The 140,420-nt window shown below is 40.7% G+C and overlaps 3 protein-coding genes across 5 annotated transcripts; 2 read left to right on the top strand and 1 right to left on the bottom strand.

The window, feature by feature from the left end:
* Window positions 1–33,003: 33,003 nt before the first annotated feature.
* Window positions 33,004–71,217, top strand: il34 (interleukin 34). Of its 2 annotated transcripts, none has more exons than XM_083973047.1 (8): window positions 33,004–33,176; window positions 39,601–39,975; window positions 57,034–57,134; window positions 58,170–58,247; window positions 58,435–58,512; window positions 60,534–60,641; window positions 62,253–62,436; window positions 66,867–71,217. In XM_083973047.1, the coding sequence occupies exons 2-8, from the start codon at window positions 39,930–39,932 to the stop codon at window positions 66,923–66,925; spliced, it is 654 nt and encodes a 217-aa protein (XP_083829173.1). In that variant the 5' UTR covers window positions 33,004–33,176; window positions 39,601–39,929; the 3' UTR covers window positions 66,926–71,217. The 2 variants fall into 2 exon arrangements, with proteins under 2 accessions (XP_083829173.1, XP_083829172.1); XM_083973046.1 differs by having other exon boundaries at window positions 62,253–62,447.
* A 3,861-nt stretch (window positions 71,218–75,078) lies between these two features.
* On the top strand, window positions 75,079–104,250 carry lonp2 (lon peptidase 2, peroxisomal). Its single transcript, XM_083974009.1, has 17 exons — window positions 75,079–75,401; window positions 76,740–76,875; window positions 77,064–77,177; window positions 80,428–80,559; window positions 80,672–80,791; window positions 80,891–81,054; window positions 83,034–83,128; window positions 85,093–85,211; window positions 85,327–85,466; window positions 93,219–93,360; window positions 93,959–94,109; window positions 95,488–95,614; window positions 97,679–97,818; window positions 101,031–101,116; window positions 101,715–101,922; window positions 102,057–102,247; window positions 102,354–104,250. Exons 1-17 carry the CDS (start codon window positions 75,169–75,171, stop codon window positions 102,582–102,584), a joined length of 2,529 nt encoding a protein of 842 aa, XP_083830135.1. The 5' UTR covers window positions 75,079–75,168; the 3' UTR covers window positions 102,585–104,250.
* Window positions 104,251–109,175: 4,925 nt separating this feature from the next.
* siah1 (siah E3 ubiquitin protein ligase 1) lies at window positions 109,176–139,560 on the bottom strand. 2 transcript variants are annotated; one of them, XM_083973272.1, is made up of 5 exons: window positions 139,405–139,560; window positions 120,971–121,027; window positions 114,263–114,444; window positions 113,173–113,469; window positions 109,176–111,794 (listed from the first exon to the last, which is right to left on the bottom strand). In XM_083973272.1, the coding sequence occupies exons 2-5, from the start codon at window positions 120,978–120,980 to the stop codon at window positions 111,423–111,425; spliced, it is 861 nt and encodes a 286-aa protein (XP_083829398.1). In that variant the 5' UTR covers window positions 120,981–121,027; window positions 139,405–139,560; the 3' UTR covers window positions 109,176–111,422. The 2 variants fall into 2 exon arrangements, with proteins under 2 accessions (XP_083829398.1, XP_083829397.1); XM_083973271.1 differs by lacking the exon at window positions 139,405–139,560 and adding an exon at window positions 122,663–123,175.
* Between the last annotated feature and the right edge of the window lie 860 nt (window positions 139,561–140,420).

Here is a 140,420-nt window from a genome sequence, read left to right as displayed (position 1 = left end):
ATTCTTCGTCTAGTCTTGGTAAAGTTAAGTTTAATCTGAGTGTTTTCTCTTTCTTAATTTCTTCAACAAATATCAGCAGTCTGGGAGCTCAGAGCACCTCAACTTCATGATAACGTGCAAATACAAAGTTGAAAACATCAATTTGACTGTACACAAAATTCACACAACACAACAGGGGCATTAAATAGTGATGCACCTAGCTGGGAGTAGATATGCATGATAGGGAGACCCTCACTTTAAATTATGTCCTCTTTGTCATTCGGGTTTCTCAGTTCATTTAGGAGACAATTGGCAGGCCCAATTGGATTATGGATTAATTCTGGTCTTGGGAAAATGTTAACTTTATTCAAGGACTTTCCTTTCCCAACACACACACACACACACACACACGTATGTGTAGATAAACTTATCTATATAACCATGAATTAAACATCTAAACTAAAACTAAATGCACAATTATTCGCTTAATGGCAGTATAACCAATAAATGAACTTGTAAATTGTTCATAAAGGACGTACAGTCAGGGGAGGCAGTGCCTCCCCTAGGCTGAATAATTAAATGATTTTGTTAATCTAAGGTTTAATTTTTTTTTTTTCAGATAACTTTACCACAGGTTTAAATGTGTCAGCATTTGGTGATTTTCATAGTCTTAATAAATGCGACTCAACTGAGTTGACCGTAGAAGCCACTATTTTGCCTCTTCTGCCTGTGGATGCGCATGCGCAGTTTGTTCCCTCCATAGACTTACATGTACGCCAAGGGAGGCAGAGGCTACGTAACTCTACTAAGTGTGAGCGGCACGTACGTTCAAGTTGCTTTCGTGAATTGTAAACAAACAGTCGGTTTTTGCATCCAGCAGTTTAGCGGCTAATTCAACTGCAGTGATGGATAACTGTACCGGAGAGGCTCAACAACTTCATGAGCTTCATTTGAGGAATTAACGGCAGCTTTTACCTGACGGGAGACCAACGCCTGAGCTACGGTAGCTAACAGTTAGCAGGTTTTACGTACTTTCTCTCTTTCTGAAACATGCGCTTCAGTTTTTTCGAGGTGAGTTATATTCTTTCATTTTTGCGCTGTTCTAATTATATTGGTATCAGTGTGTTGGTGTAGCTGTGCTAATTATGCTAATGGGAGCATGTGCTTGCCACAGTTGATCAACTGGTGACACATTTCTGCTTTATGCAAGGCTCACCTAACCCAAACTCTAACCATAATAAATCAACATCTAATTTGAATTATAGCAGCTACTTTGAATGCCTCATGCCTAATCCTAAACATAAAATGTTTCTCTCCAACTGTATAACTTGACCTGAGCTTCTCTGCCTGTGTTGACCTTTTGACCCTGGGGCCAACTTACACTTATTCTGCCTTGTGATATTTTGAGTATCCTAATTAATGTATGATTTAATTGTCCTGTGTTTATCTCTTTTGTTCCTTAAGTTATTTCTAATCTAACATACATTATATCAAACACGAGGCTTACTCTCTCCGGATTTTGATCTGATGCAAGTATAAGAATATGTTGCAGATCAATTTGATTAACAGGAGAGTAGGAGAGGGACAGGTAGCCTAAGTTTCGGTGCTGAAAAAAGAGGCTCAGAACTTCACACTGAACTTCATAACTGCTCTTATAAACCTATGGGTGACATTGTAGAGTGTGCTTCTGTGCGCCTACTTTCAACTTAAACCATTAAACCAACACTAAGGAACTTTTCAACCTTCATATAATATTTTCATAACTTTTATGATGGTACATCGACTTACAACAGGTTGAATGACACCTCTGTCATGGCCTGAGGGGGTCTGTATCACCTTCACTGGCACTATTAGCTTTGAGGAGCATGGTAGGAACCCGGCTCTCACTTAAAGCAGTGTAAGTAAGCGATCCGGTCGTTTTGGTTAATGCTGCGTTCCAGGCAGGCTTTTGAAACCGTAAATTACAGCTTACAACTTACGACTTTGTAGCGTTCCAGGCAACCCACTTGTGTTTTTCCGACCTGTTTTACCGGTGAAAGTCACTATAACGGCTACTCGTAACTTCCGATCCGTGAACTCGTACCAGATCGACTGGACTGATGGTACGACTTCACAGGTCGGAAAAACACAAGTTACGAGTTGCCTTGAACGCACCATAACTTCTTGTCTGCCGACGGAGTTAGCAGCCCCCGCCCTATGTCACCACATTCAGGCGCATCCCTTGGCTGCACACACAGCCCTTCATGCCGTTCTCTTTCCTCATTGGATAAAACTTGTAGGATACGAGAAAAGTTTTCTCCTCGGCTTACAGCAGAGCAGAGTGACTGAGAGACCCGTGTTTCGGTCCAAACACTGTATGTAAGTGATTGCTGTGGGAAGATATAACTATTTAAGACTTATATTAACACAAAAATACCGCTTACTTCTGCTTTAAGTTTCACTTTCACTTTAGCGAGTCACAACAAGGAGGGAGCAGGCAATGCGGCACCTTTCCGTCAGATTGTGTATATGTTACTGTGAAATGATCCGCTGGTAACAGAAACTTAGTTTGGACGTCTTCTGTTAATTTCCATGCACCAGGAGATCAGGATGTTTACGGCGCTACGCGTTAGTGCTCATGGGAGATGGAGGCCCAATTCCAATCCGACCCCTCACGGACTCACTGACTTAGAGGCGCGTTCACGGGAAGTCCGTGAGTGTGTGAGGGCTGTTTCGTTGTCAGATCATCAAGTCAGTGAGTCAGTGAATGAGCCCTTACTGCCCCCTTACCGTAAGTCAGCACCGATGCTGACTTTGGGTAAGCAAATTACCCACAGTTCATAGCGTTGTGAAGTCAAACACATGGGATGCCGTCGGAACACAAGTGTTAAAAAAAAAAGAAGAAAAAAAGTAAATTAACACACGTAGTCAGAGAGAGCTCCGCCGCTCTCTTTATTGTTAATGGACAAGAGCAACAACCAAAAAAAAGAAAGAAAGAAAAAAAGAAGAAGTTTACTGTCAGTGTTAACGTGCAGTTTGTGATTATTGATGATGATTTGATCAGATCTGATCCAGGAATATTTTGTTTTGAGTCCGTCCCCCTCACACACCTTGTGCGTATTGAAAGTACAGTAAATTTATCGGTCCAAGGGCAGAGTTAAAAACATTTGTTGTCAAGGTAACGTGTCGTGAGAGTGGGTAAGTGCTGTTCCATTCATGTTTACAGCATCTGGACCCTCACAGACTCTCACACTCTGTCACTTACAGCTGACGTCACTTTAGTCAGTGAGGGTTCAGGGCCTGAGTCTTTAGGGGGCGGATTGGAATTGGGCCGTAGTCTTCCTTCAGGCAAAACACTACCGGTTTGGGCCACTGGCGCCGCCAAACTCAACCAAAACTGAAAGTTCTTTAGTACTGCTTTAAAACATTTTATAACTTTTTGTTTTAACCCTATGCCAGTGATTGTTTTTAAAAATGATTATTTATGTCAAGTTTTGTAAGTTTTGCCTATATTGGCATCAACAGTTGTTTACTCATAGCCGCGGAGAGACGTTGTGAGTTCAGTACAAAGTTTAATTCATTTACTCTCAGGTTTGTCCCAAGAGCTATTTCTAGCGGTGATCACAACTCTGAGTTTGCTTAATTTTCTATCACTTTGTTTCTTCTATTCCAGCCAGGATACTAATCAGCTATGTCTGATCCGGAGAGGTGAAACTCAATTTCCAGTTTACAAAGTCATACCAATGCTGGATGCAACATGTAACAATTGCAAAACATACAAATAGCTAATGTTTAACCATTTTTCATCCATCATCGATTTTTCAGTGTTAATTGGATAGATACTTGGTTAGCATTTATTATCATGCAAATTCTTTTGTTGTTTCTGGAATCTGAAATCCATTATTTGGTCTTTTACTTTTCTTGAGAAGTGACAATTTAGTATAATTTCCATCTTGCATGATAGACACCCTGCTCTGACATGGTTTTCCTCCATCACTGGACACAGTGCAGTTCCACATGCAGCAACAGCCAGATAGCTCTTGACTTCCATCTGCAGTGTTTCACATGTGGAGGCCTCACTGCAGCTAGTTCTCAGTCGACAGTGGCCGTTTTTAACTTGCGTAACGACAAAACGATAATGGTTTGTCACACAGAGGAATAACAAACACTTGAAGCTGAAACAAAGTCTTCCCATCTGGTCAAGTGCTTCTGCACATGTGATAGGGATTTGCCTCTGTGGGAGAAAAAGCAAAGGACTTGGTCAGACTAAACTTTCCCTCTTAGAACAATGGCATTGTAGAGTTGCATGGAAATAAAACCACATAAGCAGGTTTTTGAAATATGTAAAGGACAACGACACAGTGCCCTGTAGTGGATTTTATCTCAAAACCTTGCACTCCAGATTTGAAGAGAGGGGCACAGGGCACAGTAAAGGATCTGGGCTATTAAACCTTGCTAATGAAATTCAATTGTTTCCACTTGCTTCTTTACCAGTTTAACAACTCTTCGAGAAACCATATATGAAATAACATATTACTGATTGATAATTCACAGATACTGGCTAGTATTATTGCCCTGTCTCTAATCTGATGAAGTTCTGAGCAGACTGAAGGAAAGCAGAGTGTTGGAATCTCTAAAGGTAATGTGATACTTGTTGTTACCCAACATATCAAAAGGGAACTCATGCTGTCATGTTACTACACCTTTAGTCCAGTCACTTCCACCATCACTGGTATGGATTTAAGGCATGAGCCTTGAACAGCACCATGCAAATCCATAGTAAAGGTTGCTGCTGTGTGTGAAAGTACTTCAGCGAGCCCATTTGAACTGCAGCTCAGTATTTTCAGGGGTCATGACTTTCAGATAATAGTGTCTCATTTATCACACCGCATTCCCCTGCCACCTCTACATAATTCTTTTTAAGGATGCTCAAAACATGTAAGGTTCACTGGCTTTTAAGTTGAGAAAGTGGCTGGGCTGTACTTTTAACTTCCTGTGTGTTTTGTCCTACAGTGGTGGCTGATGAGGTCTCGGTGCCATTTTGTCTGTGTTTTAGTGGCATTGCGAATTTTAGCCCCTACATTTCACAACTGCACTATGATGTAAATGTTTGTTATAATCCCTGAGCTTGTTTGTGCTTTGTGAGGACTTGTTGCTAAAAGTGATGGCTAAAAGTTTTTTTTTCTGGTTATTTGAAATGTGGCTGTGTGAGGTACTTATACATAGCCAGTGTATTCTCTGCAGTAGATTTGGATCTGCATCCTCCCTATTTGGAAAAGTGGATGTTAACACTGGCAAGTGTACCTCGGGGCACAGTGTAATATGCTGCAGATCAGCCACTGCAGTCAACTAAACTTCAAAGATGGTTTGTGTTTTCTATTTAGTATTTATTTAATAAGGCAGGGAACTCTGAATAGTTGCTAATGCAGACTGTCTGTGAGGCCAAGGCATCCTCTTATTCAGAAGCGTGTCACCATGTCCCATTCATGCCAGCAGTAGCTGTATGGGCCCCTGGGCACGGGATCACAGCTCACATATGCACTACCAGGAACTTCTTGGACTCCAGTTTAGTCTCTGTTTTCTCCATTTACAAACATTGTTCTTCTCTGTTTTTTATTTCATAAATGTATCATCTTGTCTACTGGAAGCGTTTAGTTGTTGCAAGCATATTTTTATTTTCCTCCATAATGCTGTAATTATGATTCAACATTGTCAGTGTAGGAATAGTTCACAAAATGTAGTCCCAGAGAAAAGATCTTTTTGACAGTAGGATAAAGCAATGAAATATTTTCTGTAGTAATAGAAATCACCTCAAATGCTGATATTGGCTTTTTTCAGTTGGCTTCAGCATGTTCACAGTAGCACATCGCTCAGCCTAAACAAACTGGGAGATTAATTTATATAAATGTCTAATAAAACTAGAGTCTGTAATATTTTAAATCAGCAAGCATCAGTTTTTAATGATCACGTTTCATCAAATCATTCAACAGGAAATCTATCATTTGGAATCAAGTTTGATGGATCCGTTTTAAAGGAGTGCTTAGGTTTTATGGTTTCATGGCAGTTTTGTATGTGAAATGTCCCACAGAGACTACGTGTTATGTCTGGTTGTGACTCAAGCATTTCGGGACATGACCCCTGATCATAAATTTACCACGATTTACCTGAAACTTTACGCCTATAGTAAGGGGATACTCCCAGAGGCAAACCGCTGCAGGTCCAACAGGAACACAGTCTTCCCCACGTTCATCATGTACTATTTTTTTTTCTCTTTTGTGGTAAATGTGTAAACCAGTAGGTTTACAAATGACACCCCTGTCAGGATGAAGCAATATGCATAAAAGTTTGATGTTTCCGTGAATTTGTCTTGATGCACATCCAGCTTGCTGCAGTTGAAGGCTGGCAAATTTATGTCTCTCTGTATTTCAAGCAATATAACAATTTTTTGTCGTATTGTTTTGCATTACCTCTAAATGGATTAAGCTTTTACATTTGGTGTGCATTCTCGATAGTAAACAGCAGATCTTGTGCCATTTAGGGAAGGAAACTGCATTCCCCATCAACTTTTAACAAAAAAAAAAAAATCCAACTTTATCTTTATTTCATTTCTTTGACATTTGATCCACTAATATTGTAAAACCTATCTAAGAATTTAACTTGACTTATTGTCCAGTGAATGGATTTAAAAGAAGCTCTCACAGTTAATAATCATATACTGTCTTTTCTGTGATATGCTGTCTGAAATCTGGTTTTATTGAAGCCTCAGCCAGGTCAAATCCAGTTATCGAATTTATTCATTTGGCCAGTGGCATGCTGTCAGGGCAAGCAAATCAAGCAGTGATTGTCCAGCTGAAGCTAGAAATAGACATAAATTGGAGTAATACCCAAGCAAAAATGATGCTCTCCTTACATCTGATCAGAGAAATGTTCTGTCCCATAAAGGATCCGATATTGCCTTTTGTGCATTCATCTTTTACTGCCCTAAGCTGTTGTGCCATGTGCCATTAACAAAGGCTGGAGTTTGTCAAGCAGTCTCTAACAACCTGTAATTTTTCTATTTGAAGAAAGCAGTATAGCTGTGAATGTACTGTGGCAATGTTTTGTGCGTATGAGCAAGTCAGGGTTTTGCTTTTCATTGTATAAATGCTTCAACTGCTCACAACCCATATCTCCACATACAGTATGCTTCTCATTACATTGTCACTGCAGTGTGTCATTTTTGGTATATAATAGTTTATTTTTTAACGTCCAAAACAGTTGATATTGCTACTGACTGTCAGTTCAACAGAATAATCTTAATATTTCTTCTGCTAGGAAGGAAAACGGCAAGATAAATGTGTCCAGGCGAGGGCAGGCAGATACAGGTAAGAGTCAGGCAGTGGAGGATCATGAGACAGGACAGGATTGTCTGCTACTTGTCATGAAAAGGTGTGTTATAGTCCAGTCTATTTCGTTATTGGAGGTGGGGTCGTGTGGGTTGTTCATCATTACTTCCTAATCCATAAAAGTCACTGCATGCCACTGTATTTTGCCCACGCCTCTGCCAATTTAAATTTGCAAACCGAATTACGGGCCACTTAACATTCTGAGTCTAATGGTTTTTTAACAAATTGATGTCTCTCAAAGGGTGCAGCTGTTTTCAGATTAGTTTTCAGACTTGAATTCTGAGTCATCAGGACTGCAGTAACGTTATCCGCATATTGTTTCTGATGTTTAAAAACTGCACAGAATTTATCAAAGTGCGGCCTATCTGTGATCACTGTGTGTACAACATGTACAGAGTAGAAATGAATCGGACATCTGGCTTTTTGTTAACAACTGAACACCTGCCAAGATTCATGGGATAATGCTTTGAACATGCAAAAATACAGAAGATGTCAGTAGGTACAAAACCCGAGGGGAATTCCTCATTTATTACCATATGTATGGATTTTGGAGATAAGTATTCACTGTTTTCCAGCCAAGTTGTAGTGGTCATATAACACATGAAACTGTGCTATTTTGATATAGTCTCTTTGAATGTGTGAATAATATATCAGATCGACAACTGAGAAACATTTTTTGATTGAAGCGACCCGGGACCGCTGTAGGGAGGACAATAGACTCTGTTCATGGGGTGCCTGCTCTACCAAGCGCGCTTTTTTAAATCAAAGTATTTTGTTGATTTTGTGCCATTTTTAGTCCTACAGTATGTCTCCTGTCATGACAGTGGAGGTGTCAATACACCCAGTACACATCATCTTACACCAATTAGGCAAGACCTGGCACCTGCCAACTAGCAAAGCTTCAGTGAATTTTGAAGGTACAGTAGGCCACATTACTGTAATGTCGCTGATGCGAGAGGTCTGACCTGTTTTAATGTTTTTAGTACTTGGCAGCACAAATGAATTGATTTTCACTATCACATTCAATAGCTTCAAGTGACTCCATTAGCAGGATAGGGCCGCTCGACAGAGTTATGTTCTCGTTTCAGACAAAAAGAGCATTATATGTAATGCGGCATGAGTGGAAGGACCGGGAGACACTGTGGCAAATCTCAATTAATCACAATACAGACTGGGAATAGGTTATGCAGTGGTGTTCTAAAGAAAAGGAGAGGTGCTTAGTCTTATAAATCCTGCTGACTGATCTCTTCTGTGTAGCCATGACATTTATGCAGGTCACTTGTTTATTGAACTTTTGTGAGCAGTAAACTACTGTACGAGAAAAAAAAAGTTAACAAATTAGGCTTGTTCTTACTTGGTGGATAAAACCTACAGAAATCAATGCATTGTTGGCAGAATACCAGCAAATGCATACACCACTGGGGGTTGCATGTAAAATAAATTATGTTTTTAACTTAAATTTTTTAACTAAAGGCAGGATCAGACTACACAATTTCAGGCAAATTTCACACCATTTTGTCATGGCCGACACATTTCCAGCGTTGGGCCAGATTATGAATGTCAGGAACAACGAACGGATGTGTAGTGTAACATAACTGACAGACAGCAGTTCTGTGTCTAGGACACTCTACGACGCCTTAACGGAAAGTCTAGCATGTTAGAAATGTTACGATGTGAACCTTGATGTTGACCAAAAGGATGACAGAGCATTGTTTACACAGTGTGTAATGTAAGTGAAGGGCTTTGAGGCCCCATTTTCTCACTGAATAACAGACAGTCTTACCATCCTCTTCACCAGGCCCAGGAACGGCCCTACAATCTTTTTTCTTCCTTTTCTTTTCTTTTCTTTTCTTTTCTTTTCTTTTCAAATCAAATCAAATCAAATCAAATCAAACTTTATTTATAGAGCACTTTTCATGCATGGATATGCAACACAAAGTTGCAGAAAAATAGAAACATCACATACTTCAACGGTCTCTGCAGTCCTGAGGCTCTCCGGCAGGCTGTTCCACAGGTGGGGGCCGTAGTGGCTAAATGCCGCCTCACCGTGGGTTTTAGTTCTGGGTTTTGGTATGGATAAAAGGCCGGTGCCGGAGCACCTCAGGATCTGCGAGGGTTGATACTGTATGGTAAAAGCAGGTCAGATAAATAAGAGGGCGCACGGCCGTTAAGACACTTAAAAACCAGTAAAATCGTTCCTGAAGCGGACGGGGAGCCAATGCAGCGACGCTAACATGTGCTCCCGCCCTCTGGTCCTCGTCAGCACACGTGCGACTGAGTTTTGTAATAAATGAAGATTTAAAATACTCTTTTTTGGAAGACCAGAGAGCAGGGCATTACAGTAATCTAGGCCACAGGAGATAAAAGCATGCATCAGCACCTCCGTACTGGCCTGGGAGAGAAACGGGCGGACTCTGGCTATGTTCTTAAGATGATAAAAACCTATTTTCGTCATATTTTTGATATTGTGTTGGTTTAAGATTTTGTAGTTTTGGTAAAAGTTTCTCTCTCTGGCCTTCAGGACCTAGCCAGGCTGGCGCCGCCTACTGGTTCCGGCGAATTTCATTTGCCTCAACCATGTAGTCAGGAAACTAGCAATGCGTTTCGGTTTGCTCCGTCCGCCAAAACGGTAGGACCAATCAGCGAGCAGGTGTGGCGATGACGGGCGATGACGTTGAACTGAAGCGCCCAAACTTAAATACCGGTGTAGTTCCCAAGCTGCGGTAAACAGTTGACGAGATGGATGTCGGCGAAGCTATACGCTCTGTGCTTGAAACTATTCCGGATATTGAAGACTTAAAGCCAGAACAAGAAGCATGTTTGACGAATTTTTTGGAGGGCAAAGACGTTTTTAGCATACGTCACCGCCAAGCAGCAGCGATTAGTCGAAGCAAACGGAAGCAACCGCCTCCCGGAAGCAAACAAATCTCTACGGCTCGTGTTCAGACGCTATATGAAATGTAATGAAATAAGCGGCTGATGCATCAGGCTATTCAGGACCTACTTTATAACTAAAATCTCAGTTTTGTCCTGGTTGAGCTGTAGGAAATTCACTGCCATCCATGACTTAACATCTAAAATGCAGTTAAAAAGGGCATCAATTGGCCCTGTGTCATCAGGAGACACAACGATGTACAGTTGCGTATCATCAGCGCAGCCATGGAAGCTTTTTCCTGTTTGAGCTAAAGACCGCTGGCATCACTACAGTAGTAGTATTGACAATTTGTTGTGCGGCCTCCCTGATGGCCTATGAACTTGCGCAGGGTTGTGATCAATTGTGATCCGGGTCCGGGGTGCACATGGAAACTGCTGGGCTTACCTGCCGCTCAGTGTGGGTTTTGTTTGTCCTATCTTGATCATATAACCCTTAGGTGTATTAAACCCTTCCTGTTTTTATTAGTGTCTTCATGTGGGTGTTTTGGGGGGTCGTTGGTGGTCTGTTGTTAAGCCCTATAGGGCAAACAAAGCTGAGGCATAACAGATGGGGCTCCATCCCCCATGTAAAGAAAATAAATAATAGCGAATACTCAGAGTAGTTTTTTATTCCTCAAAGTGCATCTGGAGACCCGGGAGGCTGGTTCGTAGTCCAACGAAAACTTTATATTAGATTAATAGTTTAGTATTGGTTGGCGACTAAGATTGTCATTACATGCATGGAGTTACCTCACGTTAATATTTTGATTAGTGTTATTCCATACAGTGACATTTAGCCATCACAATTCCTATTTACCAGTGAGTTTTACCAATGCAGCGTTAGCAGGTTAAAGTTATTTGCCTGTGATTGGCCTGACCATACGCCACTCAGAAAACAGTCAGCCAATCAGAGGAAGAGTGCTGATCCTCCCTTCTACAACCTGCGCTTGCCAGAGCTCCAGAAATAGGCCATATAAAGCTATAGCAGATCAGAAGTAGTGAAACCATTAATGCATCTTGCTTGGCATATGAACAGTTAAAATAAACCCAGCATGGGGTCTTTTAATACTCATGTGTTCATCTAACAAATAAGCAATGCTTCAAATGCAGGACATCAAAGACACCATGCCCCATGGCCAACTGAGCCACCACGGGTTTCTGTCTTTTGAAAAAACATTTGAGATGTGCAGAGATTCTAAACTAAACATCTATCAAATAAGAAGTAAGAAAAGATGACATATCCAGGGAGCCAAAAGGTAAAGCAGTAAAATCTTGACTGACCTGTCACGAAATTACACTCATAAACCTGTGCCTGTCACAGGATCTTTTGCCATCATTTACGGTTTCCAGACCAGTCCAATGTAAAAGACAAAACACATCAATTCTATTTTTGGGCAGTCCTTCATTGAATAATTCTCATATTGAATTTTGATAAACTGTGTGTTTTATTGTTTAACCTTATACACCTTTGCAATTTTGTACAGTTGTAACTGTCATAGTGGTACCACTGTATTTTGTCTGAATCACCTGAACTGAACCAGCTGAGGTAATCAAATGAGTTAGTATACAGTTCCTTTATGCAAAAGAAAACAAAAATTCTTGACACTATTGTTGTTCATCACACCACTGATCGGTATGATGAATAACTTTGTCTCAATACGTAGAGGAACACATGGGACACATGAGGAAAAGTTCTACTCGCATGACACACTAAGCATGAGGATCTTTTTCACATTAGTGCCAGATAGAATAATGACAACAAATCCAAACTGAATTGAATTTTAAGTAGATCTATGTGATTCGCCTCAGGTCGGCATATACAGTAAGCTGATACAGTCACACATAAAACACTGAGGGCAGCTCAGTGTTAGTGCTCGAATGGCAATGAAAAGATTAGATTTTGTGTCATGCAGATGGTGAAATTGAATTTAAGCGCAAGGCTTTAAATCAAGACCAAGTTTTCTACCATAGCTGACCTTTGTCAGTCCGCCTGCAAAAGTTGTTTTGCCCTGAACTCTCCCATTCTCCATTTGTGTGTCTCCGTCTATCTGACGAGATGAGCTGGGCGGGCTCATGTTCCTTTTCTTAAGACAGATTTATTATTCACAGCTGGCTGCAAGGTTCAGAACTCACGTCACACATTAATGCCACACTTGTGGTACATGTTTGCACACATTAATACCATATGAAAACTGGTGCTGTTGATCATGCGCACAAATTTAAAATCTGAAAGGAGACACATTTGTTTATTCCTGTTCAGCCAGTGATACTGACCTCCTTTCAGTGAGCACACATTTAGCCTTTGTTATTTGTCAATTATTTGTCTCTTTTAATAATTCACAGCTAAAACATGAGAAGGAGAAGAACAGTGATGTATTTTTCATCTTAGGTGAAAAGTGTGAGCTTCATGGCTCTCTTTACCATTAGCCAAGGATCAAACCTCATAGGTATCATCTGTGGAAGCCCATTTTCACTAATGGGATAAGAAAAGAAAAATCCTCTTAGTCATTACAATGACTTTCTCAAAATAATGACTTAAATAGTGATGGCAGAAAGCTACACCAAAATACATGAATATACTTTTTTCATCAATTGAAATATTATGTAATATACAGCAAACCACCAGCCATCTGTGGTTTATTCCCCACTTTCTTGTTTGGATGCTTCACAGGAGATAACCATGTTTCCTGTGCAGAGTATAGTTCAACAAGAACTTCTGTTAATCCTGTAGGTTCTTAGTGACATTAGCAGATGCTAGATGCCACTGGAAGATCACAAAGTCGCATGGCCCAAGGTTCACCAGTTGACACCAATTTGACATGCATGGTTGGGCATTTTAAAGAGAAGACACACAGTCTTGGATAAGCAGTTGTGAGTCCGTAATTTGAGAACACTGTTTAGTGTTTTTTCTAATGTTCACACACATGTAACATTACAGACCACTGTTCTTCAAAGCAACAAACCCCTAACCCAAGGCAGTTATGAAAATCAATTTGCAGAGCAAAAAACTATGTGTAGGTCATCACAATTTTTTTTAATGTGAAATATCTGAAATGGGTTTCAATCTAGAGTTATTTTACAAGTGGTGGTGGGGGGAAAAAAAGAAAGCAGTAGTACTTCAAAATGTGCAATGTGTGGACTTTCCATGCGGTCGGGAAACTATATCACCGTAGATATTTTGACATCTCAGGTGGATATTAGTATGACTAATACCTATAATGATGATTAATTTCCACCCTGCTTACTGTGTGTGATATGCCTGTGTCAGTTTCTTTGAACTTTTTCATCCTTATTTTGCTTGTATGTGGGGTTGTACGACGGCTTACTGCAAAGTCAGCCATTCTTTTTGTCCATCAGAACCTTCGTGCCGGCTGCTCAGAAGTAGATTCCAAAAGTTTCTCAATCTTCTTTTCTCCTTTTCTCAATCACCCTTGTAACTTCTGCCACAGTACTTTTTTTTTCAGGTGCAGTGAGGAAACCATTTTCATTTATCCACAAGTATAAGCCCTATAGGCTGAATAAGTATGTGTTTAGGTCCAGTACACTATCTGCCATATGTGTTCAGTTTCATTTTGAACTGAACTCAATAAAGTCTGTCATCTCCATGTCATCCTGTGGTTTACTGTAATTGATTGTTATGTGATTTGTTGTAGTCCAGCACCATGCAGACTCACTTAACGTCTTGTTTGTTTAGCAGACCTGTCTGGCATGCCGTCTTCACAGATATTTTCCCATAATACTTTCAAACCTTTGCTGATATGAGTTGATTTAAATATGACAGGTGGCCTTTGGTCTGGCACCAGTAAATGAGTCTGAAAACATAATGCTTTTTCTTCACTCTTTCCTTCCTTCCTGGTAAACTTCTCATTCAGGAAGAAAAGACTCCTGAGATTTCATGACAGCATGGCTGAGACAGGATGAAGAATGATGTAGGCTACATGTGAGATGAGGCAAGCTGCCATCATTGCATCTCTGTTTAGCACCCGGCACCCCCGCCCCTCCTGCTGCTCATCTGGAGGTAAAGTTTTAGGCTTGTTTGATTGGCTCTTTAGAAAGCTGTCATTGGGCTTGAACCATTTATTTTCATTTTAGCTATTTGTTTTTCCAAGGAAGACCTGGTGTTAAATGACTGACATGAGGTCTGAATTTGTTTATTGTTTTTTTTGAGAAGGTAAAATGGGTGGCAGGGCGTAATTTGAATGGATTTCTCCTGTGACATGTTGTCTTTGCAAGCTTTATTACTTGCAAGCAAACATTTTTTAACAGTTTTCATTTTATAGTATTGAATTATTCTGTGACATTCAAATTCACCTTGCCAATTGGATATTCACACATTCCAATTGTGTATGTATACGTCTGTTTGTGTTTGTGCGTGTGTGTGTATTTTGGCTTTTCCTTTTTAGCTGGACAACAGGTCCTTTATCATACATGTGGCCAAGTTATTTGACAAATTTTGTGTGGCCAGAATAAATCTATCACACAACTAATTATTCGGTACCAAAAATGATTTGTTGCAATACAAACGTCATTTTTGCCTTTCAGTCCAGATCCATCAAAGAATCTTTTAACCATCTCAGAAAACACATTGCAACTTACTGTGAACATGGACGTCACTGGAAAAATCACCAAAACCCCAGGCCCTCGGCATGAAAAAAGACAAAGCATTGTGCTTTCATGTTTGTTTGTGTGTGTGTTCGCCAGCGTTAACTTTTTACTGCTTGTCCCTGAAAAAGAGAGACAGACGTGTCTTTTATTAAACTGCCACAGGGAAAACGCAAGGAGCACGAGAACTGTTACCATACAGTCAGTATGGAAATGCACAACCAGGCCACTATCGGCTCCAGCAGCATACACCCCAGTACCCCCTCCCCCCCCCCCCCCCTACATGAACAGTTAGGACCTGAAGTTTCTGCAGGCATGTACATTAAGATGCTCTTACAAATCCACCAGATATTCAGTTTTCCTCTGGAAATTTTAATACATTTGAATACTTGCTCATACATGCTCACCCCACATGACAATGAAGAAATGAAAAAGAAATTTCACAGCAATCTGTGCTGATGACAATTAAGGCTTAAGTTAGAAAAAGTCTGCCAGAGTATAACTTGTTTTGTGCTGGGAAAAGAACAAGTACAGAGCAGTAACTAATGGAGTGTAAAACAAGAGCTGATGGAGAGCAAAATTAAATCCATTTCCGTCGGTTCAGTTTTCAGTCACAGTGCAGCACTTCCCACACTTTTTAAATTCAATCTGCCATCAAAAATCATTCATGCATGACTAAGAACAAAAGCTGCTTGTCAGATCAGAGGCAGTCTAAGTTGTTTGACAAATATTTTCATGGGTGCCTACAGAAATCGATCATCCCTCTGTTTTCAACCTGTCCAATGTGTTGCGTATGAATGGGTGTTAGAGGTCACGTGCACATGTTCTGCTGGCAAACAAGCTGGTTGACGCATGGTGTGTGTCAGCACTTGAAATCCTCTAAATATGCTCAGGCTGCATGGGGAAAAAAATAAAACTTATTCCTAATTTCATTCAGAATATAGTGCTGCAAAAATAGCTGCAAAATAATTAGATTTTTTTTTAAATGACCCAATTTACTTCAGCAGCAACTACTTACCAGGTATTTAGTTGGTCGGTTTTGAGGAGAGAATGGCACAATATTTTGTTCACTTCTTTTGTTAGAAAGTTGGAAGAATGAAGGGTTGACCATCAGTATTTGCTGATCTGCAGGGACTTGTGGGCACAACCTTTTTTTTTTTTTCAAAACCAAAGTCTAAAAATCAAACTTGTTGATGCATGAAATGTTTTTTGCTTCAGAAATCCTTTTTTTTTCCAAAGGTGAATTAGTTTGTTTCCTTCTGAGAAATGCAAGTGAAGACAGCATGTCCTGCAGCTGTGTGCACGTTTGAGTAGTCGCATGTGTTATTTGTAAGTCATCTGTAAGTAGAAACAAGCACGATCAAATATTATTTTAAAAATCCACAAACAGAGATTACACTGGCATCAGGAGCAGGGGGGAAAGGGGGTATAATCGCTACACTGAAATGAAACGCAAACAAATATATTTATAGCAAAAAGGATGCTTCACAGCTGTCTGTCAGTTACACTGCCTGAAAACGTGGTGATGGTGAAGTCTGGGACTTGTTGGCACAGCTTGACTCAGGAAGAGCCTGCTCTGAATCTGGTCTTTACTTTTATGTGGTTGACATTCTTTTCATTTTCATTTCAATCATCATTACAACACTGACAAGGCCAGATTCCCCCCCAGCTGTTAAAGGGATTTGAAACAGTGACTCTCCAGAGGAAATATCCATTTCACTAGATTACACTTAACGCTTCCTCATAACCACAGTTTGACTCAGGCTGCTGCTTCATATGTCTGGAAATCCTGAAGCGTTCTGTCCATCTGTCTCAGGATGATTCAACATCCTGTAAAACATGATTTTAGTGACATTTATTTAGCTTAGGTATTTAGCTTACCGTAGATTCCAACAAGACATGGTGGTCTCCTTATTACTTGAACATTTTCTCTGATCTTATCACCGAGGAACACTTAAGAAAACAGGTCATAATTCCTCAGAATCAGTTTCCTATAATATGGAAAACCATAGTGTCTTTGATCCAATGAATTGCAGATCCTCTTAATATGTAACGCTTCTGCGGACAGACTGATTGTCTTTAAAAAGGGCCACACTCTGGTCAGTGGCTCTATGACCCTCATGCATTGAACTCCCTTTTGAAAAATATTCTTTAGTGCAGAGATCATGTGGTTTAGAGCAGAGTCATATATCTTTTTAATTGGTTGACCAGTAAAGTATTAATAATAAAAAAAACAACCCAAAACAAAATACATGTTACCCCAACATCTCAAGGGAGGGTAACGGGTTTGTCCATGAATAGGCTCCTGTATATAGGCCAAACCTCAGTTTGACACTATTAGGATAGTGTAGGGACTCTATAGCGTTATAGAGAGTTCAAACAGATGCATTATAGGGTAAAATAACACATGGCCAATTTTTCCACTCGTTTAGCTCCTGTAGACACTGAAAACAGTTGAGTCAGTTAATTGTCTGAGATGGAAAGATAATCTTATAAATAAGTGGTGAGGTGTGACTGACAAATGTCCACACAAAAAAACAAAACCTTGTGGCCACAAAATTACCTACAGTAACTACATCCTTACGCCAGTCAGACGTGGTATACAAAACATCTTTTCCACCTTCAACTGAACTGAATAACTGTGCTCCTATGTGTTCATCTAATCTACTGTGCAAACGTGATACTTTTTTTAATCAACTGTATTTTTTGTATAACTGCAAGAAAAAGAGGAATTAAAATATAACAAGCATCCGCAGGAGTGAATCACATCATCCATTATTAAGAACATCAGCTGTCAATGTTCACCGCAACCACAGTGACATAATTATGCTTCATTCCTTGGCCTGACAAACATCCTGTGATCTCCACTGTTAAAAGCATGGCAGAGCGCAGCATCCGCAGAACATTTACACTGTTGCACATATAATGTGTAAAGTCTCTCCAAACAAATAGTACATTTATAGGAACCTGTGAGGAATTGACCTCTGATATTTATCCTATGACTTTAAGGAATTTTTTGAATTTATTTTTCCCAAAATCGGCTGTGCATTTATTACTCTTCCATGGTGGCTGATAGGCAGCCAAATAGAGAGTGAGCAGAGGTGAGGAGATGGATGGAAACCAGTAATAGTTTGGGGCTCAAATATATAAAGGCTGCCTGTGATGTCTCATAGCTCCACAACAGCTGCTGTTCATAAAACCAGAAAAGTTAAAAAACACCACTTAAGATGTCATCAAACAGTTTAATGTGAAACACGACAGGGTCTGTCTTCTAGCAGGCATTTTCCCTTCTCTGCTACCATTATCTTTGTTTTTCTCTCATCTCGTCTTTTCCACCCTTCTTGTGTTTTCAGCGCCCCCTTCACTCTTTTCACTCTCCATTTTCATCTAATTTCCTTCTCCTGCATGTTAAAAATCTCTTTCCTGTAGAGATGTATTCTAATCTACAGTAGTTCCCTTCCTTGTGAAATTGGTAATAAAAGAAAGAAAATAGTTTGTCTCATTCTCTTCAATGTAATATAATAAAAATACTGCTGCCTGATCAGAGAGAGGGGAAGAGAGAAGGCCAGTTTACATCATCATACCAGCAACAGGTTATAGATGAGTGAGGATATGTGAGGTGCAATACAAATAAAGTTTATTATGTGTAAAAATAACACCAAAGAAAGGACGCTCAGGTGTTGTTGAGAGGTTGCTGCCCCCCCAGACCAGACCTTAAACAGCTGATCATGAAGAACTATTCTAACAGGTCATTACTGTGCTGGCCAATATAGCATTCAATTGGGCTTGTGTCTCATATAGTCAAAACTTTTTTTCTCTGTTTATCTCAGTGTTGCTCTGTATTAAATCCTGAGAATACCTGAATTTGCCACCTAAACTGGCCCACCCTCTCCACACAAACCCCCCCCAGCAAAACTGAAAGATTAAAACAAGAAAAAACATTAGTGAATCAGGGAAGTATTTCTAAAAAGGTTTTTAGTGTCATTGTTTCAATTTAGATTCTAGATTGAAGCAGGCACAGACCACTCTCAGGGGAAGGGGTGATTGGGTGGGTCAGGTGGTTGACAGGACACAGGGTCAGAAAGGTCCAGGGCACAGAGGACAGAGAGAGCATGAAAAAGGAGTATACAGCTGTCATAAATGTCCTCTTCTTCCTTTGTTTTTTTAACCTCCATATTTTGTCAGCTGTTTTGTGAAGTTAATGAAAATCGTTCCCTCAGGTACAATGACAGACAGATGACATTGACTGACATTGCGGCTCATCTGACTTCTAGTCAGGGTGAGCAGAGGTGAGCTCTGATGTCCCTTTTTGCTCCAGCAGCCTCATGCAGCTTGTCTGGGGATCTCAGCGGGGGTGGGGTATCACCTTTCCAAGGGGTCCACCCATACAGTCTGGAGAGCAGGGTTTCAGCTCTGAGGATCACCAAGCATTGTTTAGCATGACCCCTTTGGCTTTAAAGACAGCATGCACTTAAGCTGCATGGTCTTCACAAGTTCAATGACCCATGTTATCACAGTATACTTTAACAATGCTCTAAAGAGCTTTTTTAAGTGTCATTAAACACTCAGCTTTGTCAGCCGTCAAGTGACCCCTAAAACTATCACTGGGGTTGAGGTCAGGTGACAGCTGAGGAATGTCCATGACAGTCACAACTCAGTGGTCTTCTTTGGTTTTTCACGTATAGTTTTGGCAAAGCTTTGACATTTTTGGGTTCATTATTCTGTTCAGTACGAATCTGTCTTGTCAAATGCCCAGAACAGAGTGCCAGCAGATCATATCTCTGAAGACACTCATTATCTACTCACCCTCATGTCGACTAAGGGCTTCCGTGCCTTCTCGGAGTTACGGGGGGGTCCGCGCAGCAGTATTTGTCCATATAATGGTTGTAAATGGTGCTCACTTTTCTTCGTTCAAAAAGACACACCAAAAAACATCCAAATACCTCCACACTGCTCATCTGTAATGTCCCTCTTGTATTGAAGGCCCGACATGAGAAATTGTTCCGCCGGTGACACAGGAAGAGCAGTGAACTGAGACGCTTCCGCTACAAACAAGCTTATAATATAGACTAATTTTTTTCGGAACAATTTCTCATGTCGGGGCTTCAATACAAGAGGGACAATACAGACGAGCAGTATGGAGGTATTTGGATGTTTTTTGGTGTGTCTTTTTGGACGAGGAAAAGTAAGCACCATTCACAACCATTATATGGAGAAATACTGCTGCGCGGACCCCCCCGTAACTCCGAGAAGGCACGGAGGACTCTGAAACTTTTCCCAGCCCTTAGTCGACATGTAGATAATGAGTGAAATTTGAATTTTGGGTGAACTATCCCTTTAAGTGCAGATGTGTAGATTGAGCTAAACCACCGTGTTAAACGTGGTCTGATACAGAGTGGTATTGTCATATTCTCTCTTGTTTCTAGTCACCCCACTGTGAAATGCAGGTATTTCTTATAGGACACCCTTTGGCTTCGTAGTGTAGAAGCTGCTACCTGTCCTCTACTTTTGCTGATTGGGGTCTTGGATTCTTGGATTCTTCTTTAATAAATGCAGTTTCTGTGATAGAGCAACTCCTCTACCTCAGCGAACTAAGCTTTGTTTATTGATTTTGCAATGGTGTTGCTCTTGGTTTGCCTGAATGTGGTTTGGATACAACTGGTCCAGTTTCTGTAAGTACTTTGGTGTTTCATGCACTTGCATTTTTCCCAATGTCATCATAGTAATTTATGATCTGGTGGAAATTTGAGGCACATACTTATTTGCAACAGGTGAGCCCTTGCTGCAAGTTGAATTATTTCAACAAGCCTCTGACGAGTAGATCAAATCCACCTGAATGTCATCTGAACACATGCTTCTGTAGAACGGATACAACTCCAAGAAATCTGACCTTTGAAATTCGTGCATGGCTCAGATCTGTATAATCGACCTAGAACAGTGGTCACAATCATTTTCAGCCCAAGATCCATGAGTTTGGCCTGAGTGAAAGACAACACAAATTATATTTCTGTTTTTCTAGCAGTATTAGAATTGCTAGCTTGACACAAGCTGGATGAACATAACTAAGAATGCGCTGTTAACTAGAATTTTAAAGCCAAAAAATCACACTTTAACCACTAACTGAATACTGAATTTCATTTAATTGGGTTTGTCCATTTTAGACAAAATAATCATAATATTCACTGCAAATCATCCTAATCATCGCTGACACTTATAAAGTTGCAATTGTGATTCCATTTACCATTACCATTTTTCAGCATTTATAGAAAGTACAACTGTAATGCTGCAAACAGCAACAAAATTCAGTTAAAGACGTATGCTTTCTCCTTCTGTTTATTTGAAGAGTATACATTTATTTTTCTACTGTTGCTTCTTTGTCTGCCCACAAAATCAATGAGAAAAAACAGTCAGAGCCACTCTGCCATTGCAGCCCACCTTGTGTTTGAAGGTGGAGTTGCAGTTTGAATGACAGAAGTAAAGCCCTTCCCCTCTTACTTTCTTTCACAGCAGTCACAAAAATGTTGTTTTCACGTAGCAAATATTTTTCATGTACTTGAGGTGCACATATCCCTGGGTATCGACTAGTTTTTCTTTTTTTTTCTTTTTTAAAATATATTTTTAGGCGCTTTTTCGCCTTTAATGTACAGGAGAGTTAAGAGAGACAGGAAATGGGAGGCAGAGAGGGGGGGGATGACACACAGGATAGGGCCGCTCCATGTGGGATTCAAACCGGGGTCACCTGCAGAGGACTATAGCCTCAACACATGGGGCGGGTGCTTTACCAACTGAGCTAAACACTGCCCCTATCAACTAGTTTTTCAATTGATCTCTATATCCTCTGGGAAAGTCTTAAAGATCTACAAGTCGATAGCAAACGACTGGTTTGCAACCCCTTGCCTAGAAACTTTAAAGACTAAAGAGATATTTCTTACATTTACATTACATAACTTTTCATCTGAATTCTCACATTTTCTGATTTGATCTGAAATATTTAGCCAACATAATATTAACAATGACAGCAGCAGGGGAACAAAGAGAGATTCAATTTGACAAACCTATTCTCCTAACAAAGAGAAAGACAAAGTTACTTAATGAACAGTAATGATTATGCTGGTCTAAAACCACATCATCAGTACTGTCACACTGGTCATAATAAACAAATTAAAGTGGTGTGACACTTAGCAAAGTGAGGCAACTCAAATATGTGCCATCTCAGCTTTGAAGTTACCATACTTTTTAGCTGCCATAAACCCGAATTTCACACGTGTCACTTTTAATTGCTCATTTTATGATGCAACGTCACCTTTTATAACCTGGATGAATGGACTAACACTAATTTATTCCAGAAATGCAAACTATTTCAGACCTTTGATCAGTGGAGCAGGATTTACATGCATATAATTACACATTTTCCAAAACAGCGTTGGGCTCATACTGACAGAACTGCAGTCGTCGGTGTTCCCTCATTAAAGTTAAGAGGTCCCCAATAAACCTTAATGGATGTCTATATGGGCCGGAAAAACAAAATTTGGGAGGTCCCACTCTGGTTTATGAACTGAAATCCAAACAGTTTGACATAATTTAACACCTCATTTGTGGTTCACAATAAAGTTTGTATGTTATTATACTAAAGTTTACAAAAACATTTCAGCTCTCTTATTCTCATATTATTTCTTACACTGACCCTCCTAAGGGAGGAGAGCTGAGAACATGAGGAACATTTACCTCTCAGTCATGGTCTTCTGTCTCAGAGGAAATTCTTGTTATATTTAGACTCCTTATTGGATTTGCCTTTAGCTTTAAAGGCTTTATGATGCAGTGATTGAATAAGTCTCATTCAGTTCCATGCACAAGCTCTCTGCCTGACTTAATTATGGTTTTCTTCCATGTTTGGTGTAACTAAATGGTAGAAATAATCAATTAATTGTACAGGAGAATTCACAAGTTTCCTATTAAATGTAACTTTGATAAAGACATAAAAATGATTTTAGTAAAATAGAAAGGTCTTATTAAACCATAGACTTTTCCACACCCTTTGTATCTTCCCAGGCAGTCCTCTCTCAGCTACTTTTAGCACTTCCTTGTTTTACTTTAGTGAGGATTAGTGGACTCAGCCAGAGAATTTCCTCCTCAGCCCATCTGATTACTGACATTAAGGATTGTTATCCTGCTGACCAATGAAATGGTATCTAATCATCCCATCATTACACAATAATAACAAACCACAGATCCCGGTTTGATAAGATTTCCCTCATTTGAGAAGAATATTGTTTTTAAACATTTTGTTGTTTAGTCATACATTCTGTCGTTACTTAGAAATTAGAAATTCTATCTAAATAGGTCCAGTTGTATATTTCCAGTGTCTTCGTTAAACCCAATTAAGGACACAATAACCACAAAGAAGTCATTTGTACAAATGTACAAACTAGTTTTTCTAAAGGAATCCATATTTTTTAAGGGATTATTATGAATTTTCAGCTTTTCACTTCAAAAAGCTCAGTAGAGGCATGTAGAATATAATTGATACAACAAAATAAAGATGTCAGATTTTTTGCTAAATATTTTGGGATTTTTCTTGATCTGGAAGCTACAAATGTCCAGTGTGGTTGCTGTGTGTGTGTGATAGGCTGTGTCAAGCCCATCACCATTTTAGGGGGAAGTCTTTCACAGTCAATAATGTTAACAACTAGAAGCAGCTCTTTCATGTTCATTTTATGGAGTGTGCTCTTGTAAAATGTGTTTACAACTGGTCGCTAAACTAACAAGAGGGTGAACTGGGGGAAAAACCACCCAACACTAGTGCAAGGTGCCCTCAGAAATAATCTTTTGATGGCTGAATTCAGCTTGTCTTATCATTTATTTTATATGGTGACACACTATAAATATCATTTACATGAACTGTGTAATATCATGAATTAAACAGACACTAAATCAAACAAAGGTTTTGTTTTTAGGGGTGGATAGAATGATTGACAGCAATATTTATGTCAATTTATCTGTTCCCTGTGAACATTCAGTTGTTTTGTTTTTCACCGAGCTGAACTGACGCTGGTGCAACACCAGAAGTTGAAAGGGAAGAAACGATTTCCTAACTGCACTTTGACTACTCAAAAACACGTATCACAAACACATAATACTACAGATTCCTCTCATTTTAAATTGTGACGTGAATCTGCAATCTGGCGTTATCCTGAAGCCACCAATAGAGAAACTCTCCACTCTATGGCCACAGCTTAAGAGTCTGTTAATGAAAGTCAAGATGCGCAGCCTTGGTGTTGCCCATCACTCATCAGAACTTGCTTGACTTACTGTCTTGAATGCAGATGCTGCTCAGTCATATGGGCACCAGATGGTTCTGAACCATCTGTGGTAGGTCTGTATTATTGCACTTTTCCCCTCAGGAAGCTCAAGGGGCAGGGTCACATAGGCCTACTTTAAGTCTACAAAACAAATAAAGACTCTATGGGCACACTCCTATGATCCCTCTAATATGTATCTGTATCTGTATTTCTCCTGCTCAGGCTGAAGGGTCTAGAGAATGAGCACCATGATCCCCCAGTCGGTGAACCTTACTGCCAAACTCAGTGTGAAATCAAGATAGTCATCATGTTTGACTGCCTGCAGCATCCAGTTATTTCAGCATCTTACTTTCACATGTCCAAATTTCACATTTACAACTGCTGAGTGTTTTTGTCCACCTCTTTTCTAGGAGATGGGCAACCGTTCCCCAGAGATCTCCAGTCTGGCCTGCTCCCACCATTGACTTGACATCTGCATCCCAAAGGTCAGCTGCTCTTTTCAAGTTCTGAGTTATCAGACAGATTGACGACATTGTTGGTTGCCAAATGGTAATCCTTCTCAGTGTTCTCGCTGAACTCCTCCCTCAGCAAGTTTGTTACTACTGCAATGTCATTTACAGTACTTCTGGTCTGGTACCTCTGCCTGATGCCTTGGTGTCCATCAGCAGTCTCTTGGTGCAGGATGGAGCCACGGTGCCAAGCATCTGCCTCAGGAATGGAAGTTTTGAAATTGAAAGACTGGGCCTGTGTCACCAGCCTGCCCAGGATGGATGCAGCAGAAGTGGGATGTGAAGAAATACTGGCCAAGTCCCAGCCTGACTTTCCCACTTGACCATATTCAGGTGAGATCATTATTTTTTAAGATTGTTTATAATTTTCTTGATCAATTGTTGCTTTTTGAATGAAATGAAATTAATGAAGACATTCTGTGAGAGAAAAATGATTGAATCTTGAAAAACATTGGGTATTTATTAAATCAAGCAGTTAACATCATAAAATAAGATAAACTGAAATTCAGAAGACTAAAATCTAAATACTTTTAGGAAACTGTCAATGTGCAGTATCCTGTTTGCAACATATTGTCTGAAAAACAAGTTTCACAGTCTCGGGTATCAATAGCGAGTGGAATTAAAATGACCCACAAAATATAATTTCTCTTCAAAAGAGTAAATGGGATATAAACTTTCATACTACTTAGTATAAGTATAGGTACAATAAATGCTTTGTAAAACCTGCATGAATTATACTACATTTAATAAAAGGCAACAGTAAACAGAGGTTTTAAGCCTTGATTTGAAGCAGACCTTCAGTTTTCTGTGAGCTTGGGTCAGATGTGCAGCATTAAAGTTGAATTCTGTTTATGTTAAATTTTGACAGGGAGCAGAAGCTTTGAACTGGAGGGATGCATGTTGGCCTTCACATGCAAATCTTGTTACATTTTCAAGATGATGGGGGTCGAGGTGAGTTGATTTGCAAAGTGTCAACAAAGAAAGTTTTGAAAACATGATAAAAACCATCCAAGTATTTATTTTCCTCTGAGTTTTTGTACACTGGCATGGCTGTAGAATGTATAAATCATTTGACTAGACTGCCATATTGAGGAACTGATTTAACAACAAAATGTAATAATGAATCACACACAGCTATAGAGGAGAAAGGGCATAAAATAAATCTAGATTTGAAATAGTTTCACAGGCTTAGACTTATATTTAAAAGGCTTGTTGTCTTGTGAAGAAATATTTTTCTGAAAGCATAATGACAGACTTGGAAAAAACTGACAGGCATCCCTGTCCAACAGAGTGTCTGAAGGCAACTGAGTTTCTAAATACCCCCCTTGGCTGTTTTCACACTCCTTTAATGGCTCTTTGGAACACTACTCTACACTTACACTTGATTGTGTGAACTAATTATTTTGTCATTTATTGTGTGCTCCTTTTTGTAAACGTTTAACTTTTCTTGTGGTTATACGAGGCACTTGATTTCATGACACTTACTGCGTCATAAAATAAAAGCAGGGTGGCTGAGGGTGCATATGTTATGGCTACTTACAGAGCAGATGGGAGTATTTTAAGTACTTGAAACAGAACGTGGCTTCCCCCAGGGCTGTCCTAATAATTATCACAACAATACATGATATAGCGCTCCCCAGAGTGGAGCCACTGTTATGTCTGGCTGGCACAGTCATTATTCTCCCCCTTCCACCTCAAACTACAGTATTTTACGTTCTGCATTATCACAATTTTAGATGGAGAAATTACCTGCGTGACTTAGAGTCATAAATCTGGTTCACTTATTCCCTCAAGCATGTTCTCACCTCTGCTACAACATGACATTATGGTTCAAAACATATTGTAAATCACATGCTTAAAAAAAAATACCCAGAAAAGTTGCTGTTCTCTTCAAGTTTGTCCTTTTAATGTCAGAAGGTCTGTGAACAGTTGTCTTTGTGACATTAGAGCCTAAGCCAATCGTTCCTCCTTCCAGCAGCAGTCTTGTGAGTTGAAAGATGTGATGAGTTTTCCCTTTTCAACCATCAGTCCAGTTATCTTTAATGGGAAAGGCACCAAAAGCACAGTGAATGGTGTTGAGTCGCTGCATTTAAAGAGTAGATACTCCCAAAGGTCCACTTGGATTAGACACATATGCTGAGTGTCCTCAGCGAACCAAAAGCGGCCAGGGGGAAGCTGCTTTTATGAAGTGATGCAAGAGTAGAGAAACAATGTCAAACAAAAACAAGAAGCCCAGTTGTGGTCAGGCTCTCCTTTGAGCCAGGTCACCAAATCATAAATCAGAGGTCAGCAAGGAGACCCTATTTAGACTTGTTTGTGACAGTAAAATGTATCCAAGTACTGTCAGCTAATCGTATCAGAGGGGAATGATAATGATGGTTGTGTTCAGTAAAAATTAACGTACTGCAGGCAGCTTGAAGTTGAGCCATTAAAACAAACGGGGAACAGCCAGTCCTGTTGTACCAGGAACAGATTTTGAGAGTTTTGAGAGTCTTGTGCCGATGAGGATTGTCATCAGAAAGCTGTCTGAGCAGCATGAAATAAAATATAACAGAGTCAGGGACTAGTTCATCTAAAAAGTGTAGGTTTTGCTGATTTTTTCATTTGAGATGATGTGGCAGGAAAATTCCCCGTCTGTCTTTTACCTGGAGCTTCCTTTGCTACTGTTATATGGCTAAGGTTAGAGCGATGTTAGTGATTTACCATGTCAATGTGAATTTTCTAGTTGAACAAAACCGAGCTCAGGTTGTTTAGTTAAAACAGCTATTTGGCTAAGAGACTGGCAAGTTATTGAGAGTGCTCTTTCCAGCACAGTTCATCAGCCTCATGGTTTGGATTATCTGGTATGAGCCACCACTGATCGGAAGTTGCATTCAGTACACTGACATTGGCATCTCTCTCTGTGAAGTAATGTGTTAGTTGCTGTTGTTTGTGGTTTGTTAGTTAGCATGATTTCTTAACATGGCTGAATTAACCTATTGTAAACAAAGCTCCACTTTGCTGGGCCCAAATTTGCCCCAGTCTAAGTGGAGGTCTCTCGCAGAGTAAATATTTATTTGAATGAAGATTGTCACAATTCCTACACAAACACACACACCGTCACATGCACTCACACACGTCCACACACTGTTGTCATCCTTCAGCCTTGGCTAGTGTAAGGTCATGATTGAAAACATAATTAATGCTCTTTCATTTCACTTAGGCCACACTGTCTTAATAGTAGATTTTGACACTAGTTCCTACATGACTGGGCAACAACACTTTTGTAAGGATGCAGAGCTGTCTCCACCAAACGTAGCATGATACAACTGTAATTGGTTCACAGGGTTTATCTTGCTAATGTTAGACTAACAAAGATATATCCAAACACAGACCTGCTGCGTCTGCCATGCAGAGACCAACCAGCAAATCTGATGCATATGCTTTGGCCATGTGTAACCCAGCTTGACCCTGACCCAGTTTTGACCCTCTATGGGGTCATAGCTTTCAACACACTCATAGCAAGACATCCCATTCTGATGAAATTGAAGCAACAAGCCCATTCATCTCTCATCACCCATTGGGTCAAGGGCGTGATGACATTCTTAAAGCTAGAGGGAAAAAAAGAGCCTAAATATATGCTGGCCCTTTCTAGAGTTCTGTGACTCTGTTCAGAAAAAAAGCAGAGCTATTTAAAACCAATTGATCAATTTACCTAAATCCAGTGATATGTAGTGACTCTGGGGTCGGAGCAGCCCAGGCACAGCATCTTAACTACATGATACCACAGCCAGAGTTTGATAAAAACAACTCAGCTCTTGTATTACAGTAAATATAAAGTTGTAACCAGTAGCCTATTTGATTGGCATAGATTGGCTTGGAGCTAGGTTAACTGTTACCCTACAATCATTATACCAGATGAAGTCCACCTACTAGAGGCAGCAGCTTTATATTTTACATGTAGTACGATTCAGGTGAAATGAAATTTGACCTATTTGAAATAGCAACTTAATAAAATGATTAAGGACTATCTGTTTATGTTAGTTGATATTGTGGCAGGCCACCACATATAGATCAATGTTTCGAAATAACTGGCATCAACCACATGTGTAATTCTCAGAAAGACCAGAGTAAATGTGCTTTTCTTGATGTTGTACCGTTTCTTTCACTGTTTGCAACATTGTCTGATAAAATGATAAGTGAGTCTACTGTGGCTTTTCATTTGTGCAGACATTGATAGCTTATCAGTGAAGGTAAACCTCAATGATGTCCACCTGGTTTCAGATATAAGTTTGCAGGAAGTGAATGGCAGTGAAACTTCTCTAATATTAATAATAATTAATAACCAAACTGTAGCTTGTTAATACACTAAACTAAAAGAATGAAAGTAAACATCTAACATGCTTGTAGTCAACATGTACATGTAAATGCCACTGTAGTCTGTGACCTCAGATCCTGTGCCCAAAATGAAAGTATTGATGACAACCACAATATTAAAAAAATATATTAACGTTATGGCAACAATACATATGTATGATAATATCATGATGGAAAGTTTTAGGACTTTTCTTCACCAGTTCATCTGGGTGCCTTTTTACTGTCCATTTGCATTCGATGTTCTTTTTCTGTTATGTCAACTGTGTAAAAAGTCACAATGAGGTAACAGATGCCATTCCTTTAGGTCTCAACTGTAGGGCCAAAGATACTGGGTTAAACAAAACACAATATATTGATTAAAATACAATCAATGGTGCTGATTGAATATTTCACAGACGTGTTTGATAAATAGATAGACACGCTATTGACAATCCACAGTCCCTTCCCCCAATGTCAATGTGAGGGACAAAAGGCTCCTGGTTTTTCCCCCTACTGGTTTCATGAGAGTTTCATGGGAGGGAAACAAAACAAACACTAGACAAATGGCTTTGTCGTCAGTCTGGTACTGTACCAGTTGGGCCTCCCAGTCTGGCTTGGAAAAGTTTGGCACTGTAAAGGAAGTAATAAAACCTTAAACTGGTTGGAAGTTCCTAAGTAGCCTTATGATTCATTTCTTACATGCATGAGTGAGGGCAGTGAGGAACAGTGAGGAGGCGGAGTGTGGTTAGAGCCTGCCATGTAGGAAACTGTATCTACAACTTAAGGTTTGTGGAACTCATTTTAGTGTTTTTGTCTCCTAGTTAGCTGCTCCGATGAGTACAGAGAGATGACACAATTCTTCAAGTGCAGTCTCATAGGCATGTCATGCACTGAAGGAAACAGAGTCTGAAACGTACTGATTGTCACTGTCCCGGTATGAAAAGTCTTACATCAAACCAGTCTCATTGTGTAATAAGGTGCTGCCATCTATAACCTATTTTTTCTTTAAACAAAACTTAAGTGTAACCAAGAACAATGTAAAAGGATAGCTGGGCACAATAACAAATTAAAGTATAACCACAGTCCTCCACCATTGGGCACTAAGCATTTGTACCACAGCTGAGTCACTACTGTTGGCAGGGAGAGAGCATTTCTATGGTTTTACTAATTCTTTTCTTATTATTTCAAGAATTTTAAGTCACCTTTGATGTTTTTGTTAGCATTTTATGCAGCACAAATAGATATTGCTGCTGTGACAATGTAAAAACATTGAAGAATAAAAACTGTGCTTGCCAGATGATCATCTCTTTAAGTCTAAACTCAGTGGCACCACCAGTGGCAACTAAATGTCTGCAGTCATTTGGATGCTGCCGGTCTCCTCTCGACCCTTATCATCAGAACTGTGCTGCGGATAAGGGCGTCTGCCAGATAATGTTAATATAAATAATCGCATGCCTCATCCCTGTTTTCAGGGCATTGGCTCAGTGTGTCATGCAGCATGAGGGTGTAATGTTTCAGGTTTACAAGCCTCAGGATAGTAGCTGCTCTACCACAGGTTATTGAGGTCATGGTCTCAGTGGCTTTTCTGGAAATTTAGAGGGTTTTAACAAAGATTGTATAAAGGGGATTTACCTTAAAATATACTTTGACTCTTGTAAAGATTTGTAGTTTTAGAGTATGTGATGTCCCTGACTTTGCATAAAAGTATTTGCCAAATAAGTAATGTTATGTAAATGTTTAGACTCAAAATATAAAATATTTGAACACTTCCAGGCCAATTGATTATAAAAAATAGTTATTCTGTATTTCTCTTCCTCTAATTGTATATTTTTAGTGGGTTGGATGCCTGGGAACAACATGTAGAAAACAGAGAATTAATTGGAGAGAAAACTGAAATATTTTTTTTTCTTTTAAAAAAAAATTAAGAAAAGAAAATACAAAAAAGTAATCCCTCTCAACTCATTTCCAAACCTATGGCTTGAAAACTGAACATCAACCCCTTCTCTACAGTAGATAGTCAAGTTTGACATCATGAGTTTGAACACTTTTCATCAGTGGTTTATGCTACAGTACATGGTATAAATGCCTCAATGATTGATGTCCATTTATGTTTTATAGATTGATTCTAGATAAGTGAGTAAAAACAAACTCTCAAACTGATGAACAGCTGCAATGACTTTTAACAACCTATACCTTTTTATTATCAATCCCTTATAACTGCTTTTTTACTTCAATGAAGACTTTATTATTTTGCGTACAACTCATAACTTCTTTGTATCTTGGTACAGTTTGACCAAAAAAAAAAAAAAAAAAAACTATATCAAAGGCAACTTCCTGTGACTGCATGGAAATGATCCTAAATAAATGTGCAGGGCTGCTGCAGAACTCCTGTGGGCTTTCCCATCTGAGCTCAGCAGCCAGCCCGGACCGCCTCATGCGGTTGTGGTGGAGATCTGGTTCAGAGTCTTTTGATGAGATCTGGCTCTGTGCATGCAATATGCAAAATGCAATAATATCCCTCGCTTATGCAAGCTCGGCTAAGCCACATAATGTTACAGTATTTATCGATTAATATACCTTATACAGTAGTATGGGAGTAAAGTAGAGCTAGACTTAGTGTGTGTGGAGGGTCTCAACCTCATTAAGGAGACAGGTCAATCAGTAATCCGAGATGACCCCTAACAGAGGCCTGAATATGTGGTAGATTTAGACAAATTATGTTCAGTTTCCCATGTGTATATGTTAAAAAGCACAGCTGATCAGCAGGTCCTCTGTGGTCACGGCTGCCCAGACACACTGACAGAGGCCATAGCCTGTCTGTCTGGCTCACTCTTATCTCATTTTCTTGGATTGACTTTGAGTCCTCTGGTACTGAAAGTATAGAGTTTAACAATTATTGGATTGTAATGATGATTTTTAATTTTTTTCTGTTGCTCATTGACTGTCCCAGGGCCATTAGCCTACTTCAGTTTTAGGCTCGCTACATTATACACAGCTCAGTTTTCCTCTGCACTCTGTGTAAATTCCCGTTCTCGGTGCGTACTGTAGGTGTGTGTGGATGGTGATCTTCCCCGTGGGAGCTCAGGACATATACTACATGTGAGCAGAGTCCGAGCAGAAGCGGAGAGATGCTGTGAAACTGCTAACTGCTGAGAGTGGTTAACTCAGCTTTCAAAGTAAAATCCCCACGGAGCGACACCTTGGTGTTGCGTTTACGATGCAACAACATGCCGAGAAACGAAAGGACAGCTCTGAGAGGGTTCTCTATGTTAAGTCAAACCACATGTTTTTTCCCCCCTGCAAACTGTGACGTCAATACATCCATACACTCTAGGCCCATATGGACTCAAAACTGCGTAAAAACCCGACGATAAAAGGAGATTCTTCTCATTGCGCTCACGCTCGGGATGTTCAGCCGCATTCCTCCAATATTTGCATGACACAGCAGGACTGTCAAGGTAAGCAAAGGGTTAAGGTTAATGTTGGGTTTATGAAAACAAGTCAAGGTTAGGGTGGTTATTAGAAAATACAATAATCAGTCAACACCAATGACAGCAAGTGTTACTATTATCGGTCGTCGCCAGTAGATTATATCGATTTACCGTAGGCTAATAAATAAAAACCCTATAGTGTCTTATGCTTCTATAGTTCAGATTTAATGTAGTCCACAAATAGCCTACAATATTGGACATTTTATGGCAGATCAAATCTTAATGTTGTTTTTGTTTTCGAATAACTCCGTGCAATGTTCGTTTAATTATTGGAATAATGCAGATTTTAAAAAGGCATGGGGGGTGGCTTGAGGTGGGGAGGGGGAGGAGGAGGAGGTGGAGGAGGGTTGGGTAGTTGGGCAGGATTGCAAGGTATGTACAAGGGCACCTAGAAGCGCATGCTTTTATTTTGAAAAGAAGGCTGTATTTGTGTGAGTGTCTGTGGCTTGAAATTGACTGGAGGAGCCGCAGGCCAGCCTGTTGCGCACTTGGCGGCACACACACAGTCAGCGCACCGGAGCTGCGTGGATGGACTGAGACCGTAACGGACCTCCCTCAGTGACTTTTTAGGCAATTATATGATTGGATTCTTGTCGACTCGGCCTTTCTACTAATTTAATAAAAGCTCATTACAACGTGCCCCATTTACGCATCCCAGGAGCCTGGACCATACGGACACTCGAGGTGCGTGTGTACCTAGACTATATACATGTTGCGAGTGGATGTGTGCTGTTGGATATGGATTTTAAATTCTCAGATTTTCCATTTGGACACAGGTGTGTGTCTGTCTGTGTGTGTGTATGTGTGTTTCTGGTCGCGTGTGCATGCAGCTGTCCTCTAGCTGTCCAGCAGCAGGCTACTTTCACTTTCGTCAGGTGCGTAGGATATTTATTGCTCGGGTGGCGTTTTACCTTTGCTTTGGCAAAATGACCGTATGGTTCCTCTGGTGAGGTTTGCAATGCACATCAACTCTGCAGCTCACCCTGCACGGACTTATGCAACCAGCCACGACATCATAAAGTTTACAGCAGCTGCCATAGATCATGAGGAGTAAGGTGAGACCTTATTGATTCCAGAGAGGAACTTCTCACAGCAAGAGTAGGCTACTACTGCTAAACTCAATAAACGCGTCAGGGGAATACAACACGCGGAGCAAACGCAGAGGTGAAGTGTGATTGCTACTGAGGTTGAAAAAAAAAAAAAAACTTTCTTTCAAGAAGACTACTTAAAGTGATTCCTGAAAGAGGACATAGTGTTTAAAAGTTAATACAATCACGGTCAGCTCATACTTTAAAACCTGCTCATTTGATCGGAGCTCAATTCATTCTGATTCAGATCAATAAGCATTATTGCAGCTGGCACCTTTGCTTCACCTGGACATGGCGCACTGTTTGGACTGGATTGGTGAAGTGAAAGGACGGAAAGGAAATGTTTCCGACTGTAGGTCGAACAAATATCCAGAGAGGGGACAGAACAGATGAGAAAGCAGCGGTGAGTCAGCTTCAAGCAATGTGTGTGTGCGTGTGTGCGAGCCTGCCTGGTCACTGCTGTTAATCTATCTTTGTGAGGACAGACCAGAGGTTAAGATCTCCAGTGATGGCTGTCCTTTTGTGTGGACATTTGAAATCTCTCAAATCACCATCTTATGAGTCTGACTGCTTTGAATTTAGGTTTACAAATAGATGAGAGTTATACTCAGAGTTGGCATGAATGCATGGTGCATGAGTTAAGACAGTTGGGGGCTTTGTGGAGGAGAAATGTTAATGACATAACCTGATCAACCAGCAAATATTCAGGATGATTACAGACTCATTTTATGAGTGTACCCTCCAGGCAGCTTAGAGATTCAACTTTGCATTATTGTCTGTTATTGATGGAAAAGGTTCTCTTTGAGACCGAACATGTACCATATTGACAGCACTGTGTTTGGCCAGGTGAGCATCCCTCTACCCTGTTAACACAGTTTTTTTGTGGTACTGGCCAGCAGTTTGTAAATTTAGACTTAAATTGAATTCTTGTTGCTCCGTTACATGTTTAAACCTGAGGTGAACACTCAATTTTTGTGGTTAATTAGTGTGTTTCCCACCACGGTGCGGAGATGCAGGCTGCAGATGTGGAACAGGAGCAGTTTACTGAGCTGTACATGCAGCTCTGGTGACACCTAGAGTGGAGGCCGATATTATAATTAATATCGATGCATCTTTGTAACGTTGGTAAACTAATAATAATTTGACAAATCTGTCGACCTCAGGGAAACTGAAAAAAGAACGTGAATAGGATAACATGAATAATCTTTTTTTAATCCATTGGCTCATTCTACACTGATCAATACTATGGGTTACTTACAGTCAAGTCTTTAAGAATTAATCAGTTTAGGTATTGAGCATGTTAAAGCAAAATCAAGGTCATGACCTGTCTGTGGGTCACTGGAGTTTTGTTAACAGGTCACAGCTGCTTTTAGGTGCAAGAACTCCCCTTGCCATTCCTTCTGCTGTCCAACTATACCAAGTGTTACGTTTATTACCTGCTTAAGCGACTTCATTGCTGTAGTTTAGTCATAAAGTTCACAGGGGAAACCAATTTGTTGTGATTATAAAATTGTTTTTGCACCCTCTTAACACCTTTGGGTGCAGGAATTAAGCTTTTTTTTTTTTTTTTTTAAAGATATGAAGCCTTTGTAAAAAACAACTTAATGCATTGTTATAGTGGATTCACACACTCTCACTGGAATGTAAAAACCTTAATGAAAACTCGCTGACTCGGAGCGCTTGTGCTGTTATAGTGCCTCCTGTCTACATGTTGTACGTTGTAATTACAAGCTGAATGCTGTTTTGTACATTTTTCTCTGCTGGTGAAATCAACTGATGGGTTTAGTCATTTGTTGACCTTTTGCAGGCTGGCAGCCTGCCACAATGACTTCACCACTGGTGGCATATTGAACCAGGCAACAAGTCTGAGTTATAGCCAGCTGGCTGCTCACTGAGGTTTGATTTGCAGCTGTGCAGCGCTGAAATAAAATCGCAGAAGATAGATTAAGATGGTGAGAAAGAGATCAAGATTAAGACAGGAACGAAGGAATGTCTCATAATTTGAATTGTTTACTGTCTGAATAAATACTGCAGATAAATATTATGTGAAAACTGAGACATGTTTATATATCCTCTTAAAAAGTTACGAGTTTCATTATTAACACGTCATCATGTCATCAACATGTTGTGTTCCGAATGAGACGCATAGGATTGTTTAGAGATAGCATATTCTGTTGGGTTGGGTGGATAAAACAAATTGCTGACACTCACCAGTGAATATACAGATCGGTTTCCTACGTGTGTGTGTGTGTGTGTGTGTGTGTGTGTGTGTGTGTGTGTGTGTGTGTGTGTGTGTGTGTGTGTGTGTGTGTGTGTGTGTGTGTGTGTGTGTGTGTGTGTGTGTGTGTGTGTGTGTGTGTGTGTGTGTGTGTGTGTGTGTGTGTGTGTGTGTGTGTGTGTGTGTGTGTGTGTGTGTGTTCAAAACATCAGAAGCATTCCTGAGCCTTATTGGAGTTTACTTGAGATTGGAACATTTTATTGACGAGACACAGGAGGCAGGCTGTGGGTGTGCTGCTCTAAACGTCTCTGAATTGAATGTGAACGTCATATCTCCCTCTGACGTGTTTCCAATATGCTGCCTAATGGCCTCAGACAAAAGAATCATAGAGTGGACTGAACAGCGTTTTGGTAGTGTGAAATTTATACACTTGCCTTTTATCTCGATCTTCTTTCTGATCTTCTCTGCTGCATGCTGTGAGGCTGCACTAGCCTGGGCTCAAGGGTTGAATCTAAAATTACCTTGTAATTTGACAGAAGGTGTGAGGTTTTTGACTGTGAGAAGATAAGCACATTGCCTGTATTAGGGACACATCTGCTTACCATATGTGCAGATGATGTACAGAGAGGTCCAAGCTGAAGATGAGCAGCAAGACTTCTCTGAACTGCAAATAGAGCTTATCTTATAGAATCAGCTAATAGGAAAACAGGCCTCTATTGGTCAGCAGTGGATGCTGGCTGTGCTCAATTGCTAAATTCTGTATTTCTGTGGGACTCTTGTAAATATCTGCATGGATGCTGCTGATGTTAGATCAAGAGATTGTAGATACGGTTCAGAGTTCACTCTAGTTGTTTGGTGTGTTCTGGCTTCTCCTGTGAGGGGTTATGATAGGCTATCATCCACATGCTGGATTTGACAAAGTGAAAAACTATATGGATTACTACAAAAATAAACAATCACCACTATAAAAACAACAGCCACTTCCTATACATCTTCTGTGGTTTGAATACGCTTTGTAACAGATGCAGAACTGGACTGAGGGCTGGAGTCTCACTTGGTCACTCCACAGCATTTGCACTTTATAAGTCATGTCTTTGCAGCTTTGGCTTTGGAGACTCCCATATCTCAGATTTTAACCCCAGTGGTGCCCTACAACATATGGACCGGCAGGATGGTGAAAACTTTTGCAATCAGTTGTTCGGTATAACGATTTATTTTCATTTTGGCTGTGAGAAGTTTTTTTTATTATTAATTTTAGTTTAATTTAAAAGGATAAAACATGTTACAGTTCAGGAAGAGTGTGTGGGGGAGGGGTTTTGTAAGAGCACCAGAACTCATTATTGGTCTAATTTGAAACATCCTCTCCACATATGTATACTGTAATTGTCCACATAATTACACCATTTTGTTTCTTAACAGAACCAGATGTCAGGTGTTACACTGATTACTTGCTCATCACACACAGAGAGAGATTTACAGGGATTTGAGAATTAGAAATAGTGCTAGACTGAGGGGGTGGTTCCTATTTTCAAAAAGGGAGACCAGAGGATGTGCTCCGATTATAGAGGTATCACCCTGCTCAGCCTCGTGGGGCAAGTTTTTTTTTTTTCAAGGTGCTGGAAAGAATGATCTCTTAACCTTTGCAACGTTACTGAGGCAGTCTTATCAGTGTGATCATCCTGGCTACATGTGTTTTGTGGACAACAATGTCCCTTGAGAGACCCTGCAGGGGCGCAGCGGGAGTATGTGTTACCAGGACAGTAGCTACTAAATGAGTCATCTGTTCCTTGTATATCCAAGGTGAGAGCTGCGTCCCTCTGTATTTGCTGCACAAAGTCAAATACATTTTCAGTGGTTGTTGGACTCCACCAGGGTCGCCTCTTGTCTCTAATCTAATTTTCAGGGAATGGAGCTTGCAGGGAAGCTCTTGCACCTACCTTTTCTCACCTATGCACAGTCTGAGGTGGCTACGTTGATGGTCAGCACCTCTAAATTTGGGATCTGCTCTGCTAGGGAGTGGTAGATTGAGGGCTGACTTCTTCCAAGTTAAGGAACGAGTGTGACATGTAGGCTACAGAAGGATTGCTGCAGTGTTGATAGTATGTGAACTTTGTAATGGACCATTTGTGGTGAAGGCATGTTCCAATCCTCATCTATCATCGTTAAGGTTTTAAGTGAGCAAAAGAAATGAGATAGTGGATACAAACAGCTGAAATGAGTTTCCTCCTCATGGTGCCTGGGCTCAGCATTAGACACAAGCAATGAGCTCAGGCATCTGGAAGGACCTCCGAGCTGAAGTGATTTAGGCAATAGGCACCTGATTAAGACACCTCCTGGGTGCCTTCTTCTGGAGGTTTACCAACCAGCTGGAAACCTTTTGGTGGACTCAGAACCCACTGGAGGGATAACCTTCTCCATCTGACCCATGAAGCCTAGAGATGGATCCCCTTTGAGGTGCTAAAAAATGTTGCTGAGGAGAGAGGTAGAATACTCTGTTTAGTCTGCTGGCTGGCCGGTTGGATGTTTATTATAAGTCTCACAATTAAAGGCCATGTCGAACATGAATGAAGAGCACAGTGTTTCAAGTAGAGTGCTCAGTGTTTTTTACTGTAGACAGCACCACTACAGGGTGTTACTGTATATTGTTTCACCTTTGCCCAGCTCTACCTTAAAACCATTTTGTTGTTTGTGTTCATTTCTGAAAGATAGTTGAATTTTTGTGGTTGCTAAAACAACTTGACTTAATACAAAAGTATTAAGTCAAGTTGTTTTTCAGTCTTGGTTCAGTGCTTGTTCACCTGCCCACACCCAGTTGCTAATGCCGCCTGATATTGAGTTAGAAAGCACATTCTGCAGTATTGCTGCAGGTATTCCTTTATTTGCACATGGAAAAGTGATAAAGAACAATATTCATTCTATTTTACCAATTAATTCAAAGGTGGATTACTGTATGTTATTCAGTCGTCATAGAAAATGAATTTATTTGTTGAAGTCATTTTTTTTAAGTGTAAGAGCAAATGATTCCCTGGTAGGAGATTCTCAGATGGAAGATTTTGCTGCTTTTCTCTGTTTCACATCACTGCAAATTTAATGCAGTAGGCCAGAAGGCCTAGGGGTTAGATCTGTTCAGCAGACAGAACAGCTAATCTGCAGAGCCAATGAGTGACCTGATGATTGTGTTGGATGTGAAGTCAGTGGATCAGAATTCCTTCAATTCATCCTCTTGGATGTCTACATCAGGCTTAGTGAGAATCCTTACAATAGTTGATTTCTACTGTAGGATTTCAGTAACGGTCAACTAACCAGTGGGGCATGAGAAAAAATGAAACCAAATCAAAGTTGTGAATTGTGTCGATCATGGATGTCATGAGAAATTTCATGGCAATCAATCCAGCTGAGGACCAGCTTAGTGCCATGCCCCATAGATAACATGGCCAAGAATAAATTCAGTTGTCCATCTGATATGCGAGGGACTGTCATGAAATTTGCAAGACCATTAATATGCGGTTAAATATCATTCTTTGATTTGTAACTAATGACTAAATAGCAAACAGCAAATACTAGACAGTTCCAGTCCCTTATTTTTGTATTTAAATTGAATCATCTCCCAGACAACATGGAGATTTTCTATAATCCTTTTAACTCATCTGAGTTTCGAGCGCAGCAAAAATACAAACATTCCTGAAGATTGGGACTTTTCTGGTTTGAACTCTGTCTCTGGAATAAATGCTAGTTGTATTTCCACCATCTTGTTTCCCTATCTTTCTTTTCCCTCCTGACTGGTTTTTGTCTCTGTCAACAGTGAGAAGTACAGAAGTGCAAAAGCCGTAAAAGCCAGGACCCGTCTCTGCCACCATGTTTCAGAGATGCTCAACAGTGCAATGAAGGCCTGATAATCCATGTGTGCCCTGCTGAACACACACTGAGGAGTGACAGACACCAGTGTTGTAGCGGCAGTGTGTGTGTGTGTGTGTGTGTGTGTGTGTATGTCTGTGTGCGTCTGTGTGCCTGTGAGTGTGTGGGTGTGTGTATGTGTGTGTTTCTGAGTGTGGCCGGCCCTGTCTGTGTATTCGTGCATACACACTCAGCTGTCTTGGAAACACTGTGGAACTGAGGACTTAAGCCCAGAGTATGGTCCAACTGTCCAGCCCGATCTGCCTGTTGGGAGGCCTCTTGGGTAAGAAACATTTTTCTCTTTTTCTTTTTCTCTGATGTCTCCTGTCACACCACTTAATTTGGAAATTTTTGTATTGAGTATGACCTTGTGTTTAACTAGGCTTAACTAATATAAATGTTTATAGTAACCTTTCTGGAGATAGAAACCCATCTTTATTCCATTGTTAAATGGTTCTGAGGAAAGTCTGTCCAATCATTTCATTTGGTCCGAATGCAATTATTGGCCAAGCGTCCTGGATATCCTTATGTAACCGCTGGTGCACTCGTCTCCACACAGGAAGTCACATGTGTACGGCCTGTACTGTTAGGTTCAAGCAGTAAACCTCAGTCCACTCTACTCATTGGTGTGATTATTGTCCACTCCAGTAATCATCATGGTGGCAGCGGTAATGAAACGTTCATCAACGAAAGTTACTATAAACCTCCATGTGCCTGATGATGCTCAATAATGTCTGCCTTACTGTAGATGTAAGGCAAGAGGAAGAGGTGGGTGGGACTTTGGAGGGAGGTGGAGTTGTTGGTTTTCAAATCTTTTGTAAGTGCTGTGTGAAATGCCAGAAAGGAAACGTTTGCTTTAAATGTTTGCAAAACCACATAGTCATCTTTTAGCATATGGAAAGACATGAGCATAATCCCTGCAGCCATCTGCATGCAGAAGGAACAATGTGTGTGTGTGCATGGGCACGTTTGCATGTGCACACAATTTGTAGCCTTAAAAAAGGATTTAAGACTGTCACATAGTTTCAAAGAACAGTGAATTCTACATATTGTGACTGATGTGGTAAGTGGACTGTTGTGAGATAATCACACAACCACATGCAAAACACAAGTTTGTACTAACCTAATGATCTATTCATTTTAGTTTAATTTGTGGAAATGTTGTCTGGGGAATACTCTGTTGTTGTTTGCTCAGCTAAATCAGACTACTGTCATTTGATATTATTGCTTGTAAACATAGTCAGATTTAACTACAGTGGACGGTAGACAGTTGTTATCCAAAAATACTGGTATATCTTTAAAGCACATGTGCTACAGGTCAGCATAGTAGCTAATGGTTACGTTGACCTATATTTACACAATGTGACTCTGCACCCTGAACAACCAGAATAGTTGTATTTAAAACATGAGGCCTGACCTCAAATGCGTGACCTGTGTTATGTCATTATATACTGTATATGAGTTATATGTGCGTCTGCTTTTTATTGTTTCTGCTGTGCTGAATTTAAGTTGATTGGCTATGCTGATTATCAGTGATTTGTTGGTCACTGTGAAATGTTCCCGATATTTTTATTGCCATTATATTTTCTGAAAGGTCATTTGTTGCAGTATGTACTATGTGGCCTGTTAATACTGATTATTTTTCTCAATTAATCAATGGATCATTGAGTCTGTTAAAAGTGAGACCTGTGTGTCTTTGATAGGCTGGTCTATTATTGAAAAAATCTATCATCATTTGAACTATGTGTTGCATTGTGAAAGACAGGTATACTCACATTTTTTAAATCCTGGATGCCTGCCAGTGTGTCAGTGGGAGCAATGTTGTTGTTCGTCTGTGTTGGATGGTTGTGTTGTGCCCGCTGTTGTGATGCTGATTGCTTTATTGGTTTTTAAGACAGTCTACCAAACTCCAGCCAGTGTGATAAGCTATTTGTCACACTTTAATGTTTAAGATCATCAAACTAATTTTAATATTAGACAAGGATAACCCAATTTAATATGAAATGCAGTTTTCAAATGATGATTTAATTTATTAAGAGAAAAAAGCTATCCAAACCTACCTCGCCCTATGTGAAAAAGTAATTGCCCCCCTTGTTGAATCATGAAATAACTGTGATAAACCACATTTTTTGGAAAGCTGAGTTCAGTTTCACAATCCACACCCAGGTCTGATCACTACCAGGCCTGGGTGTCAAGAACTCACTTCAATAGAACCTGTTTGAGTAAAGTGACGGAGGCTAAAATATCTCACCAACCAACACATCATGCTGTGATCTAAAGAAATTCAAGAACAGATGAAAAAACAAAATCATTGACATTTATCAGTTTGGAAAGTGTTACAAAGCCATTTCTACAACTTTGTTTGGGACTCCAGCGAACCACAGTGAGCCATTCTCCACTAATGGAGAAACCCAAGATCGTTTGACCTGGAGGTCACAAACTGATGGTGACGTTCTCCTTTTAGAGAAGATTTAATGGTTCCATCAATTACTGCAAGTCGTCCAGGTCCTGAAGCAGCAGAGCAGCTCCAGACCATCACACCACCATATTTAACTATTGGTATGATGCTCTTTTTATTAACTGCTGTGTTAGTTTTACACCAGATGTAATTGGATGCATACCTTCCAAAAAGTTTTGGCTTGTCAGTCCACAGAATATTCTCCCAAAAGTCTTTTTTTTTTTTGGCAAAAGTGAGAAGAGCCTCCACTTTGTCAGCAGTGGTTTCCCCTTGAAACTCTCCCATGGATGCAATTTTTGCCCAGTCTCTTTCTACTTGTTGAATCATGAACACTGACCTCAACTGAGCCAAGTGAGGCCTGCAGTTCTTTATAAATTGTTCTGGCTTCTTTTGTGACCTCCTGGATGAGTCGTTGCTGCGCTGTTGGACTGTTTTAGTGGGCCAGCCACTCCTGGGAAGGTTTTCACCAATGTTCCAAGCTTTCTCCATTAGTGGATAAAGGCTCTCACCATGGTTTGTTGGAAATGGCTTTGTAATGCTTTACAAACTGAAATGATTTTTTTTTTCGTCTGTTCATGACGTGTTCCTTTTTTGAGATCTTTTAGACCTTCACTTTGTCAGGCACGTTCTACTGTGGCAATTGAGGCAGCAATAGAGGGTCAGGGAGGGATAAGATGGACTAGGTACTAAAGAGAGAGAGGACATAAGTCAACATGATGCTTACAGCCAGTAAGGTCAGATTCAGATTGACAACAGAGATAAACCTGAAAAATTTTCAGTTATTTATTTGAAACAAGGAACCTAGGTAGTATCCTCCCATTGGGCTGCCCATGATTCATGCCAATCCCAAACACACCCACTGCATTCTTCTTAATTGCAGCCCATTCCCAGCTGCCTGCACCACATGTGGGCCGTGTATCTTTGGTCATGAAAATACCATTGGTCTATCTCCCACTGGCTTGGCACCGTAACTGTCCATCTTTCCTCTTCCCATAAAAACAGGGCTCTCCATATCTTTGCAGGATATAAACATGACTGTGACAGTGATTTATACCACAGTCCTGTGAGGTAATCAATAATGACAACATTTAATTTATTTGTCCCTTAAAGGCCCCATGCTGTGCACTTTTGTCTGGGTTTATTTACCTGCTGATATCCCTAACAAGATGTATCATTGGTTTTGAGTACCTGTGATCTGCTTAATATCGTTTATATTGCCCCTTTCTGTTGCCTCTTTCTGGAGTTCTAGCAGGCACAGGTCATTTGGCCAATCAGAAGAGAGAATGAGAACCTCTCCTCTGATTGGCTGACTGTTTTTGAGTTGCATGTGGTCGGGCCAATCACAGGCAAGTAACTGAAACCTAAGCTGCATTCATAAAAATTGAAAAAAAACAACTGGTCACGGTGGGCGGAGTTACCTTGTGTGTGACATCACAGAAAGGAGGAAGTGCTATCTGCTCGTCTCAAAGAGAATGTTCCTACAAATGGGCAGTGTGTGTTTCTCCGTTTATGACCAGTTTGATGCATGGGGCAGTATATACGTGGCCCAAAGACCTCCCCAAGCACGAAAAAATAACCAAAATCACATTTTTCATGCCATGGGGCCTTTAAGACACGCAAAGAAGCAGCAATCTATTACTCAAAATTTTGAGCAGTCTAGTAACAAGACTTATTATTTGTACAACATTCAGCTGGTAAGCCTAATTGTTAGATAGAAAAAGCTGGCATTCTTCATCTTCATCTCATTGACCACTAGCTGTATCTATTTAGCACAGTAGCCTATTAAAAATATTAAATTACAATTTGGGTTTGGTGCCAATCTGAGACCTCTAAGATCTCAGGCTTTCTAAGCTTCCTAATATTGGTAAATGTAGCTGTAGCTTTCCAGAAAGTCAACTCGCTCCTATCTAGGGCTGGGCAATTAATAGAAAAATAATCAAAACCAATGTATAGAGTCTTTTTTTTTTAAGTATATTTTTTGGCTTTTTGCCTTTATTTGATAGTCCACAGTAGAGATAGACAGGAAAGGGGGAGGCAGAGAGAGGGGGGATGACACGCAGGAAAGGGCTGCCCAATGCGGGATTCGAACCGGGGCCGCCTGCGGTGAGGACTGTAGCCTCTACATGGGGCGGCCGCCTTAACCACTGCGCCACGCACCGCCCCATGTATAGAGTCTTTATGACATAATCCTGCTTGTGTTGGTTATTTTGGTTTTTCCTCCTTTGTCCACTTAATTTTCTGTCCTTCAGCGCTCATGTTCTCACTACACGCTGTTATGTTGTCAATAAACATCATAGCATAATTTGCTAGTTGCTTTGCTATCTGTTTAGCTGTGGCTACATGCTATTGTTGACAGCACCACTCTGCAGCTAAAATCCTGAATAGAATAAATACATGATATCCTGAATAAGCACGTAATCACCTCACTACATCATTTACTAACCAGGTCCTTTGCTCTCTGTTTTCAAGTGTCTCTTTGAATTAGAAAGTTAGTTATCATGAGGTGACAGAGCTAATATTTTGTTATCTTAAGATAACAGAGCTTTTTTTTTCTGGCAATAATGGTTCAACCCGTTTTATTGTTATATTGAGAGTCCAAAAGGTAGAGTTTTCTTTATAATACGATCTGATCATGATTTCTCAAGTTTTACTGAACATGAAAAACTACTCATTTCAAAATATGGGAATTTTGACAGGTGGGAGGATTTACAAGTGAACGGTCATCACATAAATGTTAGTTACAGTTGTTAGGACACCCTATACTGACATAGCATTCCTTTGAAAGGAAATAAATTTTTCTTGTTATCTAAAGACAACAAGGTTTCTTAACCTAAGAAACCTAAGACGTTTGTGTGCGTGAAAATTTAAGAACAAAGGGTCACCAGATCTCTGTAACTGAGAACTATACGTGTACTCTAAGCTACAGAACCTTCATGAGTAGTTTATCATAGTGTCATACACAAGGTGCCCAGCCCTCATAGGCTTACAAGACACTTAAAACATAAATACAGGAGCCTTACAACAACACACACACAAAAAAAGGAGAAAAATACAGGGAATGATGCTCCTAATTGCTTCCATATGCATACCACATGCATACATACACACACACACACACACACACACACACACACACACACACACACACACACACACACACACACACACACACACACACACACACACACACACACACACATACAAATAAAATAAAGTTAGAAATGTTTTTCACAAACTCTTTCCACTGGTTGGTGCATTAGAGTATTTTTTAGTCCCTTTGCACCCTGCCATGCCACCTCCTGTTTTATGTGCAACATATCCATCATTTGTACAGCTCATCCCCAAATTTCTAAAAACTTTTGTTTGTCCTGATAAACAGCTCTCAAAATCCTTTGGCTTTAAAAGCATCCTAAAGTTAAGATAAGCACTGTCCTGGGATTAACAAGGAATAACCCCAAATTCTCATAGTCAAGATGATTCTCAGCAATTCTAGGATCAAAGCATTCAACCACTGTAATTCAATCTCTTCTTACACCATGTCAAATAGTGTGACTCATTGACTGAGGGATGCAATGACGTGAATGTTGCACAACATTATTTACATCACATGTAGTAAACGTGAACAATTCAAAGAGGTATGGTGGCCAACAAGGGTCACTCAAAACCCAGTCATGATGATGTTTTCGGCTTGACAATACAATCCATCACTGATGAATGATTTAAAATCCAAAGGCAACAGTCAGTTTACTACAGTCAGACATCTGTTATTTATTTGCTTCACATGTCCTAACATTAGAAAACACTGTTTTACAAAGATAATATCACCTAACTAACTGATCCCAGTAAAAACAACCAAGGCAGAATAATAAATATAGTCGTTTATAGTCTAATTCAACAAAAATGGATCAAGCAATGTGACATATTACCTCTACATTCAATCCTTGCAAACTGATCAAAATGTGAAAATGCCAACATCTGTCAGGATGGTCAGAGAACCTTTCTTTTTCTTTTTTTAAAACCTACTTACATGATGGTATTCAACTGCTCTCCTATGTGTGGGAGAATCTAAACCGTTCCAAAAATGTGAGGCAAAGGTGAAGAATGGTCCTCTCCAAGACAACGATGCCAGATGGGATGTATCATAGAGAAACAGAGACTTGACAGTTCTATGGGACTCAGGCACATAATGTAAAGTGTGTGGCGTGTCAGTGAGTCAGTGAAGCCTGGCATTTATTTATTTATTTATTTATTTATTTATTGGGTTTATTGAGTTAAAGCAGAAGTAAGTGGTCCGGTCGTTTTCGCTAATGCTGCGTTCCAGGCAGGCTTTTGAAATCGTAAATTACAGCTTCAAGTCACAACTTACGACTTTGTAGCGTTTCAGGCAACCCAATCGTGTTTTTCCGACCTGTTTTACCGGTGAAAGTCACTATAACGGCCACTCGTAACTTCCGACCGGTGAACTCGTACCAGATCGAACTGGTACCACTTCACGGTCGGAAAAATACGAGTTTCCTTGAACGCACCATAACAGTCCTCGTCCCTACGTCGCCACATTCACGGCGTCCCTTGGCTGCACACACAGCCCTGCATGCCGTTCTCTCTCCTCATTGGATAAAAACTGTAGGATACGATAAATGTTTTCTCCTCGGCTCAGAGCAGAGCAGAGTGACTGAGAGACCCGTGTTTCAGTCCAAACACTCTATGTAAGTGATTGCTGTCGGAAGATAGAACTATTTAAGACTTATATTAACACAAATATATCACTTACTTCTGCTTTAAGCATCAATGTAAATATGCCGAAATTAGTGCCGTAGTCCTAAGGCAGGTATACCATAAATAACAACTATTATACAGGAGACTTCATTAGAAATTCCACAGGACATCACACAAATAATTTCCAGACATTACATCACAATTGGACACATCACACAAAGATTAACAGAACCACACACAACAATAAGATTGGATGTGTAACTAATATAAAGCCCTCGGGAACGGGCATCAGAGGAGAAGATGAATCATGTATGGGAACATGAATGGTTTGTTTTCACCAAATTTTTTTTTTCTTTTCTTTTTTTAAAGCTTAAGTAGCTGTCACAGTCCCCTATGTGTACCGGAAATTTCATGTATTCCATGAGGTTGTGCCTCTAACTGACACCACCATTTGATTGAATTAAATCCTACACCTCAGCATATTACAATCTGCCCGTCACCCTGTTATTCAAGGATCTTATGTGTTTGGAGACCTTGTGGGCGGGGTTCACTTCTGCTGTGCAGCAGTCTATAGTAATGAAATAGCTTATAATAAAAACACATTGCCGACTGAGTCAGTTAAGGTTTGAGTACTTCAATGTTTTTTTTTTATATAGCTCCCGTTGTGTGAACCTGTTTGTCTGCTGTCAAGACCTATCATTGAGACATCCTGGTGACCTGTAGCATTCAATGGCAAGCAAAAGTTGGTGGAACCCTTTAGAATGACCTAGCACTATGAATTGCTTGCTCATTATAACCTGTTCCTCATTTAAAGGGATAGTTCACCCAAAATTCAAATTTCACTCATTATCTACTCACCCTCATGTCGACTAATGGCTGGGAGAAGTTTCAGAGTCCTCTGTGCCTTCTCAGAGTTACAGGGGGGGTCGGTGCAGCACTGCATTGCCATATGACGGTAGTGAACGGGGCTCACTTTTCTTCGTCCAAAAAGACACACCAAAAAACATCCAAATACCTCCATACTGCTTGTCTGTAATGTCCCTCTTGTATTGAAGCCCCGACATGAGAAATTGTTCCGAAAAAATTAAATAAGTATATATTTTAAGCTTCTTTGTAGCGGAAGCTCCCGGTGTCTCAGTTCAGTGCTCTGCTGGTGTCAGTTCAAATCGCGCAAGATTTGCAGAGTGAAATTTGAATTTTGGGTGAGCTATCCCTTTAAGTCAGAAACGCAGCTGTCTTTGTCCTGCCGCATCACCATACTTCTTCTAAGCATGCTGGCAGCCATCCTTCAGACATCAACCTGGTCAGTCATCATGATAAACCAGGAAATTATTTTCTTCTTTCAATGCCCGGGTCTCAGGTTTTATAATGGCTGACTCGTCAAAAACAATACTATGATTTGTGTGTAGTTAGTTAAAATAGATTTGTGTCTGTTCAGAATTGCAAAACAGTTTTTAAATGGAGATAATTCTGACGGATTTGCTTGCCACTGCCTCTTTCTTACAGTAATGCTTGCTTTGATGAAACCCAGCAGTGCAACTAACCTGACTGACTGACAGGGGAGTAAAAACAGATCAACAGTCTGATAGTTGTCATCATTGTCAGTAGTTTTTAACTGAGCCCACCATAGATTTGGATCTTTTTAATTCAATCCTTGCCTTCCCCACTGCGTTTGCCAGAAACAAGAGGAGACTTGTGGAAGCATGAGGAAACTTTACGTAACTGTGCAGGCACTAGCAGATTTCTGGTATGTAGATGGATTGTATGTGATAGCGTTACACATCAACTATGGGCAACAGTTGAAATCTGACTTTAGGCAGACGGTTTTCTGTGAGTTTATTACTCAGTGCTGCAACCTAAAGAATATATGGATGGATGGATTAGGTTATCATATCCACAACATTTTTAGTGCAAATTGGAGGCCCAGCTTTGTTCTCAGTGATGTTTTTTTTTCAGATTGATCACAAAACAAGTTTCCATCACCTGGATATCAAAGAAGAAGGGTTTAGGCTTTTTTTTTTTTTTTTTTTGCATGTACTGTACTATATTGGACATAATTTTCAGTCTGACAGTTTTCTACAAATGACATTAATATTGATGAGTCATCGTGCCAAATACCTAGGGCCTATAGATCATTTGCACAAACAAGCAGATGTCTGATTTACATTGTCTTTACATCTGTGTGACATCTTTATCTCTTTAGAAATGTCTCTTTCGTGAAACTGCTAACCACTGAAATGTGGCCAGAAGCCTTCTGGATCACTAACAAAAAGGTTGGAAGCCAGCGTTTTCTTTTGCATTTTATAGTCTTATCACATTTTCACATGTTTCCAATGTTTTATGGAAAGTCAGTAGGCTAATTGTAGCATTAACCAAATTACACAGAGTCAAATATGAATCTCAATACCACAATAGAGCTACAGTACAAAGCTGTGTGAAATGGAAATACAAATGCAAAGTACAAATTAAATTACCCTAATCCCTATTCCACAAGCCTTCACCATCAGAGGATGAACTTATAAGATCATTTTTCTTTGGGAAGATAGGCTTGTCATCAAAATGCTGAAGCTCTGCTTAATATGATTATTCTTCTTGAAGCTGGGTGACAAAGTGCTTTGCTTTAATTGTTTTTGCCACCTTCAGCCTGTAGACAAATGTTCAACTAGTCCTGCATCTTGCCTCTTGCAGAAGTTGTGTATCCTGTTTGTTTCCTTGGAACAGCTATCATGGATATCATCTGGTGTGTTTGATGTGGATAAATGGCCAACTGTAGAATGTGTAGCAATAGAGATGATTCATTGGTAGAAACAATATATGCCAACAATATATCATATACAGTACAGTATATATTGTAATAGTATTTTCTCACGGTATATATCATCATTTAGTAATCTCAGGTAAGGATTTAGGAGTGTCCTGTCCAGCAGCTCATGAGATGCTGGGAAGATTAAACAGATCTTGAACTACATCGTGATTGGCTTGGATCAGTAGGGAGGGACAAGCTATCAGTGTGTTTGTACCACAAAATAAAATCTGTCTGTTTCACCACTGACCTTATTGACACAACTACTAGAGATGCATATACCTCAACCTTGGAGCGATGCTGCTTGTTGCTACGTAGTCCTAGTTTTGCTGTTTCAAGCTATTACCGTTCCTTACATAGCAACTGCTGAGGTTGTGTTTGGCCTCTGTGGGTAAACTGTGTGTGCTTGGCTTAACAATGGACAGCTCTTTCAAAAACAACAAGGATTCCTGTCATCCATACTTAAAACCCGGCCTCAGTTATAGGCAAGTACCACTTGATGAAAGCTTCCCAAAGAATGATCCCTCTTGGGAAGGAAAGTGGCTAAAATCCATCCCACAAACTATTTATTCTAAAGACACTTGCCTTGCCCGCTAAATAAGATGCAAATCAATGGGCATTGTTTTTTTTTTGTTTTTTTTTGCTATGATGTTGAAGTCACTCTTGATGATTCACTCTTTACTTGTTGGAGGTCATTTAAGTCGGTGCTTCATAGGTTTTAGGGTTACTATTGAATTGTTGTTAATCATTCAAAATTATTTCAGACATTTGCTTTAACTTCCAAACTGATGAAGTTGGACTCCATAGAACTGAGATCCGATTTGAGCTCAAATGGCTCTAAAAGTAACAATGTCTATCAACTGCTGGTCTAGGACTTTGGTGCAGACTGATATATCTCTGTAGTGATAGATTGGAATTCTTTTTTTTTTTAAAGCACTCGTGGACCCTAGAGTGTAAATCTTAGTGATTTTGGTCATCGCTTGATTTTTCCTTTTGTGCAACCATGAGGTTGACTTTCTTAGTTTTCAAAGGACAAAGGACAAACCGAACAAATGTGCCAAGTAAAACCCATTAGTCACCTTAAACTTCATAAATACAGTTAATGAGGATCGTCTATTGATTATTGTTTATAGATTACTCAGTGACTGCATGGTGTTATATAATCATTGTTTTGTTTTGTCTGTTAGAAAAAAACCTGTTTGACCAATGGCACCCTTCCAGCTAGGTGCTTATGGCGCAATCCTATCCAACTGCCTGAAACAAACTATGAGCTGCACTGAATTGGCAACAGCAATTGCAGCTGTAGAGTACAAATAAATACATTCAGTCTCTCTCTCTCTCAGAGTATCACAAACACGTGCTGACTTGCCAGAAAACATTTTTCTAAGCATGTATTACGACTTTGAATCTTGCAACTGTGTAGTTAATGAATTAATTGCTGAGATATTGCAACAGTGTTCCGCCACTAAATTAATTGTGATTGATTACGTTCTACATGATAACAAGTGCTTAGTGAGGGAGTCGGATATCCTCATCTGTGGTTTGAATTTATCAGAACGAATTACTGCCTTGTGGTTGTCTTGCTCTGCTGATAGTTGCAGTCATATAATTAATTTAAATTAGGTTTTGTGTGGTCACATTGACCTCAACCACCATATTATAATCGGGTTATCCTCAAGTCCAGGTGAATGTTCCTAGCAGGTGTAATGAAATACTCTATAGGCAACAACATGACGTCGCCATGACCTCGACCTTTGACATGTAACCTCAGGCACCAACACCGAAGTGCACATTGCACCAAATATGAAGACATCCCCTTAGGCATTTGCTAGAATATCACAGTTGCAAGAATAGGGCAGATATATACATATGGATGGACAAGCTGAAAACAATGCCTCCAGTCACAGCTGTTGTCAGCACGAAGGCAAGAGGAAGAAAAGCAGCTGTGAATATTCAAACTAAAGCAATGCTCGTTCCATATGTGGCCTTTGCATTCTTCATCTTACAGTAATCAGTGTGTTGATCTGACAGTCTTTTTCTATGCTCTTCATATGGAAATACTTCCAGATGGGGCAGCAGTAGTTTCACTCTCTTACCTGAGTGAATGGATAGATTCCGTCTTCAAACTCGCAGCGGCATATTGGCTTGTATGAGGGATCACCCCATTTTGAAACACACACTCACATACTCCATCACATACAAGAAGACATATGGTTATTTTTATTTAACATAGAGTAGTCAGAGGTATTTTTCCGTGGAATTTTTATCCAATTCAAACAGTACAGGAGGTTTATTTATTTATTTTGTGTCACCAATTTTGTTCAACATTGAAGCTGGCAGACGTTTCTGCTTGAATGGTCTGTTACTGCTGTAGGTCCAATGGATAAATAGTTCATAATAATACATAATAAGTGATAATTATATAGAATGATTAATAAATTGGATTGCATCATCGAGCAGATTTCATTTATTCATGGTAGCTACACCTCAGGGGAACTTCTACTTGCACTCAAAGGTTTAAAAGTCATTCATGCTGTAAGGGAAAATAATTAACCTCCCAGGAGTGTAGTGAGTGTAGCATTTTCTTTGTTTCTTTGAAGTTTGAAGGGGAGGAAAACAGACTTCTGACTACTTTTCTTTACTGTACTGTATATGAAATAAATTACATAAAGTCCTGTGGTTCAAAGGGAAACCAATTCAAATGAAACCTTGACTTTGGTGTCAATTGGCTCTGGAAACCACAAATTTAGAAAATATGGATGTGTGCAATAGAAAGAGATCAATTTAACAGACCTCTGTAGCCTGTTTGACGTTACGTTAGCTGTTAGTAGTTTAACACCCAAACCTCTGACTGTACTGTTCATGGTTGATTTGAGTTGTGGGCAATGTAGGCACCAGGTTTTTCTGGCGAAGTGGAATGCAAGAAATTAAATCCAAATGCAGATGTTGGTATTGTTTGAAATGGTACCATCTATTATACTCTAATATCCTAATTGATCAGTTACTGTGTTGGCACTAGGATAAGATGACCTCGAGTTTGGTACGACATGTCCAACATGTGTTTCTGAGAAAAAGACCTTCTGAGGATAGAAAACACTTTGAAACTCATCCTGTTGGGAAAGTTTTTGTGTGGTATGGTCAATCCAAGGAGAAGAAAGTCCACGTCATTGAGGCCTTCCCTCTCATATAAGTGAAACATGATGCACAGTAATATGTAAAACCCACATTTGTGTAACTTGTCTATCAGTCACAGGCTCACACGCTCTCCTGTCGAGCTCTTGGAAGCAGTTGGGAGCAATTTCTCTGACAGCGCTCTCAGACATATTTTACTCTCTCTGTAGGAGTCACACCGGTAATCTTGCCATCTAAAGAGAATAACTGATGCTGTGAACAGACAATAGTTTTGTGAATATAAGACCCCAAACCTTACTTAGCAATTCCATAAATGTCCAAGGGATAGTTATGAAATAAATGGGATCATCATATCCAGAGAGATTGCCATTTTTCTGTTTCTTTTCAGTAAATCTGACTCTACATTATGATATTGTGGTTTTCCTAATTTCCTCTCAGTTTAAAATGTGGCTGAAAGGATCAAGTGGCTCAACCACTCATCGGAAAGTCAGTGAGTCAATCCTTGGCTCCTCCAGTTAGTTTCTGCAAGATATTTCACCTTAGATTGCCCCTGAGCGTGTTTATGGGTGTGATATATGAATGCATGTATGCATGTGGCATGTATTGTCAAGTGTTTTGAGTGATCTCTAAAACCAGATTTGCAAAATATATGTAAAGTACAGACCATTAGCACTGTCCATTTATCTTGGCTTACTGTAGTTACTTCTTTGGGAACCTTCATAGTTCTTCACTATCTTCAACCCCCTGGAGGGTGTAGGTGCATCAAGTAACTCTGAGTAAACTGACCCAGTCACTGGATGAGACTGACACAAAGATTAGTCTTTAAAATGCTGTTGACCACCTAGAGACCATCTGGTATTGATTTAGTTTTTTGTATAACAACTGAGTTCCAATTATGTACATGTATCTGTGCTGGTTTAAACTGTAATTGGATGCCCACAAATGCCTTTCCTTGTTACAGAATGCATTTCAGAGGTTGCTGAGTGTGAATTTAAAGAAACTTTGGGAATTAGGCTAGACCCTCGTCTTTGGCAAGTTTCAACCCACACAGATATTCCCCTTCTTGAAGTTTAACTTACATTTGAAGACTTAAATGTCGTTGTAGGGACATTGTTTGGGTTTCTGACGGATATGGAGCTGGAGCTCAACATGTGGTGGAGCAGTGAGGGTGTGGACTGTCTCTCAAGTGATCTCTGAGAAGAACAGTCTAAACACTGACAGCAACAAGATGAGTGGTTAAAAGAAGCCGTAGATAAAGTTACGGGGAACAAGCAAAGATAGCTGACTGAGATGACAATGCAGGTGTTAGATATCGAAATAGGCATGTGGCAGTAAGCTCCTTGGAATGTGTGTCTTTTACCTTTGTTAGATTGACAGCAGAAATTATACAATTAACGTCAACTCTCACCTTAATGTCTTGTTTGATTGATTTGCTGGTTGAAGTGTAGCAGACATGTGACACCTGTGTGTTTTACTGGCACATTTCTGCAAGTCAGCAGAGTCCGTCTAATTAACACAGATCTTCACTAGTGCTGTTCGGATATAACCCTAAAACATGCTGTAGTCTATTGTGGTTTCCAGAGGATGGATCCTGCTGTTTTTGGTGATTCCCTGGTTAACTCGATGTCATGGCAAAACAAGGCTGTTCGACCTAATACTGAAAGTCTTGAAAGTTTGAAACCACTATAAAGCACAAAACAAAATCCAAATCTTACCTTTGTGTTATTACTGTGTTAATCTAACACCACTTTCAAGCCATTTAGCTGAAAGCATGGCTTTAAGTCTTACTGAATTCTCACTTGTATACTCTGCAATATGATACACCTCACCTGAAAGTATTTCTAAAACTTAGAATATACTCATACAGTATTGTACATGCTTATAGTATTGTACAAAGCGTCTTTGGGTCACTGAAAAAGCGCTATACAAAACTAATGAATTATTATTATTATTATTATTATACTGTACTCACATTCACTCAACCACGAGTTTTGTGGGATTAAGGAGTGAGCCATTTGTGCATACTGATACTCTCTCTCTAAAAAAAAAGAGGTATGCAGAGTTTTTTTTATAAAGTATACAGTAAATGTGTATTTAGTAGACAAATGATCTTATCCGTCAGTGAGAGCTGTTGTGCAGACTTTGCTAAATCACTGGGACTTTGTAGGTCAAGTTAAAAGGCTTACTCAAACAATTCTGTTGTTTGTGCACATGGCCCCAGGGGTTTGTTGGTGTGTTGAGTGAAGTTTTCCAAGTTTTGTGACCCAGTCATTCGAGTTGAGATTAGTTATGAAGATGGATGTTTAAAAACAAATGTACTGAGTAGAAAAACTTAGGCCACAGATACGTCAAAGCATGGATTTCTGTATACATGTATCTCTGTAATTTCTGGTGACTGATCACTTTTTGCATGCCTCAGGCCATCAGGAGAGGCCAAAGGGTACAGAGGATCCCAGCCAATGGAGACAAACACATCAATAACACTTACATACTGTATGATTGACACACCTTTTACACATTTTACACAGTACCACAAGTGTCAGCCTCATTATGGCACTTAACATGAGGTTTTGGTTTTTTTTCCTGATGATTTGTCTCATTTATATGCTTTCCAAAAACTTTTAAGGGTTTCACAATGCATGAATGTCAAAACTGTGCCAGGAAAGCTCAGATTAAAAAAAAGAAAAAAAAGGTGGAGGTTATTTGTCTTTATACATCAGCACTATGATGGATCACAATCTGTCCAGGGTGTGCATTGCCCTTTCCTAGGGTCAGCCATGGATGGATGAATGGATTGATGGGTATAGTGCAACGCAACATGACTGAAGGACAGATGCAGTTTGGTCAGTGGAAGATGGGCTGGCCATTGAAAATGACAGCAAAGTTTAATGCAGCCTTGGCTGTGGAGAAAGATGGAAAAGCAATTTTAATATTGATGTTGTGATGGAGAGACTGATTGACCATGATAACTAAGAGTTACCGTAAGTCTTTGAGAAGTGTAGTTGATGGTGTAATTCTTTCATACCAAGGTACAGTTAGGTGTGAACTGCAAAGCAGTGGTCTGAGAAGCTATCAGACCTAAGAAGGTGGTGTGTAACATAATGAGAAGGGCTCTTAGTACCAATCCTCTAGGCACCCCTGTGGCGAGGGAACAGGATTAGGATGTTTGTTTATGCTGTGGCACACTAAGTGTGATAGGAGTCCAATCAAGAAAGCTGTTTTGTCTGAGATGCCTGTATAAAAGAGTGCAGATAGAAGAAAGCTGGGTTCACTTACAAAGGCTGCCCATAGATTCAGCGAGATAAGAACTGAGGGAAGAGCTGCAGCTCCAGCTGCCCTCAGGGCTTCTGTCACAGACAACAGAGCTGTTCCAGTGTCTATAACACCCAACTGATCTGGATAAACAAGGGCACTGAGTGAGAGGAATTCTGAGACCTGCCTACCGTCTTAATACATTACACAAGATAAAAGAAAAATGCAACAACTAAAGATGCCAATAGTTCTCAACAGCAGGCTTGAAGGATGAGTCTTTTTGAGTTTTGTGCTCAATCAGCGTGAATGCAGTTTGGTATGTTCCTTAAGGTAGAAAAGCATTAATTACATGTGTAATTGCTGTCAAAATGGTGAGAGATATTGCTTGGAGGAGGTATGGAGGTGTGAATACCATACAATTCAGTGTGTGTACATGTAATAATACAGATAGCAGTCAGGAATTTGAACACATCATTCCCAGTGAGGGGTGAATGAGAGAGAAGTGATCTACCATTGCCTTAGGGAGACAGTGAAGGAGATGAAGTAGGACTGCAACATGTTACACTTTTTGGAGTCTCAGCCAACGGTTGGGTGAGGGAGCAAAGGAAGCAGAGAGGGATTGCTGTGTGCTGAGTTTATACTCTGTCTTACTCATAATTAGACTTGATTACTGAACTTAACACTGGCTCGGTTCATAGTGAAACTTTAATTAGAACTGTGCAAAGAAAAATATAGTCAGTATGGAGTAAGAGGTTGTGGACAATTAACAAGTAATTTTTGTCAGGTTTATTTAAACTCAGATTGATTATACACATCAAACAAATGCTCTGCAAGACCATAGACAGTAAATTGGCAAGGCAATTCAATTACTGTACATCCTCTCCTCTGTCAAACTAGACAGGCTGATACATACACAACATTTGACACTCAGAAAATCACTGTGCACTTAAACTCAAGTTCTCTCACTCCTGTTTTTATAGGCCTGTTTTTGCTAGCGCCCGTTATGGCTTCGACACCCGCCAGCATGTGCTCGCCCCTGATGACACTCAACGACAGCCTCAGCCACAGACGACGGTACATGGTGAGAGAATGATGGCATGACTGAAGCATGTCTCGGTGAATGTGGCATTATGCAATTAGTGGTCCTAATGTTTGGACCAGTTGTGGAAGCCAAAACAGTGGAAGTTTTTTTCCAGCCATTCCCATAATAATGTCTTTCAAGTGATTTGTGCCAACTAGACAGTAATTGGAAACCAAACAAAAACAAAAGAGACCTTTCAACACAAAGGCAAACATTATTTTTATACTAACTGTATTTAAGGGGGCCTCCATCAGTATCACGCTGCACTTCCACAAACCCCTTGGTCAATCTTGACGCAACAAGAGCTGATATTCTCTGACTTGTTATGAATGTGGGACAAAGAAAACCCCCTGACATCACTCGGGAACTTTTCTCTGACTAATACTCCCTACGACAAATAAACTCTCTTTGAGGTGTAAAATCCTTTTTTAATCATTTGTTATTCTAAGTAGTGGAAATGAAAACAAAGTGTCTGTACGAATAGGAAAATACATACATCTTATTTTCAGTTGAGTTCCTCTTTAAATGATTATTCTGTGGCAACAGATGTCCCAAACAATGAAATCAGTACCCAGAAAACATCAGGGCTCTCTTTTCATTCATCATGCACAGTTCCTTGGGTAATTTGGATTAGATGGTCTTGGAATATAATGAAGTAGATTTTAGAAATTTACTCTGCTTACTTATTTGTCACAGATGTTATGACTTCCTTATTTTAAATGAAAGTGTGAAACTACTGCAACCATACATCATTGCATGGCCACAAATAAACAACCACTATAACTTTACAGGACATGAAGGAAACAATTAACAATCAAACAACCATCATCAATAGATCATGACAGGTTTCCGACTGTGTTGTGTTTTACTGCACAGTTTGGTTTTGTGTAATTTTAAAAGGTTTGATAGTAAATGTCACAACCAATTTCTCATAGCATAAAGAGCAGTCCTGGCATTTCAAGGGTCTAAAGGGGGGTATTTGCCGTATGAAATGCAGATGCTAATATGTCTCTTCCCCTTTCCTTTGTTTTCCAGAAGCACAATTTCCCCATCAACTACACCATCAGGGTTCAACAGAAGGAAATCTTTAAACTGTCAAACATCAGCAGAATGGTAAAAATGATCTCTTTGGGTAAAGCTTGTACTGTTCCTCTCTCTGAAGGCAAAATGTCAAGTGTGTCAGTCATCGCTAATTCAGACCATTACTGCAGCTGAAACTATTAAAATGTATTCATCAACCTTAAAACATTTCTCCTCTCCTCTCCTCTCCTCTCCTCTCCTCTCCTCTCCTTTGAATCAGAAGTTACACGTGGAGGATTTGGATGAACTGGTTCTCCAGAGGCTGTGGTTCCAGGTCAACCAAGGGGTTTTAAAAAAGGTAATAAATAAATAAATAATAATAATAGTATTGTACTTTTGGGATAGTTACAGCTACATGTGAAACCACCCCCCTAGTAACATGAAGCCAACAGTCTTCTTATATTATACTGTATATTACGTATATCATTATTGGGAATAACTCAACGCATGTGTTAAGACATGCTATTACAGTATAGTTTAAGTTTAATCACAAAATCATAAAATGCTAAGAGCTGAAGAGTTCGCTGCTACCAGAGTGTTGTAAGCAGAGCCAACGTGAGATTGCTATGGGCCCAAGGCCTCAGTGTAAGTTGAGCCTACAAGCCACATCCATCACTAGAAACATAGAGGACCAGGTATGGTGCTTTCATCTTACTTAAACAGATGTAGATGAATGCATAACACACTGTTTCAAGTGAGCCTACGCATGGCTGAAGGAAATTCCTTAGTCTACAGTTACTCTATCCAAACCCTTACTTCAATGATCCTGTTTGAAATATATTCATTTCCTCAGTACACCTCAGCCAGTATATTACATCACTCATTCAAAACCAGTTTTTTACCAACATGTATAAAACCTTCCCTGCATGTGTTACTTCACTTGTAGCTACATGTACCTTAGTGTCAGCAAGGGAGGGGTTCAGGAGTTAGAATGATTTGTCTAGTATCAAAGAAAAATCTGCCGTCGGGATAAACAAAAGATAGATTTTCTCCATCCCAACTCACTAACTTCTTTCCAAATAAACAGAGGAAGAGTATTTTAATCTTTATTTTACTTACTTACTTACTTACTTACTTCGCAAATAACATTACCTTTACCTTAACCATTACCTATGTGAAGCATAGGTTAATTATGTCCTTGCTTCACCTACCCACATTAGTCATGGTTTCTTTAAATGCAGATCAAATGCAGCCGTGAGATGAATATCATTGCCGAACCTTTGTCAATCAGTCAAGATAATAGGTTTAAAATCAAATGTCAATCAGTCACTGAATGACTGTGTGTTTAGCATTAACCGTTTTTTTGCCTTAAGGTAAAATCTGAACTGCCAGTCACCTGAGCTGCTGACAAAGCCAGTGAGGCGAGCGCCCCTGCAGCTTTGTCTCCTGTCTGTTTGAACTCTCTAAACCCTCAGGGCCTGGGCCCCTGTAATCCTGAGCATTAAGTAGGCACTAATTTTAGATAATTGTTGCTACTTGCTCGGATGGATTTCTCTTGGGTTGTCGCTAAATTCACACCTGGAGTGTTCAAGACTCAAAATGTAAATTCACCTGTCAACAGTTATTTGGCCAAGTGAGTGGAAAAATGGCAACACCCTTAAACCGCACTTGATGCACACTTGACCTAATACAGATGGGTATTCAGAGTTAAGTGAGTAGTTCATCAGAGGTCATCACAGTGTGATGCTGCACATCAGTCCATCTGTCAGCAGTAATACACATAGAGCCTGGTTGGCCTTGACGAAATCTGAGTCTATTACAGAAAAACAAACAAAGAAATCTGAGTCTATTACAGTACATGTTGGATTCAGCTTCAAATATACTAGTTTTCACTGTGAATTTGTTGCTCCCATTTCTTTGTCTGTTATTTGAAAAGAAGAAGCTGTGTTTGAGCAAGGAGCTCCTTGTTTCTCTTGGTGATAAGAGCTTAATTACATAACTATGTTTGACTGAAAACAAGGAGCACCTTTTACCAATCCGCTGCATGCAGGACTCTGCTCTCAAGTTGATATGACATTGACGTTGTTTGGGGGTCTGTTGCAGTGAGTTAGTGGCTTCATATGACTTTGACTATTTCACATAACCATATTTACGTAAAACAATCTGTCTTATTTTGTATTCTGCAATAAGCCACATTTCTTTATAGTGCAGATTGTTTATTCAGTTCTGCATTTGATCGAAACCATACTATCATGTAGTCTTGTCAATTTTAGGCATTTGTAAAAAATAAGATGTTTTTCTTTGCTGTCTCCTGCTGATTCTGTCTCCACTTCTTAATTGTTGTCGCAATGTAACTAAAGGAATAAACTGACATTTCAGATAATCCGTGTTCTGCCAGAAAGACATCCTTCGCGTCCATACACGGCCGAGTTGGAAAGCCGCTTCAGGGACGCTGAGGGAGTCTTTGTACAGTCGCATCCTGCTGAGGTAAGACAGAGGTCATTTGTCCGTACTGCAGCTCTATTCACTCCTCAAATGAAACAATTCAATAGGTATTTTAAATTCCCTGCCAATAATCATTAGAGAATCGTTTTCTATCTTCTATCCTCAGAGGATACTTGGCAGGCGATAGATGTCACATTGATTCTATTTATCAATATTGGGAATGAATGCCTTCTTATCATAAAAAAAAATCACCACAGCTTCTATTTGTGAAATTCAGTGAAGTGAAACCCTTTGATCATTCAGGGAATCTATACATATGACAGGTATTTTGCAGGGTAATAAATCTTATCAGGCATGAGCACACAACTCCTTAGGCATGGGTTTGAAGCAGAAGGTGAGTTTAATTCCAGAAGACAGTGTGTCTGGACTGATCAGATGTATGATATTTGATATTTCAGTTCTCTTTTTTATACACATTTTCACTTTGTCATTCTGGGGTATTGAGCGTTGACTGATGAGATCTGATGAGAATGATTTTTTTTTTTTTTTTTTTTTAGCATTAAAGCTGCAACATATGAAAAAGGTGAAGAGGTCTGAGTGCTCTTTGAATACTTCAGAGATGTCTGCCATCTGAAGTCCTGGTGCCTCTTTTATTTGCATGGACTTAACGATTATGAGGTTCCATCTAAATGACATTAAATGTCCCTATTCAAGTCTAAATATTGAAACATTTCCGAGAACAACTTTTCCCAATTAAAGGTTTAGGACCAGTTAGAGATCCTAGAGTCATGGCTCTCTTCCTTAACCTCATGTCATACTCAATTTGCCCACCAGATGTCTCGGACTCCTGTTTCCAGATGCAGCTGTTCACCTGTTTAAGATTTTCATACACGGGAACTTTCCCGCCTACCTTCATACCTTTTTCTTCCCTCCCTTCTTCGGTTTTTGTTCCAGCCCTGTCTCCCCGTCAGCTAACGACTGATTGCTAATATTTGTGCCTTTTTGTCTTTCATGCTGTTGTTTCCTGTTTCTGCTTCCTGTTGTCTCCACTGTACCTGCCTGCTGGCCTGCCCACTTTTGTGTCTAAGCCTTGTCCTCATCAGTTGATTTACCAAAGCACTGGCCTTTCTGTGCTTAGCCTCTACACATGACATCACACTTCCTGAATAGCTACTATTTACTGTGCCAGCAGTGATTGTTGGGCAGAGACTGGTCCGTGTTGATGGATTAAAACTGTGTGTAGCAGCTGGGGATAGAGTGCCAGTCAAAAGTTTGGACTCCTTTTCCCTTGGTGAGTCCAAATCTTTGACTGCTACTTTGTCATCATTTTGAAAATACAGGCAGCAAACTAAAAGCCAGCGATTTGTAACCTCACATCTCATTTCATTGAGGTCCGAGGTGTGAGTGGATGAAAAGTGTGAGGGCAAGAGCGGACGAAAGCTGCAGGAGTCACATGTTCAGGCAGAAAACTTGGCCATACTGTGAATCAAAAGCATCTGTTGGTGGAAATGGATGAACGAAATGTCTGGAAAAATTGACTGATGGTGCTTTTTGTGCTGTTCTGAGGGGTTTTTGTGCTTTTTTTCTTGAAGATCATTTATCATCTGTGCATTAACCTTTCCTTCTTCTGTGCATGTTTTCATGTGTGCCCAGGTGTTACAGCAGGAGCTTCCAGAGACTATCCAGGACATTTGGGATCGTTTAACAGAAGAACCGGACAGAGTGCCAGAGTCCAGCTGGCGATTTGTTTCCCCAAAATCCCTCCTAGACAATTTCTGCCACACCATGTACTGCCTCTTCAGCGAGTGCTTTGCCAACACAGAAGAGCAGCAGGACTGTGAGTATAATGTAGGAAACATGTATGAGTAAAACCTCCTGTGACTTTACAACTAAAAAACTGGCAAGAGACTGACACACACACACAGCACCAGGTGTTTAAAAAAAAAAAAACTAATCATGAAAAGCCATCCATATAAACACATCTAACGGATTTATTACATTAAGAGGATTATCTTGTATAACCTCCTGTGGCAGGACATTCCAACATGTCAGGGTCCTGATGTGAAAGCCCCCATCAGCATATGTTTTTAATCTACATATTGGAGAGAGTTAGGGTCATTTTATAATACAAAAACAATATGAGGTGGATGTGAATTTGCTGCAGTTAGCATGCACACTGGCAAGCCAGAAACCAACTCTAAAAAACTAACATTGAGTGGACGGGACAGTTTGGGTCCCATTGCGTTTGGTTTCTTAGCCCGACTATGTTGCGTAACTCTGGGCTCAGACTAAAGGAGTTTTAAAATCCTAAATGGCTTTGAAATCGGCTTACACCACGTCATATCATAAGGAGAAACTTCACAGATGTTCTGCTGCTACATTATGTGATGCTTTTAATTCATTATCCGTGAATTCCAGTATATCTCCTCTCAGTACACTGTCTAGCCTTCCTTGACTCAATTGCACCATTTGGAAATAGAAAGCCAACTCTGAAATCATCACAAGGATGTGAGATTGACTTTATTATGATGAGTGATCTTTCAACCTCTTTCCCTTAGCCAGGTGGTGTTGAGCTGTCAAAAACATGTCTGTCTGTCTTATTTTGTGGATAAGGGGAAGAATAGCAGGCCCCTAATCCAGCCCTCCTTTTTATTCCCCTTGTTTATTCACCCTATTACACCCTCTTTCAACATACACATGAACTCCTTCTCTTGCATCCTAGATACCATCCACTCTAAGCTGCTCAGCGGTATCTTCCACTGTTAGCTCCATATTTCACTTTCAGTGGCCTCTTATTTTTCTCAGATAGTTGAACCTAATTTGAACCTGCTTTACCCAGAGAACAGTCCACACACTGGTTCATTCAATTTCATGTCAAGTGATATCCTTAATGAACAATAATGGTGCTTTAAAAGGTTTCCAGTCCGGTTTCAGATATAAGAGCTGTACTTTTTCTTTTGAAAATTAGTGGCAGAGGTTAGAACAGCTGCAGCCGACCTCCTCACGAAGCCTCTAAAGTTACATCCCTTACATGTGATGACATGAGATGAGATTGCAGCACGGGCATCTTACTAACATCCTGTAGTGTGTAATACCTCGTTATTGTCAAATCCTGTAATGTGTTCATGTCTTAGATTTAATGACAACAACATCTGTGAAGTCTCTCGTTAGGTTTGTGATGCAACCCGATTTCAAAACCTATTAGAATATTAAAGCTTCTGCGGTCTGGGAGCGGCTTAAGTCATTTTTAATTTTTTTTTTTTTCATATAAGCTTTGTGAAATTGTTCCAGTGCATTACAAAATCACGACTATGGATTCCCTCAATGTCAGGATGGGAACATGCTCAGTATTGTCTGTCAGAGACACTCAGACATGTGGTCACTGAACACATGACTACATTCATCATGAAAACAGTGCTACCCTGTTTTGTGTTGCCAGAAGGATTTAATTAGGCCCTCAGGATCTAAAGCAGCTTTTATTCACTCATTCTATTCATGCTTTCCGTTTTAATGCTCCATCTCCAAATATGTAGCATCTGTGTTTATTACTGTCACAAAAGCTGTACACAGTGTGCTGCAGCAGCACGTTCTGCGGTGGTTCAACACATTTCTGGTTCACATCATATGATGTGATGTATTTACAATAACGTGTATATTGGAAGCTGGCTAATTAACATGCCTTTTCTTGTTTTTTATTTATCTAAAACTAAAGCATAAAGACAACAAATGTCACCTGCAGCACCATAATCAATTAGTGTCGTTCATATATTGGGTAGCAAAAGCCTGATTAGTTTCTCCTCAAAACATCCTCTTATTCTGCTTCCTACTGGCCACGTAATGTTGCTTTCTTCAGGCCATACACAACAGACACATGAAGGGCTCACTGAATGTATGGGTTAGCCATCATCTGTTACACAGATCCCTATCTATGCCACACAATATCTTTATGTATATGCAATATGTTTGCTACAAATAAACCAGAACTTTGACTAATGTATGTGCTGTAATTATGCTGCTCTTGCTATATCCTCATACACAGGGTAATCCGTCACTGTCTCATTATAATCACATGTAATGTGTCCTCCTGTTTGAGGCCCTCACATCTGGAATGTCACTGGACAATGTCACTGCATTCCTCAAGCAAACACTGGCACATTGCTATATCCCCCATGTGGGTATTAAAGCGATAATGTAACATTGCATGTTCTTTGAAAGATCAAGACACTTGTGGGATCTTTTGTCTCTTCTCCACTTATGCACAACTGAGGCTCATTAGTATGGGACCTTATCCTCCGTGTGGTCTGGGGGAAGTGGCTGTCTTGAGTCTTGTTTGTGAAGAAAGTAACTGTTTGAGTGACATGCCAGAGAGCCAGTCAGTAAGTTCAACTGGAAATCATAACATATCTTTAAAATCTTGCGGAAATTTGTTGCGTTGAGTTAATGACCTGGGCCGGGATATAAGCAAGGTGGGGAAAGAAAACTCACAGACTCAGCATGGTCCCCTGTTATTGCAGCTTTCCTCAGTCATCACATCTCTACAGCGAGGGAGCTGGTATTGCATAAAAGTAAATCGACCGTGACTCTGTAACTGAAATATGTTTAAGCTGCAATACATCCACACAGGAATTCTACATGATTGATTCTGCTATACAGTATGTAGCAGCCTGCAGTGCTTCAGCTTTGACTGACTGAGTGACAGAGTTTAATGATCATAGTTACACTTAAGTTTGTCAAGCTAAAGGATGTGTCAGCCGTTTGTGCCATTGATTGACCTTTCTTTAACCTGTCACTGGCCGTCATTTACATTGGGTTTCATAATTCACCCGTTTTTAATTAAAGCAGAAGTAAGCGAGCTGGTCGTTTTGGCTAATGCTGCATTCCAGGCAGGCTTTTGAAACCGTAAATTACAGCTTCAAGTCACAACTTACGACTTTGCCGGTGCATATTCTCATTTGTCCAGGTCATAGTATTTCAAAGGAGGTTAAATCGAAAGCAACTGGACTTAGTTATTTGTCTAGGAAGACGTTTCACCTCTCATCCAAGAGGCTTCATCAGTTCATGTACGCAACTGACCAGGCTGGGACTAACTAAGTCCAGTTGCTTTCGATTTAACCTCTTTTGAAACTTACGACTTTGTAGCGTTCCAGGCAACCCACTCGTGTTTTTCCGACCTGTTTTACCTGTGAAAGTCACTATAACGGCCACTCGTAACTTCCGACCCGTGAACTCGTGCCAGATCGAACTGGTATGACTTCACAGGTCGGAAAAACACGAGTTACAAGTTGCCTTGAACACACCATAACAGTCCTTGTCCCTACGTCACCACATTCACGGCGTTCCTTGGCTGCACACACAGCCCTTCATGCAGTTCTCTCTCCTCATTGGATAAAAATTGTAGGATACAAGAAAAGTTTTCTCCTCGGCTCAGAGCAGAGCAGAGTGACTGACTGGGAGACCCATGTTTCAGTCCAAACACTCCATGTAAGTGATTGCTGTCGGAAGATATAACTATTTAAGACTTATATTAACACAAATATTCCGCTTACTTCTGCTTTAAGGATCATGGTCACGGGCTGTCAAAACAAACTTTTGCATATTCAGATAAATATTTTTACAATTCTCAAATAAAAGTCTGCCATGGACACATGTCCTGGGCTTCACGGGGGCAGTAACATGACCTTCAATGAAGCACTTCAACTAAATAAAGCTCTCCATGAAATTGCCTGATATGAGTTCAGGACATGGTGTCACACCAAAGGACATGGTTTTCAGTGACAGAAGTATCAATTTCCTACTCCTATGGAAATATATGAATGAAAAAAAGATATCCATTGACACACTGAACAATGCTTGAGAGACCGTCACACCATTTTCTAAAACAGAGACGTGTTTAAATATTTACTCATTTCAAACGATGACAGCACTTCTATATACATCTTATATACTTAGTCTTGTATGACAATGAAAAAGCCATGTCATATCAACATTGTATACACTACCAACATAGTACAATTGAACATCTACGTACATCTGCATCTACTTTCTATATTTTGTGTCTCCTCAGAAAGGTGAAATCTGAGAGGAAAGTTGTGCATAAGTTGAGTAGCTCTGGTCCAATAGTTCATATTGTATATACAAATTAATGAGCCAGGGAGGGTAATCCACAACTGAAGTGTGACAGTAGAAAAATGTGTTGATGTGTTGACTCTTCACAGTGTTCATTATGAGAAATCAGTGATTAATGGAGTCTTTTCTTCTCTTTTACAGACTGTGGTATTTCCCATTGGAGGAAAGGAAGGAAGAAAGACTTACAGCCAGAGAGCTGAGAAGAGGACAGTGGGGTGAAGTTGTCCCTGTTGATACTGATTAGGGATTAGTATCATTATCTCCCTTGAGCTGTAGGGAGCGAAGAAAAGGACAATGCACACTGAAATGAGACAGTTCAGTCCTGATTTGTGAACATCAATAAGGCTTTCCCAAATCTACCGAATAGGGCCAAGATTGTCTTGATGATATGATGAAGACACCAACCCTGACATGGCTCCATCAATCAAAATTCTAGGCATAATAACAGTATTTAAGATAATTTTACACAAATATGAATTTCTAATTAACATAACATAAAGCTCATTTTGCAGCTCCATCTCCTCAGATTTTCTAAATTCTCTTTCAATCAGGATGTCCAAAGAATTTGTGTCTTAATGGCATCTCAGAGAGATGCTGTGGTATTTATGTTTCTAGCTTTGGAAGAGAATTGTTCATGTTCACATACAGTGCATTCAGAAAACATTCAGACCCTGCCAATTTTTTAACGGTGCAACATTATGTTAAAAATAATGAGTAAATCAATAAATTAATGAAGTGAAATTTAGAAAAATGAACAAACTTCTTTCTGTAAGTTCTCCAATTGAGAGACATCTTGAGCTCAGCCAGTAAAAAACTGAACGGGTCTGAACACTTTATGAATGTACTGTATATGTGTGAAAGTGATGTATGATCTATATATTAGACAACTTCATTTCTAAGGTGGATTCTTTAAGAAGGGGAGTGTGGCACGAGCCGCTTAATCCTCATCAACGAAGGGTTAACTTCACCTGGAGTGAGGACGTCACTGTGGCTTTGCCAAATCTCTGCCCAACACTCTGTGATGTGCACATGTGTACCTGCACATGACACAAAGGCAAAGAGACACATTGGATTGTTATTTAACTGAAAAACATAGACTGAGTTTGTAACATAGTTGGACTTTTCTTCTATGAACAGCTCTGTCACCATCAGTGGACTAGAGTGAGAGCAATGTACATGAACTGAACCCAAATCCTAAAGCCAAAATGATAACTGCTGTTTGCTTTTCCCTCTCAAGTTGTTGACTATGCACTATTTAACCTAGAGGCTACATTTTATTTTACAAGTGTGCTACAGGCCCAGACTGCATAATCAAAAGCTTAAAAAGAAAAAAAGAAAAAAGAAAAAAAAAAGCTGTTCATTTTGGCTCCATTTCCAGTCAGTTTTTGTGTATGTTTATCATCTACAAGGAGTGAGAGTTGAACCCAGACAACATACAGTCTCCCTTCATTCTGGCTACGCATTTTATTTTCACTTTGATCTGTTACAGTTTTTTTTCTTCTCCAGGCCATTATTACTCATTATCTGTGCAAAGCTTAAAGAGTGACCATTTGTATTTCAAATGTGAAGTAGCATCGCAGTCAGAATTTGTTACTTTTTTAATCAGATCTTTATACATTTCCAAATGTAATGGATGAGTAATCTAATAATAATTACATGGTTGCCATAAAATTTGGGCCAATGAAAAAGACATTTTCTGGTAATTTAGAAGATGAGTTGTATTTCATTAGTAAACACAAAAAGTGGCACACAGTCTTGTTTGGGGTATTTTGTGTGGTTACTGTGAGAATGACATGCTAGAAAGAAAATTAAATTCAAAACTAAACAAATCTCAGGATATGGATGGGATATATCAGAGGATTTACCTTCAAATCAGTAATTCCTGCCATTAGATTAGATAAGATTGCCCATTAAATTACGCCAGCCCTGCTGTTTTATTTTCTCTTTTACAATTCAACTCAAGGCTATAGATTTTTGAGGAGGAAGACACAGCTCTTTTAGACCAAACTTTTGTTTAGTAGGCTTTCTGTTTGTAAGGCTCAATGTGTAAAGCATAATACAAACTTGTGAAAAAAGCTGAAAATGAAGGCAAGTCAACCGTATTTGTACTTGATTCTGTATTATCACATGCAGTTTCAATGGGACAAGTCTACATCAGGAACAGTTTTTGTTATACTTTACTTTTTTTTTTTTTTTTTTAAGTATTTCTGTTAGGTTAAGTGTTCCCATTTGAGTCACTTTATTAGTAGACAGGCTGTAAAAAAAAAAGTCAGGTTAAAGGTCACAAATGAACTGACCCTCATCACAAACATGGATGTTAACAGCAGGGGAAGAAATGATCCACACTGACAGAAATAGTCTTTTTAAAGAGTTCTCCAGTGTGCTGTAATAACTACTGCAGTCTTCTGCATATTTATGTTTGACCTCACACAAAATAATAGGATATTTTTAATAATAAATCTGTCTGCCAGCTAAAGCTAATATTTGGGCCTAGCTCTCTGTTAGCTCTGAACGTGAACACCAACACATAGTTTGTAAAAATCTCAGTTTTTGTTTCACTTACATTCAATTTAGCACAACCAGTGATGGACGTGTATTTGTTCTGACTGCTGTGACCATGTTTGTGTGTAAGGGTCAGTAGCCACAGGAATCAAGCAAATGAAAAACAGAGCGGCTCAGTATGCTAAGGTAACTAAAGCAACAATATTTGCTAGCAGAGTAAATTAGCAGTGCAGGCTTATTGATCCACAGTATTTAGCTAGTTAAGGCAAGGATGAGAGTGTTACTGTGTACAGGTGAGATCGCTGAATTCAGTCGACCATTGTTTGTAAGTGCTGAAGCCATCCACTATATGCCTGGCTGCAGTGGCACCACAAATCACAGGAAGGACCCCTGGGGTTGTCATGGTTGGGATACATCCTTGATGTTGTCTTGTGGCTTGATTAAAAACGGCCAAATTCATGAAGTTGAGTCCAACATGTCTGCACTGGGTTCAACAGATGTTTGTGTTTTACATGCCTCACTTGATTATGGATAATGATGACGTTTTGCTGAGATGCTAATGATGACGAAGTTCCGCTTGTGATGATTCATGGTCAGCACATGTAGAATAAGGACGCATGAGTGATGCATAGGAGGGACTGAGGGGAGGCATTTGATTGACAGACATGTTTGTGGCACTTGGCTTATTTAGTTTAGGAAGTTACAACTCCTAAGGCCCAAAAGATAATAAAGGCACTTCCTTTTAACTGGGTAATTCCATCAAATTTAATATCTTATTGGATGGGTGAATCAACACTTCGGCAGAGGAAGGCCTTCACTGTGGAATAGAAAGCTTACCCTTTAACACATGGGAAATATAATGCATTGTTTGCATTACACGCTTAATGTGCATTGTCCCACAAACAAGTGCAACACATATCTTTTATTTTGGTAATAAACCTATCATCTTTGATAATTTTAAAGCGTTATATTAAAATGAACCAGACTCTAAAAGATAAACACCTTACTGTATGCTTGTCAGTATGTAAACAGAGGTTGTTGAAGTGGAGGGAAATGCATCTATTCCCCCACAACCATTTAGTAACAGTGAGGCAGGTTGAATCACTCATTTACAGCACTGGGGTTAGTCAGGACTCATGATTTATTTTTCCACCATTTCATACAGTATTTTTCTATGGCCTGTGTGTTTACCTATTATGTTTATCTCCATGCATCTGGTTAATTGCCTGCAAATCCTGACTTGCTGGTTTAGTCAGTTAATGACTTTTGGGAAAAGTGTGTTTGTTATGATAGAATATTTTTTATGCAGTTGTTACCAAAGTTGGTTTCAAACACGCTCAAAATGCTGATGAAATGAAGAATTGATCATATATATATATGTGTGTGTGTGTGTATGTGTGTGTTTGAAAGCTCTTTGTTGTATGAAAGTCTCAGTTTCAGTTCATGCCTTCACTCCTAACCTCACATACATTCAAGCTTTGCAAGCCTAATTGTGTCACTCATAAGGAGGGAGAATGATGATGTTCAATTATTATGTTATATATATATAGCAATGGGTTGAGCAGCTTTCTGATCTGATCCTTAAACCCTAAACTTGACCCCTTGCCAAAGAAGCTCTATAATGATGTAACAGATAAATGATAATTATTGGTGTAGTTCTATAAATGCAGTGTGTATCTTTTATTATACTTTATCGATCATATGTAACCGTATGGTTGTCTTTTTGTAACCATAAGAGCATTTTAAGGTGTATTCAAGGATCCCTTATTGTGAAAGTAAATATTTCTGACTGGCAACAACAAAGAGATGATAACTGCAAATACATGGGTGGTTGTTGTCCGTGGTCTGAAGATAGATTTTAGAAACAGATTTTTTTATACACAAGATGTTGAATTTATTTATTATTTGGAAATGTATGATGCTGTATAATGCTATGTGACAGTACTTTTATGAAAGAAATAAAAATCAAATTCCTATTTTTATCAACTAATCCTGCGTCAAGAGTTCATTATTTTTAAGCAAATTCACTTTGATTGAAATGGCTTGTGATGTCAGTGCGATTTGTCTATAGCTTGATGAATCATTGACTTTATCACTGATTATATCCATATGGACACGATTACGGCAGTGTCCCGTACATACTGTAACAGATACCTTTATCTTTCCCTGGTGGTGTTTGAAATGGCCCCTCTCACTTTTCTACATTTCTGCTTGCTTCTACAGTATGTTGTTGCTGTAAACTGGTAGTACAGTATTTCACAGTCATTCCTCATGCCAGTCATTTTTCCAAATCATTTTCCCAAATCCTGACAGCTGCATTCCCTTACAGTTGTGTTTTTTGCAATATATTTCACTGATGTACTGTAATGCATTCTCCAAACTGTTGCTTGCACTCTGTTAGAGTAGACCAGTGTTTCCATTGTACTGTATGGTGAACTTGGCTAAATGCTCAATTTTTCCTTTACTACTAGCTTTCCGAGGAACAGGCTGTATTTGTTTTTTGGCCAATTCATTAGGAAGTGTGGAACTAGTAATGTACAGTAAAAATAAAAAAACAGCAAAATCTGGTCAATACAATAGGATAGCCTACTTCTCAGAAAACAGTCAAGACAAATACACAAGTAGATTGATAAGAACAAATTACTTAAAATAATTAATCAACAATATTTAGACAGTGATGATTAACAGTAAATGTAGATAATGCTACAGATAATGTCACTCAGGGATTGCAGAAATGCGGTTGACTGAGGATGCCTTGTCTGACATAATGCTTTATTGGGAGTACAATCACAAAACTACGTGCAATACCAGAAATGACCACTACGAAATTAAGCCCCTCAACAAAATGTATTGGTGGACAGCCAAAACTTTAACGTTTGATATTGCTTCAATACTCAGCTCATATTAAGTTGATTTAATAGGTTATATCTTAGTATATCATGTTTTTGTTATTATGTCTCTTGAAGAACCTGTGGCACATTATGCTCTCTAAAATACCAAATTGTCGTTTCAACTGGATTTAACAGTAATTATTTTTCCTGAGTTTCATATGAGCTGGACAGATGGTTTTCTTACATCTGGGCAGAGCTATGCTGTTTCCAACTGTATCTAGTCCTCTAACCCAAGCCAAACAAATCCAGCTTCACATTTAGCAAGCATAAGACTCCTGCTCTTATCAGTCTTCTCATCTGCTCTCCAGCAAGACAGTAAGTGTATCCTCCAAAATGAGCTACTAGTGCAATACAGACTAATTCAAAAATGACCTTTAGTCTATATTCTGCATTTGTCTACAATAGCAAAGAAAAAAAACAAACAGTTATTCTGTTTTTGACATGAATCAGATGTTTTTCTCTTTCATGAAGTCTGTGTGTCTTTTGCAAATGACTCAGATAGAATCAGTTGAAACTTCTGTTGGAGTGGTCCAAGCCACTGTGGTTTACTCACAATCTTATACATACATACTGCCAACTTAGTGCCGTTTAACAAGTACATCTGCAAGTACTTTGTATGTGACTGCTCAGAAAGATGAAATCTGAGAGGAAAGTTGTGTAGAAGTAAAAAAAAATAAAAAATAAAAAGAAGAAGAAAGAAAATCTTGGCATTTCCCCATCATTCAAAACAGACTAAAGTTGTAGGCATGGTAATGAAATGATTTTATGCACATATAATCTTGATATGAAAATAATATAAAGCTAATTTTGGAGGTAAAGATCCAAATCATCAGATTTTCCAATTCTCTGTAAATCAGGATCCCAGTATCTTTTTTCCTTGAAGCCCTCCACTGCTTGTGTCCCAGTTGTAGGTTTTTGTCCCTATATATTTAATAATCCAATTGGGTGTGTTATTGGGATTTTTTAATTTTTATCTTTTATACGTGTATAATTTCGATAACCTCACAACTTCAGAACGGACAAAGCTCTATGGACCCTGAGATCTCTGGTGGGGGCGACCCCCCGGTTGAGAACTAATGCTCTAAATAATAACTGCTTCATGGCAGCTCAGACTGATGCTTTAACCATGTCGTGTTCATGTTTAACAGTAGTAGTCTGCATATGCTGCTTCAAACACACATGTAGGTTACTGGAGTGTAATCAAATCAGTGATGGACATATTGCTGATATGTTCTGACTGCTCTGGCCATGTTTTTGTGTATGGGAAAAACCATAGACATACATGTAATGTCTATGCCAAAAAACAGCAGGACTCAGTTTGCTCTGGTAATGTAAACAGTTGTCCGAGCTAAATGGTTGTTTTTATTTGACCGTTTTTTCTGTGTAGCTTACTGTTGAGATTGCTGAATTGTCTGAACATACAGTTAGCTACAGTATATCTACCCAACCACTGTTTCCAAGTGATAAGGACATCCACTGTGGCTGCAGAGTGGTACCATAGATCACAGAAAGGCCCTCTGAAGTTGTCAAGGTTGGAATGCATCCTTGATGTTGTTGTGTCGCTTGACTGAAAAAGGTTACAGTATTTCATAATTTTTACTCTCACGTGTCTGCACTGTGTTCAACAGATGGTTGTATTTTACATGCCACACTTGGGAAAGTAAGGGTTAGATGTTAATAAGCTGAAGATGTCCTGCTCTCTCAGTGGTTCATGGTCAACACATGAAGATTTAAGACGTGTGAGAGATGCATAGGAGGGATATGTAGGCTGGATGTGGAAACACAGATGTAGGATAAATGATGATTAGTGCTATATTTCTATAAATAGCCTACAGTGTGTGTTAAAAAACAACAACAACATTTTATCTTGTTATCTTATATTATGGTTGTCTTTTTTGTAACCATGACATCATTTTAAGGTGCACTCTGGCAACAACAAAGAGATGATAACTACAAACACATGGGTGGTTTACTTTGTCCGTGCTAAGGATAGGTTTTGGGACAACACAGTTTTTTGAACAAAATAAATATCAAATTCCTATTTTTTTTTAACCAGCTTCTGTATCTGGTCAAGGGAGTGCCAAGATAATAATCTAACAATACAATAAACAGTTGGGCCGTAAGTAAAGCAACTTAATCAACTGCCATTAGCCTACCTAATGCATGTAAAATCTTAAATCTAGAAAGCAGCCACTAAAAATATGTTTAAATTAAAAAAAGCAAAGCAACACAGGAACTCAAAATACTCAGGTTAACAACAAGTATTCGTTTTGTTATAGAAAACTGTTATATTTGTAAAACGAATCTGGAAACAATTGAACACCTGTTTTGAGACTGTCCAGAATTTGTGGAAATCTCTCCATGACTTAATATCAATCAGTTCCATAAATATAGATTTCTGGTCCTGACCGTCCTAATATTAATACTAATATATTCTAAATATTCAAATAGGTGTAATCCTCAAAGATAAAAACAAACCTAAACCCCTTGTACCTTAAACTCACTTAAATTTGTTTTCTTTTAATTGTTCTTTTATTTATTTCATTCTCCTTTCTATCCTTTTTCATCTAAGATCTATGATGATTTTAAGTGTTACACTATCAAAACAATTTTTCAGTTTGAATTGCCAAGGGAGGTGTGAAATTAATTTATTATGTAAAAAAAGAAAAAAAAAAGAACTGTTTATGTTTGAGAAATGAAAAACAGGCGGTTTGTCCCTCGGTGCTTACCGTAGGTAATTCAGGAACTCCAGGAAGTAGGAGCAGAAACAACTTTATATTTACTTTTTCGCGACAGAAAATGATGCACAAGAGCAGTGACAAGACAACACCAACAACACACACAATCTTTGAATACACGTTATATTAATTTTCTCGGTGCTGGACAATTATCCGTTCGACTTTTCAATAGGGGGTTTTATTTTGAAATTGTTACCCGGAAGTCGTTTGTTTGCATGGGACTGGCTCGTTTGACGGTGACAGCCAGGAGGTGTTTGTGTGCAGGATTTGTTTACAAAAAAAAAAACAGTGACTTCTGAAAACAAACCGACAATGGCTTCTGGCAGCGGCATCCACATCCCGAGCCGCCTCCCGCTGCTGCTGACCCACGAAGGAGTGCTGCTGCCCGGATCCACCGTCAGGTTCAGCGTCGACTCTGCACGGAACATGCACTTGGTCAGTCAGCGGCTGTTAAAGGGGACTTCGCTGAAAAGCACAATCATAGGAGTGATTCCCAACACCAGAGACCCCGAGCACGACACCGACGACCTGCCCACCCTGCACAAGTAACAACACGCACTTTTAAGTCGCTGTCTTATAGCCCCTGCTTCCTCACTTGTGTTTCTGATGAGATGTTGTTGTCGTTTTTCTTTCGGGAGGCGTGACAAGAGTTTGGAAGGTCGGGAGCCCTTCAGGAAGTTTCTAGGTCAAGTAGAAGAAGTTGGGGGGTTGAATCCAAGTTAGAGAGCAACTGTGACATTTTATTGTGAAATACAGTACTGAGAAGTGGCAACGTTTCAGGCTCCCAGAGTCCAATAAAAGTAGTTTTCGACTGTATTAGTCATGAGATGAAAAACACTAAGGTCTTTTAGATTTAAATTCATTGATTTATATCTTTACATTATGTTACACTTGAATGACACTGTATTAAACCATTTTCTTATCATTGTCAGCTCTAGATGTTATGCCAGAGTTAGGTTTGTGAGATATTATGTGCAGGTCATAGTTTGTGACAAATGTATTAGTGTGATTTGTTCTAGAAAAGTCTGCCCTCAGACAGCAGTGTGGCTGCAGTCAAACACTCTCAGCCAAGCACACAGAACTGGACTTTAACCTTTCATCAGCAGTCCACCAGGCCTGTCTGGTTACTAAGTACAGGCTGTCTCTTGAAAAGTTAGTTATCAGGGGAAAAAAAGATCCTCCTGTCATCCTGAGTTTGAATCAGAAGTGGTCATAATCCTTTAGTTCACCTGTGACCTGCAGATGAAGCTCTCGTGCTGCTCATATTTGTCCTGAAATTGGAAATATTGACAGCTTCTGACCTGACTCAGATTAAAATTCAAGCCAATCAGCTGTTAAGTAACTATTGGAGCTGTGTGTTAATTTAGAAAATCCTCACAATCGGACGTCATATATTCAGTTTAGTTACATTGGAACAAGCAGATGTTTGTAGTTTTTGCCTAAACCATTAGCCTACTAGAAAATGGTTAGATTATCAAAATAGTTGCTGTTTAATTATTTATTGATGCATGGATCTGAATTGATTTGACTGTGACTTTAGGGCTGCATTTGTTTTGTTTTTTGCTAAAAGTAAAATGTGTCACAACACTAATGTGCATCATTAGCACCATAAGTGTTGCCCTGACCAACAAATTATATTCTCAAAACAACATGTTTGTTCTGTAAATAGCCTAGCCAAATAAAGATAACATCATCAGATTAAGATTTTTCACATGAAAACGAAAAGCAAATGCAATTAGAAACTGTAAACACAATATCTCCCCATGTAATCGCAGTATGTTGTTTTTTTTATGTTTTGTATTGAAGAATAATCCCGTCCAGCCTCAGGACGCTGTAATTGGTCTTCCAAAGAGTCACTCTGACCTCTCTCTCTGTCTATGTAGAATTGGTACAGCTGGTATTGCAGTACAGGTGGTCGGCAGCAACTGGCCTAAACCCCACTACACCCTCCTCATCACCGGACTGTGTCGCTTTAGAGTGTCAAGTCTGCTGAAGGAGCGACCCTTTGTACTGGCAGAGGTAAAGATACTGGTCCGGATCCTGTATGAATGAACAATACGCTACACAGTTACACTATTTAGCTTTGGTCACAATCTTCCTGATATTGTTATGCCAAGTGAATCTTTGTAAAAGAAGTAAATGGAAATAGCTAATTTATATAAGTAAGACTCAACAGCCTTTCTAATGATTGTTTTTTTTAAATGCAGGTGGAGCAGTTGGATAAATTGGAGCAGTACACGACTTCCTCAACAGAGGGTGTCGCCACAGATGATGCGGAGCTGGGGGAGTTGTCCCAGAAGTTTTACCAGGCTGCTGTACAGGTGAGTGCCAAAGAGATGAAAACAGATTGTGGGAAAAAATAATACAGATATACCCATGGTACTACTGAGGGAAGGGATTTGGCTTAAAGAAAAGAAGGTTAAGAGACCAAATATCCCCACATTTCTGGCATTACTTCCAGGTGTTTTGTTGCTTTTTTAAATGTTGTTTTTAATGAGCTTATTTCGTCATGGTAGAATTAAGGACACAGATTATAAATGAAGATATACATTGGTAGGTCTCTGTCAAACCTTGTTACCTTAGGAACTATGCACATTTTTTTTAACCTTAATTAAACAGCTTCATAGTAACTGTGATGGTTAAAAGACTTGTTTCGGGGAGAATGGAGGCTCTCCACCTTCCACTTTGTGTCTCTTGGCTGAAAACCAACCTTGCAAGGTGCAGCGCCTCTGACCCAGTGTTCCAGATCATGTCTCATGAAGGACCTGGACTGATTTAATCCGTAATCTCTTGTGGGAAACTTCCGTCTTCCTCAGAAGCATCATCTTTGTGTCTTTTTATCAGCTGATGTTATCGAGGCGTGGCCGCTTTGTCAAACTTGACAGGGCGGCCGGTCACACCTCGATGACATCAGCTGATAAAGTCATACTAACACCAGAAGATGCTTCCGAGGAAGACGTTTTTGTGACTGTAACTCACCCACAATCAGCATCAAACAACTAAGTACATCACGGTTTTACTGTGCCTCAACTTTTATCTTGACTTCTGTAATATCTTTTACCTGGTTTTCTTTTTATACTTGCCTATACAGTCAACATTACTTTGTTTCACTCTGTACTGACTCTTCTAACGACTCGGAGCATAAACCTGGAAAGCAGCGGATTGTTTTACCAGTTGTATCCAAGTGTGACTTGATCACAGGTCAGAAATAGTGATCTGGTCTGAGGCAATTTCCTGCATGTGTTTTCGTCCCTTTGGGGCCTTTGCTTTTGTGTTTTTCACACGGACCAAAAGCGCCTCTTTGGCTCAAGGGAATACACGTTGAATTGAAAGTGACATTAAGTTGAAACAGGTCCTTTTTGACAAATAACCATAACTAACATTCTCACATGGGAGCGCATTCCCAACACATCATTGCTATATGTTTTCCTCCTAACCCATGGACCCCTCTTGTGTTTTAACCCCAGATATTGCTGTTGCCCGCGGATAGCCTACATGTCTAAATATTGATATGAGTTGTTGCAGGTCATTTTGTAGGTGCACATCATATGTAAATGTATGAGCTGTGCTTTTCAGTGCTGTAACATGCAGTGCGGGGGCAAGAAAAAGTATATAAAGTCACAATTAAATGTTCATGATCTAGTGCCACAATACAGTTTTTAATATACATATTTAACAAACACAGTGCTGGTGGACAGTGGGTTGGATAGTATCTAGTTGACCCAGCCTCAGCAGCAGTAACCCTCCTGTAGCTACTGATTCGTCTTGCACAACGCTCAGGAGGAATTTGGGGATCGTTTCTCCAACTGAGCTGCAGCAGGTCAGTCATATATTCTTGTGATGTCTTGTGTAAGCGGCTCCAAGGTCAATCCACAGGATCTTTAGTGGATTATGGTCTGTTCTCTGACCGAGCCACTTCAAAAGATGTTTGAAGTCATTCTGTAGTTGATATACTGTGATGGTCAGGGTCATTGTCCCTTGTGCTTGCCCCCCCAGCAGGTGGACAGCCACCCTGACATTATCCCGTAAGACACCTCAATAAGCCTGGGAAATAATTTTGCTATCAGTCACGTTGACCTGTCGAGGCTCGGGTACAGTGACGCTCCAGATCTGGATGTTCCCACCAAACACTCCTAGACAATCCATAAAACACCTTCCCTGTTGGAGTCTGAGAGTCCTGTCTTGGGGGGGTGCAGTGATGTGTTTTGGAGATCAGTGCACCTCCTTCCTCGGGGGCGGCTGTGGCTCAGTCTGTCACTGGTGTGGGAATGAATGTGTGTCGGAAAGTGTTGTATATTAAGGGAAAAAGCTAAAGTAAACTCCTGTGATTGTCGCTAAGTCTAGAAAAGCTCAGAATAAATGTTTATCCATTAACCGACTGATCATTTACCATTTCCTCCATGGACTTGCTGTAATCGGGCACCGTAACTCACGATACTCACAGGCTCTGGTGAGTAATCTTGGTAAATCCAGGGATCAGGGCTGTTTCACTGTCAAACCGGCATGAGGGGTATTTATCCACAGTATGCGTCTGTATTTCTGCAGACATTGCCCAAGGGAATCACCCAAATTCATAGGGTTATTCCGTGACCAAAGGATGCCAGAAAGCATACAAACATGTCATGAAAGAGAAAAAGAACAAAACTGAAGGATGGTTCACAAAGGAACAAACCCACAGAGCTCACTGGTGACTCAGAGTCGTTCTTGTGTGTCGATATTTGTCCCAAGACGGCACGATGATGAATCCAAAATCTGCTTTCACCAACTCTTATTCAACAGCTCGGATTTTGTTTACGAAATAAAGGAAGGGAAAAATCCACCAATTTCCCCTACCCCCTGTGTTTGGCTTTGTTCATTAGCGTGATGTCACAAGGTGCTGTCCCACTACTCATCACTTAAAAATTGTGATTTAGGAAGTAGCAGGAAATGAGTGATTTAAAGGAATATTTCAATAATTCATTGAAATACAGTCTCTCACTCTTTTGCCTAGGGATAGACCATACCAGTCTTGGATTTACTGTAGCGTAACGACTGATTACACACATGAAATGTGTTGAGGTGTTAATTATTGACCTTTTAACATGTGTTGGTGGTCAGAGCCGGGCTTGCAGTTTCAATCAGTTTCCATGAGACTTAACAGAGAGGCCAAAAGGTTTTTTTTTCCTCCTTTTTTTTTGTTGCAAAAACAGCAACAAGCTATTTGGCCAGCAGATGCTGCTTTTTGGGAAAATAAAAATGTTCTCTCTTATCTCATCTCGCGCTGGGACATCCAGCAGGCCGCAGCTGTGTTGAGCTTATGGAAGCTGGCAAACCCATAAATTAAAAGGCTGCTTTCTTTGCATTCACAATTTATGTTAGAGCTGGTTTCACTCTTGCTGGGTGAATTCTTGGAGAACTCTGAATGAACTCGGGAATGCCAAATATTGTCAGAATAACAAGAAACAGGCACAAATCATTACAGCCACAAAGTGATGGATCATGACAACAACACTCAGTGATGGACTGAACTGAGAAGAAACAACAAGTACGGTTGTAACTCAAACCCCACTTTGTGTGTGTATGTGTGTGTAGTTGTTAGGCATGTTGGACACGTCTGTTCCAGTGGTGGCAAAGTTCAGACGGCTGCTGGACAGTTTGCCCAGGGAAACGCTACCCGATGTGGTTGCCTCCATGATCCGGACGTCCAACAAGGAAAAACTACAGGTGACGTGTCTGTCAGTCAAAATCGTACTATGCGAAGGGGCGGGAAAACAAGAAAGGCATTGGTTTGTGGTGTCTGCCAAATAAATGTCAGGTTCTTTTTGCATCTGTGCAGGTCCTCGATGCGTTGAGCTTGGAGGAGCGTTTTAAGAAAGCCCTGCCCATGTTGACCAGACAGATAGAAGGACTGAAGCTACTGCAGAAAACCAGGAAGACAAGTCCTGATAATGAGAGGGTAACAGGGTTTTTTCCCCTCTCTTTTTCTTTTTAATAAAAGAAAGAAATGCATATATGGGATGGAGATCAGAAACTCCTCTGTCTCACATCTGTTCAGGTGCTTTCTGTGCGTAAAGGTGGAGTGTTCCCAGGCCGTCAGTTCAATCTGGATGAAGAGGATGAAGATGAAGATGGAGACGACATGGCCGTCCTGGAGAGGAAAGTTCACGGAGCAAACATGCCTGAAGCTGCACTCAGAGTTTGTCTGAAGGAGCTCAAGAGGTGAGGGTTTGTAGCAAAAAGAGACGTAGCATTTTACTACAGTAGGAATATGACATTTTCCACTACTTGAGCACATATAGTAGGGAGGTTAAGCCCAAAAAATAGGCCTTTGACTTCAAGTCATGATGCAAAGGTCCCCTTTGGCATGGAAGTACCTTAGGGTCATACAAATAAATCTATCCAAAGACACAAGTGAGATCACACTTTGTATCCGAAATAAACACATTTTTAAAATGCCTTTTTTTAATTGAGAAAACGCATGTTAAAAGCACATTCCATTTAGAATGTCCATATAAACGCAAGCAGATCCCCTGATGCCTTCAGCTCCTGGATGAGATCTACAGCTTCTGAGACAACATGGAGCTGCTTGTGTGACAGGATATTGGGTTTTATTAATGTAAAAACATTAATAAAACTATACTGAATCACTGATTTGTTGAACATCAGGCGGTGTTCAACAAATATAGCCTACAAGTAGTTAAATGATAAGATGTAATTCATATCACAGTGGTGTCAGGAAAGACCAATTAGCCAAATATTGTGTTTGTCCAAATATAGGCCTACCTATAACTAGTTACTGCTTGTGTATGTTGATTTAAAAAAGTTGAATTTACATGTATGACATGTGTTTGACCCATTCTGGGTCATATTAGAAGTCAAAGGAAAAATGTTTTTACTGTTCTCAAATGTAAAAATGGGTCACATTGGACCCTGTACATTATTTAAGGATTATATAACCTGATACTGAATACATTTAACATTGTGCTCCTAAAGTAAACTAACAAATGTTAGTGTAGAGCGCCCTTAATAAGCAATGTTCAGCGTTTATGTACATATAGGGAAGTTTAGGTTCACAGCTCCCACATAAAGCATATGATTAGGACTGACTTATTTCACCTGCGCAGTATAGCTGGCTAAGATCCTCTCTCAGAGTAATGCTAAGAAACTGGTAAGCTTCATTATTTTGGTAGATTTTTACTTTTGTCAATGCTTGAAAATGCTCATCTTATCTATCTCATGATGTTACAGTATCTTTATTTCTTACTTCAAATTAGCCATAATGGAATGTTGTGACTGGACTTTATGCTTCTTATGTGAGTCCACCCTACAGATTGAAAGACAATAGATCCCTGTTCATTATTCAAACTGAGAAACAATCCTGAAATATTGCAATCATGTTACAAATAAAGTTGTAGATCACATCCAGGAGCTGAAAACATTGTAGTTTATAAGGACATTCTAAATGGAATGTGCTTTTAACATGCGTTTTCTCAATTAAAAAAAGGCATTTTAAAAACATGTTTATTTCGGATACAAAGTGTGATCTCACTTGTGTCTTTGGATAGATTTATTTGTATGACCCTAAGGTACTTCCATGCCAAAGGGGACCTTTGCATCATGACTTGAAGTCAAAAGTCGCTTAACCTCCCTACTAATAGTCCTATATTTTTCTGGGTTTTTTGTGTGTGATTTCCCTAATGAGTTGGAGCTACAGTATGTTGACAAAAAGTATAAAAGTCAATCAAATAAATTATACACCCAAAGAATAGGGCAATAAAAATTAGAGTTAATTAGAGTTGGAGTTGCTAATTTAAAGAAATGCACATTTGGGGATGCCATAAAAACAGCAAGGGACTGCGTAGTCCTCATGTGAACAGTAAAGGCAGTTCCAGCCACTGTAAATGCCTGGTCGCCTTTGTTTTTCAGCTGGGATCTAGGAATTTACGGGGGCATCTGGTTCACGAACCTCAGATAGAGTAAGGTGACCCGGGAGGTCGGCAAAATAATAGTGGGGGAAAATCCATTTGAAACTTTAGACAAGATCTTGAATCTCTCGGTATTGTACAGTTAGCCAGTGTAGAGTGACCAGTACTGGTATAATCTCATGTTTCTGTTTGGACTAGATGGAGCAAATAAAGAGATAACTGCTCTAAACACTGGAGAAGAGATAAGAGTTAATCGTGTTCTTCTGTATCCAGGTTGAAGAAGATGCCTCAGTCCATGCCTGAGTACGCCCTGACCAGGAACTACTTGGATCTGATGGTGGAGCTGCCGTGGAGCAAAAGCACCAAAGGTAAATAAAGCTACAGATGCCTCAGACACTGTAGAAGATCTCTGACACTCGCACATCTGTAAACACACCTGATGACTGTGATAGTGTGGTGATGACCAATCAGCTTCTGGTGCACTGCAGTTTTCCTTTTGTGTCTGCTGGAGTCCACTGATCAAAGCAGTGCTTAATATAATTAAAAAAAATAAAATAACTGACCACTTAACTGTTCTGTTTGGCTTTAGTCGATTTACAATTTCTACAAATGCTTAAAGCTTTGGTCAGTATTTCTAAATGTATAAAATGACAATGGATAACGTTCATATAATGACTGACTCCATCATACAGGTTTTTCTTAGTACCTGTACAGTATCCTTCTTATTTGTCATTAAACATATACATTTGGACCAGCTGCGTTCATAGTGCCAAACTATATTGCTTATTTATCACGTAACTCTAAATACAGTAACTGCTCATGTTGCTGTTTCAGCTGCAATTGTAAATTGTAAAATATATGATATGTCAGTCATAAAAAAAGATTGTGTCACTCAAGTGACTGTGCCACAGCTCATTGTACTTTAGGCATTATTAGATCTGTCAGCACTTACTTTAAATCCATTAAATCTAATCCCACATCGGTCAGCGCTTTCCTGCATGTCATTCCCCTTCTCTCTGTCTCCCCATTTCCTGTCTCTCTCAACTGTACTGTATCTAATAAAAGGCATGAAAAGCTAAAAAAAAAAAAAAACTTTAAAATCTATTATTTTCTCTGGTTGTTCAGTCAACAGTTTGGTTTCTGTCCGTCAAACAGACCAATGACTGTAAGTCATATATCACTCGTATCTAAATGTGAACCCAAACTCATTTCCATTTGAATTCCACGGTGATCATGTTACCCTGTCAGAAAATACACTGTACATACACTGTGTATGTGGTGGGCAGCCACATAATCACGAGGGCTCACCGCCAAAAGATTTCACAATCTGACTCGTATTGTACTGAGGTTCTCCGTCACCACTTTCCTTTGTGTCTCTGTCTCTGGTGCCCGCAGACTGACCTTGGTACTAAGTAACCTCACAAAAGTGGAGACTCCAGAGTTTGAGGACAGGGTTCAGTTGCAGGATGAAAGTTCAAACTCAGACTATATTCTGCAAAAATATCCTAAATGCTTTGGAGAAATGTTAATAGATACAGCTCTGGAAAAAAATAAGAGACCTTTTTCACAAATGTTTCTTAAAAGCATCTGTACATGTATGACAGTCATTCTTTTCTTTTCTTTTTTAAATACCAACACAAACACAACTCATTCTACTTAATGATGAGGTCATCACCTGAACCACATCTGATTTTATAGGAAGATTATAAAAACCACTGCTGGGATTAAACATTGACATTATCCCACAAAAACTGATTTATAAACTCTTCCTGAGTTAAAATATTCTTGCTGTGTCGTTTAAGGATAATGAACATGTTTTCTTTGCATTATTATTATTCAAGGTCTGAAAAGACTTGATATTTTTTGTTATTTAGACCAGTTTAGTCATTTTCAGCCAATAAAAGCTCTAAATGACAATATTTTTATTTCAATTTTGGGAGAAATGTTGTCGGTAGTTTATAGAATAAAACAAAAACATTTTAATTTAATTTTACTCAAACACATACCTATAGTAAAACCAGAGAAATGGATCATTTTGAAGTGGTCTCTTAATTTTTTCCAGAGCTATATATATATTTTCCACTTCAGACTTTTTGTGTCGATCTTTGTTGCTGTGCCTCACCAGGTATAATTTTTTATTATTATTTTCAACTGTCCACTCTTCTTCTGTTATCAAATTACAGTCACTCCTTCTCCTGTTTCTGCAACTCCCACCTCACTGTTCTCACCGTCTCATCCAGTCTTCACTTAATGTTTTCTCCTTCTTTCTTTAAACCATCCATCTAATCCACATTCACCCCACTCAATACACACACACACACACACTCCTCAGACCGCTTGGACATCCGAGCCGCTCGCACTCTGCTGGACAACGACCACTATGCCATGGACAAGCTGAAGAGACGTGTCCTGGAGTACCTGGCTGTCAGACAGCTGAAGACTTCTCTCAAGGTGCTTCTAGTAGACAGCTCATTAACAGTTACTTAAATATACAAAGTAATTCTGTGTTGTATGAAGCGGCTTCTTCAGTGTCATATACTGTATGTCTGCGCTGCTGTGTCTCTAGGGCCCCATCCTGTGCTTTGTGGGGCCCCCGGGAGTCGGTAAGACCAGCGTGGGACGCTCCATCGCCAGAACTCTGGGCAGAGAGTTTCACCGCATCGCTTTAGGAGGCGTCTGTGATCAATCAGACATCCGAGGACACAGGTAGGCTCTTAAACCAGTAACCATACTCGAGGGCCTTTAACAGCAGACATTGTTTCAATGTACAGTCAGAGACCACTTCTCCAAATTTAGTGGAAAAGTGCTTTCAGACTTCCAGAGTCCTGAGGCATCTGGGGGAAAAAAAATTCAATATTTGCATCTTTGAAAAATGAAACATTTATTGAAGTTGCAGCTCTCTTTTTAATGCCTAAACTCCATCACCACCCAAATCATCGTGTTTTTGAATTGTCCATACTGTACATGTGTCTATTTCTGCACCTGTAGTCAATGATGACCTTTTGGTGATTGAAGTTCAGGATCAGTTTGATGTCACAAAACTTGATCTTGTAAATACGATGCAATGAACACCTTGAGAAAACTTTCAAATTTTGGCATTCAAGTGTTCATTTTCATGTGGAGCTTCAGCCATCATCGTCTTTATGATACAAGAGGTTATAATACTCCATCTGAGCAGCGCTGCTTCTTCAGGACCGACTGGAGACTCAATGACTTGGAAATTGAGGAGGTCTGCAGTAAAAGGGCTGGTGCCGGCTGTCACTTCATTTCCTTGATCCTCTCTACTGCTTTAGACACGGCTCCTTTTACAAGTTAAAAATCAAGTTTGATGCTGAAGTTCAAGTTTCCACATTTTCAAATTGTTCTCGGCCACCAAGTAGATAGCTGTTAATGCTGACATTGGCTGTGCAGCGATAGTAAAACTTGTAAATTGAGAAATCGTAATCTAGTTTCAGCACTTGAATAATTGAGTGTATGATACTGAGCCAATACTGAGCCAAAGGAATATGAGTACATTGTTTTGAAAGTGTGTTGGAGTGCAGGACTCTCTGCTGTTAAGTGGAACACAAGCTTTCATGAGTAGAACATCTGGATTACATTTCAGCCACAATCAATCATCACAGGGCGACTGTAGCTGGGGTGGTAGAGGGGCTCCTCCACTGATCGGTAGGTCAGATCTCCCACTCCTCCAGTTTGCATGTTGAGGTGTCCTTGAGCTAAATATACTAAAGCCCAAATTGCCCCAAATGATTTGCCATCTTTACAGTCTGTGTTTGACAAGCACTATGCACCGATCAAGTGCTGTATCAATGTGTGTGTGACTGACGATGTCCAACAAGTCGAGGTATGAATCTTGTGTACGACTGGAATCATGTCTGGGTGTGAACTCTGGGCTCAGGGCCACGTTTCTTATTACAGGCAGTTCAGTAGTCACCCAGGCCTCCCGGCTCCTCGGGACCTGCAGGGAAGCAGAGTTTGGCTCCCGGTTCACTGAGCCTTGCAACAATTACTGTACGGCAAATAAAACTGCCCCCCAAGTGGGTGGGCTAAATACAGACCCTGCTCCACTGTTGTGGTGCAGCCATAAAACGTCTAATGCTAAGGACAAACATGGTATCTGTATAGAAAAATGGTGGTGCAGTTTCAATTGCCCTCATTGAACAACTGTAAAGCCCCTTTAATTACGTCGCTGTAATATTCAGTGGTCAGACGTCACAACAGTGGTGGACTTCTGTATCGTGTTGCTTAACATGCTGCTTAGAGCTGTACAGAAAAGAAAATTGAATTTGAGCCCACTATGGGTCATAAAATTAATGTAATAACTCATCTATTAGACGATGGAGCCCAAACTTTGTGCAAAATTGTATTTTCGAGTAAATCCGGGATGAAAGTGTGGTATTTTTTTTTCGCATTGGATAATTCAGGCGCACGAATTATACGTCAGCCTGTACACGATTCATCAGCCACTGATATTGGATCCGTCATCCGTCAATCAAACGTCTGAGACACACACACACCGAGCTCGGTCTCGCCCCCAGCTTTGAATATCCCGCCCGCTCGATAACGACCAATCAAATTCGTTTTCCTTACTCGGGTAAACTCGTGCGGCAACTCGTGGAAACTCGGCGCGACAAACAGGACAAACAGCCATTTCTGAACACCTTTAAACTCTCAATCAACAGCTTAAATTACAAATTCAAAGTTAGAATAAATATGATTTGTTAAAATAATAATGAATTTAGATTGTTTAAGCACATGTGGTTATGCATTGAACTAGTGTTTCTATTCCTTCCAGACATCACTTTTCTTGCCGTGCCTGCTACTGTAGCCAAAAACATCAAGGCTACTCGAATAATAACGTGTACAGCGAAGTAGTCGAGTACTTGTATGCATCACTACGCTAGTTTGCAGCACATTATTCTGAAAGAGCAAAGCCCAATGGAGGTGGAACCATGATCAGCCAGTCAGTCAGTAAGTCATGTGGTTGTTGTGGTCCAACCAAAAGAACAAGAGAAGTAAAGAAAACAGAAGAGGGTTAATGCATTTCTTCTCTGTCATTCACGCAGCAGACTGGCACAGGCTCTCTGGGTGTGCTGCTGATATCTTTCCAGTGGGTCTGGAAGTAATTTAAATGACTTATGAATAAAACACACATGTGCATGTTAAGACCGATGAAAGGCAGCAGAGCGTCTACCACAAAATCTTTAGACATTTATAACATTTTTCAGCACATCGGTGATGGAAGCTCAACACTCAGATATGCTCTTTTCAAATTATGGAACATAGTTCTCACATGATGGTAAAGAAAACACACAAATTCAAAGAAACCACTTCAGAGGGGAAAATAAAAATAAAACACTCAGATAAATAATTTATATATATTAATATATATTCTGATTGTATATACATACATACATATGTGTGCATATACATCACATTTCATGAAATAAACGGATATATTTGCTTTATTGGATACAGTTTAAGAGTTTAGCGGTTACTGTAGTCTTACAACTACTCACATACACAACCACGTCTCTGTGCAAACATGTGCTTACACTTATATTCACACATACATTCCTGTGTTTGCCCATGTATCAAGTGAAGGACATCTATCAAAGGTTCAAAGGTTCCTTCATTGTCCCTGCAGGGAAAGTAGTTTGCAGTCTGTGCTGTAAACATACAAACACGTGCATCACACTAACAGAGGAACCGCAAACATTTAGGCTACTAAATACATAAAAGAGAACATCCAGCATGCAGTGAAAGTGAAACTGTGTTATGAGCTGAGAGAAATGGAAATGTGCTGTTAAACACATAAACGGCAGCAGGTACAAAGGAGACATGATGTCCTTTTGTGTCTTCACTACACCTGGTCGGCCTGTGAGTGGAAGTTCAGACTCTGTAAAAGGAGGGTGATGGAGGCGCTTCAGAGGAGAAGTGGCCTCTCTGACCACCTGCCTGTTATAAAGTTCTCACTCTCCTCTTTAACAAGGCTCCATAATCTGTTTATTGTTGGCTAGAAGCAGATTTTCCAACCAGCTAATAATACAGAACATTAAAACGGATTCAGTAAAACAACTGTAAAAAGAGGATCATCATCTCAGGAGATCAATTAAAAAACTAAATGTAGTTTTGGCACAATGTCCAGGTGTCTGTAGCCACTCACTGACTCGATACCAGAACTTTTTTTTCATTATGTTTGTTCCAGAACTGGGAGTTGGACTTGTCTTGTCTTGTCTACAATCACTTCTCCTACGGATGATACGTTTAATATTATATTACAGTCAATTTCTTACGTTTGAACCAATTCCTAATAAATTGTTTTATCATTAAGAATAAACATAGATAATCTTTCTTCTTAACCACTTATCATATTTTAAACAGTAGAATTCATTATTTTCTCTTGAGATAATTTCCATTAATGTTTCACTTTCTTTTTTTTCAATTGCCACTTAAAACCTGAATGTACGACTGCGGTGTGTTATTTACTCACCACATTCTTACCAACAGCATCACTTAGATCTAGTCTTGACTGCTTGTTTTAAGGCTCAGTCTCTGAATACAGACTGTGACACATGGAAATCTTACTTAACAAAATACGGGACCTTTTAAAATCTTCATTCAGAATTTCTGTTCATTCACACAGTCATATCTCCAGCATAGATTAAATCAGAGGATTTATATCTCCAATGAATTTCCTTAAGGAAGGAAGCTTCTTGTTGGGAATAATGAGATGATGATGTCTGTTCAAGGGGGTTATTCTCAAATCTTTTGAAAGAGAGACTTTAGACATCTGGCTGAGCTCCTGAGTAAAGCTTACTTGTGGTTTTTATATAGTTGTAACTACTCTACCTTAACATTTCCCCTCTGTGCTGTCTGATAATAAGTTTGCAGGATTTGTAGATGTAGACAGCCCATTTCCTTCTGCTGTGAAAGATCTTTCAGTTTTATTCTTGGTTACCCGCCGTTCCATTTGAATTAAATTTTTATAGGATCCCATTGTTTTAAAGCATTGATTACAGGTAATATGAGCTGTGCTTTGAAAAGGAATAAAAAAATCCTGGAGAAATATTCAGCCATATAATTTTAACTGTTTCCCAGAGGATCTTAAATCCTTATTTGAATTTGTCAAATCTTACTATTTTGTCTATACTTTCTTTTATTTATCCCAAGGTACTTCACCCTTTTCTCTTCCAAATGCAGACTGCAAACCATAACTCCTGATTTATTTACCTCCACTGGTTCTAAATTCTTCGTAGAGATCTTGGCAATATTTAGGAAACTGATTTACTATGTTGTTCTGGCCCTTTGTCAATTCAATTGTATTTATGTTTGTCCATTTGTTTAGCAGTTTTGAGTTTACAGAGCAGCTCATTTTTATTCTGGGGTAAATAAAGCGTATGATCGAGATCTTATCGTAGCCAGAGATTTTTCCTCCACCTTATTTAGGAGATGATTCATAGCTGCTGTAACCTCTTTAAGGCCATTTAGTGCCAAGGTTTTTCATTCTTTATTCTTTTGCCAGAATGTCCTCTCTTAAAACAGCCTTTACAGTACCTCTTCCTGTAAAATGACATATCTTCTTGATTCTTCTTTAACTTCTTTATTTATTATTAAATTCTGAAAGGACAGAGATGTTAAATCTCCAGATACCTGCACCTTTGTTCATAAAGATGATTAATGCAATGAATGTGACACAGTAGGCTCAAGATAACAACAGTCACATATCTTTATTAAGCAGCATCCATTAACATACAGTCAAATCTTCGTTAGCAGCGACAACCTCAGACAGACTGCTTATCTACTCAGTGCTCAGGAGGAATCTCGGTCCATCTGCTACAGCTCAGCCGTTTCATGTCTTTTTGTGATCATCTCTTCTCAGCCATTCCACAGGATTTCCATTCGATTAACAAAATAAAGATACAGTATTTCCATCAGCATTTATTTTCTCCTCGTTAATGTCGAGCCGCCCCGGGGCAAGAGGCAGCACCCACTCCACCTCACCACTGGGATGGTGTTTTCGTTTCAGTATGCACCTTCCTTCTACCACTAAATTTAGTTGTTTTTCAATTTTTTTTTTCAATTCAATGTTCATTTTAAAAGTAATGTTCTTCCACATCAGTGATGTGGAGGGTCATGGTGCTCTATGGCAGACCTCAGGTGTGCAGTGATGGAGAGCAGCAGCTTCCTGTGGTGGGACAATGATTTGTGAATGGTTGCCTCATAATCAGAGATGTTAACCAGCTACAGTAATTCCTTGAAGCCTTTAGCCCCTTAATATGACATGAGAGAAGCCGCAGAGCAGACCGTTTTCTGACTGTGTGCACTGATGAAGATCTCTGATTAACCCTTTGATCCTCTCGGCTTCAGTCAAATCATCCGTTTTGGGTCACAACTCTATTGAAGTCTTACTCTGTCAGACAATGATGTTTTTTTTCTACTGTAGGACAAATCTCTTGGTACCATAGTCTTGTAAATGCGGAGTATCATTCATGGGGTACATCCTCAGGAGAAATAAAAGCTTTGAAGAGAGAGAGACTCTGTGTTTCCTCTATTGGGAATATAAAGGAAGAGAGCGGCTGTTTTTCTCTATAAGTTGACACTGTATAGGTTGGTGAAAATGGATTCCTGCAGAGGAACATTGAAGTGAAGAGTTGTTGGTACAGAGACGACTTGTCTAGTTCCACTGGTGTAAACAGGTTTGAATGTCACAAATCCTATTTTTTTTGTGAGAAGTCGCAGAAGTCGTGTTGTAAATCTTCAACGTAAAGACCACCAACAGAATCTCCCCAGAACGACCCCCCACTTCAAGAATATTAGTGAAGGTCCCCTGGGGGGGCGGGTGGCCGTGTTGGAGAGTTTTGCATAAAAACCCTAAGCTTTGCTCGGCTGCAAAGTAGAGCGAGGTCACTAATGTCATTTCCTGTCCAAATGTATCAATCAGCTGTAGAAATGAAAAAGTGATTCATAAGTTTTGTCACTCAGCTCTCTTGTGAGTAATGAGTAATGCAATTGTGTGTGTGTGTGTGTGTGTGTGTGTGTGTGTGTGTGTGTGTGTGTGTGTGTGTGTGTGTGTGTGTGTGTGTGTGTGTGTGTGTGTGTGTGTGTGTGTGTGTGTGTGTGTGTGTGTGTGTGTGTGTGTGTGTGTGTGTGTGTGTGTGTGTGTGTGTGTGTGTGTGTGTGTGTGTGCACGTGAGTCTGCACAGAGGTGTACAGGGCAGCAGAGTTCATCTCAGATTGCAGAGCTGATCCTGGTATTTTAAAGGAAGACTAAACAGAGTTGAGACACTTTCTCTGAGCCAGATGAGAAACATGTGTCCGGCATACCAACAGCGGGAGAGCGAGAGATAAAGATGAAAGTTCTTTAACGGTCAATTTACAATTTGTTCAACTTAAAAAAGAAAATTCTCTCTGAAAAAATAGACAACTCCAGTAGTTTCATATTTAGGGTTTTGTGGTTGTTCTTTTCTGTATTTTCTTTGTTGTTTTCTTTTTGTTTTCTTTCTTTGAACCTCAGGAGCTGCACATTTCATGCCTTCAGCTTATAAACACTTGAAGCTTGCTTGCATTAGGTAATTTGCCACAGAGAACATTAGCTCGTCTTTTCATATGAACTCCAGACAGTGTCCACAGCAAGAGTGGCCCCTTATTTAAATGCAGCAAGCTCCTGCACACTGTCTTAACCTGCATAGTCAGTGGTTCAATTGGTTTTTGTAAGGAGCGGGAGCCCTTTTTCACTTACAGTGTTCAATATCCCTCAAAACATTTTTATTTACCTTGCACCATTGGTTTATGCATATCTTATCAACTCTCAATAAACAAGCGGAACGGATTCAATGATGAAGCTCTAACACAGCGCTGAGTGAACAGACTGATCTACAGATTTTTGACATGGTAAAAGTGGTGGGGTCTAAATTAATGATTTATGATTAATGATAAGTCGTATAATGGTAGCTAGCTACACCCATGATTATTATAAAACACCGCACTGGTCTTCTCCGACGCACCTGTCTGCCTTTAAAGGTAAGCCTTTAGAAGTTGCAGCAAGCAAAAGGAGATTGAGTGTCTGACACCTTCTCACCCACAAGATATTTGACGTCATCCTTCTTCCTCACCCTCAAATATTCCCCTCCTTCTAGTTGTGCGTGATGGAAACAAGGCGAACTTGTCACTCACTCTGATCACACCTGGGCTCAGGCGGATGTTGTACGGACTTCCTGTTAGGGTGCTGACAGGGTAAAGTCTGTTTAATGTCTGTATCAGCGGCCTGCTCTGCTCTCCCACATCTGCTCTTTCCCATACCACGACCCCTTGTGATCGTGGGTCGATACGTTCATGTGCTAAGGCGCTAATTGTGTCTTATTTTGTTGTCGCCAGGAGAGTTAAGTGTTTTTGACAGTGGTGTGGAAACATTTACACAGTAGATCCAACTCTTCCTGCCTGTGTGTGTGTCTCCAGACGCACATATGTAGGCAGCATGCCCGGCCGCATCATCAACGGCCTGAAGACCGTGGGTGTGAATAATCCTGTCTTCCTCCTGGACGAAGTGGACAAACTGGGGAAAAGTCTTCAAGGAGACCCCGCGGCCGCCCTGCTGGAGGTCAGTGTGTGTCTCTGTCAGATTACCTGTGGAGTCGGGTCACAAGTTAAATCCCAAAGCAAATGGAGAAGCTGAATTGTTGCTGTTTAACTAGGCTAGAATTGCTAATAAGCATTTGTTCTGCTTCCTTAATGAGCTTTTTTTTTTTTTTTTTTTGTAATTTTATCCACCAAGGAGATTTTGTTTTCACCTCTTTGTGTTTCTTGGATAGCAGGATTGAGCTGAAAAGTACAGATCAGAATTTTTAGAAAGTACGAGGCGGGGCCAAGAGAGTCTATTGATGCAGATCCAGGATTTTTTCATTTCATTCCTTAACAATGTGATTTTTTTTTTTTTTTGTCAAATTCTAAGAAAATAATGTTTGGGCTTTACATGTAAGAAAAAAATCAAACCTATTAATAGTGCTGAGATGTGTCACTTTGCAACATGGTTTGGATTCAGATCATTATCTGGATCTGACAGACATCTGCAGGGTTGAGTACCAGTCTAGTTGTTTTTGTGCTTTTGTTTTCTTCTGTTTCTAAACAAATGAAATTTAGCGTGATTAAACATTTAAAACGCACATTGAAACAAAAACCTTGTCCACATGTTCCCTAAGGTCCTGGACCCGGAGCAGAACCACAGCTTCACAGACCATTACCTCAACGTGGCCTTTGACCTCTCCCAAGTGCTCTTTATTGCCACCGCTAACACCACGGCAACCATTCCCCCGGCCCTGCTGGACAGGATGGAGGTGCTGCAGGTACCAGGTGAGTTCACACGCTCCGAGGAATCGTCCCTGACAGTTTCCATTTGATCTCAAAAGACAAACACTTTGTGACGCCACTATCACAACTGATTGAATTTGCTGCTTTGTAGCAAGGGAACACATGAAACAGCTCCATGTCCAATCACACACAAATGTGTGTTCACACAGTTGTCGAAAACAGAAATAAAACAAAAAAGTCTGTAAAAGAATGAGAGAAGATGTGGAAATATGAAAAGGAATTAATACATATGTTCATCTGTTTGCTTATTTATATATTTTACATTCCTTTTTTTCTGTCATTCATTTATTTTTGGTTATTCTATTTTCTGTATTCATTTCAGCATTGATTTTACTTTTCACTATTGCTTTTATTATTATGAAATATTATATAACAGTCCTGTCGTTAGATCACGTCCCATGCGGGCTCCAAGCGCCAAGCAGGCGATTGCTGGTTTAACTCCAGACTGGGCTGATCTTTTCTGCATGTCATTCCCCCCTTGTTTTTCTGTCTGTCTTTTCTGTCTTGTCTAAATAAAAGCAAAAATGTCCCAAAATATTTTTAAACAAAGAAACCAAAATGATTCCTCACTATATTTCCACATTTATTTGATTTTCTTTATAGAGATTTATTGTTTTTATTCTATTTAATGACTCCATAACTGATGAAAGGACATAAATGCAATATACTAAATGCACAATACTGACATAATTAACACATTTGAGTGACAAATAATTTTAATGCCTTCTAATTAGTATTTTTTAGTCTGTCTCTTAAAGTTTTTATTTTTATTTTTATTTTTTTATTTTTTATACATGTTCTTTGCTCTCTGGTCTGTAGCTGTCAGTCTGATTACCCGACAAATCATAACTTACATTATTTAATCACCTGCAAGCAAGCAAAGGTATTTTTCTGGAAGCTTTTATTGTTCTTTTTGTGTTGTGCTGTATAACTCACTGTAACACACACATCTTTTAGCTGCTAACTCATCTCCCAACTGCAGTGTCCTTAAGAGTTGAGCTGAATTGTTTTCACATGGAAGTTGATGAAGGACGTAAGACGTAACCGGAATAAACCATTAAATTCCCCCCCAATTTTACACATCGCAGTCTGTTTAGTTTACAGGTGTTTAGTAGCGCAGTGGCAGATGTGAGAAAGAGTTGCGTTTCTGTGGCTCCAGAGGGAGCTGTGTGAAGTCAACAGCCACTTCTTTAACACAACATCCCCAAATCTCAGACAGAGCTGTAGATGATCGTGTTTCGATTGTGGGATACTGTGAAGAAGAGGATGGATGAACACAAAAGAGCGGACGCACTTATCTCTTTCATCAACTGGAGAGTCTTACATGTTTTTTGTTTGTTTACTATGTTTGTTGTCTCAGGCTACACACAGGAAGAGAAGGTGGAGATAGCTCATCGCCACTTGATCCCAAACCAGCTGGAGCAGCACGGATTAACGCCTCAACAGCTGCATATACCACAAGACACCACACAGGACATAATTAGCAGGTAATCACACACACACATACACACACATGTAACAAAACTTAAGAAAATGTTGTTGTATACTGAACAATGACAATAAAGTCTTATCTTATTTAAAATAACAAAACCTAGGCTCTATTTAGACATTTTCAGGAGTTATTTGAGATTTCTGCCACATATGAGTTTGATTCCCCATCCCTCCACTAAAGGAGGTCGGGCGAATATACTACAAACAATGTAATGGGCCACTTGACTCCTGATCATGTGACAGTTGTGGCTGAATTGTGTGTTTCTGCATCGTCACAGTGACATTACAGTGCAGCCCAGAGTTCATCCTCATGACTTAGACTTGTCTCCTCTTCATGTAGTTTATTGTGGACATCTGCTGTGTGGGAATATAAACCTCTTCCTGTGTAGATAGGGTTTATTAAGAGCTGTCAACTGGTGTGATATACAGTGTTCTGCTGAGCACGTACTGTATATCTCTCTCTTAAGCAAAAAAAAAAACACACAACAGTGAGCATTTCACAAAGCTGAATTCATCCAATTGATTTGGACGTTACCGTGTGTTCACCGCTGAGACTCTGCTACATTTGGCCGGTGAAGCTCAGGCGCAGTGCGCTGTGTGCAGCAGATAGCTGCTTAGGCTGACAGCTCCCATCTGAGGTTAACCTGGAATTCCACTTCTGGTCATCATAGCGTATCATTAAGTTGTCAAGTGGTCCTGTTGGTATTTGTCTTGAATGTTGACCTGTACTTCTCTGGCTGTGTGACCTTTTGACTAGAGAGCACATCCCTCGGCCACATGTTTTTCTGTTCAGCCGCCAGTCTCTCTAAGAACGAGTCTGCTTCCTCTCTTCTCTTTCTGTCAATCAAGCTCATTGATTAATCACTTGATCTTTCCAGCACCGGTCTATTAATAGTACTCTCCCCCCTACCTCTCTAAATGGCCTCATCATCAAACTGCCTGGCCGTTAGCTGCGATGCGAAGGCCTGTGGCCCTTTCACATGGTAAACATTATCCTGTCTGCAGACCTGCACAGCTCCCCAAACCACTCACTGCACTCCAGTCTGGTTCCTATAGAAACGGTCAAAAGCACACATCCTCAGAGGGATGCTCCTTATTGGACCAGCTTTAAAAAACAAAAAAGTGGAAAAACCTGGGGTAAGGAAAGAGAAGAGGATTCAGTGTCAGTCTCATCCTCACACATTACTAAATACTAGTAGTACTAATAACCATTACACCAGAAATGCCAGCTCTGGATACCTGATACCTCCAACTCCGAGAACTAATCTACTCAAACACTCAGTTGTCTACTGAACAATAATGTCCTGGAACTCTTTACCTCCTCACGTATCTCGCTCACAAAACAAATTAACTTTTAAAAAACGACTTAAGGCTCACCTAATGCAGCAGACCATATGACTGGGAAATGGTTATTGATATTGAAATTAGTAGAATTATTAGTGCTATTATAGTGTATTAGTATAATTATAGTGTTATTAATAAATTATGATATTATGCATATATAATTGTGTAGTTATGCTAGGAATGTATGACTGTTTTGTATTTTGTATTATGTTTTGGATGTTATCACTTTATAGACCCCAGGAAGATTAGTGGTCGCCAAGGCGGCAGCTAATGGGGATCCATCCAGTAAATAATAAACACAGTTGGAGATATTTTCCAGCCAAGAGTTTATGTTTTAAGTTAATTGATTCAGCTTCTTCTGAGTTGATGATGTCTATTTTTTCTTCTTTTTTAGTAGTATAATGATGACTGATCCAGATCCTTGTGATTGTCAGACACAAGAAGAGTCACAGAACATATTAAGGCCCCTTCAGGTTTTTCGCACAAAGATTTAAATTTACGTTTAATACAGATCAATTAGAAAACATCAGTTGCAAAAGTTGCAATTTTACCTATTTTTAAAGTAAATCTGGGTTGTGAAGCCTGTGTTAAGCCGGTGTGGTTGTGGCGGAGTTCACCGAGCAGGAGAAGCCGCACTATCAGTGAAACCTCATCTCACTTTCACCAAATTTAATCCATGTGTTATTTGTTTGTGCGCCTATGTTTGTTTTGTAAAGGTACACCCGAGAGGCAGGTGTGCGCTCTCTGGAGAGGAAGATCGGGGCGATCTGCAGGGCCGTGGCTGTGAAGGTCGCTGAAGGTCACAGAGTCACTAAGACTGACACTTTGATCCCAGAGGGCCCAGTGGAGCCGGGAGGTGAGAATCTGAGCCCTTTGGTTTTTTTTTTATTCTGGTGGGGCAAGGGGGTTAAAGATCAATCTTTTGCTGATCGAAAACGGAAAGATAGCTTACAAAAAGAGTAATTTGTTATAATCACTCACCAAACCTATTTTTTTTTATCAGATCACGCACAAAGACAATCGAAACAAAAACACCACTGAGAATTCAAAACCAGTAATAAAGCATTAACTAAAGGCATTTAATGTTCGCTAAATAAATATCCACAACTCAGTAACAGTTACAGTAATGCCCACTGTAAATACTTGTAGGCTATAAACTAACAACTGTCAGGATCGGGCTCTTGCAAACAGTAAAAGTTGAGAAGGACAAAAAGCATAAAGTCAAATGAAAAACACATTACGGTGTAACTGCAGCATATCTGCAAAATCAAAGTCAAAAAGTTTTATTCATTCAGTCTTGAACTCCAGACTTCCCACCGTGAAAAAAACACTTTTCATCAGCGGTGACAAGAAAAACACTTTATGTGAACAGGCAAAAAAAGTGGAGTAGAAGCAGGCTCAGGGCGATCAGCCATCTGCCTCCACCTTACAACAACAGTGCTGCCCACCGCGGACTCACATGAAGGCACTTAACTTTTCAAACTCTGATTTACTAAAGGTTTATGTGTGTAAAAATGTGTACAAACTTGATATCACATGCAAACAAATGTGAGCTTACTTACTTAGCCATCTGAAAACGAGCTGAATGACTCCGTCCAAACTCTCAGTGGTGGAAATAATTACAACTCGCAACAAGCAGGCAAAATTAGCACTCTTTAGTTAGTAAATCAGGCCCTTAGTTATTTCATTTTTTTTGAAATAGGGATACTTGCCAATTAAGAATTTCATCATGTGGTCTAAACTGCTGTATTTAATATATTTCTTTGTTCATTTATTTGTTCATTGCACGACAACCATTTTCTTACAGTGAGTCTTGAGAAAGAGACTGAGTGGCTGAGACATAGAGAGAGAGAGAGAGAGAGAGAGAGAGAGAGAGAGAGAGAGAGAGAGAGAGAGAGAGAGAGAGAGAGAGAGAGAGAGAGAGAGAGAGAGAGAGAGAGAGAGAGAGAGAGAGAGAGAGAGAGAGAGAGAGGGACTGTGATAAAGAAGGAGGTTTCACCGAGGTGTAAAGGTGTAAAGTTATGATAATAATAGTAACTATTAGCCGTACCAGCAGAGGTCATGTTGGCAGAAGGTGGTTGCAGCTTCGGTTTCAGACCCTGGGTGCAGAAAGGCCAGAGTGCAGAGAGCAAGAGGAGGAGAAACAGAGGGAATACAGGAAAAAGAAGAAAAAAAATCTAGAGAGAAAGGGGGACACATGGACATCTGGACACATGTGCTTTTGTTAAACTGATTTACAGAGACTGAGGCCGCCAGTGGTGGAACAGTGACAGGTTCAAGGCCTGAAATAGTAAAAGAATAAGGTTTTTGATTTGATTGATTTATTCGTCCATTTGACAAAACATAATACAATAATAGTATCAATACAAAACAAGCAGAACCATCATTTAATAATACTAATTAACTTACTTTATCCACAGGAAACACACGACTGCCACTTCACAACAGTTACAGCTGTACAGTTAAAGTGTGGCACAAGGTGGTGCTAGTGAGATTAAATGGAGATCAATTGATGAGAGTGAAACGTGTGCAGCATTAAATCTCCCGCAGTGTGTTCATTGACCTTGACCCAGCCTTCATGGAGCTGCTCTGTTGAATGAAGTCTGTTCTGACATGTTTCCTCTTTAAGTCGACGGTTTGTGTGATTAGTACGAGTACAACACGATGCGTATCAGTAGCTGAGTGATGAGCTGGATAATGTGCAGCCATCTGGTCCGTATTAGAAAATAAACTCTGCAGAGTCTTGGTTGGATTTGAGCTCATTATGTCCCGCTCATCTTCATCGTAGTTTTAGTCGTGTTTATTTGTCTGCAGGATTCAGATGTTTCTCCAGGTGAAGAGTAAAAAAAAGAAAAAATGGAAAAGAAAACTGATATGAAAGTGATATGAGGATGAGTGGAGCTGGTTTAGTAGAAGAGGAAAAGAGAGAGATAAACAGAAAAGTGAGGATATGAAAGGGATCAGTGCTGCTGTAGAAAGGCCCCTGTGTGTTGCCAGGTAACAGATGCGAACAACACGCAGCAGCAAAAACATTTGTTTATGTGTGTGTGTGTGTGTTTATATATTTGTCCTTGTGCATGTGTTTAGCATTTAGCCACAGGGCAGCAGTGAGTCTGATGCTGTTTGTGTTTGTGTTTGTATTTGTTCTGTTGTTTGATGTGACTCCATGTTTTAGTTTCTCTGTGTCTGCGTAATGTCAGCGCATTCAGATTCACACCTGTACGGCCACATCTGCATCTGCTGCAGCTGCCTCAGCCTCTGTTTGTCTTTCTTCTCCTATGTTTGTTTGGACGTTGCTTTCTTGTTTTATTCTTCTTTCCTTGCATACTTCTTCTTGGTATGCCTCTTTCTTTCTTTCTTTCTTTCTTTCTTTCTTTCTTTCTTTCTTTCTTTCTTTCTTTCTTTCTTTCTTTCTTTCTTTCTTTCTTTCTTTCTTTCCTTTTTTGTATCTTTCTTTCTTTGTATCTTTCTTTGTATCTTTCTTTCTACGTATCTTTCTTTCCTCTTTCTTTCTACGTATCTTTCTTTGTATCTTTCTTTCTACGTATCTTTCTTTCCTCTTTCTTTCTACGTATCTTTCTTTGTATCTTTCTTTCTACGTATCTTTCTTTGTATCTTTCTTTCTACGTATCTTTCTTTCTTTCTTTCCTCTTTCTTTCTTTGTATCTTTCTTTCTACGTATCTTTCTTTCTTTCGTTCTTTGTATCTTTCTTTCTTTCCTCTTACTTTCATTGTATCTTTCTTTCTATGTATGTATGTTTCTTTCTTTCTTTCTTTCTTTGTATCTTTCTTTCTTTCTCTCTCTCTTTTCTCTTCCTCCCTCCTCCTGTGTATTTATCCACTACAGTAACCTGATTGTTCCTCAAACTTCACCTGTATTTACTGTACTGCTCTTTACAGACATGATGTTGATGGTGTGTGTGTGTGTGTGTGTGTGTGTGTGTGTGTGTGTGTGTGTGTGTGTGTGTGTGTGTGTGTGTGTGTGTGTGTGTGTGTGTGTGTTTGTGTGTGTGTGTGTGTGTGTGTGTGTGTGTGTGTGTGTGTGTGTGTGTGTGTGTGTGTGTTTAGACAAGGCGGCGCCTCCAGAAATGCCCATTGTGATCGACCACGTCGCCCTAAAAGACATCCTGGGACATCCGTTGTTTGAAATGGAGGTGAGCAGGACGGAGAGAGAGGAGGAGGAGAGGGGAGAGATGGGTGGGACGACGGACTGACTTATGATTCTACAGAGAGTCATAATGATGTTGGAGGTGGACGACAGAAACCTGTGTGTTTGTGTGTGTGTGTGTGTGTGAGCGGTGGTCTTTATCACGGCTCGACAACGTGAAGGCAGCATGTGAAGACGTCTCATGGCTCCTCACCAGCTGCTCTTCATAAAGTCACAGCAGTTAAAACAGCACCTGAGCGGTCATCATATCTTATGAGATGAACTAAGATCTACTGTCTCTCAGTGGGAGTTTACTTTTTCCCTTCTGTGATTTTTTTTCTCTTCTCGTCTTTTCCATCTCTCCTTCCCTTTGTTTTCCTCCCCCTACGCTTCTCATCCTCTCCTTCATGCATTTTCCATCCTCTCTCTCCCTCTGCCTCCTTCTCTACAGGTCATGTTGGCCGTATGTTTCACATTCATTCCTGCATTTTTGAAGTCTTGAAGTCTTTGTGTCTTCTAACCAAATACTGCTTTACAGATGTTTTGTGTGTGTGTGTGTGTGTGTGTGTGTGTGTGTGTGTGTGTGTGTGTGTGTGTGTTGGTAGGTGTCTGAGCGGTTTACGCTCCCAGGTGTTGCTCTGGGATTGGCCTGGACCCCGCTCGGTGGGGAGATAATGTTTGTGGAGGCCAGTAGGATGGAGGGAGAGGGTCAGCTCACTTTGACCGGTCAGTTGGGAGACGTGATGAAAGAGTCCGCCCATCTGGCCATCAGTTGGCTCCGAGCAAACGCTAGGACGTACCAGCTCACCAACAGTGAGTTCATACTATGAAGAGCTTCACAGAAACACAAATAAGCTGCCGCCACTAAGGACTGTGAAGTGGAGAGGCTGATTGTCACTCTCTGATTGAGTCCATGTGTGTGTGTGTGTGTGTGTGTGTCTGAGCAGTGGTGGGGGCTCCAGATCCTTTGGAGGGGACCGACATCCATCTTCACTTCCCCGCCGGAGCCGTCACCAAGGATGGCCCCTCTGCAGGCGTTACCATAGTAACCTGCCTGGCCTCGCTGTTTAGCGGCCGTCTGGTCAGATCAGACATCGCCATGACAGGAGAGATCACGTTAAGAGGCCTGGTGCTGCCGGTGAGTCGTCACATTCAACACACACACACACACAATGCGCAATAAGCAGTACAGTAAATCCACAGTCGGCTGTTTTTAAATGACCCGATTGGTCCGTCCTCCTCAGGTGGGCGGGATCAAGGACAAAGTCCTGGCGGCGTACAGGGCAGGAGTGAAGTGCGTCATCCTCCCCAAACGCAACGAGAAGGACCTGGAGGAGCTTCCAGCCAACATCCGAGCCGACCTGGACTTTGTCACCGCCAGAAACCTGGACGAGGTGCTGAACGCCGCCTTCGACGGAGGCTTTCAGGGGACGGCCAGCACACACACACCCCCACAGCTGACCAGTAAACTGTAACACACACACACACACACCGACAGGGAGAGTGTGACGTTAGAAAGTGTCCCTGGATACTTTCTCCTAGAGGAGAGTGTGGCTTATCCTTCAGTGAGAGTCTAATATGTTTGTGCTGATTTGCAGTGATGCGAGTAAATGGGATGTTAATTCTGAGGGAAACCTTATTTTCACATGTTTTGATACATTCCTGGCAACCGCTGGACATCTGTCAACGTTAGGAGCTTATATTACATTATAAGTGTCTGACAACAGCATTATTATTTTCATTCCTCCAGATACAGACACTTGTGTTACAGAATAAGATTATTTCATTTTCAGAGACACTATTGACAAAAAAACAGTCATTCTAGTGTCTGTATGTCATTTCCAAACAAAATCATGGGGAAATAAGGCACAGAAAAATCCTAATAATGAGGTTAAAATAAGGTTCTTTACAGGTGAGTTTTTCATATTCAGATTAGTTTCATATTAGCAAGATAATTTGAATAAAATGAAGCGGTGATTTAAGTGCACACATGTGTGGACAGAGCACAGGGACTAACCTTGTCATTACAGCAGTTTATTTGTTGATGTGTATTAGCACAGGGCCACTCACATCACTGCTATTTGTTGTCATTTAGCCTCTACTGGCGGCTGCTTTATTGCACATTAACATTACATTAGCAGCACTGCCGCAAAGGTGTGAGCTCATTAATACAGCAATGCTGTTGAGACGTGCTCAGATACCAAGAGTCTGTTCTGTGATCGGTTGAAATTGGTAAATATTTAACTAGTTTCTGTAACTTTCAGGTTTTGAAATTCATAATCAAAGGAAACTCTATGAGAACTAATCACAGCTGTAGTTAGTTTGATGTTGAAGTTGTAGCTGGTTGTGTTGTCTCCTCACTTCCCACACTGAAGCTCTGACTACATGAGGTTTGGATAAAAAACGCATTTGGCCCAGTATTCTCATTGCAACAGAATCTTAATCCAAACTGATGTTTCAGGCTGAATGAGTCAGATTCAGTTAGTGTCTGGAAACCATGATGGAGTTGTATGGAGACAATGTGCTGACTTTATTTCATCACTGTGTGACCATCATTGAAAGATTGATTAATTACTTTTCATCTAATCTCTTCGTTACCAGTCAAAGCTGCCTTTTCCCAGTCACTCTGAACTTATCCTGCAGTATCAGTGCAGTATGTGGATGATCAACACTACCTGTAAAGGCTGCTGCTTAGTGCATCAACCACCACTGTTTTTTTATTTACCTAACAGTGTTCATTATATTTTACTGATATTTTTGACTTACAAATGTGTCTTCAAATTTAAAGTCAGGATTTTAGTTCATGTTTGTTGATTTTTTTTTTAAATTTCACATCAGGGTGGTTGGGATCTCCCATGATGCACTGTGCTCATGCAGCCTGTAGATAAGAGGCACACTGACTTATAGGCAGGTCTGTCTGAAATCTGTGTCCTGTGACTCATCACTAACCACGAGACTGTGATTATGCTGATGTACTGACTAGCGCTTGGATTGCAATTCATTAACATGAATGATGGACAGTGTAGCGAAAGTAATGTTTTTTTTTTCAATGTAATATGGTGATTTCATACAGAGATGCACTTGTGTCGTATTAGACAAGTTTAAAAAATGAGAGTTGAATTAAACATGCTTGAAATCCTTCATTCCTTCAGACCTTCTTGTATTAAACACACACATGGATATAATTGTATCAGCATGCGTGTTTGTGTACATGCAGCTCAACTTAATCCACCCTGAAGCAGACAAAAGATTTACAACCATGTTCCAGAGATCTGTCTATCGTTTTTTTTTGTGTGTGTTTTTCTTTCCTCTTCTGCCCCCTAATGTGAAACACCAGCATGCAGCGGTTGGACAACCATGACAAGATTAATGGAGCGGAGCAGAAAATGTCACACAGATACTGTACTGTACATCCGTAACGGCCAAACACATCAAACGATTCATATTAGGAAAAAAAAAAAGACCTTGCATACATACTACACTGATTAGCCTGCGGGAAATATCAAGAACAAAATATGCAAATTTTCGTGGTTGGATGATGATTGTCATTGGGCCTCCTTACATTATACAGACGGTTTGATCCACTCTGATCGAGAAAATATCGCAGTGGTTTTAATATTTATTTGAGTGTGTGAGAAAGAAAGAGAGAATGATTGAAGATATGGTTCCTCCTGCTGCAGTAGCAGGTGTGTTTGTCAGTGTCCAAGTTACGTGACCGGCCTCTTGCCTGGTGATGACATGCAGCTGTTTGATCAGCACACAGAACACATACGTATCTGTTGTTGCTGACTTTCTAGAAACTACCCCGAGCGTTCGTCCTGCACCTTTCTCCTGTTATGTGTTGCAGTATAAATGAGCTGCATTAGTCACGGCCTGCACTCAGCTCAGTGGAGGAGCCCTTAATGAACTGTGTGCAGGGGTGGACAGAACAACGGGAGCACTCAGCCACATGATGCAGTCCACTAAAAACAAAGGCTGTGAAATTAACACAACATCCACAAATCTGGCAATGTTGTGTTTTATCCGGCCCATCAGATACAGTAACAGTATCACCAACAGCAACTGGGTGACCTGAGGTGAAACGTTATTGCTTTTCCTCTTCATCACAAACATAACAATTCAAATCACAACATTAAGAATCAAATCAATTTCATCAGCTGCAGCAGTGTCATTAAAATTAAAGTAGTTTTATAGTTTATTAGTTTACATTTGATAGGATGTTACAGCGAATTACATTTTCTCTGTGGCATCGGTCAGCAGTGAAACGACTACATTGTCTTTATTCTTATATGATTCCTCTGACCTACCTCATCTACCAACAGCCACATGTCTTTGCAGCCAATTTTCTATTTATTCATTATGTATGTGATTTGATTGTTACCAGAGGTTTAAAAACATTTTAGAAGTAGCACATTAATAATATGAACATCTAACAAACTGACAATTATCACATGAGCTTTTAAGAGTAACATAATTGAGAATAAAACTTTTTTTTTTCCTTCAAAATAATGTGCAATATAGCAGATTTAGGGTCAGTGTTATTCTGTATATTAGAGACAGAAACAAACCACAAAAGACTCAGTGAATATTTATAGGCTGTACCGTGAGTTAGTGGTGTGGTACTCGGATCACTGGTCAGCTCGTCCCTGGAGAATCATAATAACGTCTTGATGAAAGCCTGATGCTGCCTCTACCATGTGGTTCCTTGTGTGCACAGGAAATAAAACCTCCCTTTAAACTTACTGAACAACTTTACTCTTCCCTCGGGATGTGACACCGTTTCCCTCTTGTATCACATCACAGCAGCCCTAAATGTCTACACCACACACACAAGATAATTCACAGATCTTGATGTTTGATGAGCTGCTCCTCGGGTTTAAAATTTTTTTTTATATACATATATTTGTGGCTGTAATAAACGTCTGAGCCTCCAGGGGCTGCTGTTTAGCCCTGAAAGGATTCACCACACACTGCTCCACTCCACACAGCAGCTGTGTCATGTGGCCGTGGAGCTTCCTGCCCCCTTTGCCACAACATATGTTACCTCCATGTCTGGGCTTTAATTCATCACATCCCTCCTTCTTGGTCACGGCATGAAAACCCTCTCTTTAGTTCATGGATGTGCTCTGCGTGCTGTCGCAGTGACATCACTGCAGACACACCCAGCCCCAGTGAAACCCCAGAGACTCCCCCTCTGTGTGAGTCAACACCCCTCACCCCTCAACCACACTCACATTTCCCCTCTGGTGATCACAGGACTTTAACCTACACATAATTACTCTACAGTAGAGGCTGAGCGGGGCATTCAGGCAGCAAGCCCACTTCACATGGCAGAGCGCTCCACCTCCTCCACCCACCCACCCACACCCCTTGTTCTTCTCTGGGCTAATTTTAGGCGTAGACCCCTGTGACCACATGATGGCAGGAGAGGGGAGATGTGGTGTAGAGGGGGTTGACCCAAGATGTCGGAAAGTGTATGATGCTTAACCTAAACAGAAATGGTGCCTTTGTGTTCCTTTTATAGGGAGTGTGCAAAAACAATTATTAGTGTATGTGTGTGTGGTGTGTGTTTAGCTTTCTAGAAAACAATGTACACTTTTACTCCAGCACGTTTAAATCATAATATGTTGGGAGTCCCTCAAATGTTTTGGTCATCAGTATATTTTTGTACTCTCGGCTGGTGGGTGAGCATTGCAGCTTTGAAGAAATTATTTGAAATTAAAGACATTTTTTTAGTACATAATTAATTACATTATTTTATCATTGGCAGCAGTGAGAGTAAAAGTAATTTCAACGACTAACATAATAGGATGCAAATCAAAATAATAATTGTACAGGAACAGGGTTGTTGATAAAGGAATTCAAAAACAGTGTTAGTGTTGGACCGAGAAGTCTGAACATTTAACCCCAAGTAGTGCAAGGAGCCAGTTTTTGTTTTTGCACAAACAACAACAGTATATTATGTTAATTTATGCTAACACGCCCAGCATCCAGTTACATATTTACTGCACTGATATCCCTAACATAAGTCTTTCTAAAAATGTAGATGCTATTTTGATAAAATAATTTTGTCTTTTTATAAAATAAATCTATTGAATTAATCCCGTCACCTGAAAGAGAGATGACTCCCTTCTGGCTCCACCTACTTCTCCTGCAGCCCCTCACCCTCAGGCAGAGCTCAGTGCCAGACAGACAGACAGACAAACAGAAGCTGGTTGAAGGCTCTGGTGTCTCTGCAGACACATTCTCCCTCTGGTCTTATAACCTGATCTTAAGTGAGAAGCTCGAGCTCCTGCAGCTGCACAAAACTATTTCTGTTCGTCGCTGCCTGTCTGATCTACCTCTGTGACCTCACAGACTGGCCCACATCCACAGACCTACTTAACAATGACAAACTCAGGAGGCTGACTGATGCTTTGAGGACAATAACACAGGGCTGAGCTTTACAGCTGAGGCACTGTTTTTTTTTTTTTTTTTTTTTAAACCTATGTCAGTTGATTCAGTAACTTTAATGTGTCATCATGCATTGATTCAAGCAACACAGCAGAATAAATCAAGACAGCAGAATAAATCAAGCATCATTTCAACATCTTAACATTGTGCCTTTAGCTGCAGGAGACTCGTGGTCCTTATTTGCTTATTTGACCTGGTAAGAAACTATAGTGGTGCATGTGTTTCATGATAAATGACACTGGATTTTGAGTCAGCAGCATCAACACATTTAGATTTGTTGAGACTGGATGTTTTTCTCTAGATGCAGTAATAAAGATGCACCTGTTCACACCAGCACAGTACCACTGCCGTGATACTGGACTTTAACCATTAACTGCTGGAGTTTGTTTTCTATCATTCAGAGGATCTCCTAGCTGTGATCGAAACCAGTGACTTCCTGGTGGACCATCTATTTTCTACAGATGAGCTGCTACATAATCATTTCTTTTGACCAACCACACATTTATGTGCTGCTCCTTCCAAATAACCATTATCTGCTGTCCTGTTCTGGATCATAACGCTCACCTGACCTGAGTGCAGAGGAAGGTAGGAGGAGAGTGTATGTCACCATTCAGACAGGAAGCGAATCAAAGGAAGACATGTCTGAAAGCAGGAGGTGTCAGTGAAGGGTCTGATGAATATGAAGAAGATGCAAATCACGTGCTGTGACCTCTGCAGTCGCCAGATCTGAACTCAACTCAACGTCTGAGATTTTAACTGTGCTGCTTCATGTTATATTCTGTTTCAATTACATGTAACTACTCAAGCGCTCGAGCTACATCTGTAACATCTTTTACTTTCCAAATCATTTGTTTTGTTAAAAAAAATATATATATATATATATGTACAATTAGGATTCAATCTGGCTTCATCTCTCCACTTTTGTCAATTGCTGCTTCTACAGTATTTTATCATCTATTTGTACTGACTGTTGAAGGTGATGGTTCTGTTTTGCATCTGTGCCACTTTTCTTGGGAAAGCACTTAGTAACCTTGCAAAGAAAATTACTATCATTATCCTTTTTTTACCACCACCATTATCACTAACAAATTCACATCAGCCACAACATGGTCATGGGCACATACACAATGTGTACAGTGAGGTGCAACAGACTCTGACCGCTTTTTTCAGTTCGGACCAATTGTGTGTACACTTACATTAACTGTACATACACACACACACACACACACACACAGGATTCAAAACATTAAAACCATAACTGGTCTTGATATTGTGGCTGATCAGTGGGAAATATTTCATTGAGCTGCTTTGAAGCTTTTGTACCAGAACTGTTAGATGAAGCCCAAATGTAAGGGCCAAGAAAAGAGAAGTCAATTTAATCGCCACAACAATTTGACACTCACCTCCTCATGAGCACCATGTGACAAAAGACTGAAAGCACCTGAAACTCTACTAAATGGACTTCGAATGTAAATCCAGAAAACCTATTAACTTCCTCACTGGTTAGTTTGTCATCGTCTCGCTCTGTTCTCAGTTCAGTGCTGGGTTCAAAACACAAAGTCTGCAGTGAAAGAAATGAAGAACGGACACCGGGTATGAAAAAGATAGATTTATTTAATGACAAATTAAAACAGAAAATAAGTCAAGGAGTTGAGGGGGAGCAGCAACATTACTGAGACTCCACATGAAGAGAAAGGGAGAGATGATTGGCTTGACCTCCCTCCCTCCTCACAGACAAAAAAAAAGTAAAAGAAAAGAAAAGACTTACCACACAAACAAAAAGGACAGAGAGACAAACAGATGGGGAAAAACAATCCAACTCTGGAGAGAAGAGAAAAAAAAAACAAACCTTCAGAAGAACGACACAACTTGCTTTTTAACTACAAACACTGACATTGAGCCACAAGTTTTACAACTGCCTTTTAACGTTTGTTTTTAAAAGTCATTACAAAAAATGATAATTATGATAATCTCCATTTAATAATAACAATAGCAACAATATAACGGTAGAAACTGTCCCTCATTCCTAGTTGGGTGATCAGTCAGTCAGTGGTTGAGGCCGACGCTGGCAGACAGAGCGAGAAGGAGGCAGAGTAGAAATGAAAGAAGAGCAGGGGAGAGAGAGAGGGAGGGGAGGAAGAGAGCAGGCAAATGTCCATCACACACATACACGCACGCAGACACACTCGCACGCACACACGCACCCACACACACAGTTCTCTCCTCTCAAACAAAAAAAAAACAACTAAAATAGTTAAAAGAAACAAGACTTAATAAACTCAAAAAGAAAACTTTGAATCAACTGAAATGCAGTGTTTTTTTTTCCTCATGAAAAAACAAAAAACAAACAAATAAACAAAAACAGACAAACAAAACAACATCCTCTGTTCCTCGGTCAAAGATGCTCCAACACACACTCAATTCACCCACTATTACACCTGTACACACAGCCTGTAATGCAAAGACCAAAAGAGAGTGAGAGTGAAGAGTGTGTATGCGTGTGTGTGTGTGTATATATATATATATATATATCGTGTGTGTGTGTGTGTGTGTGTGTGTGTGTGTGTGTGTGTGTGTGTGTGTCAGAACGCCACTGTTGTGTCCACTCCATGAAATTAAAAAAAAGGAAAAACAAAATCCAGAGCTGATGTAGCTTAGGGCCTTCTTGAATCCATACAGTATGAGAGCAGAGTCTAATAACTATCGACAATGACAGTCAACTATTTAAAGAGCGTCCGATGCACAATCTTTAGCCTTGGGGTGGACCAGAGTGGACTGGGAGGAAAACCAGATGAGCCAGTCCGGATGTTTTTACATCCCAGATGTAGACAGACATCCATGGAACCCGAACGCACGTCAGACGTTCTGGTCCTTGGCAAAAACTGGGTCGTTATGGTTGCTACAGCTACAGCCATCCATGCCTATGGGTGACGGGTCCAGTCCCAGCTCTCCACATCCGTGTCAGTCGCAGGTGAAAATAAATATCCAAATCTGTGACAAGGAAGTTTTTTTTTTTCTCTTTTCTTTTCCCCCCATGGACTGGCTTCCTCTTTGATCCGGTCGCCACCAGCCACAGCCGCGGTCCGAGCCCCACAAGTGTCGGAGATGTGTGAACCGTTTGATCCAGGAGGTCTGACGGGTACTGAGGTGAGTTACAGACGGAGGAGGGAGGGAGGGGAGGAGGGGAGGGGGGGAGGGGGGTAAACGGTAGATAGCTGGATAGCCACCTAGCACTGACCAGGAGTCCTTGTTGAAACTTAAGCTTGAGCCTTTCTCGTCGTTGAGTGCCGTCGCAGCTCGGAGCTGCTCGGCGGGGTGACCAGCTTCCGGCGCCTTCGGGGGGCAAAGACTTGGAGAGCTGTAGTGTCTGAAATGTCTGAGGATGAACTGAGGGGGAGGGAGAGGAGGAAAGAGAGACACTAAAAATAAAGAGTGGCGCGAAATCACTCCGAGAGAGAGACGTGACCAAGAAAACGAGTGTTTGACAAGCGAGTTTGACTGAACAGCTTCTCAGTTTGTGTCCGTGTTTATGACCGAGAGAGGGTGAGACTGCGTGTGCGTGCACGAGTCTCACATATATATTTATATGTGTGTGTGTTTTTCGAAGTCTATAGCCGTCACTACACAGTTATGTCCTTGTGTGTTTATTCCATCCACTCATCCATTCATCCATCCATCCATCCATCCATCCATCACACCCACCCCCTGCGCCTCCACGGCTGCCCGATCAGACAGTCCAGTTCCACGTCTCTAGGGGTGAGGCAGCGAGGGGGGCGCCGTGAGGTCACAACTGATTTGACCCCCTAAAAATGCCCCCTGACAATCTGTAACTTTTTGACCCTCTTCTCTTTCAAAAGTTCTTAGCACATGGAGATGGTGACGTTGATGCCCAGGTTGCCGTTCTCGGCGAACAGCTGTGCGATGGACGTGTCGAACACCAGGCAGTCGCTGTTCATGATGGCCGTCGCGATGCCCTCGTGGATGGAGCGTGGCGTGGCCTCCCAGGTCAGGCGGCGCCGGTGCCCGTTGAGCTCCAGCCGGTAGGCGAAGTTCTCGGCCTGCTTGCGGGTGCCGATGAGCTGCACGATGGCGAAGAACTGCTGGTGGCCGTCGTACTTCTCCTGCTTCTCCAGCACCAGCATGAAGTGGAAGCCGAAGCACGACTGCATCATGACCCAGTCCACGGCGCCGGGAAGGTTGATGTCCGTGGCCAGGAACACGATGTCCTCCCCCTGCGTGGACACACAAGACAAGGTCCTTAATGCTACACAATCAGATATCGCTAAACTCTACAACTGTTGTCAGGATCTTTAGAGCCACCGCACAGAACAACATGTATCCATAGTGCAGTTTGTTTGGTAACCCTTTACTTTACAGGCCGCTAATTACCTCATAATGTCAAGAAATTACAATTAATTGCATCATAATGTCTAGAAATAGACTAAAAATAACGGTCGATTTCATAGAAATGTAGAGAAACAGCAGCCCAGAAATAACGGTCAATTGTAAGGACTTGGTTGAGAAAAATTCTGGCCTTTCCCAAAAAATTCAAAGCATGAAAAGCACGAGTAATCTTTTGCCTTAATGAAAAACACTACATTACTTTGAAATTGACTGTAATTTCTAGGCTATTTCTTGGCATTATTACACAATTAATTGTTATTTCTTGACATTATCACATAATCATCATTTCATTAGGGGCCTGTAAATTAAAAGGTTACTGTTTGTTTTAGTTGGAGGTGTGGTAGCAGGATTTTCCCCATCGTCTCTGAGGTGGTGAGTGATTGAGGCTCTGACATCAGGACCACCGACTCTTTTGTGAATCGCATCAAATATTAGGTAAGACACACTGCTGACTTTTACCAGTGTTGGCTATGAAGCTGCACTGTGACTGAAATCGCTGTGTCACTGAGTGAAGCTGATGAATGTTTTCCTGAGGCTCACACTGACGTGAGCTCCTCAGGAACATCTGAACAAGACAACAGCTGACAGGAGGAGCTGTGGTTCCTGCTCTGATGGAAGAAAAACTGAGCAGCCTTCAAGTTCAGGTCTTTAAATGTGTGTGATTCTACTTCACAGGTCTGACCTGCAGAGGGCCAAAGCACAGCAGGAGTGTCTTTTAGCCAAGCCACTGTAATAGGTTTAAGTAAGGTAAGTCACATGCTACACACTGTTTGAAGGGTTTAGATACATTTCAGATTTCTTTCCAATATCAGGCTGAAATCCAGTAATTTCTGTTGTGAAAATGTAATTAAACATCAAGAGATTAGCTGTTGAAATTAATGAATAGAATAGAATAAAAACAAGGAGGCACTTTTTTGGCGATGTTTTAGGTTTGCAACAGAAAAAAGAAGGCCAGATAACACTGCTCAGAAAACTGTTATAAGTGGTAAATTGGTATATCTAAAAGTTAAAGAGATATAATTTATATTTTATAGATTATTAACCTAACAGATGCCTACACATTTAATGAAGCAAATGTCCATTAGCCGTAGTTTGACGATGTTTACATGAGAAGAAATACATTAACTACATGCGTGTTAGTTCAGATAGACATGAACCCTTATTAGCTACAGCAGGACCACACTGAGGCCGCTGTCGGTGTCTGACCTGCAGCGTGGTGATGGACTTGTGCTGGTGCATCAGGTGAGGCATGACAGCGTCCAGGGAGCCCTGCCACTTGCAGGAGGCGCCGGGACAGGGGCAGGAGTACGGCCGAAACTCGCACAGCTCTTCGTGCTCCGTCTTGTCGGTGTGAGGCAGGGTGACTTCGCAGCCCGACGAGGCGTACTTGCAGGGGAAGAGTACGGAGTTGGCCACCTTCTCCATGGCCAGGTTCCTGATGGAGCCCAGGGGGCCTCGGCAGGTGGGGCAGCAGGTGAGCTTGGGCCGGCAGTTGGAGCATACCTGGGCAGCGACAAATAAGGTGGTGTTTTTTTCTCCGTTAGATGTGTTATTCTCTTTAACTGTTCAAGCAAAACGTAGCAGGCACTGATCTAGGAAAAGGTTACAAAAAAAAATCTGCTGCATTGAAGGATCCCAACAGCACAGTGACCTCCATAACTCCTTAATAGAAGCTGTGTGTGACCCAACCAGGACCCTTTCTAGTTTCTCTCATGTCCACACAGACCACCAGGTTCTTGGTCAACTCTCTCACCAAGGCCCTTCTCCCTGATTGGTCAGTTATTTGTCATATTGAGTGTGTAGACTGGTAAAGAAGTAATATTATATTTTTAGCATCAATGCTGCATTTGGAAGGTGTTCAGATTCCTTCACCTCTTTATGTATAAAGGCGCATCTTTTAGTTCCTATAATTTGTCCTTTTTTTTTTTACCTCTCCAGTATCATTATTACCTGTTAAATATTAGTGTCTGTGATATATTCTGATCAGCAGTAATATTATGATGACTAAAGGTGAGGTGAGTAATGATTATCTTGTAGCTGAGCATAGTACAGATGGATGTAGATTACTGTAGCACTAAACACATCATCTTATGCAAGATCACACTCCAACAGGAAGTTATTTTGGTGTTCAAAACTCACAGTGAGTACTTAAAAATGTGTTTCTTTCCTTTACCTTTCTACACACCCACACAAACTTAAAACATTTATGCAAATGATGAGACACTCTAAATGTCATCCAAGATGTTCTGCGTACAACAACCGGCTCTGGTTACTCTCCAGGCTGGACTGTACATACCAGGTGTCCGGACTGGCACTGCAGGATGGGGGGTAGGACATAGTCAAAGCAGACAGGGCACTCGAACAGGCTGGCCAGGTCACTGTTGGAGGCTGTGGTGCCCGACAGGGTGGGCACGCGCTGAGAGGGAGGGCACTTAGAGGTTCCTGTGGGCAGCGCGGTGGCGGTCTGGCGACTCATTTCTGGCAGAGAGAGAGGGTTGTGATGGTTATTTTATTTGTCTTTTAAAAACAATGCAGTTGGATTTGCTCAACACCGAAGTACGGACCTCTCCTTGTTATACCTCTGACATTTATAAGCTGTGATACTTTGCTCCTGACACGTTTATACCAAAAGCTGAGGAGCAGTCCACTATAAAAGATGTGGGAAGAGAAACGATGAAACCAGCCGAGACTGAAAACCCAGGAAACGTGCTGAATGCAGATGGTTGACCTATGAGGCACTAAAATCTTGTTTGCCATGTGTTTCTCATGCATAGTGCATTTTCCTGCAACTCAAGAGCGACCAAAAAGTTAAGCAGCTATAATGAGCTTTTGCAGTAACTGTATTGTAATGACAATGTGAAAAATGTGGCAACGTCGTGAATGCTGATTAAACCACAGAGCTCTCCTCAGCTTTACAGAGCTTTAGATTATTGTTAATCTCATCAAAACTACAAATATACACTGATTCGCTCTTGGGGTCGAAAAACCCACTGGACGACACCTGCTCCGCACCAAACAGCAGACAGTCAGATGTTTCTCTCAGGAATATAGGTAGAGACCAAACACAGAGGTCAGAAAGACTGGATACTGGATCTTAGACTTCATTTCATTGGGGTGAGAGAAACAAATGTTGAATAAAACCGTTCACTCCTTCAGTCAAGCTCTAACCAATATTTCTGGAGTCCAAAATGTTTTGACAAACACACACGCTAACCAAATAAAATTTCTTGGACCACCACATAAACAATCTTTCTCTCACCCTCATCGTCATGGGAGGTAGAGAGGAAGTGTTTCAGGCTGTGACGGCGCCTTAATTTGCCTCCCGATGAACAAATGTGAGAAATTTAAACTTCCACCCTCCTCATGTTCTTCCACCAGTTTCATATTGAGCCAACACGCTGAAATCTCATCTGTGATATCCATCACTCGCAGCTTCCAATGCCACACAACCCACTGTGCGGCATGTTTAGCCGTCAATCGTTGTAAACATCTCATAATCAACGATTCCTCCCGACAAGGTACGGGTTTACATAAAATGTCAATGCGATCATCATCATGGGATGGCAAACAGCTGCATCGACATACAGAGCCAATCACTGTGGTTACCCACTTGTCTCAAACTATGTCAGCTACTCATCCTGCCATGCTTCCCAGCGCGGTGTGACCGCTGCAGCTGCATGTTCATAACCACAGCACATTTATGATTCAAACCAATTAGCTGTTCGTCCTTGGCAGCTCGTTTACATTTCTTTAAGGCAACATATAGCCTACCATCCCATCAGAAACAAGCAGACAGACATTTTACACATACGTAAGATGAACGAGCAGACGACACGTCAGTATTTTGTCTGTCACTTTCCATCTACAACGTATCTGTTACTGTCCGAGCTCCAAGTCTGAGCTCTGCAGATTTTCTTAGTCACATACATAAAAAAAGAACCACCCGACAGCAAAGTGAACTCAGATGTGGTGTGTGTGTCTCTCTGTGTGTGTGTGTGTGTGTGTGTGTGGAGCTGCTGTTTCCTATCGTGCTGTGCAGTTGCCTTGGTAACAGGTTTGTGATTAAGTATGGTATGGCCTGTGGAGCAAAGAAAGGGAGAGGGGAGAGAAATGGTCGGTTAAAAAAAAAAAGATGGGCCAGAGAATAGGTATGTGTTGAAGAAGAAAGGCAGGGGGAAAGCCAGTGGAGATGAAAGGAGGGTGGGAGGAGGTGAGGAGAGGGGGTAAGAGACGGCAAAGTAAAGAATCAAGTAGGACAAGTACATAATAAGAGGAGGGAGCAGACAATCTGCAATCTATGTGGTCTTAAAAAAACACAAACAGGACAACAGAGTGTCCAAATAAAAATGCAGCAGTGTGGAGATATAAAAGAAGAAGAGGAGGAGGGGGGATGTCTGAGGTCAGATCTTATCTGGGCAGTACGGGGGTTTCGGGTGCGATGATGATGATTGTACATGCCCACGTCTCCGCACCCCCCCTGCTGCCCCGCATAGTTAATCCTTTTTATAGCCCTGCCCACAGACAGACGCAGCAGCACAGGAAGAGAGAGAGAGGAGAGAGAGAGAGTGAAAAGAGGGGAGGACAGTATGTGTGGGAGGTGAAGACAAGAGGAGAATCAGGTGGTGAGAGAGAGCAGCAGTATGAGTCCAGACAGAACAACAGCTGGAGAATTAACACCCACCGGATAAGTCCTGCCAGAGCTCTGGTCATGGCTGCTCAATTTGCTGAACCTGGCAGCTCATCTAACTATTAAAAAGGTGCTAAATGGAAAGTACTTGTTGGGAGTCGCGGGGCATCCATGGTGGTATTTTGATGTTTTTTTCCCCCTCTGGAGTTTTGATTAGTCTAGCATTCGATTGCTCCTTTTTTTCTTTTGTGAAGAAACTTTTATCTCTTTTATCTCTTATTTTAGATTAACTGATAGTTATTCACGAACAGCAGTCTGCTTTTTTTTTTTAAAACGAACAAACATCTGTAAAGAAGTAAAACTGAGAGAATCCATGGTTTTGAAAACATTTTAAAGCCAGTAACTAGTTTCAATTCGCCTACAAATAGGAAGTCTTTCCATGATTTGTGATTTCCTGACATTTCTGACCGTTCCCAGATGGCTTCACAGTCGTCCAACAGCCATAAATAGTGTGATCTTTTTTATACACATCATAATCATTCCCTCTAGCATCTAGCTTGGTAGCTGGCAGCATTACCAGCAGGCAAGGCTGCATGTCTGCATATGGGCCCTATAAAACCTGTTTTATTTTTTCATTTTTGTAAATTCTGCATTATTATTATTTTTTTTACATTTTTACCTTTTACTCTTATTTTACTACCAAAAAAAGTGTGTTTTTAATGTTAATGACTAAAATGTACACAAATTAAATAGAAATTACTTTTAATTTATTGAGGTAACAAACAACACTTTTCCTCCGTACCTTAAGAACAGATACTGCATGATGCAACATAACACTGCACTATAGGTACTTTGAACACCAACAAAATATTAATGCTTGAGCTTTAAACTGTTTGCAGTAAAATCAATACATTAGTTTAAAAAATAATTTCCTTGTTTTTCACATGGCTTTTGGACAATAGGTGGTCATTGCATGTATTTTTACGCTTCCAGGCAACAGAATGTAAGTTCCTCTTCCACCCGAAAACCGCATTTCAGTCAAATTAGGTCAAATTCTGAGATATTCCTCGTTAAAAACAGATTCTGTGTTAATTGGCCAATTCCGTGATTGCGGAAATCATAGGGCCCCTACATATGCGCTCTCATGCCAACAGCAGAGGTACAAACTGGATCTAATGAGAGGCTATTAGCTAGCTGCCCCTGCGCCTGCCTGCCTGTAAACACATCTGCTGTCTTAGCAGCTATTAATAGATCTTCTTAGCTGGCTAGCATGCTAGCAGCGGCACTAAGAGCAGAGACGACCAAATTAGCTCAGGACATTCAGCTAGTCCAGGTCCAGGGTCAGTGTCAGCCAGCATGTGACAGCATGTGAACATCTAACATGGGCTAGCTTTAAACAGGCAGTCGATAGCTTGACAATGCTACGGTCATTACTGCAAGGATAGAGTCATTTGGTGGATGGGCACCACACACTGTTGTGGTATAAATGCCAGCTGGTAAGTAGTACTGCATTCAGATTTTAACTATCACTATAAATATTGTCGACTACTGTGGTTAATATAACTTACTGTTAAGCATTAACCAGCAACGGTCTCCATGCGGAAAATACCTAACATTTTGTGTTGTGTCAGTCTAAATACATCAGGAGGCAGTGGTGCTCCTGTGGAGATTTTTCAACCACTTGTTTCAATACACTTAAAAAAAAAAAAAAAACTAAATTAGAGGTTATAAGCAGGTAAACCCCATAATGAAAGCCCATTGACTCCTTTTCCACTGCCAGTTGATTTTTTCAACCTGAGGACACACAGAGAACAAAGGTATCACCTGTGCTTACAGAGCACACACACACAGATGGAGAACCGGTGCCACAACTGTCACTATAATCATGGATTTTTAATATCGTTTCATCTAGATATATCCAAGTTGGAAAAGTGCAAACCACTTTTGTAGAAGATTAATTTTTTTTATCAAGGTCAAGGACTAACTTGTTAAATTTACAAAAAACACAAACTTTTCCCATTATACACTCTGGACTGGACTGACTGAATAAGTTTAACCTTTGTTCAGGTCACATTGACGGCACAACTCAGACGAATACAACAGACACATACCAGCAACTATATATGGACTCAGACTAAAGTATTTTCCCTTTGCTTAAATAGGCCTTGATAAGGACACATAAACTTATCACAAGAGTGGAGGCTATCTGCCAGCTCTCTGTGTGTGTGTGTGTGTGTGTGTGTATGTGTGTGTGAGTGTGTGTGTGTGAGAGACAGCGTTTGAGAGAGGACTTCATGTTATTTGGGTGTGGCTGATTGGTACTGTCAAACAAATGTAACACTTCAGTTCCATCTCATGATGTGCGTGACCGCTGGAGTCGACAAGTGTCAATGTAAACCGGTGAGAAATTGCTAAGTTGTCAATCTGCCAATCTGTAACCATGATGATTAAAAAAAAAAGACACATTCCCTCTTGATTTCAGATCAAACAGCCTCTGGAATATGCTTGTACATGGCCGTGACTAATGGGCTGACGACGTTATATAAAATATAGCGTGAAGACGAAGAACTGCGGCTCAGTGAGCAGAACTAATGTGTGGCTAAACATACTTCACTGAAATAGATCAACGCTGGACCTCGAGCAGGAGGCCAGGGAAGGGGGCATGTTTTATGTTCTTAGAGCCGAACCTAGCCCTAGTTGGGACTGTATGAAAATGTATAGTTTTAATTCAGCCATGAGGGTGTCATGTATTTGGGTAAAACACGTTCAGGATCACCAGGCTCTCAGAGTTTGGGGGCCAACATGGAGACACAAGTAACGGCAAAAAGGCTCTATTGTAATGTAGTGTAGTGTATTAATCATTTTCTTCGTCGTGTCTCTGGTATAAACTTTACTTGTGACAAACGTCTGACCATCTGGCGATCCAACAGCAGGTCCAATAGCTAGTTGGCAGCGCTTACAGCTACAACAAGTAGCAACATGCCCGAACTGAAGAGAGTGTGTGGGGGGGGATAAACATAGTATCACTTGTTCAGCTGGCACATGGAGGCTAATAAGTGCCACTCAAGTAAAGATAAGCAAGGCCCAGCACCTTTTTGTTGTTTAGCAAGCCGGGTGGGATGGGGGGGAGGGTTAGAAATACATTTTACAGTCTGAATGTAAAGTTTACAGGCTAATGGGTTTTCCCTCTTATAATATAAAAACACAAAAAGGCACAACAAAAGGCAGTTGTGCAAGACTGGGCAGTTTTCCCAGCCAACTGGGCGATGCTTTCTTTAACGGGACAGGCAAAAATCGATTTGGGCGGGCTGATTTGACTAAGGCTCGTCTTTATACCATCAGGGTGGTTTCTTTCTGCTGATTAAAATTTCCAGCAATATACCAAGACGTCTGAACAGTGAGGGAGGCAGAGAGGGCTAGACTAGAAAAACACTGTGTGAGGTGAAAAAGAAGACAGGTGCACGCAGGTTTTTGTTAAAAAAAAAAGAAAAGAAAAGTTAAGTCACGTATCATAGTTTTTGTCAAAAGCTGCAGCAGCAGAGGCAGCACTAACATAAAAACTCCAATGTTCGACTGCAGCTACTGTCACATTCAAAGTCATATCTGTCAAATCTAAACACAGGGACACTTTCAGAGGCTACCGTAGTCATTGCAAAGAAATGTCCATTAAGTTTCCAAATTGTAAACAAAAAAAACAAAACAAAACAGAGCTTCATATGTGGTCCCCGGAGTCACTGAATCCATGTCAACCACAGCAATTACACTTCCCATTTCCTGTAGTTTTATCTGTTGGTATGAGTGAAGATTTATGTCCATAGCACTTAACAGAAAAAAAACAGTGAAAAGTATAAACTGGTCTAATGATACAATGACTGAGCAGCGTCTAGCCTCTGATTATTGGTCAAATCTGGCAACACAAAACAAAGGAAGTGAAAACATGGAATTAGAGGGCTTGAGGGTGCAGAGAAAGTGAGTCAGCTGAACAGATAAGGAGGTGAAATGAGCACATGTATACTGGAGGGAAGGATGATGGAAGAAAGATGAGCGGTCATAAACAGTGACTCGGCACATGGTCTGACAGAGGAGAAGGAGGAGGAGAGGAGAAACATAGAAGGGTTTCTGTTTAACAGGGAGTTTAGCATGGCACTTTTAAATAACAGGCTATTAGCAGACAGACACATCCTCACACTTGGCTGCCGAAGTGAAAGAAACTCACAGCTCCAAATCCTCCAACAGGAAACAAATCCACTGACAGCTATAAGATTACAAGACATTAGGGCACAGACATGTGAAACAGTCCACTGGGATGGCCGCTGCTGTCACAGAACACGACTGAGGATGGACAGGGGAGACAGGTGAAGAGACGGATTTACTCACCTTCGTCCATAAGATTTCCAAATAAGGCTTTCGTCTTCTCTTGAAATGTGGGGACCTCTGGAAAGTGAAGGAGAAAAAAAAGACTGTAAACAAATATGACTTGGAGAAACAAAGCTATAAAATCCTCACAGGCCAGAAGCAAAACACACAGTGGTAGACACACACAGTGCATCGTCCTTTACTACAGTGATGGCCTGGTTATGTCATTTGGTGGTTATTACACATGTTACATGTACACACACAATCAAGTCAGTTCACATATGAAGCAGCTCTGATTTTCAAGATGACACAGTGAAATGTTTCTGGCTGCCGTCTCCACTGTGCTGACAGGCTATTAGAGTCCACTTCCACAGATTGAACAAATATTCATTGCACTTACTGTACTGCTAATGCAATGCACATTAGCATGGTGCTTGTATAATGATTCAATCCTACTGTACTGTCTGACTGTGTCTGTCAGCGCTACCGCTTTCCCAGCACTGTTAATTCATATTTCATGAAACAGACTGTAGTCGGGATCATTTTGCTGATGCAAAGTCTTTCCATAAGTGACTCACAGCTGACTGTAATCTGTTCAACACTGTGATAAGACTTTTTGCAGGGCTCTCACTCTGTGTGAAGTCAATGGATCTAGCTGGAATTGCACATACAGCCTGTCAGTTTAGGCACAAGCCCAACCCGTAGCCCCAAAAAACCTTGGCCAATATGAAAACATCTGAACCCACGGTAGTTTGTGTGCTAAAATGTGGATGCTTAAGAGTTACTCTCTTCGCTTCTGCCAAGCTTCTTCTAGCTGAAAGCCCATTGGCGGCGGGTGATGGGAGTGCTGCAAAGCATTACGCACTTCTCGCAGACCTTGAACCTGCTCAACTTAAGTTCAACAGTGTAAGCACAGGAATTTGTCTTAGGATCCAATCATTGCTTGCAATACAATTCAAGATCAGGCCTTAGTGTTCAGCACGTGCACAGTCAGCAGCAGCAGCAGCAGCGTTACAAACAAACACCACAAGCAAACTCTGCAGGCAAAGTAGACTGTCTAAACAATAAACATGTGTCATCCTGAGTCAACTTATGGCTGGAAAACAGGCCAGTTAACCTTTGTTTTTGCTGTGCCTTAAAAAAAAAAAAGGAGTGGGGGGGGCAAGCTGTCAATCAACTGACCAGTAACATATGTGGAAAAGGGCTAAGAGGCTGGGAGTAGATGAAGAGATCACGAGTAGAGGGGAAGATGAAAAACAAGCTTCAACACAAACATGCCACTCTTTGTTCTCAACTCATAGCCCACTCTTCTCTCAGTCTCACACACACACACACACACACACACACACACACACAGTACAGTGTTCATACACACCGCCAGATACAATTCACAATGCAAGCACGCAATGCTTGCTGTACTCACCCACACACCAGCTTTTAAATATACATTCTGTCACAACGCACCGTGTACACTTTTTTACTAAACCAGCTCCCTCTAAGAAATTTTTATCAAGCAGCCACAAATGGAGCTACAGCTGCTGGACTCAACACAGGAATTTATGACAGTTTACAACACCTTTGCTGCTGCTGCATGAAGGAAAGCTGCACAAAAAAAACCCATCAAACTAATGAGGAGAAAAGGTGTAAAAATGTTTCCACAAACAAGTGCACACGTGTGTTTTTATCTTTAAAAAAAAAAAAAAGCTCCTTCACCTTCAGTCCTGTTTACGCTCCTTTTGGCTACGCATGAGCAGAGCCTGAATAAGGAGTCCCAGGGTGGAGCGTGCAGCGCTACTTTAGCCGGCTTCAAATTCACTTGGACCACAGACATAGGGGTAGAGCATTCACGCAGCCCCTCTGTACCATTATTTCTCTGGCCTTTTCCATGGAAACCACACACTGTGGCTGCTGCCCTAAACACACCACAAAACAGAGGATCATATTTCTTCTTCCTCCTCCTCTCCCCCCATCTGGGAGGAGTGAGCGCATGAGGGTCCAGGGCAGGCTGTAATGAAAGAATGAGGGCTGTGTCCAGACAGAAGCAGATGGGGATGCTTGGTGGTAGCAGGAAAAATAAATGAGCGGACGAGAGCAGTGTGTGTGTGTGTGCGCGCGCCTATGCCTGTGTTGAGGAAATCTCAAAAAGTACAAAATCTCAAATTCCAAAGTCCCTCAGTCACTGCAGCAGCAAAACAGTTGCCGACGTCCAGCCGGTGAAGCAGGCGTCCATCAAACCTGAGTATCACCACCAGAAAGGGAGCACCAAGCAGGCTGTTTGGTGCTTATAGCTGCAGTGCAAGGAAACAGAAAAGCTCTCCAATTTGTTCTCTCTTCCTCTGAAAGCCTCGCAGAAAAAAAAAAAAAATCAAGTCTGTAAGCAGTCTGTCAGTGTGTGGTCATCTAGCCACTCCCTGGCTGCTCTCAGCCACTAGGAACTAGAAGCAACACAAGACAAGTCACTTCAGATTTTTTCTTTTTTTCCCTCCTCCTCTCTCCCCCCTCAACGCTGGATATTTATCCTTTCACAAGTTCCACCTCCGTGTCTCCTGTTGCCAAATCTACAGGAAGTGTGGAGTCTGGCGGTGGTCACCACTGCAGCTTTTCACAGGACAGGTATATCCTCTTCCCAAAAGAAGTTGCAGGTTTGCAACAAGAAAGAAAACCCAATACAATTCAAAAATGGCAAAAGGAATGTCTACTTTCTATGAAAAACAAATCTTGTGTTGTGTAGACGAGTTGCTGGGGAAAAAAAAAGACCCTGTGCTGATTTGACAACAAAGCCCTGCTCTATTAGTTTCCTGCTGTAAGAAAGCTGTAGCTTGCAGGAGGAGGAAAGAAGGGAAAGCCCCGGACAAAGTCTCTCTCTCTCTCTCTCTCCGCCTGACTTTATCCCCTGCACCTTTTCTATTCAAGCCATGTTCTCTCTGTCCCCTGGAGTGTGCTAGGTGTCACTGCTGCTGGGTGTGTTTGAGCGAAACCCGGAGAAGCTAAGCCGGCATCCAGTGTCTCTCCAAACAGAGCATGCTCACTCACACACACACACACACACTTCCCCTTTTTCTCTCTTGGCAGCTGCCTAGCCGAACACATAACCCCTTCTTCTCCGCAACACATTATTTTTCTTTCACACAGACTTTGACTTCATTCTTACACATTTTCCACCCCTCTCCCCCACATACACTTCCATCTCTCATTTCTGTATCTCTCAGTTTAACCACTTTTCTGTGTGTACAATTCCTTGCGTGCCTCGAGGCTGCATACTTCTCCACGATGGACAGTCTGTCTCGCTCTCTTTCTCCCCTCACTTGTGTTTCTTTTCTCTCTGCCCCCTCCCTCGGCCTGGCTCTGTGGTTGTGCAGGTCTCAGATTTCAGCCTTGTCTGGCTGCAGGCTGTACCACCCGCTGCCCTTGTTGACACCATACCTTTTTCTTACTACATTTTCTCTCCATCGTATCCTTCTATTGACTTCCTCCACACCATAGTAAGTAAGTGTATGTGTTGCTTTCCACAAACTTCACATTTCTTCCAATGTGTACTGTACATTACCATTGGACTCAAACATTTGCAAAACTGCAGCCAGAACTTGAAGAGCAAAGACAGTCCAATGTGTTTCCTCTATCATGGGCCTGCAGTCGTCTTGATTTAAATGTTAACTTTTCATTTTCTAAAGTCACTCTAGGTATGTGAAATGTTCTACTACTCATTTGTTCCTTTCTCTGACACACTCTCAGTCTCCTCTCTTGCACATACTCTCTGGCTCCCTCTCTAAAACACACAAAACAAAGCTGAGCCAGCCAGGAGAAGAAGCCAAAGTGAAACCAAAATATCACCGAGAGCCAGAATCTGTTTGTCAGCAGGAGAGAAAGTGATAGCTAGATTAGTGCACACAGAAACAGATACTGGCCCCATTCACATGGTTCACCAAAAAACGCATCTCGGGTGATTCAATCACATATGGACAGATTCAAACACAGATGTAGCTCATTTCAGCCCTGTAATCACCCAGCGTTTCTCCTTTTATTTTGTTTGCCTCTTTCCTGTTGCTAAGAATGCCACTGAAATTGTCATCATGACATTTCATGTGGAAGGTGTTCACAACTATCTAAGAGAAACGCTTTTGGATTCTGGCTGATCTACCACTGTGAGAGCACAGTTGGACTTGCTCAGCTTTAAGAGAGGACAGGAGGCACACTGCTGTATTCTCCTCCTCACCGTCTTTACACTGCATCTGTTCACATTATCACCGAACAATATCAACATAATGCGGTCAGAAATTCAGCAGCACAAATAATATGGGCACAAAGAGCGCCTGCTGCGGCGCACATACATGCTGTGAGCTATAAAACAGCACTAGTGACACTAGTCAATGCCCAAAGTGCTATTAAAGGGGCAGGGCAACCAATACAACAATGAGCCATCTGGACCAGGCAGCAGTTCAACTCCTGAGACTCCAACACTTCATCAACTACAGCCAGGGGTTTACAAAAGGGGGTAGATTGGAGAGAGGGAGGGCGGGGAGGGAGAGACATATTATTTACATCTTAAACATGCTTTGGCAAAACAGATGACTACATTTTGTCATGCCAACAAAGCACCGCTGAGCTGAAATTAAGTAAGAGACAACAAGATCAGTGCATTGGAAAAGCTTGCTTTGGCTAGGAGTTTCTATAACAGGCCACGGCTGAGTTGTGCACAAGCCCACATTTCCATATGAAATGAATTGCTCTGTCATTTCCATTTACAGTCTGGCTTACACTAATCCCATAAAAGTGGCTGAAGCAAGGCCAGAATAAAGGAAAAATAAATGTATTATTTACCATCCCTTGTTAAAAAGCACAGGTCCATTACATTAAGTCTCCATTTGTGGTTAAAATAAACATCATGTGACCAACGACCCCCTATTTAATCAAGCTTTGATAGATTTAATTATCACATTTGGTGTGATTTCAGTGGGTTCACCGTTGCTCTGTGCGTCATGTAGTTAATTCACGGCTTTATTCAACAAAGCAGATTGTGGACAGAATGAGCATTGTATTACTAGTCTATAAAGGTGGATGTAAAGTCCATTTGAAATCTATGACTAGCCCATTACTGTCCCCACTCTTGTGTGAACTCTGCAGGATGAAGCATGTAATATCAGCAAAGAATTGCAGGATGGCAATAGGCTTCATCTTTACCCAAATGCATTATGCTTTAACAAAACTGATAAAACTGGTCAGTGAAAAGCAGCTGTGTGCTACTGAAGGAAGAGAGCACAAGAAGACGAAACATTTAAAACATGAGCATCAGTCAAACCTCATCACTGCTTAAGCTTCAGTTGAAATTTAACTTGCTTATATTTACTACATGATTTATTTGCTAAATCTGTTCCATAACACAGCGACCGTACATATGAAATCACAGGGCAGACCTGAGCAGCTAAAAGCCTACAGTGCTTTAACCTGACTCAGAGGCCATGTTGGGTACTCACTCACATTTCCCCCCTCAAGTCATCCCTGCTCTGTTTCACTGCAGACTGTTTTATGTACATTTGAGAGAAAAATCCTTTTGAGCATCACTACCATAGGAGCAAGGAGTAAGTTAATGTTGCTGCGCCAAAAGAGGAACATGCGGGGTCCAGACTAACTTTTAAAAAAAAATTTTTTACCAGGAGCACAGCAGTCCCCAACTTAGGAGCCATCTGTGTGCTTCTGCCATTACCTGACTACGTGGATGCACAGTGTCACATGGCTTAACACGCTGGCCTTGTTTGTTGTGTCAGTTCAAACTGCACAGGTTGTCTCGAAATGTAATTATGTATCTTTAGAGTGGTTTATTGAGTAATACTTCTCTTTATATTCACATTGCTACTGATAAATACTTTGATGATGATCCTAATGTTTCCCTAAATCAGGATTTGCCTCTGCTACACCAGTGTTACCAAGGAGAAAGTATGCACCGATTGTTCACTTAGCCAAGATTAAATTTACTGGTTGCACATGTGCAAGTAGGTGAAAAATGTACTAGCACCGTCTCAAATTCTAGGGGCAAATTGCCCCCATTTAGGGGCAGTCTGGAGCCCTGACATGTATACTATTGAATAATGTGTGAGTGGGCAAGCCAAAGGAACTAGTCAGGAGCCTATTCACTTTTAATGAGAGGTTCTCCCATGTGGCTCGGAGCTAGATTAGGTAACAGAGGAAACCACTCTTAAAACAAACATGAGGAGGCAGTGCATCAGCAAGTAGAAAGCATTACTTGGGCTGGGTAAAATAATCGATACAATCAATTAAAAAAAAATTATGCAATATCAATTCACAGGGCGTCGATTTTTTACCCCCCAGTACTCTCGTGCATGATGAAGCAGCGGCACGGTTACGTCAGGTTGACGTTCAAGCACACGAGCGTGCATTAGACTGCATTCATTAGTTAGCCTACTACCTGCAGTCAGAGGGATGAAGCAGCAGTTCATCTACATCTGTTATCATAGTAAATAGGTCTACTATGTGTTCGCGGTTCTGTAGTTTGAGGAGGTTGTTGATGAATATTTCGCTTTTTACTCTGACTCACAGTAACCAGTTCATGTCAACTCAAACACACACACTGTTACCCCGCATACAGGATCATTAGTGCATGTTCCTCACACCGTAGATGAGCCAACATATGAGACGTGTTACTGCAGAATAAACGACACGAGCTGCTCCCTGTTTTCACAGTCGGACTTTTCTCCTCCACTTTCTGACCGTCGGATCATAACACATGACACGATGGGCGACCTGACCGGGCCGGACTCATCTCATGAACCGCTCCACACATTCACCGTCACTTTATTTACCATCGGCTCCATTTCACCACATTTCCTCCCTTGTTTTCAACTTTCACTGCTGCAGACTTGACTTGAAACAGTTTAACTTTACTTTTAGTTTTGTTACCATTAATATTAGGGATGTGAATGTGTACTAAAATATGTAAAATAAACTGTGCAATGCTTTCCATTTAAACGTGTAAACGGTGGCGTCCATCTGAGACTTGATTTTCGACCAAAGATTTTCTTGGTCAACCAGTGGTCGTCATTTATAGCGATTAGTCGACTAATCGACCCCCCCACCCCCCACCTGACGGACCATGGATGTATAGATCCATGCGTCGGACACGTTCCGCTATAGTCAGCTCACACACACACACACACATCACACAGCTTATGAACGTTGATTAATGTTAACAGTTACCTGTCTCAAAACCAGTGTTGCTGCTGCTGGCTTTCTTTTTCCTTTTGTAAAGTACATTTGTATTTTGTAACAGAGTTGGGCCATTTTCATTATTTAAGAGCAGATCCAATTGAATCGAATCGAATCGAATCGAGATTAATCGCTTTGGAACCTGATGAATCGAAATCTAATCGATTTAGGAAATTGGCCACGATGCCCAGCCCGAAGTAGTACACACATTTTCTAGACTCACGTGTATTTGTGTCTGTTCTGGACACAGGTTCATTTTTTTTTATACTTTCATGTTCAATTAAGACAGAAACAGGTCCTTTAAATCTGGTACAGCATTTCAGCCTCTCTAGTCAGAGTGAAGACTTCACAACAGGGTAGTAGTTCTCCGCTCTCGTTGCAGTTCTTCAGAAGAAAAGACTTCCTCGCTGATACAGACTGGAGTCGCAGTGAAGCAGATGAAGAAGATGAAGTTTCCGCTTCCCACTGTTCCCTTCTGTCTGTTTAACACATGGATTAATGCACCCACTCGAGACGGCAGTGAGCTGTATTATGGCATATTACGGATAAAAGTAAAAGGAGTGAGATCAATATAGAGAGCTCCATGCTATGTATTCAAACAAAGGATATTTTGTTAGAGGTGGAATATTACTAAGAAATGTGTGGAGCAGCCAGACGAGGCCCCAAACTCAATCCTTCAGTGAAACAAAAACAACAAATCATGAACATTTCCTTTAGGGGTAATGTTATAACTCTTTTCACTTTGGCAGTCACCTCTTTTCCACAGCAGAAAAAACAACAACCGAGTGCAACAGTGCGGCTTAGTAGCTTGTTACCATGGAGAAGCCACACAGAAGTGGGATATCAGGGCAAAGGCGAAAACTCCACACACACACACACACACACACACACACCTACAGACACATGATGGCTCACATCTTGTATCTTATGTTCACACACAGGCACTAGTGCACACAAAGGGAGTGATAAAGCAGGGACTCCCTTTGGCATTCGTAAGCTCTAGAATTACCTCATTAACACAGAGCCAATGAGTCACTGTCTCTCTCTCTATCCCTTACACACACCCACCCCCAACACACACACACACACACACACACACACACAGACACACCACTCCTGCATCAGGCCAGCTGTCACAACAGCTGTCAATCTTGTGAGGAAGAGTTGGGCTCTTTTCACTGGACATGTGCTGCTGATGCTGTGACAGGTGACAGGGCAGTAAAAACCAGAGGGCGGCTGTATAACCAACCAACGAGTCAAATCTCATTTTGCATTCACCCCTCTCCGGACTCATAAAATGTGTAATAATGACTCGAACAGGATTTAATAAACAGTATTTTAGTATGGTTTGTGGAATAGGAATATATGGATGATAAAACTGCTTTGAATTATTAACTTTGTTCTTGTTCTGCTCAACGTCAGTTCATTCGAGAAACAATATGTTGTATGTGCACACTGCACACATGCACAGGCTATGGAGCCGATTCTGACAGAACAAAGACAAAGTTGTAGCTGTGAAAGTTATGCTGCAAAGAAACTACAAAAATGTGGATGCTTCACAGGCACACCTTCTTGTTTTCTTTATTTCTGACCAATATCAGAACAGCACTGTGTGTAAACTGTGTATGAAACCCAACCTGACAACAAATGTATGATATTACCCCAGCTGCTTCCACCCCTTGGATTAAATGGGTCATTGACTACGTTTACATGCAGTCAATATCCGGGTTACGGTCAATATTCTGGTTCCTGAAACATTAGGAATAGCCTGTTCACATGTGTGAGCAAACAGGGTTATTCCTGTATACATGGTAATTGTAATTGGGATATCCCGACACACGGACAACGCCTCAACGCACGGAGAACGTCATGACGCAATGCTCGTTATTTATGCTTCTTCCTGTATCCAAAAACAACAACAGCAGCAGCAGCAGCACGGCGATCATGCTATCCCAGTACTTTCTACCGTCTACAAAAGACGTCTTTTACCACACTTAGGGGCTGTGTCCACCAGACGCGTTTTTAGCGTTGACAGCGCTCTCAGCGCTGCTTTCCCAGCGCTTAGCGCTCTCTCTCTCCCTCGTCAGAATGCCGCTGTTGCTAGGTTACAAAACGAGTCCTCTGACACTTCCGTGTTCCGGCCTTGTTTAATGTAAACACTAAAACGAGCGTCAGAAATACACAACAGCATTAGCGGCAGCTTTTGACATGGACCCTGAGGTCGGCCTACCTTCAATACAAGTGTGGGTCAGGATATAAACCGAGCCACGTCTCCGGTTGTGTTGCTGTCTGTAACGTATGTCCCGCCCAGGGGTGAAAGTAGTTTTAAATTCTTGCCGGTACTATTACCAAAAGTTTTTTCTCTGCATTATTGTTATTATTACTGATTTTAATTGGGACATTTTGCAACAAACGTTAAACGTGGTACATGTTTCGAAGGCTGGGTCAGGGGTAGACAATAAAGGAAATTTTGAAGATCGCTGGCCCCACCATTCTAACCACTGGCCCAGGACAATGTCAGGTAGCCTATTGATCCCCATAATAAATAAAAAAGAACATATAGCCTGCAAACAGCCTGCGGTCTCGCCATCGAGGCTGGAGCTTTCTTATGTATCGATACCAATACTAGTAAATTTCCCCGATTCTCGATACTTATACAATACCACGATTTAATTAGAAGAAAAAAACATGTGCTTCTAAATTGGCTACTTTATTTAATAAATAAATAAATAACAGTTTCTCATCAAACTTGTATTTAAGCTCCAGCCTACTGTGGTTTAACAATGAAGTAAAAACAGAGTTAAAATGGTAAATATGCCCCAACACAAAAGGAAAGTCATGTAGTCATTACTTTTATCTTCCAGTAGTTCAATGATACAACTGTTGCTGTCATTCATTCACTTTAGGCTGTTTCCACAGACTGGTGCAAAACTGACTTATTGTTTCATTTTTCAGCTCCGTTTTGTTTTTACACACGTTTGTTTTTTCTCTGCTTCAAACCATCATGGATGTAGCCTACTATGGTCTAAACGCGCACCACCGCTGTGGCGCACACCGAGCAGCTGGAGCCGCGTTCACATAAACAGACCGCGAGCTCGACTGTAGCCGCACCGAGACCCAGCGCGTGCTCTGGCCCGCGTGTAACGTCCGTGTCGGCCCCGACAGGACTCGCCACGACGCGCTGAGGGCAAAGTTTCACGGTACCGGAAAAAAAGGTTCAGTCTTCAGCAGCAGCAGTGAGCGAGCGGCGCGCGTTCCGCGGTGCACAGCTGCATACTGCTGCTGCTGCAGGTGGTGCTGACGTCCCAGGGCAGAGCGCTGCTGCGCACATAAAGTATCATGTCTCTGTCTTTGATCGGGTCTGGATCTCGTAACACTATGTGTTATAATAATAACAACCGAGACAATTTCACAGAAATCATTTCAAACCACAGGGAATTCATGTGAAATTATTAAATTTTTTACTTTTTATTTTATTTGTTTATTTTTTATCTCTCTCATGATCTTCCTGGTACTGCGTACCGCCTCTGAATCTTTTAGTGGTACGCAGTACCGGACCGTACCGGCTTACTTTCACCCCTGGTCCCGCCCCTTCTTGATTCTGATTGGTCAGTGCTGGGAAAAGTGACATTGACGAGCGCAGCGCTGTTCTTAGGCCTGGGACGATAATCAATAAATCAATTAATCGCACGATAAATGAAAATGAATTCGATAGTTTTTCCGGCCTCGATAAATCGCCATGTGCATGCGCACATATTTGTTTTCCTCCAACCAGGCTGGATGACAAGAGGCTTCACTCTGTGCATCGGTCTCAGCACCTGGGTCGTTTGTTTTGCAGAATGAACGGAGTGAACCCTCTTTTCAGTCATCCAGGATCTTTGTTTCCCAGAATGCATTTGGCAGCAACCGGCAGCGCTAGCTGTAAAGCTAAGCAGCTAAAAGCTATTTTACCGTAATTCTCGCTGCAGCGCTGTTAACACGTCACTTTTTAAAGTTTTAATATTTTTTCATGCCAGAAAGTCACAGTTTAGGCCCCCAGTCTGTGTCAGTTCATCCACATATCGCCTGTTAGGAGTTTTCCTCCGACGTGTTAGGAGCTAATGTGGTAGCAACGAGCAGGAGGAGCGGGGCTTCCCACAGTCTGCAGCCGTCTGCAGCAGCTCACGGGCCGGTCAACCTCCGTCATTGGGGGAGAAAACGACTAAGAAAACTTATCAGCAGGTTTTTAGAGGTTTACCGCCGGCTGGTTTAATATCTTTTAGGAGATAAATGCTAGTCTCATTGATGAAATCTTACATCTGTGGAAGTCACGTTAGTTTGTTTGAATGAAAAGTGGAGCTTCAGTGTAACGTTATTAGACAGAAGAGCTGCACTGCACTGTTTATTATTTTTTGTTTATTTTATTTTTTTAGGATAGTAGCTATAAGTTCTTGTCATTCCAATTACAATGGTTAAAAAAAAATACTCATGAGAAATAAAAGTTTATCGCATTTAAAAGGGTCTACTTGCATTATTATGAAATATTATTATTATATTAGTGGTTAATTTGTTCTCAAAAAAATGTGTCAATAATATCGTTTATCGTCAATAATTTGTGGGACAATATATCGTCCAGCAAAATTTGTTATCGTCCCAGGCCTAGCTGTTCTAAAAGTTGAACAGATTTCAACTCGAAGCGCTCTGAGCGCCGCGACAAAAAGAAGCAAGCGCCGAGGGCGTTTTACCGCCGAGGGCGCTGAGCGCTGTGAGCGCCCAACTCAATAGGGTTTGAATGGAAAGTAGACGCCCAGAGCGCTGAAAACGCGTCTGGTGGACACGGCCCCTTATGAAGTGAATTGTTTCCTTCTCACTGCAAAAGTGTGGTGTTATCTTGCGTTTCACCATGTTTACCAACAAGTAAACACGTACATAAAAACGTATACATGACCAAATATTCGGGTTAGAAAAGGAGTAACCCAGGGGTCATAACCCTAAAAGAAAATAAAAATATAACATTACATAACTCAATATAGCATTTTCCTAACTCATCTCACTGCTTCAATGAGTCATTAGTTTGCTTTTGTGCTTTTGTGAATTAATTGATACAATCTGATCTGTAGATGACAACAATCATTTATCTGTAGAGCGAAATACGTTGTACAGACAATAAACATCTGACCGAGTTAATAAACAGCTCCTCTGGCTCGTCGGACACAGGTTGCAACAGCTGATCAATCCTCACTCGGCTAAACTCTGAACTCCATACTCAAGTCTGATTGGACAAGACGTTGCCACATCAATGATATGAAGGCAGGCGTGTAAAATCAGACTAGTGCGCAATATAGAGCTGCCACTTCAAGGATACGAGCAGAAATGTTCTTTTTCCCATACTGCCCGTTCATTCATGAGAAATCATCCCGTAACACTCTCAATCAAACAAGGTGGGGAACGAGAAATCCGCAGCACTACATGTAGTTCACTAGGATTGGTTTATCATCGTGTCTGCCGGTGGAGTAGCAAAAAGTGTGATCTGGCTGAGAAAACAAAAAAGTTATGCGTCCGTGCAAGAGCATAACAGCAATAGACAGAATGCGCTCTATAGACGATACTACGATCTCTCTGCTTTGGCAGATCGTCAACGCGCTGTCATCGAATATCATCATATCGCCATGTCACCTACTTGAGGCCAACCAGAATGTGTTTTGTGAGGTCACAGCGACCTTGACATTTGACCATTAAATTCTAATCAGTTCATCCTTTAATCCAAGTGGATGCTCGTGCCAAATGTAATGAAATTCCCCCCAGGCGTTCCCTGATACATCGTGTTCACAAGAATGGGACAGACAGACAGAGACAAATGGACAACTCCAAAAAATACTGGCTCTGGACAAAGCAGTTGCCAACATGGAGGTATGAAAATGGGAAGGTCTGCCAATGAGGTAGGTCACAGACAAGCACACATCATCTCATCCATCCTTTGGTAGAATAAGTATCACTAAAAAGTTTTGATGGGCACACCAAAGTAACCATTATTAATATCATCCATGTTATTATATTACATAATAATACATAAATATTGGCTGCGGGTAAATATTAAGTTATTGCTGCCAAAATCAACAGGTATTACTCAACAAACCACTTTAAAGATACATAATTACATTTCGAGACAACCTGTGCAGTTTGAACTGACACAACAAACAAGGCCAGCGTGTTAAGCCATGTGACACTGTGCATCCACGTAGTCAGGTAACGGCAGAAGCACACAGATGGCTCTTGTGGACCATGTGCAATTCAAATACAGAACATTAAATCCAAGCTTTTTGAATACTAGAAAGAACGTGAGGTGAGGGGAAAAAAATAACAAGGGCTAATCTGAGCGAAAGCTTACTCTAACTTTAAGTGGTAATTATATGGTGCAGAAAAAATGTGCATTAGTACCTGTGGTATCTCTTTGGTGGCATTAATTAATAACAAGCTTTATCCAAGCTGTGTTGTTGCTGAAAGATAGCACCATTGGGCAGTATGATTAATGTACTGAACAACCACAATCAAAATATTAGCAGAGCCACTGTCTTAACATAACTATTGTATTATGGAGAGATAATAGAGGCTCAGAGGTAAGACCATACTTCTTGGTGCAGCAGGTGTCTGAACCATCAGAGCAAGCATGTGCAACTCGGCTATCCGAGCATATATGTGGTTACATCATCATCATCATCATCATCATCATCACTGCAGAACTCACATACGAAACGAAAAATCAGCCCCAGAACGCTGTGTGTACAAACAGCTGTAATTAACCGCAGAAAACCGAGTGGAAAACAGTTTCTACCCTCAAACGGTTCACAAAAAAGCTGCATGCTCCTCCTGTCAGCTGGTCAACATCCCACTGGTGGACCTACATTATCTGCAAGCAGCACGTTTCCTATTTGTAAGGGAAATTCTTAATATACATAAAAGTGGGAATGGGTCAAGATTAGGGTTGGGTATAGTTTGAAATTAAACGATTCCGATTCCACGTTTCAATTCCGGTTCCTAACGATTCTCGATTCCGATTCTTTTAAGAAAACAGTTTGCATGGTCTAAAATGAGGGAGCACCCGAGTTATTTTTCCCACAGAATTATGCCGCGTTTCCACTACATGGTACCGGCTCGACATGACTCAACTCGACCTTTTTGCGTTTCCATTGCATAAAAGTACCTGGAATCTGGTACCCGGTATTATTTTTTTAGTACCTGCTCGGCCATGGTTCCAAAACGGGTGAAGCGGTACTAAAATGTGACGTGTAAACATTGCAGACCGCTGATTGTTACACCAATCAAATTTAGTGGCAGTTGGCAAATACAAACCGTCTTCGTCTTTGCACCACTACAACTGATGACTTTCTCTTCCAACAAAGTCTGATAAAAGCAAACCAAACCTGACAAATCAATAACTGAACAATATAAACTCGACTACTCGTACTCGTACTTACAACACTGATGGAGTCAGGTCAAGTAATTAGCACATGTGCACCCCATATTACAGGCAATAAATGGATATTACAGGCAATAATGGAGGGACAATAAAAACATATGCTAAAACTTACTTTGCACAACCCTGAGATGATGTAAAAGCAAGTTTGTATCCATTTGAAACAGTAGGAAAGAAAACAGAAAATCAGTACGTGGCGGCCAACGTTGATATGGTGACGGTCTGACACTAATAAAAATCAGCATATGGGAAACACTCCACTGACTTGCAGGACTCTGTGAGGATGAGTGTTTCCTATCCATGACATAAATCCCCATGATGTTGGCATCTGTCGACATCCATCCATATGAAAACCAACCCTGTAGCTACATTACCAACCAACTAAGCCTCTCTAAAAGCTACCGAAAACCCACGGGTCAAAAGTTTATCTCTGCTACTGCATTACAGATGACCCATACTGTACTAAGCAGAGTCAGCAAAACAAAAAAAAAACACAACAACACAAGAAGCCAAATGTTTCGCTCCGGACATCATGTGTGTATTCTGTCTTATTTTAGCTCCTGGTCCTCCTCTTCAGACTGCAAGGGCGTGTGCAGACAGACTGATTGACACATCTATGACTACTCAGGGACACTGGACGACTTCACCCTTTAATCAAGCCTTCGGGAGAATTCAATTGGGGTCTGGAAACCAGGCTTTTCCCTGGATTTATTCCCACAATCACATCTTGTACTTGGCTCTAAATGTGTGATGTCTGGATCCTCAATAGTCTGTAGCACAGTTTCAATGCAGCAAAATGACCGAATTTGTTTACTTAATTGATTGTGCCAGCATTTTTACAATCAATTACAATACTCATCACCCCGGCAGTTGTCATTACAAACATTGCAGATGCTTTCATACGCTCTCTAGGCAGCACTTTGTAGCTTCCAACAAACTCAGGACTCCTAGTGTTATTCAACCCCAGGTTACAGATAAACCCGTTGGTTTTTACACAGTATGTCTTTTTACAACTTAATCCCTGCTTATACTCAATATAAAGATAACTGGCTGGTACACTTTGCTGCAACCTCTGTACAAACCACTGTTCAACAGTAGGTTTTAGCCAACCAACATTGTTGTGTTTGTGTGAGCTACAGATAAGACAGGTGACAGTTTTCCAGGGTCTTTCCTGCACAGGGAGCTATGAGGCAGCCGACTTGTGCACAACCGTAAATACTACTAGGGACCAGTGATGGAGGGGATCAGAGTCACAGTACAAGACAGGACAAGGGGTCAAAGCTTGGATATTCAGGTGACAAGTTATTAGATGTTTTTCACATCACTTTTTATCAATCTTCCCGAAAGACATTTTAACTACTCCTTGACACACAGGAGATCTAAATTTTGCATAGATATGACATCAACCTAGATTTCTAACTATAGTTCATATCATGGCAAATGTTTGCCTTAGTCAATATTGGAACCAGCAAAACAATTCAACAGCATGCTTCATTGCTTCAATATAAGAAATGTTACTGACAGGAACAGCTCTAGAGTTCTTGCTAGAGACACATTTGTAAACAACTCACACATAGTGCATTTGAAATTATTACAATGCCTTGTATCACATTTCCTCTTGGCACAATTAAACCAAACCCATCCAATCCTAATGGATAACAACACCCAAATCCATAATCTTTTTAACAATGAAAGAATAATGAGCGTATATAAATACAACCAGTTCTTTCCAATGACAAAACTTAATCCATTCCTCCAGCTTTCTAAATTTGCTGTCCAAACGTGGCCAGAAAACATTGCACTGTTTTGCTACAATTCAAAGTATCCCAAATAATGGCTATAAGGTTGGTAATCTGCATCTTGTATAATATGGTGTAAGTAATTGCATAATTAACATTAATCAAAGTCTTTAAAAAGAACAGATTGTGTCACTGTAAGATGCAATGAAAGCAGCAATCGATGGATCCTCATCTAGGCTGTGACAATATAGTTGACTAATGACTATAAGCACAACTCAAGAGTGACTCTTGCCTCCCTTCAGTGTATTCGTAAACATAGTCCCATGTGAACCTCCATTTTAATATTCTGTGGGACACCCACTCACACACTATCTCCATGCAGTTGTTACAAATCTGTGTGTGTTTAGACTGCACAGTAGCTGTACTAGCAGAGTACAGTGACTTAGTCATCAAAAAGTAAAAAACACACACCTCTCCGTTAACATTAAAACATTACACTATTTTCTGATCTGGCCAAACATGAGTAAACAGGCTGGCTCACAGCCTCTATTGGTGCAACAGAGATGCATTAAGCATATGAATACGTTTCTGTCAGTATCTTGTATTTCACGTGCAACACTGGGAGTGAAAACTTTGGGGTGGGGGGAGTAAAATGCTTTGGTTTACCCCCCTTTTAACCTGAACAGACACCTTGATAGCTAGATAAACACCATACATGACCCTTGTGAGGTAACTGAAGAAAAAAAAAGATCACACTGACACTGCACAGTTGTCATGCAGGAGACATCTACAGGTGTCCACGTTAACAATAACAAGACCTGATCGACTGCTGCCCCCTCCCCACACTGCACACTTGATGAACCGGTAGTGAAGCAGATCAGACCCATCTGAGGAGAAAACAACACAGGGCTACAGACTAACTTTTCTTTTTTCTTTACTAGGAGCTCAGTGGCCTCCCAAACTGAAAAATTTAGGAGCGCAGGCAGAATATGTAGGGGTGCACACCATCATTTCCTTTTCATTTATCGTCATCACAACACATTGACCCGCCACCTGTAATGACAGCTACCAGATTCTTTGAGTCGCCTCTTCCAAGTTTCACCATCGTATTGAAAAAACACAGCACATTTACTGGTTGCACATGCGCAAGTAGATGAAGATTTTACTTGCACTGCCTCACATTTTAGGGGCAAAATGCTCCCCAGTCTGGAGCCCTGCAACAACAACAACTAAAAAAGCTGACATTCACTCGTCCTCCCCCTCTTTGAGACGGGCCAAACACACACTCTCACACACCGAGTCACGGTAGCTCTCTGACAGCAGCAGCAGCCACCACCACCACAGTCCTTACTTTGAGTAAACATTAGTCATCACAAAACAAGGTTGTGCCGGTAACGCTGCCGCACAAAACAAAAGCCCCGATAGGTTTCTGTTGACCTGAACTAACCTGCTTTCAAACACAAAATGGCCCGGTCTGTCTGTCTGACTGACTGGCAAAGGCAGACAACGGCGTAAGCTACGAGCTAGCTTTGACTGTTACAGACATACAAGGCCTCGTCTTGCCGTAAAGCAGCAGGCTTTACCCCCCGCCCCCCACCACCACCACCACCACCACTACCACTACCATTAGCATACTTAGCTTAGCTTAGCTTCTCTTAGCAACCGATACTTTAACGTTTTTCGTGCACAGTCAGGTTGACGTTAACGGTCGCGTTTGCTCGCCAGGTTTGCCAATCAATCGTCTGCACACAGCGGGCGACAAGTGTGCAGTGTGTGTCATGACAACAAAACAAGCTATCGACACGACGAGCCAGCTTTTTTTTTTCTTTCTGTCTCCCAAGCACAGCGAGCTAACAGCTAACACAGCTAACATCACCCATTAGCAGCACCGCGCTAACGAAGGAAGCTAATGTCTGCTACAAGCGGCGGGGCTGTTGTTTTCTCTCCCTCTCCCTCTCCCCCTCAGCGCTCCCTCTACACTACACACTACAGCCGAAAAAATAATCTGGTGTTTTTATCCGCCACGGCACACCCGCTTAGCTTACCTTCGGACGAAATATCCTTCAGCTCACTGCAGGTAGACAGGTGGATATATGGCAGAGTAGAGTAATACACCCGGGATCCCTCTTTTTTTATCGTGTTTCATTCGTTAGCTTTGCTGTACACACACAGTCGCACTGCTCCTGGATCAGAGACGAGACGCTAGGCTTAAGTACCAGCCGCTCGTCCGGGGCGCGCACAGTTGGTGAAGTTTGTCGCGGGAACGCGCGCAGTGGTGGGAATCGCCGGCTTGTTATAGCTACAAATTGATACACATGTAGGCTAAATCATAATTACGAAATTATTATTATTATTATTATTATTTTTAAGTATATTGATAATTTCAGTTCTTCCTGACAAGTCCAAGTGCTTCAACAATTTATTACGATGTTTCACCAGATGTAGCTACTAATCGTGCGTCCATTCATAAATAATAATCTATCCGTAATCAAAATATGCAATCTGTTCGGGGCTGTTTGTTTACACGTGGCTTTACTTTCTCCTCAGTTGACTTCCTGTCGTCCAGTACCTTGCTAGGATTTCATCATATTTATATTTCCATCATTGTATGGTAGTTCATGTATTTAATTCAAAACATCAAGTTGAGATGAAGATATTTTAACTCTTGTTTTTACTTTTACTCTTTAGTCTTCACTGATAGGTCACTACAGTGTAAGTAGATGAAAAAGTTAACATTAAGGACATGTATTAGTTATTTGTATTAGTTCTTATAAATAAAAATAAAACCAAGGTTAATAGGCTTAATCACTGCTTTCATGTATTAGCTAGGCCTATATATATTTTGTCATCAAATAATACTAATAAGGTGACTCACCTAAAAAATAGTTTCAAAACACTCCCCAGCACTAAACGAATTCAGAATGAGAACGTGTGATTCAATCTTGATGATACTGAGCATACATGTAACTGAGTGAGATTAAGATTAAGAGGTCATGTTGCTGCTTCTTCCATAGTAATCTGGACATAAAGGAGTCCCCTCCTCCCCTTCCCCCCAGACACC

This window comes from Trachurus trachurus (assembly GCF_905171665.1).
Source record: "Trachurus trachurus genome assembly, chromosome: 6".
Classification (NCBI taxonomy): domain Eukaryota; kingdom Metazoa; phylum Chordata; class Actinopteri; order Carangiformes; family Carangidae; genus Trachurus; species Trachurus trachurus.
This window is presented reverse-complemented; position numbering and strand designations above follow the sequence as displayed.

Excerpts from the sequence above, each read along its gene's own strand:
- il34 (XM_083973046.1), top strand. The coding sequence starts at position 39,930 with ATGGTCCAACTGTCCAGCCCGATCTGCCTGTTGGGAGGCCTCTTGG. Across the intron at positions 57,135-58,169 it reads GCCACAGACGACGGTACATG|AAGCACAATTTCCCCATCAA; the intron begins GTGAGAGAATGA and ends TTTGTTTTCCAG. Across the intron at positions 62,448-66,866 it reads AGCAGGACTGTGAGTATAAT|ACTGTGGTATTTCCCATTGG; the intron begins GTAGGAAACATG and ends TCTCTTTTACAG.
- lonp2 (XM_083974009.1), top strand. The coding sequence starts at position 75,169 with ATGGCTTCTGGCAGCGGCATCCACATCCCGAGCCGCCTCCCGCTGCTG. Across the intron at positions 75,402-76,739 it reads GACCTGCCCACCCTGCACAA|AATTGGTACAGCTGGTATTG; the intron begins GTAACAACACGC and ends CTGTCTATGTAG. Across the intron at positions 93,361-93,958 it reads CCGCGGCCGCCCTGCTGGAG|GTCCTGGACCCGGAGCAGAA; the intron begins GTCAGTGTGTGT and ends ATGTTCCCTAAG.
- siah1 (XM_083973271.1), bottom strand. The coding sequence starts at position 122,780 with ATGTCTGTGGTCCAAGTGAATTTGAAGCCGGCTAAAGTAGCGCTGCAC. Across the intron at positions 121,028-122,662 it reads GAGCGTAAACAGGACTGAAG|AGGTCCCCACATTTCAAGAG; the intron begins GTGAAGGAGCTT and ends TTCACTTTCCAG. Across the intron at positions 111,795-113,172 it reads AGTCCATCACCACGCTGCAG|GGGGAGGACATCGTGTTCCT; the intron begins GTCAGACACCGA and ends GTGTCCACGCAG.